The 144179-nt window shown below is 28.0% G+C and overlaps 3 protein-coding genes across 4 annotated transcripts in view; all 3 read right to left on the bottom strand.

The window, feature by feature from the left end:
- LOC113378794 (potassium channel subfamily T member 2) overlaps nt 1-10760 on the bottom strand; it is a 209007-nt gene extending 198247 nt beyond the window's left edge. The window contains exon 1 of the mRNA XM_026619388.1: nt 10599-10760. Coding sequence (XP_026475173.1) covers nt 10599-10675 — 77 coding nt within the window. The 5' untranslated portion in view covers nt 10676-10760. The remainder of the gene's footprint in view (nt 1-10598) is intronic.
- Nucleotides 10761-30656: 19896 nt separating this feature from the next.
- Nucleotides 30657-52133, bottom strand: LOC113375236. Its single transcript, XM_026615180.1, has 34 exons — nt 51999-52133; nt 51738-51920; nt 51296-51418; nt 50885-50981; nt 50393-50567; nt 48458-48709; nt 48217-48341; nt 47442-47695; nt 47009-47176; nt 46735-46946; nt 46427-46571; nt 46005-46137; nt 44922-45075; nt 44594-44761; nt 44262-44403; nt 43945-44139; nt 42457-42718; nt 41391-41551; nt 41236-41320; nt 40958-41145; nt 40596-40882; nt 39915-40065; nt 39659-39834; nt 39485-39584; nt 38771-38826; nt 38563-38687; nt 38162-38331; nt 37264-37422; nt 36560-36751; nt 36313-36491; nt 35247-35475; nt 34955-35169; nt 34623-34875; nt 30657-30916 (listed from the first exon to the last, which is right to left on the bottom strand). The coding sequence occupies exons 1-34, from the start codon at nt 52036-52038 to the stop codon at nt 30657-30659; spliced, it is 5814 nt and encodes a 1937-aa protein (XP_026470965.1). The 5' UTR covers nt 52039-52133.
- A 7153-nt stretch (nt 52134-59286) lies between these two features.
- LOC113377365 (TOX high mobility group box family member 3-like) lies at nt 59287-141826 on the bottom strand. 2 transcript variants are annotated; one of them, XM_026617663.1, is made up of 13 exons: nt 141478-141826; nt 83838-83909; nt 71881-72155; nt 68748-68896; nt 66061-66218; nt 63291-63400; nt 62553-62688; nt 62399-62479; nt 62184-62325; nt 61501-61640; nt 60906-61073; nt 60277-60452; nt 59287-59437 (listed from the first exon to the last, which is right to left on the bottom strand). In XM_026617663.1, the coding sequence occupies exons 2-13, from the start codon at nt 83847-83849 to the stop codon at nt 59371-59373; spliced, it is 1614 nt and encodes a 537-aa protein (XP_026473448.1). In that variant the 5' UTR covers nt 83850-83909; nt 141478-141826; the 3' UTR covers nt 59287-59370. The 2 variants fall into 2 exon arrangements, with proteins under 2 accessions (XP_026473448.1, XP_026473447.1); XM_026617662.1 differs by lacking the exon at nt 141478-141826 and adding an exon at nt 107494-107625.
- Nucleotides 141827-144179: the final 2353 nt, after the last annotated feature.

Genomic DNA, 144179 nt, shown 5'->3' with positions numbered 1-144179 from the left:
AGGGTAGTTATAGTAATAGGCCGAAAATCTAACGTTTTGAAGGTTTCTGAACACTTTGCCATACTTCAGAAAAAATGGATGTGTGAGTGTGTTTTGTATGTCCGCATTCTTTCGTCCACGTTTTCGGGGGTATGGTTTAACCGATTTGAATGGTTCAAAAAACATTCGATTCTTATTGTTAGGGAGATGTGCTGATTAGTTTTTGGCAAAGACAGGTCCAGCAGTTACGGAGATACGGAGTAAAGAGTGCAGAAAACACAAATCTAAATAACATTGAGTTTGTAATGATTGTGAGATGAGGTGATTAGTTTTTGGCAAAGGCAGGTCCGGCAATTTCGGAGATACTGAGCCAAATATGCAAAAAATGGCAGTTTTAGAGAGAACTGAGCGACCAGTTTGAATGATTCAAAAAACTTTCTGCTTGTTTTGACAAAATAATTGCTTTTCAAAAAAAAATTGTTTAAAATTTTTTTTTTTGTATATAGAAAATAATTTAGATTTTAATTTTAATTCTGACTAAAGTTTAAAACTTATATACTATAAATAAATAGTTTTAACTTTGCAATTCAGTTTATATAGTTCTTATAAATATTAGACCCTGTTAAAATATTTATAATAATCTATTTGAAAACATTTAATATTCCTCGAACATTTCGTTACGGTACGGGAAGTTCCAGCAATTTGCCTTAAGGCACGATGCCAAACACCACTAGTTAACTTCCCGTAGGGCAAGTTATAGTAATCGCAAAAAAATCGAAAATGAAAATTTTCATATATCTTCACGTTTCAGAGGTTTCTGAACATTTTGGCATACCTTAGAAAAAATGGATGTATGTGTGTGTGTGTGTGTGTATGTATGTACGTGTGTGTATGTATGTGCGGATACAAATTTTCGTCGACGATTTCGGGAACACGGATCAACCGATTTGAATAATTCAAAAAACATTCGATTCGTATTGATAAGGAGACGTGCTGATTACTTTTTGGCGAAGGCAGGTCTAGCCGTTCCGAAGATACGGGGCAAAAAGTGCCAAAAACGGTACCTCCGTTTTTAAGAGAACGGAGCGTCCGATTTGAATAATTCAAAAAACATTTTACTTGTATTGACAAGATATAGAATTGATCAAATTTTCATAAAGGCAGGTCTAGCGGTTTCGGAGATCTAATGAAAAAAGTAAAAAAAAATGCCATTGGGCAGTTAAAAATGATCATTAGACATATGCACATCAAATTATCAGATATTTTATAGAGATTTTAACAATAAGTATACATTTTTTTACATTCCTATGGGCTCCGTACCAATGCTTATGCGTTAGACGGCGGCGCGGCACTTGCGTGCTTTGACATTTCGTCTCTATGCAGTTCAAGCAGTGCGATTGCTTTGAAAAAAAGTTCAAAATTTCCAAAATATGTCAAAATAAAGAAAACATTTTTTTTAAAAAAAAATTTTTTGTTTTCAAAAAAAATTTTTTTTTTAAAAAAAAGTAATATTTTGTCAATTTTATAGTTTCTCAAAAATCTATTTTTTTTCGAAGTAAAATTTTTTCAAAAATGTTAATTGTTTTTAAAAAAATAATAATTTTTGGTACGGGAAGTTCCAGCAATTTGCCTTAAGGCACGATGCCCTAATTGCCTTAAGACAGAATTACACTTACAGCTAGTTTATATATTGATTAACATTTACAGATGTTAATATTACAGAAAGTTCATGCGTAAGGGCCACTCACAGTCAGTTTAATTTTTTGAATTTTGAATGAATTTTTTTTCCTAAACTGTAATAAAACAGCAATTCGCAATACGATTGGAAAATCCTTAAATTTTAGGGATTTTGACTCCGCCATTCGTCTACAATCAGTTAAATATTTAAGTTATATAATGTGTTTGGTGAATGAAATCATTATGAAGTAATTTTGTTGTTAAATTAGTGTTTTATCTAAGTCCTACAACAGGCTCAGGGGGGGGTCATGACCCCCGTGACCCCCCCCTGGATCCGCCACTGCGCACTACAGTTCCACATTAGTCCTTTTTTTGATGTTATTGACCGCACTTCAGATAAACTCAAATTAACACATGTATACTTATATTTGCATTTGCATGCACAACATGTCACCAACTTATCTGACGGGACTACGCCACTGCAGCACACACACGTGTTTTCAGAACTCATATTTTATTAGCTAGATTTTATTGCAGTTTAAGGGACACTAAGTACAACGATGTTAACAGTACAGAGGACGAAACAAGACTGATTATAAGATATCTAACCTATAAATCATTGTGCATAATAATTTTGTTGAGCCTTGAAATACGAGCTTTATGTGTTGCTTTATGTTAAGTTATAGTCATTCCTGGTTAATGTGGCGTCAAAATATTAATCTATCAGATATGTATATATCAACTTATTCCAGCTAATTATAAGTATTAAATCATCGTCTCAAAAAATTGAAGGTAAGAGTATATGGAGGGCAAATAGAATAAGATTTGCCTTGCCTGCATCAAAGCAAATACAGTTATCAACCGACATCACAATGTTATTTAATATTTTTTTGGAAATCTTTGGCGTTTGATATGATCCAAATATCAATCAAATATGCCACAGATGGTCGACATCTCTATACGTTTCGTTTTTAAAAAAAAATATTTTATAAAAAAGTGACTACTGACATTTATTTTAATTATTAATTACTCACATGTCAATTGTCTATTTTCTAATGATAGTCTAAGAAGTTCAAAACTACTATCAGAATAGAATCCTACATTTCAACATCAAAATACTCAACATATATAATATATATATATATATATATATATATATATATATATATATATATACAGTACAGGCCAAAAGTTTCCGGACACATGAAAAAATCTCATTTTCTGAGTTTTGAGCTATATTTTGCATATAAAAATAATTTTATTCAAGTTAGTTTTGTACATTCTACGTAGTATTAATATTTAGTGACTGATTTGTAACCAATTTGTGAGAAATGATGGACTAATTAGCAATGAAAATGTTAAAATGTCACAGTCGATTTTCCTGAATATGACCACCCTTTGCTTTGATCACTGCAGCGCATATTTTTGGTAATCTTTTGACGAGTTTTTGCAATGTTTGCGCAGGTATGTTCTTCCAGGACTCGTTAAGGCAATTCCACAGGGCAGGGAGGCTGCTTGGATGCAAATCAGTCAGACAAATGCACAACAGTTCTATTGGATTAAGATCCATTATTTGAAGTATTTTTTCGTCTTGTTTTCGCTTCAAATAATTGGCACAGAGTCGGGAAGTGTGTTTAGGGTCATTATCTTGTTGAAAAATAAATTTTGGACCAATTAAATTAAGACCAGATGGAATGGCGTGGCGCTGAAGTATGGTATGATACTGTTCTTTCTTTAAAGTTCCATCTATTTTGACAAGCGATTCGACTCCATTGAATCTAAAACAACCCCAAGCCATCACTGAACCACCACCGTGCTTCACCTTTGGCGAAATACACTTAGAATTGAGTCTTTCATTACCCTTCCTACATCGATGATTTCCGAAAAGTTCGAATTTTGACTCATCCGTCCATAAAACTGATTTCCATTGATCGATGGTCCAATTTAAGTGGGTTTTGGAAAATTGCAATCTCTTTTGTTTATTTACTGTTCGCAGAAGTGGTTTTTTGAGTGTCCTGCACAATCGCCGGATCTTAATCCAATAGAGCTGTTGTGGGACGAGCTTAAATGCCTCATGAAGGATTTGCATCCAACCAGCCTCCCTGCCCTGTGGAATTGCCTTAACGAGTCCTGGAAGAACATACCTGCGCAAACATTGCAAAAACTCGTCAAAAGATTACCAAAAATATGCGCTGCAGTGATCAAAGTAAAGGATGGTCATATTCAGGAAAATCGACTGTGACATTTTAACATTTCATTGCTAATTAGTCCATAATTTCTCACAAATTGGTTACAAATCAGTCACTAAATATTAATACTACGTAGAATGTACAAAACTACCTTGAATAAAATTATTTTTATATGAAAAATATAGCTAAAAACTCAGAAAATGAGATTTTTTCATGTGTCCGGAAACTTTTGGCCTGTACTGTATATATATATATACGCAATGTAAATAATTGGGCTTAAATTGTAAATTTAATAGTGATCAACTAATCAAGCTTAGATTTCTTGGTTTATTAAAATATAATATGTTAGTATTGTTCTAATGCATAATAATTTAATGTGTATGAATTACAAAACGCAAAAGCAAAAATCGCAATCATTTAATAGATGGTAAAACTCCATACCATTTCATATCTAGAAAATATTTCATATTTCGATCATCCTTAATATAGGGATATTAATTGATAATGATATTGATATAATAAAATAAAATTTGATCTGCTTATTCAAAAATAAAATGGTTAGACCGATCGGCGCGAATAACTAATCAAGTAAATAACCAATTTTGGTGTCAAACAATTGAGAATGATTTAAAACTTAGAAAATATAAAATCAGCGATCCGATCTGGAGAAAACAAACTTCACTTTCGGAATGTGTTTGATATTTGAAATCGCATTTGTAAAATATATGACACAAAAATTACTTTTTTTATGTTACTAAAATTTATTATATTTATATCAATTAATAAATGATTAAACCCTAAAATGACAAAAGCATTGCGCTTGGTTCAACTGCCGGTCAAAGTTTATATATATACATGTTGAAAATATGTTTGTAATTGAAAAGGGGAAGTAATATTTGCAACAAGTCAATGATAACCGACTAATGCTGTACTCAATAACAATACTGTACGTAATTAATTTTTTCTTGAATATATAGTTATTAATTTAAACTATATCGCGCGGGGAGAGTTTAACGACGTATCTCACGATGACATCTGTGGGCGTATTAGTTGATCTGATTTGACAGTGTTTTATCCTAGACAATATTAGAATATGATTATTCATGGTGTTTATATTAGAATATCCAATTTTATTAACATAATTGTTAGTTGTAAGTGGCATTTTGCTTTAAAACAGCAGGCTTGTCGTAATATGTAAGTTTGAATCATGAAATCTATCGTTGTACAAATTTTCATCAAAATTGTCAAAAACAATTTTCAACAATTATTTATGAAGAAACGGCCTGGCCAATTTTTACCAAGAAAATAATCAACGCAATTCTCAACTCATATCTTTCGAAGGATTTCTAAATTTTTAAAATCAGTTGAGGATTTTTTTTTTTCAAAAACGTTGACGAAAAACTTTTTAACGAGCTCTGAACAAACGTTTGGACGATCGTGAGCGAATCACTGCTCGATTCAACCGTTTATAGGAAAATGACGACTAAATGGTGAAAAGTTGGACCACATACACATGCACACACACGCAATTTTTTCAGCATTAGGATCAAACAATTCCAAATCACTTGAAATGCCGAGAAACAAAATTCTGAAATATGATTTTCTGGTGGAAATATATACTTCTTTGAGAAATTTGTAATTAAGTAAAAACACACCATAGCATATTTTTTAGAAGTAATTATAAATGACATACAACATATCACCCATAAGATAACCGATGCGGTTGCGGCATTCATCAACTAAACAAACAGCATTTTCGAACACTCTGCAGCAGATAGACTTGAAAATCTCTCTTTTTTATTGTATTTCATCATTAATCATCAGTTGTTTGATTTGCTTTGGTTTGGCATGCACTCGATGCTTACCTATAAAAAATCTGCGGGTGTAAAACATACATCCCGTTGAGCACTTTTTTTGAAAAAATCCGCCTGACGACGATAGAGACCGCAAGCAATTGTAGTTAAAATATCATATTTTTTGGTGACAAAAACTCACGTAATCTACTAATACTAAATATAAACCGTATTTTGCGAGTGAAATTCTTTTTCAAATTTAAAATTTTCACAGGTAGCATTCACAGGTATGCATATTTACATACGCGTGAATGTGAAGGAAATGAGCTATATCCGAACGCAATATGATGTTGGTTTTACGGGTGCTATTCATCATAATGTTAGTATACAATTAGCGTCATTATTTTGTTTTGATTGGTTTGATTCCTATATTTTGAATTTTTATTAACTTCCCGTAGGGTAAGTTATAGTAATAGGCCAAAAATCGAAAATGAAAATTTTTGCATATCTTCACTTTTCAGAGGTTTCCGAACATTTTGGCATACCTCAGAAAAAATGGATATGTGTGTGCGAGTGTTTGTATGTGTGGAGACAATTTTTCGTCGACAATTTCGGGCGTACGGATCATCCGATTTGTATGGTTCAAATAACATTCGATTACTAATGACGAAGAGACGTGCTGATTAGTTTTTGACAAAGGCAGATCCAGCCGTTTCATAGATAGAGCTAAAGGTGCAAAAAAATGCAGTTTTTGAGAGAACTAAGCATCGGATTGAATGATTTAAAAAACTTTCTGCTTGTGTTGATGAAACGATTACTTTTGAGGAAACATTTTTTTTTATAATTTTCAAAAAATATTTTTTAATTATTGAAAAATAATTCGGATTTTAATTCTTATCCTTGTTAAAGTTCTAAACATCACTTATTACTTCAAATAATAATTTTAACTTTGCAATTCAGTTTATATAATACTTAAAATATTAGACAATCTTCATTTTAATCGATTGATTAAGTTTTACTTTTTATAAAATAAGAATAATGGAAGTTAGATTATTTATAATAATCTATTTAAATACATTCAATATTCCTCGTACGGCAAATTCCAGCAATTTACCTTAAGGCACGATGCCATATACCACTAGTTTGGATTAAATTTACAATGTAATCACAAATATACATTTGCATTATTATTAAATATTTAAATTAATTGGCCTGTGCTGTACTGTGTTTCAAAAAGTTCGAATAATACTAATAAATAAAAATTTAGAGGCCAATTCTCCGGTAAAATAGACCGTAACATAGCGTTGTTTAGGCACTAAACTACTGTCATAATGCTGTGTATTTGCTATGCGGTCAGACATTATATAAAATCTAAGTTCACGTTTGTGTTATTACGACACATAATAAGATGCATATGATAACATTCTTTTTGACGTTTGTGCGTTTTCTAGGTTAGATTTTATATCTATAACACCTGACTGCACAGCAACCGCATAAAATGTTGACAGTTTTTAGTACCAAGAAAGAAGCGTAACATAGCGTTATTTATAACAACGCTATGTTACGGTCTATTTTACTCGGGAATTATCCCCTTAAATCGGTATGTAACGTATAGGTATGGCAAATGTTAAAATTGTATGTGCCGATGGAAAATTTATATAAATCGATTATCCATCCTAAAGAACAAAATTATATATCAAAAGATGCAGGAATGTTCGTAGCGAATAAAGATAAAAATTAAGTCGTTATTCAAGTGTCGTTCGGGTCGGATGGCGCAGATAGATGGGACTTTTCGGCAATAAATAAAACTTCCAACGTTTCAGCAGCTTCGGGAATACGGTTAAGTTTATCCCAAATTGTGAATTATTAACAACACGCGTCTAACATAATAACCATTTATTCAGAAAACAAAATAAACACCATCTTATTTCTTAAAATATGATATAAGTGAACAATGAAAAACAAACCAAATATTTTAAGTGAAGTAGCCAACATTTTTACATCAAGCCTTAAGAATAAACTCTTAACTGCATTCAACACATAAATAATTTATTATTTTATATCGATTTTTTTGTTAAATGAAAAAATAAAACAAATTCAAGTATTATTATTACTCCAGTCCTTATTAGTGGGCGATGGCAACAAAGCTTTTGTTACGGCTGTAATTGATTTTATACAGAATTTGATAATGTTATCTATCGATAAAATTTTGAATCCGATCGATATTGCAAAGTTCCACTTTCAGATACAACTTATTGTTCATTTATTTAGCAATCAATTTAACAGTTAAGCTAAATTGAAAAATTCCAACTACAAGTATATCTAAAAAAATCCTATAAGTATTAAATCAAAATTTTATGCGTTATCCAGTATTCTATTTTTTTAATCTTTTGAAATAGGTGTATAACATATCTGCCACTACTGAATTTGTACATATAAACAAAATCACAATTAATTTATATTATTACGACTAACCAATTTAATATAAAAATACTACAAAGATTCCGAAATAAAATACTTTTTGTTAGACAAATCGTTAATGCACCCAAATATATCCCTTTCTGGCTTCTTCATAAAGATCTGGAAATAGATTCCATCCGAAACATTGTCAGGCAGTAAGAAGTATAAAAACGGGCTGACTGAATATACTAATAGAAAGTTGTTAGATCAAATTCGTAGGAAAATAGTAAAAAAAACAATCCTATTAACCTATTTAAGTATTCTGCTAAAAATATCTACTTAAATTTCACTTATACCTTTTTTGTACTGTCATCACTGTAATACACCGCTGAACGATATAGTTTTATAATTTATATTTTTTTATCTTTATGATATATATATATATATATATATACATATATATACATATATTTTGTGGTCGTTTCTCATAAATAATTGTCAGAAAAAAATTTGTCAATTTTGGCGAAAATTTGTACAACGATAGATTTCATGATTCAAACTTACATATTATGACAAGCCTGCTGTCTTGAAGCAAAATGCCACTTACAACTAACAATTATGTTAATAAAATTGGATATTCTAATATAAACACCATGAATAATCATATTCTAATATTGTCTAGGATAAAACACTGTCTAATCAGATCAACTAATACGCCCACAGATGTCATCGTGAGATACGTCGTTAAACTCTCCCCGCGCGATATAGTTTAAATTAATAACTATATATTCAAGAAAAAATTAATCACGTACAGTATTGTTATTGAGTACAGCATTAGTCGGTTATTATTAACTTGTGGCAAATATTACTTCCCCTTTTCAATTACAAACAGATTTTCAACATGTATATATATAAACTTTGACCGGCAGTTGAACCAAGCGCAATGCTTTTGTCATTTTAAGGTTTAAACATTAATTGATCGATATAAATATGATAAATTTTAGTAATATAAAAAAGTAATATTTTACAAATGCAATTTCAAATATCAAATGCATTCTGTAAGAGAAGTTTATGTTTTCTCCAGATCGGATTGCCAATTTTATATTTTCTAAGTTTCAATTCCTTCACAATTGTTTGACACCAAAATTGGAGAAATATATATATATATATATATATATATATATATATATATATATATATATATATATATATGTGTGTGTGTGTGTGTGTGTGTGTGTGTGTGTGTGTGTGTGTGTGTGTGTGTGTGTGTGTGTGTTTGTGTGTATATGTGCTGTAATTAATTTATTTATTTATTTATTTATTCAACGCCCAATGTAATAATACAATAATAAAATACAAAGTATTATTACTATATAATCGTATATTACACGGAATAATCTGTTTGTCAGAGTTCATATTTACATAAGAAGTGTATAATACTAAAATGCCTCCCGTAAAACTAATAACTGTAGATAATATATATATATATATATATATATATATATATATAAAAACAAAAGTTAAAATTGTATTTGTCATACATTTTGGACCTCCCCGTGAATTAATGGTTAGAGTGGCTAATGTAAGGGATTTCGATACCCGCATCGGGCAGCCTCATGTGGAGCATAGTCGATATGTGATCGAATTGATGAAAAGTAATAATAAACTAATAATTAATAATACACATTTAACCGTTACTTACAAAAAAAATATTTGACTAATTTTAACAAAAAAAAAATAATCAAGCCATGTGGTTGTTTGAATCGAAGTGAAATTTTCTGAGAAATCTTGCATCAAGAATTATGTACTATTGAACTAATTTTACATCTGATATTTATAAGTTTATCGACTTTTTCAAAATGTTTTCAGAAAGTGAAGATGTAAATAATTAACTGTTAACTACAACCTACAACAAGCAGCTCAGCTTACAAGACTAAAAACTGATAAAAATTATATCTTTCCAATGTTTGTGTCAATCAAGTTTACAATTTGACTTGAAGTAACGGTTCGGTCAATTATTACGCTAGATTAGTTAGCGATGACAATTAAGATCTATCGAATAGTTCTTGAATTTTTACAGCAGTGACAAAAAATAGTCTGACCTGCTAATTATGAAGAAATGACTTGCCTGAACTTTACCCAAAAGTAATCGTATTTATCTTCCTAATGACTTGAAACATCGAGAAAACGTAAAATTAGCAAATCGAATTTTCTGGCAAAAACAAACTTTTATGGAAGTTGACAAATGTTATATGTATATGTATGTTCGTGTTTGTGTGTGTGTGTGTGAATGATGTGTTACTGTATATATACATATCTTTATAAATGTGTGCGTGTTAATTTTCCGTATTCAATTATATAAATTTTTAATGTATTCACAAGCTGGTACACATTATTGCCTAAGCATATTCGAGCGCAAGTTGCGTGATTTCTGAGACCAGTTTAATAGTATCAAAATTAAGGATTATGCCAATCAATTATATGTTAATTTAATGTCATAATACCACGAAATTAGATGACCGATAAAAACGTGCCATTTCTTATTAATTGGACTTCTTACCTTGGGATTTTATCATAACTGTCCCAATTAGTGAGACAATTATAGGAGCTGTAGCGGCTCGATGGTCCCATCTCCATGGATTTTCGCTAGACTATATGTAACAAAACCAATTCCATACTTTTCTAAGCCGAACAATCATCACATTACAAACGCCATATCACACTTAGGCTCAATGTCACATATTTTCAATCCTTTAGTAAACACTAACAACAGACATTTTAATGTAAACACTGCATTGTCCGAGTAAAAGGTAATAAATTTTGATACCCGATTTGGTGTTTGGTATTGATATTATATAATATAAGCAAAAGTTCAAAATATGCTATACGTACATAAATACACATATATCCATAATACATATACATTTATACAGTACATTATATAAAATTGATATTACAAAAAGCTGGGGTAAAAAATATGCTGAGAAAGCACGTTAATTATGGCCGTAGCTTAGAAAACTGATTAAAATATTTTAAATGTTTGTTTTGTGTAATAAAACTATTATAACATATTGAAATAACAATGTATTCTTATTAGAAATTCCGTCGGAAATAATGTTTAAAACATGCGAAAATTCTAAAATCGTCAAAATTCAATCAATTTAATTCAAATTCCAAATTCAATCAAAATTAATTGTGTAGTATTTGTATAAGTCTAATTAAATTTAATATATATATATATATATATATATACTCGCACGTTTTACTACTATCAGATATCATATTAATTTTATTAATATCAAATATCAATCACCAACGTCTAATGTAATTGCATGATTATTATCGCGGTAATTATTATAATTGCTCCGGATACAAATTATACCGCAGATCAGTAAACTTGATGTGGCATATTTTTAAAATATATGTTGCAAATTAATTTGCCGAAATAATGAAGTGTGCTTTACACAAGATAATGAACATAATTTAATATAAAATATGAAAGGTATGCAAATATATATATATATATATATGTGTGTGTGTGTTTATATGAAATGTGAATTAAGTGTTGATATATGTTATAATGAGTTTGTGGATTCGGGCAGTAAAACGAAGACTCAGTCAACAAAAGTAAAAAAAAATAAAGCAATTCGGAAATGAGGTTTGTTAATCCATATGTTTCGGTCTGCATCGAGATCGGCATTCAGTGGAACAACTATAAAGTTTTTATAATTAATTTAATAAGAACAAAATAACTAACTTTCCAAAACTATATGTTTTACTAGAATATAATTTTTTTTAAAAAAAAAACGATAAAAAGTAGAAAACCATTCAGTGCTCAGTCTTATAACAACTAAGTACACAAATCTAGTTTTTTAACTTAAAATCAAAATTACATAAATTTTAAATGTTTGAATTATTGATAACTTGGTGTTACATTTGTTTTAATTAGCGTAGTGTAATGTTGAATTATTTTTGTCTGTAAGTCCAATATCTTTACATTTATTTTCTTTTTTTTTAAATTAATTATAAAAACTTTCTAGTTGTTACAATGAATGAAGGGCTCGATGCACACCAAAACGTATAGATTTTTAAAGCTGATTGCTTTTCTTGTTTTTACTTGGTGCTACCTGCTCAAATTAACATACTCATTTTTATATATATATATATATATATATATATATAAATACTAGCAAACCCGACGAACTCCGTTTCGCCACCAGATGGTTTCGTGAGAAAGATGAAGAAATTTTTTGTTAGTTTTATATTTGAAAAGGAAAAATTTGATTTTATTACACAACAGTAATGAATTTATTTCGATTAGAAAAATTAAGTGTTTTTTAGTTGAACTTCTCTAAGTAAATGAAAGTGAATCCGCAAATTATCCGTTTCATTGCACCATTAAATTTCTTAGGTATAAACCTTACGGAGCCCGAGACCTTTCCAACGAATGCAAAATTGTCGAAATCGGTTCGTGCGTTCTGGAGTTATTAGGAAGGAAAAAAAACCCGACTTATTTTTATATATATAGAAGATATATATATATATATATATATATATATATATATATATATTTACATGTATATATGCATTGGTAAAATATATGTTATAGATATATGTATATATTTATTAAATAATAATACTAAATGTTAAAAAATGTGGTATATCTAATACCTTTTGTTATATTTTAATATTAATTTTAGGAGAAGACTTATGATTTTATTTGTATGATGATTTTGCTTATATTATCTGTTATAAAACAATAACTAACATTATGCATTCATAAAAATGCAACCCTATTGTGATCAAATATATCAAGATAGATAACAAAACAAGTATAGATTTAGAAATTGTATGAAAGACGACACTATCTAAGTTCACAATTTACACATAAAATTTTAAGTGATATTTAAGTAGGTATATTAGCGTTTAACTTTTCTCCGATATACATTTTCTTATTAATTTTATATACTTTTCTTTTCAAAAAAAATTATAACTCTGTCCATAAATTTAGTATCACGACCGTCACACTCGTGTTCACAACGAAAGACTGTTCACAATTGTCAAAATCATCGTCAAATATTCTATATCTATTTACAGCGGCGCAATGTTATCGTGGTGCGTTACATCTGTGTATAAACAGATAGAAGTCCGATGCGGCACTCGCACTCGTACCTGTGGACTGTATCAGAAGAACTGACTCCGAAGACTCGATTCTCGACAGACGTAGCCGTAGCACAGACGCATCGCGGCATTGACGCTACGTCACAGAGGGGTACGCGTCATGCGCGCTACGGGATGCGTACAGCGGCGCTGGTTGGTCGCTCGGCCCGGTTAGGTCGCACGACGATGAAACGAAATACAAAGTACTGATTCGAACGTCTCGACTCGACTCGACGTCATACGAATATAAAACGTTTGGTTTGGTTTTCGAATGTTGTTTTGATAGAATTTTGTACGTTTTTATCACTACCAATTTTGAATTTTTTGAAACAAAAATGATGTTTTGGAAAGTTAGATTTTTTTAACTTCCCGTAGGGTAAGTTATTGTAATGGGCCGAAAATAGGAATTGGAAATTTTTACATTACTCGACGTTTTGAATGTTTCTGAACATTTTGGCATACCTCAGAAAAAATGGATGTGTGTGTGTGTATGTATGTATGGATACAAATTTCCAGTCACGTTTTCGGGCACACGGATCAACCGATTTGAATAGTTTAAAAAATATTCGATTCTTATTGATAAGGAGATATGCTGATTAGTTTTTGGCAATGGCAGGTCCAGCCGTTTCGGAGATACGAAGCAAAGAGTGCAGAAAATAGAAATCGACTTTTTGAGAGAACGGAGTATCCGAATTGAATGATCTAACAAACATTCAATTAGTAATGATTGAGAGAAGTGTTTGATAGTTTTTCGCAAAGGCAGGCCAGGCCATTTCGAAGATACGGAGCTAAATATGTAAAAAATGGCAGTTTTTGAGAGAACTAAGCGTCCGATTTAAATGATTCAAAGAACTTTCTGCTTGTCTTAACAAAATAATTGATTCTGGAAAAAAAAATGTTTCAACTTTTTTTTTTTTTAATTTTTTATATATCGAAAATAATTCAGATTTTATTTTTAATTCTGACTATAGTTCTAATATACTTTACAAATAATTTCAACTTTGCAATTCAGTTTATATAATTCTTATAAATATTAGACAATGTTACAATATTTATAATAAACTATTTGAAAACATTCAGTATTCCTCGAACATTTCGTTACGGTACGGGAAGTTCCAGCAATTTGCCTTAAGGCACGATGCCATAATTGCCTCAAGACAGAATTCCACTTACAGCTAGTTATATTCTGAAACTGTTTGTTTTGAATATTTTGAAAAAAAAATGATGTACCTATAATACTTTTCGAATTTTTCTTTGTAAACTAGTGTTACATGACATCGTGCCTTTAGGCAAATGCTAGAACTCCCGTACCGTGATTTGAAAGTACGGAATTAGTTATAAAAAATTTTGAAAACTTTGACAAAAATTAAATTTTGAGAATTTAGAAATTTAAAAAAAAAAGATGTTTTGAAAAGTTAGATTTTTTTTATATTCTGAAATTGTTTGTTTTAAAATTTTTGAAAACAAATGATGTACCTATAATACTTTTCGAATTTTTCTTTGTAAACTAGTGTTGCATGGCATCGTGCCTTTAGGCAAATTGCTAGAACTTCCCGTACCGTAATTTGAAATTACGAAATTAGTTATAAAAAATTTTGAAAACTTTGACAAAATTAAATTTTGGAAATTTTGAAATTTTTGAAAAAAAAATTGTTTCAAAAAGTTAGATTTTTTTATATTCTGAAATTGTTTGTTTTGAATTTTTGGAAAAAAAAAATGATGTACCTATAATATTTTTCGAATTTTTCTTTGTAAACTAGTGTTGTATGGTATCGTGCCTTTAGGCAAATTGCTCGAACTTCCCGTACCGTAATTTGAAATTCCGGAATTAGTTATAAAAATTTTTAAAAACTTTGACAGAAATTAAATTTTGGGAATTTTGAAATTTTTGAAAAAAAAAATATGTTTTAAAAAGTTAGATTTTTTTATATTCTGAAATTGTTTGTTTTGAAATTTTTGAAAAAAAATGATATTTCGAAAAGTTAGATTTTTTTATATTCTGAAATTGTTTGAATATTTTGAATTTTTTTAAAAGCGTTTCTGTTTTACAGATGAAACATCGGAGTGCGTACGCGCCGAGTCGCTGTCTAACGGTTACAATTACAAATCTTTGTACGGAATTCATATAAATGTAAACAAAAGTTGTAGTGATTAAAATAATTTCTGTAAAATAGTTGATCATTTGATGCGCATATGACTAATAATTATTTTTGACCGCTAAATGACGTTTTTCTTACTTCTTTCATTCGTTTCATCAATACAAGTAATATGTTTTTAATTTATTCATATCGGATGTTCTGTTCTCTCATAAACTGAATTACCATTTTTGGAATTATTTGCCCCGTAATTTCGAAACAGCTGGACCTGTCGTAGTCAAAAACTAATCATAACGTCTCCCTATCAATAGTAAACAAGTAGTAGTTTTTGAATCATTCAAATCGGTTGATCCGTGTTCTCAAAAGCGTCATACACATATACCCAAATACATACACTCACACCTACATCCTTTTTTCTAAAGTATGCAAAATGTTCAAAAGGTTTTGAAACGTAAAGATATATCAAATTTCATTTTCAATTTTTTTGCGATTACTATAACTTACCCTACAGGAAGTTAATAACATATTGTCATTCTTTAAGTTAATATACCTTAGCAACTGTCAATAACTAGTGGTGCATGGCATTATGCCCTAATGCAAAGAACATTCGCGAATTAAAAATAATCAATCATCAATAAAAAATCATCAATAGGTAATAATAATTGTTTTAGCATGTTAAAATAATTATTATAAATATTGTAAATTTCATCGTCGTATTTCATAGATATAATACCTATAAGTGCTTATATTATAGCTTTATCTTTGTTTATCAAGAACGAAAAACGAAACGAAAACAAACTTAACAAACACCATCGACAGAAGCAATATGCTCTTTGAATCACCCTAATGGATGCGCCGTTCTCTCAAAATAGCTATTCTTTGCACTTTTTGCTACGTAACCCCGAAACTCGTTATTCACTCAATCAATACGAATTGAATTATTCTAATCGTATGTGCCGTTCTCTAAAAAATACGATGTCGTTGACAAAAAATTATGTCCAAACATATGCACACACATACACGATTGCTCGCCGACTTGCCCATATTGTTGGCGAAATTGAAGATGCTGAGCATGTGTTCCTTATGTGCCTGCGATTTTGTGCACTACAGAACGGTGTAGAAGAGATACTAAGTTGAAAAATTACTCTAGATCAGCGGTTTCCAACCTTTTCTTCCTTGCGCCCCCCTTTCGAATGACAAAAATATTGCGCCCCCCCTTCTTATTTTTCTAACAATTTAATTTAAATACGAGGTCTGTTCAAAAAGTACCCGGAATTTTCGTTTTTTCAAAAAAATATTTATTTATTCGTCTACATTTATGTGGTCCCCTTCAAAGTAGTCCCCCCCAGATATAATACACTTATGCCAGCGTTTTTTCCAATTTTCGAAGCACCCTTGATATTCACTTTTTGATATGTCCTTGAGCACTCTCAGCGATTTTCTTCAATCGAGGAAAACCGCCGTCCTTTCATGGGTCTCTTCAACTTTGGGAATAGGAAAAAGTCACACGGAGCCATATCTGGTGAATTTTTGCACTTTGCAACACTTTATTTCATTTTTTACGCAAAATTTAATACAAATTCTTTGACTTTTCAATTCTTCCATTGTAAAAATCGCCGAGCTCAGAAAAACACGTCGAACCTTAGCGACTACCACAGACAAAGTAAACAGTGAATATAGCTGAAAATTTCATCATACTTTAGGGGCATGTATACCAACACAATAAAAAAAAAATTTTGACAATCAGACACTCCAGACCCGCGAAATTTAATTATTAGTAATTCCGGGTACTTTTTGAACACACCTCGTATACTTAACATAACTGAAATTATGCCACATAATACACAGTATTATGAAAAATATACATACAAACATAACTATTTATTATAAGAATTTTTTGTTTCACATAAGTAAGATCTCACAAATGGTAATAAAATTTCTAAAGCATTATTTGTCAAAGTAGGAAAATCGTCCTTTACTGGTAACCAAAACTTAACAATATATTTTCGTCCTGAAACATCTGCGTCAATGTGCTATCACTAGATAAATCAATTTCATTTTCTGCTCTGCTTTTGAATGACCAAAATCATCATGTTTCTCCAATGACACATGGATTTCTAATCCATTTGTGTTTGGACGTAATTAGATAAAGTAATGCAAAAATTGGTTTCGTAGACTAGTCATATGACTGATATAATAATAAGATCTTTACTTACTTCTATTTCATCAGTAACACAAGTAATTTTAAAAGTGGGAAACATGTTAAAGTTATAAAGTTATTTGATACTAGCTATACACAGTTCTAATTTTTTCATAAAAGCCGTAATCTTGTCTTTCTGAACAAAAGCACGAATTTGAGATTCTTGCATTGATTTATTTAAATCGCTAAGTCTTTGAAAAATATCAACTAAATACGCAAATTTTGCGAGGAACTTTGTGTCCTAAAACAAGATTGCTCCGTCTCTTTTGTTATCAGCAAGAAATATTGCAATTTCTTTTTTGAGCTCAAACACTCTTAGAAGTACTTTAAGTATCTTGTTGATTTGTTTTTGACACTGACTCAGTAAATAAAATATTTTGACACTGACTCAGTTAAAAATAATATTTTTGAAACAGCTTCGCGCCCCCCTTGGAACGGTATGGCGCCCCACCAGGGGGGCGCGCCCCATAGGTTGGAAATCACTGCTCTAGATACTATTGTAGAAGTAATGCTGACAACTGAAGCTGCGTTCAACGGCTTTTGCCACCAAAGTGTTAATAGACTTGCGATCTTCGGAAAGAAGAAGAAAGAATGATAATAATTAGAAGCTAAGTATAATTTTAGAGCAAAAATTATAGCTTTCTAGATCCTCCTTCCGCCTAACGACGGTTTCCGTAGGGACCAGAGGCAAGATATAAGCGAAAGTTTTAGTCGGTATTATTATACCCAGACAGTATTGATTCCGACATACAAAGGTATGCCAAAATGTTCAGAAACCTCTAAAACGTAATAATATGCAATAATTTTTATTTTTGATTTTTTTGGCGATTACTGTAACTTCCCGCAGGGTAAGGGGATGATATCAATAATAATGGGCAATTTCATTGAATTTAATTCTAACTGGAATGATATGTTTAGTATCTTGTGTACTTTTTAAGATATCAAAACTTGTAATAGCTTTTTTTCAAACAGCAATCAGAACCTAAGAGCTCCATGAACTAATGTGATGGTCCTTCTTTACTACTGCGCCAAGGCAATTCAATATTTGGCCTATCCATATTTCACATATTTTTATTTGATTTGGCTTTTTCAATTTGATAAAAAGTTTCTGAAAATGTTTGAACATGTGAGAATCTTTTGCAGATACACCAAAGTCTGTTGATTTAATACATTCGTTATTACCATACTATGTTATTACTGCATAGTTTTGAATTCTAAAGTTTTATCTGGAGAAATATAAATTCAAGTCCATGGCAATCACGCGTATTTTAAATGATGCATAAAAATGTAAATATGAACGTAAAAATAAATGATCACGTACATCTCGAGGTAGAATAAAATAATTTATTCGACTGCAACTTCTCTCTAGATCTTAAAAAAAACTTTATGATAAAGTAAAAATTATCAAAATGTTATAATTTATAAAATATTAATAATGTTATAATTTAAATAAAATGACAATTTATTTGTAAAATTTTTACTACATTATATATCACTAATTCAGCTGATTTTGTACTTTTTCGTTTTATCATCACGTTGTATATTTTGCTGTCTAGGAGAGTTAAAAATATTCTAAATACTTGTGACTTTTAATTAAATTTTTATCACGTTTGGAATTGTAAGATCTGAACGTGTCGGCATTATCAATTTAATATTGAGTAAGCCGAGTGCTTAAAAGTAAGACTTGCATTGTTATAAAGAAATTAATGCGTGAGATTTTTTCACGTAGCAGTGTCAAAAGGAATAATTAGGCTTAATACACATTCTCAAACTGATGTTTATTTATACATACACACACACACACACATATATATATATATATATATATATATATATATATATATATATATTAGTGTGGTCTTTAATATGAAGATTTTTGAATTTTCACTTCCAAGGGCTTAAATGTTTCCAAATTAATAAAAAAATCCTGTAAAAGTTTTAGCTCTTAACATAAGAATCTAAAAAAAAACGTTTTATATAATGTAATTGGTAAAGTTACATTTGAATTATTTAAGCTGAATTTATTTTAAAGTTGTACATGATTAATTTGAAATATTTATAGAACACAACCCAACTAAAAAACAATTCATAGCATATCTACATAATAATTTAGGAATTTTTTAAACTTATTTTTCTGCGTGACTCAGTAAGATTAGGATATGTTCAGAAAAGGGTGAGGGCCCATTACCATATAAAATCGGCTCCACCCTGTTATTTATACGATTTATACATCGTTTCCCTTCAATGCATACACAAACTTTCATTATAGTAATATTTCCGATAGTACAAAAAAAATCATTCAACATTTCTTGTTATATTAGAATTACAATGAATTCAGGACACTATGAATACAACGTTTATTGTTTGATATCTGTAATGGCTACGTCAAAAAAAAAAAAAATTAACTAGCTAAAACTTGAAGTAGAACGTTTCAGTTGATTTTTTAAATCTTGATGAAGTAACTCTCGTGGTACATGGCAGAAGTGGAATTTGCAGAGGATAGAATTTCCACTTAGCACTTATAAGTTGTTCGCTATTGAAAAACTCCTTGTCAAATCTAATGTTTGACTAGTGGTGCATGGCATCGTGCTTTAAGGCAAATTTCTGAAACTTCCGTAATTTAAAATTGTTGAAAGCATTTAAAATTTTTTGAAAACTTTTGGAAAAATAAGATTTTTGAGAATATTGGCTTTTTTTTAAATAATTGAACTTTTTGAAATATTTTTTTTGTATTTTGAATTGTTTAGAAGTTTTGATTTTTTTACAAAGCAATCGCACTGCGTAACTGTTTTAGAGGCACAATATCCAAGAACCGGGTAGCAGTTTAACGGATAAACTTTGGCATAGAACCCATAGAAATTAATCAAAATTTGTACTTATTAAAATCTCTATAAAATATCTGATAATTTCATGTGCATATGTCTAATGATCATTTTTAATCGTCAAATTGGAAATATTGGATCTCCGAAACCGCTTAAACTGTCTTAACGAATATTTCATCAATTCTATATTGCGTCAATACATGTAAAATGTTTTTTAAATCGTTCAAATCGGACTCTCCGTTCTTTCAAAAACTGAGTTACCATTTTTCATATACGTATGTCGTATTAAATATTTTATATTTTGTAAACGTATTGAATATTGTATACTTTTTATTATATCTTTATTAAATTTAAAGTCTTCAATTCAATATTTATTTATTAACTTCCCGTAGAATAAGTTATTGTAATCGTCCAAAAATCGAAATTAAAATGTTTGCATATCTTTACGTTTGAGATGTTTCTGAACATTTTGACGTACCTTAGCAAAAATTGATGTGGATACAATTTTTCGTCGACGTTTTCGAGAGCACCGCTCAACTGATTTGAATGATTCAAAAAGCATTCGATTCCTACTGATGGAGAGACGTGCTGATTAGCTGTTGGCATAGACAGGTTCTGCCATTTCGAAGATACGGAGAAAAGAGTGCAAAAAATAGAAATCGAGTTTTTGAGAGCACGGAGCATCCGATTGGAATCATTCAAAAAAACATTCAGTGCGCAATGATAGGGAGAAGTGGTAAATAATTGTTGGCAAAGACACGCCTAGCAGCTTCTGAAATACGGAGCTAAATAAAAAGAACGAAGCATTTAATTTGAATGATTCTAAAAACCCTTTGCTTGTATTGACAAAACGATTATTTGGGGAGCACAAAAAATAATTTAATTTAGATGAAAAAGACAGAAAGAAAAATTTTTTGTAACCGATGATTTGATTATCTATTAGTGTCCAAATTGTTTTTCTATGTTTTCATATTATAAATTCCATTATTACGATAAAGAATTCATGTAAATTATGTTATGATAAGAAATAACAATAATAACATCATATAGTTAGTAGATCTTTTTAAAGACAACTATTATCGTTTTATAAGACAATATTATCTTAACTAATTGTATTCCAGTAGCTTGTAGAATGCCTAATATTCTGGCAATAAAATCAAGTACTTTAATGTGCTTTTCCTCCTTATCTCCGTAACAGCTGTATTTTTTGCGTTTTCCTGAAACCAGTGAGGCATTCTACCGGTCTGAGCTCAAGAGCTGCTATGTGGGAAAATAACGGACAAAACACTACAACATTATTTACTTGATTAACGTTGAACAGTCAATATTTGGTAAATCTATTGAAAATAACTAGTACTAAAAGTAATTTGAAAATGAATTGAACATCCACAACATCTCCGATTTTCCAACTTCATGCTTCTATAATACACGGTAATGGCACTTTAGTGAATAGCAAATTAACTAACCCATTGGTATCAACTCAGCAAATTTGAATAATATATTTTAATATTTAGATTAGTTTTTGGCGAGGGCAGGTCTAGCCGTTCCAAAGATACGGAGCAAAAAGTGCCAAAAATGGTAACTCAGTTTTTAGAGAACGGAGCGTCCGATTTTAATAATTCAAAAAACATTTTACTTGCATTGACAAGATGAAGAACTGATTAAATTTTTGGGAAGGCAGGTCTAGCGGTTATAGACTATCAATAAAAATCCGTTGAAAAAAATGACATTTGGCGGTCAAAAATGTTCATTAGATATATCACATCAAATTATTAGATATTTTATAGACTTTTTGTTAATATTTACACATTTTGTCATTTTTTTGGGTTCCGTATCAAGATTTTTAATTTTAAAATTCAAGTATATGGTTCAAACAAATGTGTTCGACATTTTCGGCAGTATGAAAAAACCAATTTGAGTAATTCAAAAAACTTCCGATTCGTATTAATAAGGAAACGTGCTGATTAGTTTTTGGCATAGACAGATCTAGACGTTTCGATGATACCGGACAAAGAGAATCAAAAATGGTAATTCAGTTTTTAAGAGAACGAAACGTTCGATTTGATTAATTCAAAAAACATTTTACTTATATTGACTAAACAAAGAACTGTTCAATTTTTTTCTGTTATGATTGTGAACAGGGCGATAGTGACGTCACCGGATGAACGAGAGTTGCCGAGAGTTACCAACCAAGACGTCGAATACTCTTGATTGCTACGCGAGTTCACCATAGGCCTTATTCATATGTATATGTATATTACATTACATATTTTTATTAATATTGTGCTACTCTTAAATTTACTGTGTACGATTTTTATGTTATTTTTGCCACAAACTTAATATTAACAAGATTTATTGTAAAAATTAAGATTAAGTTTATTAAAGTTCAAATACGTTTTTATTACCTTACAAAAATACGGCATTCATGCCAAAACATTATAACAAATGTACATTGTATATTTAAAAAAATACATATTTTAATAAATTTATTTTCATAAAAAGAATATTTTTCCAATATTTATATATAAAGTCAAGAAAACTATTCAAAACTATTACATTTAAAAAGTACCATGGTTAAGTCTACTCCACATATCTTTTCTAGTATAATTAGTGCTGCTTCGAAAAACTTATCATCACCATGCTGGTTATGAAAAGCGATTGAATCTTGGTCGGTTCTTCCCTTGCGGATAATATTTGAAAATTTCACAAGGTAAGGCGTAGGATTTCTGACAGATGAAGAAAGTGTCACTTGTCCGATGCCATTACCTGAATTTACTCCATAATCGGAAGCAAAATTTACCAATTCCAGGTTGAATGAAAAAGTCAAGCCTCTTCGTTTTTACGAGTGTGGTTAGATGGAATTTGACGTTCCGAACGATAAGCCTTCATATTGGTGAGCCTTTCGCGCATTGTTTTCATCCGATTAGGGACTGCGATGAGGTGAGCAACCAAGGTGGGGATCTGTGGCTGCTGCAGCTTCGCTAATCCAATGAAGGACGAGGATTGCCTTCTTCACATCGTCCAAAAAATATATTTTATTTCGGCTTGTAGGTCCATCAACATACTATCCACACCATAGATTAAAGTTAGAAAACTTTAATTTGCATGAAGTTTTAATAAAATTATAGCGACGTTTCAATAATTTTTAATTTATAACTTCAAACTTAACGATTTTTATTGTATTAAAAAAACAGTTTAAAATATGATTATATAAAAAACGTATAAAATATTGACAGTGTTTACTTTCTTTTGTTTGCCATTGCATTTTTTATTATATTTTTTATTAGCATAGTTGCCAGAAAAAATATATAATCGAAAACAAAAGAAAGTAAACACTACGTCAATATTTTAAACATGTTTTTATAAATTTATATATTAAACCAGTTTTTTTAAAACAATAATAATCGCTGCTTTTAATGTTAGAAATTAAAAGTTATTAAAAATTGCTACAATTTCATTAGTACCTTGTGTTAATTATAGTTTGCTAACTTTAATCTATGGTGTGGACAGTAAGTTGTTGATGAACCTCTAAGATAAAATTAAATATATTTTTTGGACGATGTGAAGAAGGTAATCCTCGTCCTTCATTGGATTAGCGAAGCTGTAGCAGCCACAGATCCCCACCTTGGTTGCTCACTTCATCGCAGTCCCTAATCGGATGAAAACAATGCGCGAAAGGCTCACCAATATGAAGGCTTATCGTTCGGAACGTCAAATTCCATCTAACCACACTCGTAAAAACGAAGAGGCTTGACTTTTTCATTCAACCTGGAATTGGTAAATTTTGCTTCCGATTATGGAGTAAATTCAGGTAATGGCATCGGACAAGTGACACTTTCTTCATCTGTCAGAAATCCTACGCCTTACCTTGTGAAATTTTCAAATATTATCCGCAAGGGAAGAACCGACCAAGATTCAATCGCTTTTCATAACCTGCATGGTGATGATAAGTCTTTCGAAGCAACACTAATTATACTAGAAAAGATATGTGGAGTAGACACAACCATGATACTTTTTAAATGTAATAGTTTTGAATAGTTTTCTTGACTTTATATAAAAATATTGGAAAAATATTTTTTTATGAAAATAAATTTATTAAAATATGTATTTTTTTAAATATACAATGTACATTTGTTTTAATTTTTTGGCATGAATGCCGTATTTCAGTTTAAGGTAATAAAAACGTATTTGAACTTTAATAAACTTTATCTTCATTTTTACTAAAAATCTTGTTAATATTAAATTTGTGGCAAAAATAATATAAAAATCGTAAACAATAAATTTAAGGACAGCACAATGTTATCAAAAATACATTATGTACATGTAATATGTAATGTAAATTTCATATAATTTGATAAAAACAATATTTTGTGTGATTATTAGTGAATTGAAAATTAGAATTTGTTCATAAATTATATCTTCTTTAATAGAACTCTATAGTTTTATTATTGTTCAACAAGCACTTATTAAAGAATGATTTCAATTTTTTTATGATTAAATTCATAATTTTAGAAACTTCTACTGTATCATGTAGAATTCTAGCAATGAAGTGTAAAATCAGTGGATTTTTCTAAAACTAATTTTATGGCTTTATTTTATTTTTTTTGTATTTTATTGACTTCCCCTGCTAAAATGTATTACAATTTTTATAATTGCTAAATTGTTTAAGTAGTTACCTTGATTAATGTAAAAAAAACACACCTGGGGTTAGTTGAAACAGAACCTTGGGGCTAGTTTGTTTTTTTTATATTTTCTCAAAATATCTTAATATATTGGGGCTAGTTGTTACGTACAAGAATTCTATGCAGATTCAAGTTAAGATGATTGAGTGGAATTCATAGTTTGTAAGATGTGGTCACATGTAAATTGTGTTACAGGAGACACTATATATTTTATTATGAAATTAATTATAGTTTACATTGATTCATGATAAGAATTTATATTACAGGAGACAATGTATATTTTATTTGTATTAATTATATTTTGCGTTGATGTATTAACAGAATTACTGAGAGACAAGTCAATTTTCTTAAAAATAAGTAGATAATTATCAGAAGCATTATTATCGGTTTTTGTCGTTACTACTCGCCCCAGTAGATGTTACAACTAGCCTCAAACATGAGGTAAGTTGTAACACCGCATTTTTTCTAGAAATTGACTAATTGTGAATGAACAATATCTGTGGCTATAATTTTAACTGATGCGGTATAAGAATAGTTACAGAATCTATTCATCTGTATTCATTTACAAAAACCAACTATTACAACAAGTTCCTAGCTCCCCTACATTATCTTAATGTTAAATTTTGGGATAAACAATAGATGAAAATTTTCACAATATTTACAAGTTGTACATTAACCTAAATATTAGAAACATTTAAAACGTTTTTATTGATTTTTTTCTGATTAGGGTATAGTACAAAAATAACAAAACAGTAAGTCTACGACTTTGATCTCTGTGCATTGCTATTATATTAAATTCCCTAAGTTATAATAATGGGCCGAAAATCGAAAATGAAAATCTTTGCATATCTTCACGTTTCAGAAGATTCTGAATATTTAGGCATAACCCAGAAAAAATTGATGTGTGTGTATGTGTGTCGAGACAATTTTTCGTCGACGATTTTAAGCGTACGGATGAACCGATTTAAAAAAAAGCAATCGATTCCCATTGGTAGGGAGATGTGCTGATTAGTTTTTGAAAAAGACAGTTCCAGCGGCTTTGGAGATATGGAGCAAAAAGTGCTAAAATGTCAGTTTTTAAGAGAACGGATCAACCGATTTGAATGATCTAAAAAACGGTCGATTTATAATGATGGGAATAAGTGGTAATTAGATTTTAGCAAAGGCAGGTCTAGCCTTTGTAGAGATACGGAGATAAATGTGCAAAAAATGGCTGTTTTTGAGAGAACTAAGCATCCGATTTGAATGATTTAGAAAACTTTCTGCTTGCGTTGACGAAACGATTGCTTTTGGGTGAAGATTTTTTTTTATATATATATTTTTGTATATTTGTTTGTAGCTAAAGTTCTAAACATCACTTATATACTTCAAATAAATGATTTTAATTTTGCAATTCAATTTATATATTACTTAGAAATATTAGGCAATGTTTTTCATTTTAAATTCGATTGATTAAAATTGTTGTTTATCTACTTTTTATAAGAATAATGAAAGTTACATTATTCATAATAATCTATTAGAAAACATTTAATATTCCTCGAATATTCTATCAAGGTACGGTAGATTCCAGCAATTTCCCTTAGGGCACAATGCCACACACCACTAGTTTTGACTTGATATTAGTCTCTTTGACAGATGGCAACTCAATATCTGTACGATATATTAGTATTACAATTGCTGTAGGGCGAATATTTTATTGGTGCAGCAATACCGGGTAAGGGCTATTTTCACTTGGAAACATATTGCTATCTATATTTCCAAGTGAAAATCATTGTCACTGCCGACAGGATAAGCATAAAATGTTTGATAGTTACAAAATCCTTGGTGTTTTATAACGAAATCTATGGTAAATGTTTAATCCATCATGAAAATCGAACGCGTGCATATTTATCAACAAATAAATATGTGAATCAATATTGCATGTCTAAAATAAATATTTTTTAAATTACTGATATTAATTACACTAATCTTTATTTGAATATATTCATTATTTCCGATTCGTTGTTCTGCGCGTGCACGTTGACACTGGCACTGATTTGACATGATGTTCACCACATGGAAGGTAGACGACTGACCAAACTGAAGACCTATTTAAAGACATTGAGATGATCGTTCGAGAGCACTTGGCATTGTTCGATGTTCGGATTTTACAGTTTTCAGTAAATTATTTGCGTAATATTGTTCAAATACAATAGGGTCAGGCAAAAATAGTGGATGAATTTCCGACAACCTTTATTTCGTTAAGTATGAGGGTAGAAAAATGTATTGGGGCTCTGTGAGTACACTAATTAATATAATTTTGATAGCAATTATTTTCAAAAACGTGTTAATGCGTCATTTTTCGATGGTGTCTGCTTTTTTGAGTATGAAAACCATATTTCAATAAAGGGAATGGTACGGCTGTTACAGTAATCTCCACTCGTTATGTTCACATATTGCAGCTTTTCGAGCAATCTAAATTAGAGCAACACAATGGAAAGATATGGTTTCAATAATGCGGATCCACTTTTCACAGATAAGGTCAAATCAGATGTTTCCCGAAAGCATTATTTCACACCGCAGTACCATAACCAGCGCTCTCGTCCGATCAGACACCATGTGACTTTTTTCTATAGGTAAACACATTAATGTAGAGAACAAAGCAGATGCACTTATCACCAGGAACTTTATAAAAATCATAAATGGAGAAAATTTCGAAAACAAAATTTTAATATTGAATTATACATTAAAAATCAACAATCGAGATCACATAATTCAAATTCCCACAGTATACAGAGAAATTATAAAGATGGTGATAAAATATAATGATATAAATCTCACAACAAAACATATTTATTCTGAATTGAATAACATTATAATTATAAATCCAATTGAAATGAAATACCCAGATCTGAATTAGAATATAACTTGGAAAAATATTTCTAATAAATATATTCCTACTTTATGGCGGTCCAAAACATATCTTGTATTAAATGAAAAAATTGCAACAAAAGACCGCTTATTAAAGCATAAGATAACAACTGATAACAAATGCAATTTTTGCCAAACAAATGATTCAATTCAACATAAAATACAAGAATGTGGAATGGCTGCAACAATTTGGAAATAGACCACGAAAAAAATCAAAACAACTTGTGGGATAGACTTAGAAAAAATGGACATTAAAAATATTTTTAAAATCAAAATAAAAAATATTGAAAAGCAAAGGGCCTTACTGTGGTTTGTTTCTGCCACAGTATGGTATAATTTGGAGAAAAATAAATCACTATACGATTTTCTGAATAAAATTAGAAGAAAAAGGATGACTAGGAAGGAGTTTGGCAGTAATAAATATATATTTTGTTTTTAAATAAATTAAAATTTTGCTTAAAGCAATTCAGATTAAGTTGATAATATAGATTATGTTGAAATGGCATAGATGGGGCCTGAAATGACAACGCGTGATATTCAGAAATATTCTAACTCTCTGTAAAGCAAACCAAGGATACTATTTGGAAGATATTATTTTACACTAATAAACTTTAATATATTATAAACCTTCTTGAAAATTCACCAATTATTTTTGCCGGACCCTGTATTTGTTTAAATTTATTTTTTTACCGCCTTTATTGTTTCAATTATACGTTTCTAGTAATGTTTAGTATAGAATGTGAAAAACGGTTTATAACTGCTAGAAATTGCCGAGTTGCTAACTTTGTCTTCTGAACGTTTCGAGTCATTTTGAATCGTTTGAGACCAAATCTGGAAAAAGTATGAGCCAAAGTTTGAGTTTTAAAATTTTTAAAATCGGCTAATTTTAAAAAAATTTACCTCACGAAAAACTATTCAATGCAAGTCCTTATCGTGTTTCATTATTGACCAAAATTTTTTAAATCAGTGCAGCCGTTTTTGTGTAAACTTCGACGAAAGGTCTAATATCCACTTACATACACATTTTTTTCAATTTTGTCCTCAAATGATGCAGAGTGACTTGTAGCGTCGTTAAATATAAAATTAGCAAGATGAATTTTATAGCAAAAACATTAACTTCTCCTAAGGGAAATTCATAAACACATATAGATTTTGAAAAAATCTGGCCATCAGAAAACTTAACATTAGAAAGTATATAAATATCACTATACTTTGAAAAATTCAAATACTGTGGGAATCGTGCTTATTAGTTAAGTGTAGTTTAGGTAAAGATCGGTCGGGCCGTTTTTTCGTGATTAATAATTATTTTAAAAATTGTTTTTGATGTTTAAACTTGACATGATTTTCTATAGTCTTATCTAACATACTAAAATATTATATTCCTATGAAAAGTGGTTTATTCAAAGTTTGGAAAATTGTATTGTGTATATTCACAATTGAATCCAAATTCAAATAAACTACAGATATATATATATATATATATATATATATGTGTGTGTGTGTGTGTGTGTGTGTGCGTATTTACGGGAAAATGTCATTTCGTGTACGAGAAACGAATTTTAAATGCGCGACAGTACGACGCATTAATATTTTGTGTGATGAAAATGTTTTTGCTAAAATGTACGTAAACATATATACATTATTATTTAATTATATTCATATGTATGCTTTCGGCGCATATATATATGTACTTATTTTACATAAAAATTTATATACTATTATTTACCTATACTTGTTAACTTCCCGTAGGGTAGTTATAGTCATAATGGGCCGAAAATCTAAAATGAAATTTTTTGCATATCTTCACGTTTTGAAGGTTTCTGAACATTTTGGCATACCTCAGAAAAAATGGATGTGTGTGTGTGTGTTTTGTATGTCCGCATTTTTTCCACTTTTTTCAATTTTTTCGTCCACGTTTTCGGGCGCACGTATTTAATTGGTTAAAGTTCACTTATATATTTTAAATAAACAATTTTAACTTGGCAATTCAATTTATTAGACAATGTTACAGAGTATTTATAATAATCTATTTGAAAACATTTAATATTTCTCGAACATTTCGTTACAATACGGGAAGTTCCAGCAATTTGCCTTAAGGCACGATGCCATACACCACTAGTTTATTTATATTTTATCTGTATGCTTATATATTTGTACTTTTGTATCTATTGTTTCTTATCTATAGTTTGTACTTTTTTCTCATCGTTACACTTACACTACGTGCGCATACATCAATTTTTTATAAAGTATAATTTATTTTATTGACAGATTTTCAACATATGAACAGTATATAGACAATCAATATTGCTTACTAGTGTAAATAGTAGGGCAACATAAATTATAGGTCGGAAAGTAAATGAAATGCCAGGTTGTAAAAAACATTTTCGATCTAAATAAAGCTAAAAATTAATCATGTGCTCAAACAATTACTGCTACTTTAAATCTCTATAAATATTGCTTACTTATTAAATGGATCAAAGAATATTTTACTTTTGAACTAAAGTAATGTTTATTATAAATCAGAATTTGAAAATATTGATTCATTATAATATAATGTCGTATACCAAAATACACTACTAAATGAATTAATAACGTCTCACATATTTTTTATTATAGAATTACAAATATATTTCAAAGTTTAAAACTCTAAAATAAAAATCAATATAAATAGCAATAAATAACATTAATAACATGATTGCTTAAAATATATGAACACATTGTGAATTGCATACCGTATGATTTTGACGATTAACTATTTTTGCCCACATTTAAAATGCGCTGTAAACCATTCAGCAGCGCCATAAGAATATTCAAACATACTGAGTCTTCTGATCTATGTTGAAATTTTATGTTCATTTCGATTATTTGATCATGCACATTATGCGATTTCATTACGTATTTCGCTCTTTGATTATTTGCTGATAAATTCCATATAATTATAACAGCGCACAATAGTTCTTCCAAGTCGCTTTTTCGCAACGCAGCAATAGTGGCCGTTATATAAGTTTCTAAAACAATAATACTATTAGCACATGACACACTTGTAATCATTCGAATGCAATATTAAAAATGATCTTTCTGAATTAACATCTGATTACTTCTAAACTCGATTACGATAATATTATTTCAAAAAGTCAATGTCTATAACGGAAATATGTGGATAATATGGGAATTTCAAGTTTGATGATCAAAACTTAATTTTATGTGTGTATATTTGTATAAGCTAGTTTGAATAAAATTTAAATAAAAATAGAATGTTTATCGCATCAACTAAAATAAATTTCTAATTTTAATTTTTATCTACAAAGAAAATGCAGTATTTAAAATAGGTTTTTATATTTGTTTTATTAATTTATATTATGCTGATGAGTATTTCGAGTGTTACATGAAAAATCTATAGACTTTCGAGTAATGTCAATTAAAAGCTATTTCAAACAACTGCAATGCCATTTTTTTTATACTCATATTTTAAAGCAATCAAACTTCAGGAAGTGATAATGAATATCGCTACTGCCAGAATATAACGAACATTTTAGTACTAGCGAATAATTATTTAACATCATATGTTATAAATATTAAGTTAATTGTTTTCCGAGATCTTTTACTGTTTTACGTTGACAGACTGAAGAAAGAGGCCATATTCACATATTCACATATTTTCAAAATTATAATATTCACATATTTTCAATGAGAAAATGAACGTAAAAATATAATATAATATATAATATATATAAAATGAACGTAAAAATCGTTAAGGTGCACACCTAGTTTGACAATCTAAATAAAGGCCATTTTTATGAATTAAAAAAAAGAAAAACTAGTGAATCCGTCTATTTAAAATATTGAGAGTACATTTATACACAATAAAATTTTTGAAATAAAATATTAAATATTTTTGAAATGACACACGATCTCCGGCGGCGCCAAAAAAAAAGATTCGCCACTGCTGGAGTGATTGCAGCCTTCTCCGTTGATAAATAATTTAAAAAAATCTCTTTAAACTAAAATATATTGTCTGTACGATGGCCCTCGGACAAAAAAAATATTAAAAATTGGCAAAATGGCGGCATGTTGAAAAAAAAGTTAAATTATTCCCAAAATTTTTGTCGTTTTTGGCCTGCCAAAATTCGATTTTTAATCAGATTAAAACTGGAGGATCATCGTATGGAGAACTATATAGAGGAGATGCAAAAAAAAATTGATAGCGATCGGATCATTTGTCTCCGAGTAATCACTCCAGCAAATTCGAAAAATGCTGTTTCGAGAAAAACGCGTTTAAAATCTTTATACTATATAGTATATACTATATATATACTCTTTTAAATGGCTGTAACTCAAAAACTTTTTAGGATATCGATTTAAAATTATAGTATGTTATTTCTGAAGGTGTAACCTATCGAAATATGGAAAAACTCAAATACCAGACGATGACTGAATCTGTATGTAACGGTCCATACCCTTCAAATTTCGATTTACTCGATTTCATCCTGAATCGAAACACAGCGATTGGCTTTGGTCCATTTGGCAAGCCGTGACTATTATCAAATTGAAAGGATAAAGCGAGTCATCCTTTTCCGATATATTGAGTGCACCAACTATTCGCACTAAGCGGGCACAAACTGTTCGCGCAGAGTTCCTCTCATAGGTCGCGCGACGATTTTTCTACAGGTACTTAGAAAAATTTTCCAATTTTCTTTAGTAATATTGTTAATTAAAATATTATTATTTGAAAATTATTGTTGTTTGAAAATTATGAGCTTAAGTACAGACTAGTTCTTTGGTGAAAATGTGACCATTTTTCGGTTATTGTGGTTATTATTTTATCAATTTTGTCCCATGTTTTCAAGAATTGAGACTTTTTATTGAACTTTGGATTTGAAATTTTCAAAATTGAACGACTTTTAGAGGCTTATTTTTTTTGTTAAAAAACGCAATAATGTGTGTTGGCAAGTTCCATCAAAAGTTGGTGCATTTAATCAGAATTTTGTAAAATGGATTATTCCATAATAAAAGAAATTGAGTATAAAATGAAAACGTAACTAGTTGTGAATGGCATCGTGCCTTAGGGCAAATTACTGGAACTTACCGTACCGTAACGAAATGTTCGAAGAATATTAAATGTTTTGAAATAAATTATTATAAATACTACAACATTTTCTAATATTTATAAGAATTAAGTGAACTGAAGAACTGCAATTTTCCAAATGCAATTATTTTGTCAAAACAAGCACAAAGTTTTTTGAATCATTCAAATCGGATGCTTAGCTCTCAAAAAGTGCCGTTTTTTATTTTAACTGCCATTTAGCTCGGTATCTCCAAAACAGCTGGACCTGCCTTTGCCAAAAACTAAACACAACTTCTTCCAATCATTACAAATTGAATGTTTTGATTCAATTTTTTGAATTGAATCATTCAAATCGGATATTCCGTTCTCTGAAAATCTCGATTTCTATTTTCTGCACTCTTTGCTCCGTATCTCCGTAACGGCTGGACCTGCCTTTACCAAAAACTAAACAGCACATCTCCCAATCAATAGGAATAGAATGTTTCTTGAATCATTCAAATCGGTTGATCCGTGCCCCCGAAAACGTGAACGAAAAAATGCGGACACACAAAACACACATCCATTTTTTCTGAGGTATGCCAAAATGTTCAGAAACCTTCAACATGTGAAGATATGCAAAAATTTTCATTTTCGATTTTCGGCCCATTACCATAACTACCCTACGGGAATTTAAAAATAATACGATTTTTGCAGTTACATTTCTCTCGCATTCAGTTCAAAGTATGGCAAACATTTGAACTATGGTTTGAACAAGAATGCACCTATTGTGATTAAAATGTATTAGCACAAATCATGTTATTTAGGTTTTTAATTTCTTACTCTTTTTTTATTATGAAACTATCAAGTATGTTATCATTATTCGTATGATTAAATGCACTTAATTTAGTACTTTTGTTTTTAAGAAAGGCGGCCTTTCAAAGTTGATTAATTTAGAAAAAATCAAATTCATAGTTCAAGAAAGAGGTTTAATTCTTGGTAATTGTGTCATTATTTTTGTCCCTGGTCTTAGAAATGCTATTTATGATTACGGATCCAAAGTTTAAATGAACAAAATTGATAAAAATTAACCACAATAACCAAAAAATTGTCACATTTTCATCAAAGATCTAGGCTCTACTTAAGCTCATAATTTCCAAACTACACTGGACAAATGTTTTTTCTGACTTTCTTCATGATAGTTACGATCAATACTATCACCCTGTATTGACTAAATGAATTCTATAAAGCATACCCCTACAACTGGTATTTTTATACACTATACAAAAATGTTTACTTCCAATTTCTCATTAAGTATCAACAAATCCACTGTAACGAAATAAACTTTGAATATATCACAAAATCAGACAAATTTTGTGTGGAGTTCGCATATAAAAATCTATTTAGACGCTGTTGTTCTTTGCTTAGCAAATTCAAAATAAATCTTATCAAAAATTTTCTATATTTCAGTTATGAGTATTTAAATATTTGGAAACGTCAGTGCCTTTTGCTTTGGCAAATTAAACATGAGGATAAATTATTAATAAACGTTAAGAAATATATGAAAATATATTTTAAATTGCAAGTGCTTCAATTAATTAAGTAATTTTACCCTCTTTACAAAAATATTAAATTATTCAATAGAGTTACAACAGTTATTTAAGTATACTTACTTGAATTTAGAAGAACGATCTTGTTGCTAGTATTAAATGATATGTTTCTCAAAATTGCTAATGATTTGCTACTTATTAATTTAGATTTATTTTCAGAAGAAACAATCAATGTGGATAATAACTCGTTGTTTTTGACAATACTCAGCTGTCCTTCAGAATATTTGGAAAAACACAGCAAAAAATCTATCCACAATATAAAATTGTCTGGTAAACTTTTGGGTGTTTTGGATTTAATGTGGGATAATACCTCACTCTAAAATGTTAAATGATAAATAAATTATAACAAATATATATATATATATATATATATATCCCAATTATAATTTACCGACCTTGTAAACTGCTACTCTGCCTTCCACTGCATAGCAAGCGTTTTTTAAGATCGACAACAATAACTTCATAATACTTTTCTTGTGTGTTTTTGTATTATTTTGTATAACTAAATTAATAATCATTGAAAGCATGCACTTAGCTTTATTGTCATCTGTAGACAGACCCGCAAGACGTGAAAAAGATACTCCAGGTGAATTCGTCATATCTCTACACGCTTTAATGACAAAAGAAATTGATAATATTTGGCAGCATAAAAAAACAGAATTTCAATTTAAAAAATTTAATATTCACCTAATAAGCAATGATCCGTATAATTATGCAAGCATTCGAGACACATATTTAAAAATGCATCATCCGCTGAACAAAATGGTATCAATTTCTGTATGATAGTACAAATACTCAGTTTTCCAATTTTATCAGTTTTTTCAAAAATTAAACCATTGTTTTTGAAATTCATATTTGTATAAAAAGCACATAACAAGTTTATGATCAATTTGATTTCTTCGGCTTCTGCTTGCCTCTGAAACAATTTTTTTTTTAACTATAAATTATGACTCTGCAAAATTAATAAATACAGTAATGATTTCAAAAATAATATTAATAAACGCAATTTTAAAAAAATACTTTCATTTCGTTTTAAAAACAATAAAACTCACTATTATTTGCAAATTGATATCAATTTAGTTAAACTCTACAGGCAATTTTTGTTCTTATGAATGTCGAAATTTAATAATTAATTAATAAATATCTGTTATATATATATATATATATATATATATATATATATATATATATATATATATGTTATATATATATATATATATATATAGGGTGGTCCTTAAAATGGTCATTTTCGAATTTCCTTGCTCCCAGGGGCTCAAATGGTTCCAAATAGATAAAAAACAATTCTCTGAAAGTTCTATCTCTTAATATTAACGTTTAGATAGAGCGCAATTCAATCAAAGTTTGTATGGAAAGAGCACGGAAAAAAATTTGAAAATTTAAAAAACATGTTTTAGATATAACTTAGCGACAAATGAATGAGTTTTTCATTTGTTCGCTAAATTACATCTAAAAAATATTTTTAAAATTTTTGAAAAATTTTCCATGCTATTTCCATACAAAACTTTGATTGAATTGCGCTCTATCTAAACGTTAATATTAAGAGATAGAACTTTCAGAGAATTGTTTTTTATCTATTTGGAACCATTTGAGCCCCTGGGAGCAAGGAAATTTGAAAATGACCATTTTAAGGACCACCCTAATATATATATATATATATATATATATATTATATATATATATATATGTGTGTGTGTGTGTGAGCTAAAAACAGTCAAATATTTTATTTAATTACCTTTTTATCCAACAGTTTTTTCAAATTCTCTGCACATTTATCATATAAATTTTGTAATGATGCATGTAATCGCTGCAATAACAATTTATGCAATTCCTTCAATTCATTGCAAACATGTTGCAGCATATACATACACATGCTTAGAGAGTTTATGCATACCTCAAATAAGCAATTTTTCTCTAAAAGAAGATTAAAATAAGTCAGATACAAAAGGATACATTTTATAAAGAATTGCATCTCCACTTACTGTCAACAGTTTCATTCACTAAGAATTGACGTTTTATTATTTCAATCATTACTTCAATAATCCTAACTCGGTACGTGCATACTCTATTTTCATCTTTAAACTCAGCATTGTCCAAAATGTGGTAAAAATCTTTGCCGTCTATTCTGGTTTGAAGTATATTAACCATGAAAACAAAACTGCATATTTTGAGATCTGAAAATATATGAACTGATTTAGAAAGGTAAATAAATTAAAAACACATATACACATTAATAAAAGACATAATAATAGGCTTCATGCCTTGATTATGATCACTTATATGCTCATGTTTGAAATCGGTTAAAATATTAAATTAGATTATTAAAATATCCCTTTGTATCAAGACACAATAGTATTACCAGAAAATATAGATTAGAAGTTCCAAAGCTTCAAATTGATATATATTGATACAATAGTTTGCTCAGATTATAATGTGAGAAGCAACAGAAATATCTCGCACTAAACTTTAGCCAGTTGTGTTTAAACATAGTGCCTCATCATATGCATTCATTATGCATATATAAACATGAGATTCATGCATAATTAATCAATTAACAATTGTTCAAACATTTGTAATTCCACCAATAAACTCAAATATTCACCAGCATTAATAATTATAGCATTGCTTATGCATGACACAAATAATATATAAATAAATTGTTATATGTTTAAGTTTTTTGGCTAACCTTCATTATCACTCTGTGACAGAGAGAAACATAATGTTTTGAGAAAGCTGTTTTCATCACATTGTTGAATTGCAAGTATTATAGCATCGAAGCCAGCCTGAAATTTTGCCAACTGAGAAAACAAATGGTATATTCCACAGTACAACTTATGTTTAAAACCTGTAATAAAAAGTTATAGTTTAACAAATTCGATAGACAATTATAAAAACCAACTATATTATACAAACTTGTTCATGAGCAATTGAATGTGGCTGGCAATTAATTAATATTAAGAAAAAATCGGTCTACCAGTTTCTTTATAATTAAACGGTAAATTAAAATCGTTTGAGTTATTTTAACTATTCAACTAGTTATAAGCAGCATTTAGCCTTAAGACAAGTTGCATTAACTTCCCGATATGTACAGTAGAACTCCAATTATCCAAACTCCGACTATCCGAATCGCCGATTATCCGAATCACTTTCAGAAAAAAAATTGTCCAAAAAAAGTCAAAGTGCGCTATTATTCTTCCACCCGCAAAGCCGGAAAACGGTTGAAGACCGCAAAACAGCTTACATTGATGGAGATGTTTAAAAAACAATGATTTTTATTTCTAAACTTGTACATAAGAACATTTTATTTATATTTAAAACATGTGAAAATATCATATGTTTCTTTCATTTAATTCAATAAAAAAAATAGTGTAATATCAAATCGTAACTTTTTTTTCTCTCCAATGGCAATTTTTAAAAAAAAAACTCCGATTATCCGAATATTTGATTATCCGAATGGGTCCCGGTCCCAATTAATTCGGATAATTGGAGTCCTACTGTATAACACTTTCAACATATAATTACAAAGAAATGGTTTGTTCTTTATCATATTATCAAATTGACAATTACAATATTTTATTCCATACCATTAGAAGTATCCAACATAGCTGTTAAACAGTACATGGATCCAGGATCCATCACCAAACTTGTGCCAATGTTTTTGTTCAGAGTGATCATACAGCTGAACATATTGCAGATAGCTGTAATCAATTTTTCAACAGATACATCCATTGCTGATACTTCAACACGCACACATCTATAAATCAAGAAATAACAAGTAAATAATAAGATGCCAAATATATTCATATAACCATCACGAAATGTAAAAGTACAACTCGACTCATAATAGAAAGTAAATGTGAAAGTTAGTTTATGGATATACCTTAGCATTCAAAATATTAGGTTTCAAAGCATATTATGTGAATATGCCTTGAACGCATTTTGTCAAAATATATTTTCTAAATTAGTTAAATATTATTTTTCTCACCTTAATAAATTGCTCAGAACTTTTCTTTCAAATAAATAATCTACAATATTGGGTGATATAAAAGTTAAATTATGCATAAATAAAACAAATACTCTAATTAAATCAGGCATTACAGCTCCCCATTCCTATTTGTTGAAAAAAGTTGAATTAATTATAATTAATATATTTAATATTATGAATAAAAATAAATAAAATGTAAAAACAATACCTCATAAATGTCATTTCTTGTTTTTTCATAATCTTCTCTACATACATAAGAAGAATCTGCAATAGAAAAACGAGCTACAAATACAGTAATTAATTATGTTTAATATGTAAAAATACAAATTAAAAGCCATGCATTATTATGAATAGGAATGGGAGATTTTAGTTGTCCAGAAATTATATATATATATATATATATATATATATATATTTATATATGATAAAGTTGTTCTTGAGCATCCATCCAATAATTAAAATGATTTTATTGTAGAAAAATGTTTTTATTGTAATATCATACATTTCGGGTCTTGATTTGACCCAAAATGCATCAATTTGTATGCATTTTCAATGCATACAAACAAATTAAAAATGAAAAAAAAAAAACACCCGAAAATATATGAACACCAATTGATATAACATCAAATCATATGACAATTTTAATGTATATTAAATTAACCAAAATAAAAATAAAATAATTATTTTTTAAAAAGAAGCTCTTCTCATAAAGCCATGTTATTCATTTGGAGTTTGTTTTACAAGTAATTGATTTGTTTGAAAAATTATTTTATTTTTATTTTTGAAAAAAATCAAATATCAAGAAACAAAATCTATCTCAAACCTCTTTATATTTTTAATCCAGAATTTGAAATCAAATAAAATAAAATAATTAGCATAATATAAATGTTTAATGTATAAATTTATGATTTAAAAAAGTTACCTGATGATCCAACATATAAGGATGACATTAATTCATAAACACACTTTGAAAACTCGGTAATATCAAGCAAGTGTTTTATTATATCATACTTATTATTTATCTGAAATGTTAAAAATATTAATATTATTATAGAATCTAAAGATCACTATTGATCTAAAATACATTGATACATACATCTAATAAATGTTCTGTAGCAAACGCTAAAAGAGTTTCTTTAATATCAATTCCAATGTGACTTGACAAATTAACAATACAGCATCCACTTTGATATCTACTTAATATGGGTTCATTGTTATCCACTAAAGTATTGAGACAAGTAAACCAAAATGTTCCAAAGTGAAATGTAAACTCTATAAAAACAAATAGAAATTTAATATATTTGCAAAGACTAATTCCAAAAATATACTACATTAATAAATTATATACTAACTTTTCATGATAAATAGCGAGCCTTCTCCTGTATATAATAAACCAGACAGTATTTGATATGAACATGATCTCACAAATATATCAGGTGATGTACAAAGAGAACTTAGCAAAGTCACAGATTTATCAAACTCTTCAAACCAAACAGATTTTGACTGAAAATAAAATGTTTTTTTAGTTCCAATGTAAATTCATTTAAATATAAATATTCTAAATAACTAATTATATAAAATAATGTCAATTAAGTACAAATTAAGGAAAAATATAAGATTCTATTACTCAAATTTTATGCTATTAATACATCATCCTATATAATTATACATTATATAATTCATTTGCCTTATATCTTTCAATATCATTTACCAATAAAACAATTGCACTTTGAATGTGCATCAGTAATACATCAAAAATTAAATTATGGTTTATTAGTAATACATGAACAAATATAAAAAAAGGATTAAAATTGGCAAAATAAATATTTGCTTAAATATTAGATTTCCATTCATTGTATGAAATAATTTAGAAATATCATGCCAAAATAATAAATAAATAAATAAATAAATGAATAAAATATTCCTTTTAAATGTATTCAGAATTTTCACTCATTTGAATTCAATTCAATTAATAAAAATATATTAAACATCATTGTAGCAAAAACTAATAAAATTATACAATTATTACTCACTTGTTTAGAATTTATCTTCATATATCGAATTGCATTACATAATGTAGTTACTAGTGATCGCATCATGATTATAGAAACACTAGTGAAACATTGATTTTTATTTAAATCTCCATTCATTGATTCTATGCAGTTATCATTGTTACCAATTTGTTTTGATTTACGAATTCGATCATCATTTAATAACCATAACCAGCTTATAATTTTTTTTATTAACACAGTAATATGCAAATCTTTTATGCACACCAAGTCAATATAGCATATGCAAAGGAGTAATCTTGAACAATTTACTAAAATAAAATATAATATTGACATTATAATGCATTCAATATACCAAATCCCATGAATGCATTTTGTTTATACACCTGTTGAGTTTGTAAGAATTTCCTTTTCATTAAATATTTGAATAAGTTTTAAATCTAATTCGTTATTATATTCAGATTTTGTTGACAATGATACGTCTAGTTCTGAATCTGCTAGCTTAGAAAATTCTTTATAAAGGAAACTAATTGTTATTAATACCTCCACATATAAGTTGTCTTCGACATTTTCCCTATAAAAACAATTAAACATAAATATTAACCATAAGATATTTGTCATATTAAATTAACATAAGAAACACAATATAAAATTCATAACTCACAAATTTTTATAGTTCCTTATCATACTAATTATTGGTCCTGAGTTATCACGAACTGTTCTTACTGCCCAAATGAGCAATACACGACCTAGACATAAATTTATTTTATTAAAAAAAAAAAATCTAAATTTGCACAATTTTTATATACAAAAACATACCCCCAGCTTCATCATGCTTTGCTGTTTTCTTTATAAAATTCAATATACTAATAAACAATTGCTTATCTGACTTACTGGCTGGTAAAATGTGCAAAAACTTTTCTAAATACACAGTTATTTGCTGAATTTGAGGTTCTTCTGGGTATTGCAAGTTAGATATGCTGAAACATATATTTTACAACATGATTTTCATTAAAAGAGAAAACCTCGCTGTTTCGACTTATGAAAAGGGTATGGGCGTGTTTCCATACAGAATTGGCCCCACCCTGGTATTTAAATGATTTTGATGCCATTTTATAAGTCTTTTCGAAAAAATAGAATATTCCAATTTTCAACTCCCTATCTCATCATTTGGCCAAGATATCTGTAAAAACATGTGAAAGTGGCCACTTTTTTCAAAAATAATAAATAATAATAATTATTGTTTTTATTCAGCGCGTTGGATTTTTTATTATGACTAATGAATATACTTATATACAAGATATAAATACATGCTTTCAAATGATGCTAATTTAAAAGTAGTCCAAAGAGCAGCACTGGTAGGAAAGGGAAAATGAAAAATTATTTTCATCTTTTCATGCACTAACAAATAATTTTTTCACATTATTTATTATGAACAACATAGACAAGATCAGTGTAAAAACTGATATCTCGGCCAAATGATGGGATAAGGAGTTGTAAATTGGTATACTGTAATTTTTCGAAGAGACATATAAAATGGCATCAAAATCATTTAAATACCAGGGTGCGGTCAATTCTGTATAGAAACACGACGATACCCTTTGCGACGGTTGCGATTATTATAGTAAATGGTTATAAAAATGATGACATATGATGATATTGACTATTTTTGTCCAAATATTATTAAATTTTTCTTTTTATTTTAACTACTCTGGATGTGACGATGCGGCATGACTAAAATGTAACGCTCATTTAAAGTAACAATAATCGATTTTGATTAATATTACGATAAAACTATTTTCGATGCCGAAACAATTACAAGACAAAAATGTTAATAATTTTTACATTATTAATCACCAACATAAAAAATACATATTAATAATACCTTGAAAAACCATGAAGAGCATTTTTCACTTCTTTATGAGACCTCGCATGTTTGATTACATCTAAGTAATGCATCCACATATTCGAACAACCTGATGATGTGAGGTAGGCCAGTTCTTGTTCATTCAGCAATAATTCCCCATTAATATCAGCACGAAAACTTGCAAGTTCGTTTTCCGAAATTTGGGTTTTGTTATTGAACCATCTCAAATGCACAAAGTATTTTATGAACATGTTGACAGAATCAGTATCCAACATTTTGTCTATGTATAAGTAAGATAAAGTTTAGTCTCTTTTATAAATTTAAACAAAAAATACAATTTAATATAATGATTATTTATTAACTTCCTGAAGGAGAAGATTATATATTTATCAAAAAATCCGATTCACCAATTTTATGTTTTCTCGACGTTACAAGCCATTCTGAATCGAATGAGACCAAATTTAGAACAAGTATCTGTGTGTGCGTGTGTGTACGTGTATGTGTGTGTAAGTGTGTGTGCATGTATGTGTATGTGTGTAAGTGCGTGTGTTTGTATGTGTATGTGAACAGATTTTTGCCGTAAATCGACGTTTTCTCAAAAACGTCTGAACCGATTTCAGAAATTTAAAAGCCATTTGATGTATCTCAATGAGGATTATCGTTTCACAGTTTTGTGCGACGATCAGCCGAACCGCTTTTTTGTAATTTGGAAAAAAGTGTTAAACTTTTCGTTCACATTCAAGCTCAAACTACCGAAACGATTTTAAAAAATCAAAAACAACTTGATAGATATTAGTTGGGAATGATACTGATTAGTTTTAGGTGAAAATCTACCCAGCCGTTTTCTTGTAATTAACTGTTGAAAAAAAAATTTAAGCCGATGTTTATGGAACTTATTTGGCAATATATATCATGGTCTTATAAAACTTACTGAAATAAAATGGCCTTACATAAAGTATTTTAATGTTTAAAATTCAATAAAGTTTGAGAAAATGAGTAGTTTTTTTGACGTTAAAATTAAAATTAGACAATTTACTTGGTATATCAATAGAGCACTTGTTCTTAATCAACATACTAAACCATTAAATTGCTACAGAAACTGATTCATTTATAAAAATTATTAATTTGTGAAAATTTGATGATGTGTAATAAATCTACTCGGAATACTTAAATGAATTCAGTTTTTATTGATTAAGTCGATTATTTACACATATCGGGAACTTCATGTAACTTGCCTCAAAGCAAAATACCAGTACCAACTAGTTATTACTTAAATCTATACTCCTAACCATATATACATTCCAAATAAAATTATATATGAAATTCATTAATTAGTTTCAATCATATGTCCAACAAAAATATGTTTGTATAGGCCACATTTTTCAATATTTGTCTCTCAATTTATAGCAATTATTTCATTAAGTAAAAAGTATGAATAAAAAAGTATAATAATAAGTTTTTACAATGCAGTTAAAATTTACTAAAAAAATATATGTAGGTACACACCTTTCAGTGAAGGGAGTGCATGAGGGCTCTCTCGATCATGATATGATATACTACAAGGAAGATGCATATTTTCTAATATAAAATTTCCTGATAAGCCATGTGAATCATTTATCAACCAAGTAGACCAACATATCAAAAACAATAATTGTGAACAATCCAATCGAAGCTGCGGATTCTCATATAGAAGAAAAAGCGCTAAAAATTAGTAATAGCAAAATAACAAAATATGTAACAAAACAAAATAATTATGAATATTTACTTTTGAAGAATTTTAAGTTAAGAATTTTAAGTTAGGAATTTTAAAATACCAATTGTACCTCTAAGAATATATGTTAATACATCATCGCACTGAGACAAATGACTTCTTAAAACTTTATTGTATGAGCAAAGCTTGCGTAAAATATTAACCACAGCAATTAAAGTATGAGAATAGTCTTTAAAACCATCAAGTGCTAGCATCTGTAAAAAATGTTAATGCATTATAAACAATAAAGAATTAAACAGACAGATTCATATAAATCTCATAATTGGGCAAAAAAGTGACACAAAGTAACTTTTTATTGCAGGAAGTAGACTTAACCAACCTACAAGTTCTACCTGACGCCGCATAACGTTTTAAAACATGCATTAGAAAATAATAACACATTACCTTCGGAAATAAATTCAATATCATTTGAATATCTTCAATTGTCGAAAATACTCCATGTAAATAACAATCATCAAGAATGATTGACAATTGTAATACTGATGATTTTAAAATACATGGATCTGAATGTTCATTTGATATTATTTCGAGTAAAGGGTTTATAGCAGATACCTAAAACATAAAAGTACTATAGTAAATCAAGGATCTAAAATAAATGTAATTTAAACAACATAATACTTTTTTTTTTTTGTAAATTACGCAAGAAATTAAATATACACTTAAATTACATATTTACATGTGTCATTATTTTATAGCACTATTTGAAACTCACTGAGTGAAAATTTAGTGGTTCCTTAGATCTCACACCGATTCTAACTTGGTTATCAGTATGGATGCAAAGATTTGAATGTAAAGTTCCTGCTATTATGGAACACTTGGGTAATAATCCTGCTGAGTCTGTTCTCTTATCCAACAAATACAATAGCCTAAAATATTATATATATATATATATATATATATATATATATATATATATATATATACATATATTATAAAATTTTGTGATATGAGTGGAACGAATATTAAATGTTAAATATGAACAATACAACACTCAGATTTTTGACACACACTTTATTTGGTAATTGGATTTGTAAATATTTTGTAGAGCTTCGAACAAAGAATCCAAAAAGTAATAATAAAAAAGTATTTTAAAAAACCATTTCTTTATTTATGTACTGTCGACGTTTCGGAACTAGGTAAGTTCCATCTGCAGGACATCTGACAAGAAACATGATCTTGATAAGATTTAAGCAAACAATATGTTTTAAGAAAAGCAGAATATGGTTGATTTTTTTTATATAAAATGAATCAAATTGTGAAAAAAATAATGTACAGAAATATGACAATATAATCAAAATAAAAATGATAAAATTAAATGAGTGAATTATATAATAAAATATTGAAAATGTTAAGAAATTAGAGAGCTTTAAAAAGTTTTAAGAAAAGATTACTGAAAAAACAGAATTAATTACCTATATGATTAATTATACACTAACACTTTTTCACAAAAAAGGTGTATAATCAATCATAATGACGATTGAATGACTTATGCATATATGTACATATATGTAATTAAATATTATATCAAAATCTCGTAAACTAAACAGTGGCACAAAAAAAATACTTTTGTCATGGATTTTCAAACATTTCCGTTTATCTCCAGCGACGTCATAAGAATCAAAGTTATATGTCTTTTGGTCGCCACTTTCAAGAATTGTTGTTAAAAAATTCTTAACTTCACTTGTTTTTGCGATATTGATGGTGAATCTTTTTACCCGTGGACCTTTAAGCCCCGCATGTCAAATCAAAATTGTCGTATTTCTCAAATAACTTTAATAAGTTTTTATATTCATACCTTGAAATAGATTCTTGGCGAACCTCTGGGTCTTTGGAAAATAATAATCTGATATTGCTTTTAAGAATATCACCAAATCTCAAATTAACTTTACTTGCAACATCTGGATTTACTAATTCATATAAATTTTGACCTATAATAATATATCAAATAAAATAAAAAATAAGCAATTTAATAAAAACAATGCTTTTGCAAAGGAATTTTAAACAAGTAATGAATACTAATATATCGAAGATTATTATAATGATCAGAAAATAGTTATTAGTAAAATTTTATAAAAATATTTTTTGTTATTATTTCATAATTCAGACTACATAACAATAAATATGCATTGGTTGCATAATTAAACTATGTGTATGTAGTCACAATCTTTGTTAAAATCATTTATGATTACAATTAAACAGCACGACTCAAAAATATACCTAGCACAGTGTCTTTATTGGTGATGCATTGAATGATCGGCAATGCTGGTACCAAATGTTCTACAATGTATGCCCAGTGACGTTGATTTGTAGTCATATTGCTCTTTAACAACATGATTAATATATTACTGGCAAGAGATGATATCTGTAAGTAACAGTGAGAATACAGTATCAATAATATTATTGGTATGAAAATAATGAATTTCATCAAATATTATTATATTAGCATATTTTATCTGCAATGATTTTGCACCAAATTGAAAGGGATACCATACAAGTACAGAAATGTGTAAATAAGCTTTACATACCTCCCTATTTTGATGCTGAATTCCTCTACAAGCAATTTCAATAATAATTTCTGAATTTATGGGAATTCCTGTAGCTATATCTAATGTTGTGCGTAAGCTAGTGAAAGCTGATTTATGCACACCTAGGAATTGTTTCATTTGCTTATTAATGCAAGTGTAAACCCAAAGCTTAACTTTTTCATCATTGAATGATAATAATTTTAAAATTATGCCTGAAATAATAATAATGCAACTACACATGATCATAAACAAACATCAGATTTGTAGTACATACTAGTAGCCTCGTTCAGAAGTTCATTCTTTTTGTAATTGAGAATTTTTGAACAATTCTGGATAATTGACTCAATTAATGTAAATGAATTCAGTATTTCAACAGCAGGCAAAGCAATCATGCAAGAGTCTAAATTTTCAGTATTCGAACTTTTTCTGTGTTTGATCACATCTGAAAAATACTTCTCGTAATTTTCCATTCATATTTTCAAAATTAATCTTATTAGACAGACTAATAAATAAAAATAACTTATTGAATTATTTAAAATAAGTTAATAGCAATCAAGCAGAATAATAAACACTAAAACAATGGTACTTGAGTTCATTTAAATTAAGAATTTCTACAAGATTAAATAAAAAATTAAACAAATTGAATTTAATTATTTAAATTAACAAAACAAATAAAAAAATACACTGTGTTTATAAAACTATCCTACCCATAGCAGAATCCAACAATTGACAAATGCCTTTTACGTTTTCATAAGTATTCAAAATTGGTGAGTTCATTTTAGAAGCTACTGAAATAAGTCTTGCATGAACATCACCATGTAAATGTTCTAAAACAGGATCCATAATACATTCTTCTAGTTCACTCAACAACAATGAGTTATTGAAATTTTTACAAAAATCACAAGCAACCAATAGGAATTGGAAGTACAATAAATTTCGCAAAACAGAATTTCTGCAATGCCTGCAATACAAAGTTTTTACATCACATTTATAAACATTTGTTCAGATATATCATAGAAGCCACTATAATTATAATGAGAAACAAATATAAATTGTTATGTAAAACGTTAATATCAAACCCTAAAAATCAATAATTTTTTAAAATGCCATATAAAATGCATGTGCTTTTCTTAAAAAAAAAAAAAAAGAAATTAGGATATATAACAAATATTTGTTCAAATCCAATTTTTATCTTTATTCCATTCGAAATACGTAATCCATTCCTTTTTAACCTTATGTGATCAAATTGTTGTTCTATATAAAAAAAAAATATATATAGAAAAAAGCATGATCACAAAAACGTAGCTAGTACCAAAATGACAATATTAAACATTTAGAAAAAGCTTACTGTTTTTTATACTTTTTATGGATTTCATTTTTACAAAGAAAACAAAAAGATTTATTGAATAAATATGGTTTCTTCCATTATATATGCATACATAATTAATATATGTAACTAATATTTATGCAGAGTAATCTTACCTAAATATACTAATGACTGTAGCTATTCCTTCCGCTATTTCATCTGCGTTGACTAATGGTATGGAAACATTTTTCAATAATACTATCAAGTTAATACAGATTTCTTGAAATGCATATGAAATATACTGTAAAATAAAATTCTATTAAATGATATAATAATATATAACTAATAAATAATATATAACTATAACATTATAACAAAAAAATCTATTTAGGAAAGCAGACTAATTACACTTCTAACCTCTGGACAATTCTTATATTCTCCATCCTTAAAATATCTTAAAACTGGTTTCAAAACTTTTATGCAAAATTGATCAGCTGTTAACATTTCCATTTGTGATACTGATTCATCATGGTTTTGATTTCTAACACATTCTATAATAGTAAAATTATTTTTTGATCGTTGAATTAACCTTAATATAAATGTATTTAAACAGTTTATTGCTCCAAATTTTATTGATTCTTTATCACATTCCAACACTATTAGCAAGTTCTAAAAATAATAAAAAAAATTGTTATGACAAAAAAACAATATTATGCATATACATATACATATATATATATATATATATATATATATATATATATATATATATACACCTTGGATTTTTCTACTCAAAATAATTGCTTCAATAATGTTGCCTATAATTTTTATAATTTCGTACCATATTTTAACTGGCTTTTAGTAATTTTAATAGCTAAATTACATTTTTCTCACTAATAATTCAATATACATTACTACTTAAGTTTATATTTGAAGTGAATTAATTTATCAAATCCTGTTCACATGTGCTCTATTCAACCTACGATCAACAAAATTATTGCAGTAAATGGAGAGGAAAAAAGCTTGTGTCGGAAATAGGCTAATCTTTATCTTAAGTTCAGAAGTGAAAACCTTAAAATGGTCATTTTCGAATTTCCTTGCTCCCAGGGGTTCAAATCGTTCCAAATAGATAAAAAACAATTCTCTGAAAGTTTTAGCTCTTAATATTAACGTTTAGATAGAGCGCAATTCAATCAAAGTTTTGTATGGAAATAGCATGAAACATTTTTCAAAAATTTTAAAAATGTTTTTTAGATGTAATTTAGCGAACAAATGAATGAAAAAAACTCATTAATTTGCCGCTAAGTTATACCTAAAACATTTTTTTTTAAATTTTTAAAATTTTTTCCATGCTCTTTCTATACAAAGTTTGATTGAATTGTGCTCTGTCTAAACATTAATATTAAGAGCTAAAACTTTCAGAGCATTGTTTTTTATCAATTTGAAACCTTTATGTGTATTATATTTTGGATATGTAGTTGATCTTTTTACCCGCAGTCCATTAAGCCCCATTCTACTTAACCCTTACTCACATGCACACTTTGAACCAAGAGATAGAGTTATCCCCTCAGATGTAGCTTAATTTAGAGATACATAGTTCTGTCTTTATATATGCTTGTGTATGTGTGTATATATATTATTGCACCAATACTATTTTAAAGTAGAGGGCAGAAAATATGTAACCAGCCATTGCACTAAATAGGGCAACTAATTGCAGTTCTCTATAAAAGTTGTAAGAAGATATTATCTTTGTAAAAAAAAATGCCCTTGAAATATGGATTTCAAATAGAAGTTGTATCTATCTTGTTTGTAATAATTGTATTTCAAGAAACATTAAATCCGATTACGGTAAATTAAAAAGAAACACTTACCAAAGCAAGATTAATGATTATAATAAGAGTTGATTAGGATTTTTGTTTATTATGTTTAACAATATATATTTAAATGATTTTTAATTTTGTTGTTCAATCTAATAATTAAAATTCATCATATTCATTAAATAATGCAGCTGTAATTCCATAAAGCTCTTTAAAATTAAAAATAAAAATAAAATAGGCAACTTTTTTGACCCCTGGCTGTCCTTTTTTACACAGCCTATGGGGTCAGAAGGACCATACAATAAATTTTAGAAAATTATCAAATTTTAAATACATTTGAACAATGATGAATTAGCTGGAAATTTTACTGAACATAGTTCGATATTTGTTTATTTGATATGCGTCATTTGTAGTGATGTATAGTTGGTGTAGTTTTCACAGAATAATTACTAAAAGTCATATTGGACCTTTGTGTTTGCCCTGCCCTATATTTAACTAATAATTTAATATGTAATTTTAATTAATAATAAATTACTTCTAAAATGGTTGGACAATGCAGAAATACTTCAGGCGGATAGTTCAACATCAAGTCATAAATAAACCTCGTGCATCCCTGGGCAACATATCCATTTTGTATCAGTTTAGCCACTTCTTCAATTTTGTACACATCTTTCAAATCAATTTGATATTGTGGAATAGTAGAAAATTCACTGTGTAAATAAAACAATAAACATATTAGCAAGTACAGTAAAGTAAACTCGCAATGTTAGCATTTTAGTAACTGACATTGAAAATTTCTGTAATTAGAATCATGACTAGTTGAAAGAAGTACTTGACAATTGTATGTATTTATATTTTAATTTAATTGCAAATATGCATAATTTCCAGAATTATTTTAAAACCTTTTAAATAAGTCAAATTAAAATAATATTTAAACTATTATGTTTAAGTTCATAGAAATTTATATGACTATAATTATAATTAAAATAAGCACAAGAAAAAAGAATTTAAAAAAATAGAAACTTACAAGGAATATTCGGAAAAATCGTTGGATGACACTTTAATAGATTCCACTTCATTGCTATCAGAAATATTAGACTTGCAAGCACTTCCTAAACAAAATTCTAAAATTGATATAAAAATGTAAGTAAAAGTGAAAGATGACTTCTTAAATAAAATACTGATTAATAGCATGAAAAGTTCTATTTCTATTTCAAATTTCTATAAAATAAAACTATAAAAGTATCTATTTCAAATGTTTTACTCATATTTAGCTATTAAAATTTGTTATTATATTTTACTTTGAATAATTGTACTATTAAAATAATAAAAAAACAATAATTTAATTTAACTAATTTTTAATACTAACTATTATTTTATTCAAATATTGTCGAATAAAAAGATAAGCTATTATTAAATTTAAACAACTTGGAATTACCCGATAACTCTTCTTCTATGAGATTTGTAAGAAATTGATGTTCCGGTAAAACACGCTTTCTACCGCAAGACACTGAATTAATTAATTTGTTTAAGTTGTCTATTGAAAAATGCACCTTAAAACCTGGAAATTATTTCACATTAGTTCAAATGCCACATAAATACTATATACATATATTATATTAAATTATAATTTTCATATAGAGAAAAATACAAATCTATGGTGCATTTGTGTAAAAACAATGCAATGCATTTGTGTAAAAACTGGCGTAGATTTGCTTCTAAATCTTTTGTACTATCAAATAATAATAAATCATAAATGGTTAAAATTAATATAAATTACACAGTTGAATATGAAAGAAATCGACAAGCGAAAAATCATCAACAATGAATGAGACCATAATCTTCTTTAAAATAATTATAATCTCATTTATTTCACTTACGTTTGACTAAATCCAAAATTGATTGCAATACATTTTTTTCTTCAATTTGTGGGTATTTTTTTATCCATTCTGATAATTTTAATGTTATGCTAAAAGCAATAACATGATTTTTGAAATTCGAATGTTTTATTGCTTTTAATATGTACAAAAGCCATCGCAAACGAACATCTGGAAGAGGGTGGTCTAAAAGAGAATTCATATATAAATAAATGATTAAATTAAATATGATTATAAAATGAATCTTAATAAAACAAATGGTACCTAATTTGTTGACAATATCAAGAGTCAATGGGCATTCCATGATGGTGATTGATAAATTTTGTAATTAACATAATTTAAAACATAATTTTTTAAGGAAAAGCGATTAAATGTTGATCGAATTTATTCTAATATCCGAGAAACATGTAAATTAAAATTAAATGTTACGAAGTTTGACAGTTAATGACGGTTCAGAACACTTATCATTAATAAAAGTGTGCATAAACATTTTAAGAAATAATATATAGTATTAAACATTGAAACATGACACATCTTATTATTGTTCAGAATTATTATCACAAAATTACTGACATATTATTTACAAAGATTCTAATAACATGATATTCAATTTTAACGCTCTTATATTTGGAAAATTAGACATAACCGAAGTAAGGTGTCAAAAGCCAAAAAATCAGGACGGAATTCCATCTACGTCTGGAAAGCACAACTAAATAGCGACTATTTAAACCTTTATATATAATTTGAAATTCAAACAATAAGAAATTACGAACTATTTTCAATCCATATCTAAACTAGTGGTGCATGGCATCGTGCCTTAAGGCAAATTGCTAAAACTTTCCATACAAAAAATGCAGTTTGGCGGATAATCATTGGTACGGAACCCATAGAAATGTATTTTTTTTCCTTGAAAATGATGAAAAATTTCGAAAATTTGATTTTTTTGAAACTTTGATTTTTTTGGAATTTCATTTTTTTTGAAAATTTAGATTTTTTTTAAAAAATTTTCAAATTTATTAATTTTTCTCCAAATGCATTTTTTGCACACCTAGACGGAAAAATGTTTTTTGAATTATTCTAATCGGATGAACCGTTCTCTCAAAAACTGAATAACCGTTGTTACACCCTTTGCGCTCCATACCTCCAAAACGGCAAAATTGCCTTTTGCAAAAGCGCCTCGCAATCGAGTACGAACCGAATGATTTTTCAATTTTAAAAATCGGTTATTCCTTTCTGTCGAAGATGTCGAGAACATTTGTTGAATCATATAAATAAACTTCAAAATTAAAAGTCTTGGTACGGAACCAAAAAAAATTTACACAAAATGTGTACACAATATTAAAATCTCTATAAAATATCTGATAATTTGATGTACATATGTCAAATAAACATTTTTGACCGCCACATGACACTTTTCCAACTTATTTTCATTGAAAGTCCATAACCGCTAGACCTGCCTTCCCCAAAATTTTACCAGTTTATTTCGTCAATACAAGTAAAATATGTTTTTTTGAATTATTAAAATGGGACGCTCCGTTCTCTTAAAAACTGAGTTACCGTTTGTGGCACTTTTTGCCCCGTATCTCCGAAACGGCTAGACCTGCCTATGTCAAAAATTAATCAGCACGTCTCCTTATCAACTGCAATCGAATGTTTTTTGAATAATTGAAGTCGGTTGAACCGTGTTCCCGAAATCGTCGACGAAAATTTGTATCCACACACACACGCACAGACACACACACACATATGCACATAGACACACATACATCCATTTTTTCTAAGGTATGCCAAAATGTTCAGAAACCTCTGAAACGTAAACATATATAAAAATTTCATTTTCGTTTTTTTGCGAATACTATAACTTACCCTACGGGAAGTTAAAAATAAACAACTTAATAAGTTTAACTTTTAACTTACTTAACAATTGTTGTAAGTGCGGTATTTTGTTAAATTCAAAAAAAATTGAAATTTCGCTGTTTAGATAAAATATTTAACTGTTTATCTGAAGAAAATAAAATTGGTTTTCGTCAAAATCTAATCAAAGAGTTTTTCAGTTAATATATATACGCGTTAATATATATATCATGGTTAAGATTGATGCACTTTTCGTATTGTTTCGGATATTTGTTTAGTTTAGACGACGCCCATGAATATAATATTCTAATATTGTCTAAGACGGCGCCTAAAAAATCGACTAATGTTGAACACAAGAACAGTCGTTCGTTTTCATAATTTTTGCTAATGTACATTAAATGAAAGTTTAAAATTATAAATTATAAGACTATTTTAACATTCATAACGTTTTGTTTCGTTTAAGCATCCTCGCGAGTATGCGATTGTATCAGTATATATATCATTTTCATATATTGAATGAATGGTTGTCGTTATTTGATTTGATTAATTAACTTCCCGAAGGAGAAGTTTATGTTTTCATCAAAAAATCCGATTCGCTAATTTTATGTTTTCTCGACGTTTCAAGCCATTCTGAATCGAATGAGACCAAATTTGGAAAAAGTATGTGTGTGTGTGTGTGTGTGTGTGTGAACAGATTTTTTGCCGTAAATCGACGTTTTCTTCAAAACGGCTGGACCGATTTCAAAAATTTAAAAGCCATTTGATGTATCTCGATGAGGACTATCGTTTCTGAGTTTTGTGCGGCGATCGGCCGGGCCGTTTCTTTGTAAATTGCAGAAAAGTGAAAAATTGTTCGTCCACGTTTTAGCCCGCAATTCTGAATCGGTTCTGAAAATTCAAAAACCATTCGATAGATATTGGTTGGGAATCGTGCTGATTAGTTTTTGGTAAAGATCGGCCGGGCCGTTTTCTTGTGATAATGTTTTTAAAAAAAAAATTTCGACGATTTTTATGATTTTTTTTTTGACGGTAGATACCATAGTTTTCTAGGTCATACTAAAATATTACGGCCCTACGACAACTCGTTTAGCTTTAAAAATTCGTCAAAGTTTGCAAAAATTGGTATCGTTTTTTTGACATTTGCCAAAATTAGACTTTTGATCGACGTTTTCTCAAAAGCGCCTGAACCGATTTCAGAAATTTAAAAGCCATTTGATGTATTTCGGTGAGGACTATCGTTTGTCAGTTTTGTGCGACGATCTGCCAAGCCGTTTCTTTGTAATTTGAAAAAAAGTGTTAAACTTTTCGTCCACATTTAAGCTCATCCTACCGAACCGATTTTAAAAAATCAAAAACTGTTCGAAAGATATTAGTTGGGAATGATACTGATTAGTTTTAGGTGAAAATCTACCGAGCCGTTTTCTTGTAATTAACTGTTGAAAAAAAAATTAAGCCGATTTTTATGGAATTTTTTTTAGCGATATATACCATGGTCTTGTAGAACTTACTGAAATATTACGGCCTTACGATAAATAGTTTGATTTTAAAAATTCATCAAAGTTGGAGAAAATGAGTAGCTCTTTTGACATTTGTTAAAATTAAAATTAGACTATTCACTTGTTATAATGATAGAGTACTTGGTCTTGAACATAATAAACCATTAAAGTCCTGAAAACTGGTTCAATTATAAAAATTATTGATTTTTGAAAATTTGCTTTTAGAAAATACTCCGAGTCAAAGTGTTCGTTCGTTTTCAATTATGTGTAATAAATCCACTCGGAATACTTTTAATGACTCATAAATTAATTTTTTATTGATTAAGTCGATTATTTAAATATATCGGGAAGTTCATGTAACTTGCCTCAAGGCTAAATACCAAATCAACTAGTTTGATCAAGTATTTGCGAAGATTCAATTTAAACCTTTCAATTGAAACATTGAAATTATTTAAACTCTTCGAAAACCCGGAACAATCCGGGACAAAAAATCTAACTTCGGGACAAATATTGCTTTTAAATTTACAAAACGGGGCACGAGGTGGAAATGTGGGACTGTCCCGTTCAAACCGAGACATAAAGTTTTATAAAAAAAATATTTCTAAATCTATTTTTCACCTCTCATATAAAATAAACTATTTCCTTTTATCACTATCTGTTAATTATATTACTAACTTTGTTGTTAGCAATCAACATCTTTAACCCCTTAACTAATTTAGATTCGAGAATGTTGGGCCAAAGTTGTACAAGCTGGCGCAGCGTTTGTGACTATTTTCCCACACAGTGTACAGATTTTCACAAAACTAAAAATAATTTTGTGTTTTATAGTATTGTTTAAATAAATATTTTGTGATACTTGCGATTGCCGTACCGGGCAATGTCCGTAAAGCGTAATATTTGCTTCTTTCCCGATTATCGTACGCGGGCTATGCCCGTAATATTTACGTTTGGCCTAGAATCGCACGCGGGCTCTGCTCGTCATTTTAAGTTAAGGGGTTAAAGATTAAAAAACCTTACAATATAAAATAATTTGACTTCAGTAATATCATTATATGAGCCGCTCAGTGCACACATCGATTAACTCCATAAAACAAAAAGTTGAGAAACGCGATGATTATGTATATTGTTTTTTAAAATTTCCCTGATAATATGAATTCAAATATAAATGTAGAAGCGTCGATGCACGGCCAGAACAGATACAGCGTTACTGAAACGATTTACATTATACAGAGTATGGAGTTAATCGAAATGGCTTCTGAAATAAATTACTTATTATTCAATGGCAAAAAAAAATTGCCATTTAACGGTGCTAATCTTTATTATTCCGGAAAGTTATTATAAATACTAAAAGTTATGATTATACCAAGTTCTTTCCCACTAATATCTCAGTTTTTTCAAAAAGTGGAGTTAGTCGATGTGTGCACTGAGCGGCTCATATAATGTATATAATGTAGTTATATAACTGATTGTGAGTGATATAAATATTTCACTAACAACATATCCAATTTTAAGAAAATTAAGAATAAACAGTATCGGTGATTTAGGATCCTTTCAAACGGTCTAATCGAGTTCACCCTTGCGCAAAAAGCTGTGAATAAGAACCTGATCACTGAAACATATAATTTTTTATTTTTTTACCCGGCGATGCAGCTGAAAAAAAAAAACAATTTTACATGTTTTTAAGTCTTTTTTCTCACAGCTCTAATAATCATAATTATTAGAGCTGTGAGGAAAAAGACTTAAAAGATAAGTAAGACCTATAGGTTTTACTCGATGAAGATGACTATAACAAATAAGATAAATATGTTATGATAAAAAATATCATGCACTTGATTAGTTTGAATATAAAACATTTTGCTCTCAGTAGTTACTTTATTTTTCACATTTTACTTTAATAGTACTTCTCGATTTAACCCTTTCTACTTGCAAATTCTGAGTTTTATCCGAGGCGGCATCCGAGTGGGAAGGGTTAAGCCAGGAAGGTATTTTGTATATTGAAATCATAATTATATGTAAATATTTTAAGCGTTTACATACACTTACCCACAACTTCTTTTCAATTCATGTGTTGAACGGTTTCAATAAAGACTTGAAATATGGCAAAAATATAAAATTATCAAAACAGGCTGAAACTAATTTCTAATAACATGTGGTTGGCGATTTCTTACAATATTAAATTAAAAAACTTAACAGGATAAATATTTAAACTGGAAACAATTTGTAGCTTTAACTTTTTCTGATAATGCTAGTTTTAACATGATTATTAATCATGTTAAAACTATGCTTTTAGAATTTCCCAAAAGCGTAAAAAATAAAAGTGCATATAATAATAATGACTTTAAATGTTTTACTATAACAAATGGTATTGCATAATGAAAACCATGTTAGTATATTACTATACTATAATAGATACAATAATTTGAGAATAATTGAATAAATGGAACTGTAAAAGATTTCAAATTATCACTAGCTGAAACAAAGAAAGCAAATTGTTTATAATAACAATAAAAACAGGAGGTCTAATAATGGCTTTATTATAGTAAATTGTGAAATAAACAGAGTACTATTATTGAAATATTTAAATTAATAAAGAAATATTATGGCATCAATCAATTTAATGAACCATTTTATTCATAATACTACATTATGTATGATAGTCTATACACTTACCTCATATAATGTATATAATATATATATATATATATATATATATATATATATACATATATATATATATATATATATATATATGTATAAGAATGTGTGTGTGTGTTCGTGTGTTTATTATTACATGCATGTTTCATAAATTTATATACATACTTGTGCATTTTTTCATTATGAATATGGGGATAGTATATAATATGTAATATATGCAACAATCTATGTTTTAACACATACCAATGTGTACATATGCTTACACACACAGATGTTCAAGTCCATGTAAAAGCAAAAAGCAATCCATGCACAACATATATATATATATATATATATATATATATATATATATGTATATGTATATATATATATGTATATATATATATATATATATATATATATATGTGTGTGTATATATATTGTTAAAGTATTTCAGCCACAAGTCGAAAAAAGAAAAACTTGTGGCTGAAAAATCTTAACAATATGTTCCAAAGTCGAAATAAACAATATCAATATATATATATATATATATATATATATATATATATATATATATATATACATATGCGTGTGTGTATGTGTAAATACATAAAATATTTACATTAGATCTAGACCCTAGATATTCCATCCCTCATCAAATCTAACATCTTTCAGCTGACTCAACAATAAAAACTCCGAGATATTAAAAATTATTATTTAATAAATAATCATGTCAACGAGTTGACTCAATCCTAAATTTATATAATTGTGTAACTAAAAAGTAATAAAAAGAATTATCATATAATATATTATATAAATTGAATGTTATCCATTTGCATCAAACTACAAAATGAGGACCCTAATTAATCATAAGAGGAACAGTTACCATATTAATGAGGATCTAGAAAATGGTATGCATAAGATTATATATATATATATATATATATATATATATATATACATGCACAAGCATAAAATTAAATTCATATTCATTTTTAATAGAAATAAAACTTAATAATTAACTCATATAGTTATATAATCCAGACTTAGATAATAATGATGAATACGATATTAAATTTTATGCATATACATTTCTAATAAAATTGTAATCAAAGTCAATCAATGTAAACTAGTTTTATACCAAATCACTTATACTGAATCACATAGTAAGCTTTAATATGTTTTGAGCACTTCTTATGCTGTTTAAATGATTGCCCTAAGTACAACCTGTATAGATTACGTTTAATGATATTTCTAAAAATAACAATTGCAAAAAATTATCAGTATTGGCTGTAGAGCCTTGTCATATACCTATATTTCAATACTCTATTTATTTAAATGATATAAAACAATTTACACAAATTCTTCAGTTTCATGATGCTGAAGTCTAATTTGGGTGATTTATTAGAATATAGTATATCATACAACAAATGAATTTTCTCTACACAACATCATACAAATTAATAACATAATTTTTCAAAACTCCAATAAGTATAATACATGCACGGTATTATAAAATATTTTATTTAAAATGTATGATATTGCTTAATTATTAAAAAACTAATATACATATTAATAAATAAAAAATAATATGTATGATATTGCTTCAATATTAGAAATCTAATATGCTTTCATAAATAACATTTTTAACTTCACTTGACGGCTGAATAAGTTTGAGGTTGAGTGCTGTTGGAATTAACCCATGAACCAAACACATCTCTGAAACAAAGGGTTAGTTTAAGTTTATTCCGTAAAATAAAGACACACTGCTACTAATAAAAATAATAGATTTTTTTTAAAAAACTAAATGGATTTCCAGATTATCCAGGGTTCGACAAAAAAATGAATAGATTTCCAAGAACTGTGAACAATAAATGACAATACTTTTAGTATTTAGTTTGTGTATTGCTAATAGTTCACACAATATCTTAAAGATTATTTGTGAAAAATGACATATTGCAAATCTCTGATATATTATCACTTCACGCTGTATTCTTGCAATTTTGATTGACTATTTTTTTTAAGTCATAGATGGTTTGAAGACGATTAGTGTACACTCTAATTAGTAGTATCGTTTGTAGACGATTAGTCTACACTCCCTACGAGTAGTTCATTAATTTTAATTGTTATTCACAAAACCCTAGATAAATGGAAGTGAACTTCATAAATGTTCAATAAAACTGCATTCCTTGGCAAGTTTTAAAGGATGACCACGCTTACATGTATAGAAATAATGGATACTAAAGCTTTACTAGATAGCGATATAGAAACAATTTTTTTGTCAACATTTGTAAAGGCTGCCTTTTGACACATTTAAAAAAGCAGTTGAATAATTTCAATATAAAATAAATGAAAACAACAGTATTTCATGCATTTTTATAAATGCAAGTTCGATATTATATTTTATTTATAACTACAATTATTAACTTTGTGACATAGTTCAAAACTCTTCAGAAAGTGTTCCTTCTTGTTACTCTAATTATAATATTAATGCTTTGAGGATTAATTGCGTAAAAAAGTGATCACTCAGAAGTTTTATATAGTTAAAAATAATTTACCTGCAATGACTAACAACACATTCATTGCTGCAGTACTCATCTTCCCACTCAGCGTTGGCGACAGCGGCGTTGGTGCACCCATGGCGAATGCAGGAGGACGGCACATTGTTATTTCTATTGGCTTGGCCTTGGGGCAATGGAGGGCTCACATGTTGCTGATTAGAAGCAGATATCATCTGTTACAAAAATATATATCAAAACTCATCTAAAATACATTCTCTTTGTAAGTCATACAAAAACCAGCAACTTATTACACATCTGTCTTCTAGAGATATCTTTATTATATCAAACATACACAACAGATGCAGATTTTAGTTGATAATATTAGATAATCAATTTGCCAAAATGATTTGAAAATTTGATTAATCTTCATAAAAGACTGTCTAACGACGTCAAACTTATAGTGATGAATAGTAAAAGTCCTTGTTAATAAAATAATAATTTATATTTCTAGAAAGAACATGGTTTTTAGCTTAAAATATTCAATAATGTAAAATGTTTTGTTGTGCTTTTCAGTTTTAAACAAGAGAATAAAAAATGTTTGATAATTTTTGTTTATTATTGCAAAAATTACTTTTTACTCAACTTAAATCTCATAATTATATTACAAATTAATATATAGACCATACCTGAGCATGCTGTTGCTGTTGTTGCTGCTGCTGCTGCTGCTGTTGCTGTTGTTGTTGCTGCTGCTGCATATAATGCTGTTGTTGTCCTATCTGTATGTGCTGCTGACTAGCTTGCTGCTGATTAATGCTATGCTGCTGTTGCATCATCTGGTTGTGGGTCATCACAGACTATTAACAAAAATCAAGAAAAAAAAAAGTGAATTAGTTGACAAATTTTTCTGGTTCACATTCAGTAAAAAAACAGTTATTATTCTAAACCAACCAAAACAACACTATTACTTTATTATAATATATTGTGTTATTTGTTATGGCTTTATTACAAATAACACAATAATAAAAAAAGTAGCAAAAATAAAATTTCATACATCTGATTCAAATTAATGTTTAAGACAATTGCTCACTATATTTAAAAAGAGCACCAGCCTAAATTATATTTACATTATAGTTCAAATGTTATTAAGACATTTGTTAATAATTACACGGTATGAGAGTACGCTTGAACGCTAAAGATGCAATTACATTTTTACTTTCCGAATAACCAAAAGTCAAATATTTATTACATAAACTGTAATTATTACATGCTAATCCCTCTTACTTGGTTTTGATTGGAAACGTTGTTCATTGTTGGCATAATCACTCCACCAAGATTAGTGGGCTTTCCTCCTTGCACTTGGCACATGGGGCTTAATTGTTGCATACCTCCAGTCATACCAGATGGAGATTGCACTCCATTGCCTGAAACCAATTTAAAAAAAATCAATAAGTTACTGAATAATTAGTGTAGAAGTTTTATCACAAAAATTACATATAGGCATCTTTTTTATTTATTTTAGATCAACAGTAGACATTTGTGTAAAAATTAAGCAGCATTCCTAATGCTAATTATCTCAAATGTTTAATTCAAAATATTTATTATATTTGTAGAGATATAATTATATTTAAAGCAGCTCCTGCATATTCAAGCAGAATATGGACTTGCAATATAATTAAATAAAAATAAAAAACACATAACACCTATGTACTAATGTTCATGTGTGTTTTAATGATGTAATACTACAATTACCCACTCAAAATATATGCACCATACTTGGTTCAAAAGCTTTGTTATTGAGCTTTTAAAATTTAAGTGTTTATTTATCTATTTTTTTAGTTTGGGTTTTTTTATTTCAGAATTTTATATAAACAATATTGGAAGATCGAATGCAAATATGTGTACAGTCAGACAAAATAAAATAAAATAAATTTATAATACATTGTATATATATTAATAATTTTTACCTTGTTGTGGAGAATGCTGCACTTGTTGAATCTGAGGATTTTGAGCAGGTTGTTGAACTGGCTGAGCATAAGCAGGATATTGCTGGGGTTGAAACCCAGGATTTTGATAATTTTGATACATATTCTCACTTTCACCTGTGCCCTATTCAACAAACGCAATAATTAAACTAAGACCGGTGAAAAATATTTATAACATACTAAAAAATAGCACTTACTTTTGATACTAAACTGGCTCTGTAAGCAGCCAGTGCTTTCAAATATTCTTTTTTGGCCGCCTCTGTTTTCTTTTTATAAACCTGAAGAGTACCCAAAATTAACATGAATTTCAAATATTCTTGAACAAATATTAAAATAGATAAGATTGCTTACGTTTTTATGTTCAGTATCTAAAGCATCCCACATAGACGCTACAATTTTAGACACTTCCCCAAAACTGGCATTTGGATTCTGACCCTTGATTGCAGCTTGAGTGTCGCGAAAAAACAGCGCATACGCAGAAACGGGCCTGGAAATAAATTTAGAATAAATCCGGTAAAGTCAAAAGCAAATTAAGTTTTATGAATCCCCTCAATTAAATTATCGATTCTTCGTGGCAATTTAAAATGGAAGAATTCAATAATCACTAGATAATTTTTGTTTTCCTAACAAAATTGCAAAATGTATAACACCTTACAGAAAATACTTCTATGCTAATAGCAAGCTAGCATATAAGTATAAAGATGCTCAGAAAACATAGTCCTATTATTTCGATTTTAATTATTTTAAATACTGCTAAAAGGCATATATTTTATTTCATGTTGAAGTTTTTATAATAAAAAACTGAGAAAAAAGTCAGATGATTCTTAAAATACTGGTATTGAAAAACTAAAATTACTATTTAGAAAGCATTCAAAGTGATTTAAAAATTACTACAAGTAGTAATAAATATATGAACAAACAGTTTTACATACTATAATAACTTAATAATACTAGAAAATTGCAAATATAATATAAAGTACATTGATGCATAGATATTATAGTCAAATTTGTTAATACATTATTGTGTAAGTATTATATCGAAATAAATAAGTACAGAAAGTTCACTAAAGCATAATCATGTTTGCTTACTTTTGAGGCTCATTTGGATCTCTCTTTTTCTTCTTCTTTTGAACTTTAGGCTTTTTAATTTTAGCAACCACTTGATCGGCTGGTTCTGGTGAAGGCCTTTTTAAGGTCTGCTATAAAGTGAAACAAACACAATCAAAAATTATAGATCAAATTAGCACAAAATATTATGTAATATTAGCAAACATTCTATTTACCTGTGCGTGACCTGATATATCTTTTGTATAGAATAAGGGATTGAGAGTGGCCGCCAAACCTGACAATATACCGTTACCATTTTCCCAGTAAAAATCAAAAATGTTAAAATGAAGACTCAAAACTCAGTATTTAACGAAGTCATAATTAGATAAATAATTCAATAAATGCTAGTTTTATTGAATCAATTTTTCTGGTAACAATATAGTTTCAAACAGTTGAAATGCTGGAACATCGTCTTGCTAGGCGGCCCATGGTTAGTATACATATACCAAATATTATATACAGGAATAAAGCAAGCAATTATTTTAATGATAGTCATGCAAAATTATAATAAAAAATGAAAATATCACTATTATCAATTTCCACAACTTCAACTTGAGAATAGTAAGTTGTATATATATATACCAATTATTTTAATGATAGTCATGCAAAATTATAATAAAAAATGAAAATATCACTATTACCAATTTCCACAACTTCAACTTGAGAATAGTAAGTTGTATATATATATATATATATATATATATATATATATATTATATATATATTTGAACAATTTCTTTGAAAACGCACAAAGTACGGATCGTTGTACGTTATTTATAATGTATAATTTTGTTATAATTTAAGCGTCACACACTATAGTAAATAAAATGAAGCCACATCAATGTTATCATGGTTTAACCATTCACAATTCGGATAAAAATATTCGCAAAATCAAGACAAGAAAAACGAGTTTCAAAATTTTAATTTTTAAGTGGCAAATTTCGAACAATAATATAAAAAGTAGGCATTACCGCATAATATCGTGCTAACCATTCGTCATCTACATCTACATCAATGAGTTCATCAAAAATTCTCGAATCATCGTCATCTGATGATTCCGAATCATCGTCATCGAATAATGATCTCAAATCATCGTCATCTAATGATTTCGAATAATCGTCATCTAATGATATCAAATCATCGAAATCTAATATATCCGAATTATCACTAAGAATATGTTCGTTCAAACAGTCAACTTCGATCTCAGCTACATCTTGATTATAATCAAATTCGTAATAAAAGTCTTCTGGCTCGGTTCTTAGATCTCGAATAAGATCGACAAAAGAATCATTCAAGTTATGCGTATCAATAAAGTCAGGACCGACTTCGTCCTCTTCTTGACGCTCCATGAGAAAATTTAAGCCCTGAAAATATAGGATTACATATGCCCAGAACATTTTCCCTAAATCCATTTTCAACCATTTAATAATTAGATGACTCGCATTGCCGAAATCGACATGGTGGTTAAGCTAATGTGTCGATAATTTCTATGGCACCAACACTTATCATAAAAATGGCGCATAATGTAATATATACATAAAGTAAAAAAAGAAATCAAATCTTTTTGACTTTTCGTTTCAATCCTTAATAAATTCTATTACAAAAGCGGTTCAAATCATTATGCCGCTAAAGTGAAATTTATCTTATATTTTGTACACTCATTAATCAAATTTTAAGAGTGAAAAGTATATTTAGACGCTATTTATATTAAGATTCATTGTTTAAGTGAAACTATTTTGTTAATGAATTTTACCATTTTAAACGCTTTAATCCTTATCTAATTATGAATGCACTTCTACAAAAATGTTCAATATGAAGTATATACTAACAATTTAATGACACAAATAATTAGGACTACACTACAATAATTAAGATTACTCTTTCAATAAATAAGCGTGCAATACACATGCAATACACATGCAATACACATTAGCATACCCAAATATACATAAAGGAAAAAATAAGGCATGCACGTAAAAATAGCGCTAAAAAAAGAGCATTATAAGAAAAAAATTGAAATGTTGCTTTACATTGATTACCAATTATATTAAAAGTAAATATGTTGAATAAACACGTGCTTCACTCAAAAGTATGTGAAACTGTTATCGAAAATTATCAAAGTTATCAAAACTTGGCTTTTTGTAGCGAACGTGTACTTCGTTTATAGACTAATAGTCTATTAATCGACAAATACCATTATAATAAACTTTACGATTGACAGATTGTTCATTATTAACTATTATTCACCGTTACATAATAAATAATTAATCAGGTAAAATTATAAAAAATAAATAAATAAACAAAAAAGTAATATTAATTCTTAAAAGAAACAATCTATCAAGTCGGCCAGTCAGTTTTTTGAAAAGTGACAACGATTACTTTGATATATAAATTAATATTGAGAATAGAAACCAAAGCACATAATTACCGCATAATAATAAACGTATGATTTGCATCACAGCCATATATAAAATTTCAATTTAGAGAAAAAATAACTTACCCTACGGGAAGTTAAAAAATAAATTATAAAAACATAATGGAATTATATATTTCCAATTTTTTAATCATCTACGCTAAAGTTTAACTAACATAATGTTAATGACAAAAGAATAAAATCGTAAAATTTCAACCTTTTCGCAAATAAATGCTCTTTTTCTATTCTTGCGATATAGTTGTTATATAAGCAATTTATTACCATCATAATACGAATTACTGTATACCAATTACGACATTTTTTTTAAAAAAAACTTACCAAATGAAGCGAAGTTCCATCATCGCTATCTTCACTAGTAGTACTATGCTGAGTCGGTGGATTAGCGTCTAAGTTAGTTATATGAGTGGTTCCTATATTTAAAGGTACTGTTGCCTGTTGGTTCGGCAGTCCATACTGCATTGCACCTTGATTTGGACCTTAAAAATGCAATACATTTGGATTTAACATTAATTAAAACCTATCTGCAATATACGTATCTAGCGCAAAAATCTTGTTAAAATTAGCAGCGGTTATGAAATATCGCGCCTTAAGATTAGATAATTATTAGAAAAATGTGAAAATTATTCGTCACTAAAACATACGTTATCTAATTAATCAGACTAAAATGCATAACGTAAATATTTAAGTTTATTATAACATCCCGATATATGTATATCTTCACATGGAATTTAGTTTGAAAAAATATATGATTATCCCCTTGATAATACTTTAAAACATTAACACAAACAGATTGGAGCTGCATGAGAAAACTGACAAATGCTTTATAAAACATCACTAGTGCGATCAATCATGTAATAAGGTAAAAAAAATGTATATCAAAATGAAGAAATGATTTTAGGAAATAATAATAATAATAATAATATAAAATGGTTTAGAATGCGATTCAAATAATTATATCACTAGTATTAAAAATTAATTGCAAGTAAATTAGTGACTTAGTTATTATAATAGTTGATTTAAATTATTATAATAAATCTGATCTGATTTATTAACGAAGTTGTTTAGTTTTTGTTTAAACAACTTCAAACATGAATTTGCATGAATAATTTCAGTATGATTTTTATTATGCTTTATTTATACATTATATTTATGATATACATGGCTAGTAAATTATAATTACGTTATATAAACAAAAGAACAAAATTAAATAATAATCGAATAAATAATAATATTTTATATGAGCGTTGGAATTTTCCCTTCATCTGCTATGAGGCATGGAAGCGGTGTTAATACGCAATCAAGAGCGCAGGAGACGAGACTATACTAATTATACCGTGTTGTGTGCTAATTATTTTGTACTAATTAGAATAAACTGCGAAGATTAGCGCCCAAATTCCATTTTATTTCTTTCGATTCTTCGCAAAATCACGCTTTTTCACTAAAATACGGCATTTTAAATTAATATAGTGATTAAATTAAAAATTCAACAAACTGAAAAATTAGTTTGATTAAAAAATATATTTTCGACACATTAAAATTGCTTTAATTTATGCAATAATTAAATCGACAATTAGAGTTTGAATGTAATATTAAAACTATTTATTATTATATTTTGTTTGTAAATATTTATATGAATGTTTATATAAATATAAACATATGTTTAATCAAATCTTAAAGTAAAACTCCAGAAAAATCAAGGAAATAAGGATAACACAGGCCAACAAAATAAAAAAAGTTTGTATTGGATGTGCGCCAAACGTTTTTAAATGTAGTTTTTACCGCTGGAAGTCAAAATTGGGGATCATATGGCAAAAAAATTAAAAAAAAAAAAACGACACAATCATCGTTCTACTAATTCTTCTGTTTGATACTTAAAATCTTATTTTTGTCCTTTCCTGGCCCTGTCTACCTTGAATGACTATTGAATATTCATTCAAATAATCTATTAAGTTTTTTTGTTGAATACAGCAGTACTTTGCCAACACATTTTCAGATATTCAACACGCAACATGGTTGCTGATTACCCGGGGGCAATGAGGAGGCAATATATTTGCAAATTGTACAAAATTGAATTATACAAAAAACTCAACAGATCATTTAATTAAAACTCAATAGTCATTTAAGGTAAAAAGAGCCAGGAAACGACAGAAATTACAAGATCTTGATTATTATATTATTATTACTAGATCGGATATTTTGTGTTTTTTTTTTATTCAATTTCTAGCCATTTGACCCCCAATTTTAATTTTATATTCGTGTTCAGCGGTAAAATACAGACAAGTTTTTGTATTTTGTGGACCTGTGTAATCAGTACATAAAAATAGGTTTTTATTGCATTATTGTTAGTGCAAAACATGAAATATTATTATTATTCAGTAATTTCGGTAAATGAATTTTATAATAAAAAAATACAATAAACCATTTTATGTTAGGGAAATGAATCTACATTAAAGTACAAATAAAAATAATTACGTGGAAATCATCCTATTGATGGTCAAAAAGTTTATTACTGTAGTTATTGACATTGCAAAGTAAAATCAAAGGTTTGTATTCTTATGTTATAACTGAGTCTTGAAGAGAAAGTTGATATAATAAACTACAAAACAGGAACAAGGCAAAGTAATGAATGTATTTCAACGTTATATATGCTTCCCGCGTTTTATCATAAGTTCTTTTCGATAAATATTTTAAATATACAAGACGCTGTAAAAGCCTCCAAGGGAAAGAAAAGAAAAATTTAAAATACTCAGGGATTACCTTCAATCTGTCTCATGTTGTGAAACTATTTAAATTAATTGAAAAATTAATAGCACACTAATTAAAAAAATAAGTATGTATGCGGTAATAACATTGAATTTTCAATTTTCAAACAATTTTACATCTTTATATTATATGCTTTAAATTTCTCTTATATCAATCGTATTTTCAAATCCTATCATTTTTTTAAACGATTTCCAACGTATTTTATGAAGTGATTGTTGATGATAAATAATTTCTGTTTATACCTAAGAGATTATTGGGCATCTGCTGCTGTTGCTGCTGATGCTGCTGCTGCTGTTGCTGCTGCTGCTGCTGGATCATCATCATCTGATGATGTCCTGGTGACGTCATCGGCGCATACACACCGACGCCAGGTTGACTGTTGTATGGCGCACTAAAACATTCATACATTTATATACATCATACATAGTGAAATGAATACTTTGCTTTCTAATATTAAAACTTGTACGCTAACCGTAACGAATATAAATATTTATAATAGAAATAAAGCAAATTCCATATACTCCATATAAAGTCGGCGTTCCTATTACGACAGATCCGCCATAGGTTTCTATTTCATTTCAAATTTAGAAAAAAAAAAACAACGAAGGAAAACATAAAATTTAAAAATATAAATGCACGTTTAAATTAATTGCCTATTTATTTATGCTTTGAAATGGAATAAATTTAGTGTTATTTAGATTTTAGTGGTAGCATAAATTTTTAAAAGTACATTATTTTACATCAGCAATGCTAACAAACTCTAATGGCATTCAATTCAAGTCTGATCACAGATAAATTGAATTTTACTTATAGACTACGTAAATTTTGACAAAATATTTGAAGTATTTATTATTAATAAATGTATTTAAAAATTTACAGAACATTTAGAGTATTATCGATATATAGTCAAATAAAAAAGAGTAAAATCTGTATTGAAAAATAAGGTTTGCAATTAAAGAAATTTAAAGAACAATCCAATTAGAACCAAAAAAAATTAATTAGCTTTTTATTAAAATAAATTAATTCAAAGTTACAAAAAGTTTCCGATATTTTATTCATTAAAACTGTCAATTAAACAGTATTTATAAAAACAGAATAACTTTTATTTGCAATTCGCATCATTATCAATTATTAATTTGTTTTAATACAGCTTAGCTTAGTAATTTGTTGGTAGTAAGGTCGCATTGACTAAAAATTCACAAAAAAAAGAAATAAAAAAAAATAAAATTTGCATTTAAAAAAATTCGCAGGAGGTGCGTTCCAATTTATTCAAAAATAAATCAGCATAAAAAGCTATTATATTCAAACAAATCATTTCGAATTATTAGACGTTTCTATAGCGCCTACTTTTTTTTCTAGGCTTTAATTTTTATAATAAAACCGCTTTTCACACAAAACCACATAATATTACAAATCAAAAAAAATAAATAAAATATAGCGCATTCAACTTACAGATATTTATAAACAAAAAAATTGTTCAAAAAATAAATAAATCAACTTATTGATTTATTTGAAAACATTTGCCAATATATCAGAAGAATGCTATTTGAGTTCATTAGCATTGCTAATATAATATTGCTTCTAAAAATTGAAAATACTATTATTAAAAATAAATAACAGAAATTTTATTCCAATTTAGAATAAAAATAATATTGATCTATTGAAAATTGATTGAATATCGATTGCCATTTGCAATCATTTCATAATCGATTTATAGATCGGCAGATGTCAATATCAATTGTAGTTCGAATAAACTTAAAAAAAATTCAAAATACTCACGAAGACTTCTGAATAGAATACACCCCATCCTTCTTAACTATCTTCATTACAAGTCGCTCCATTTCAACAGAATCGTATTAACCGTCGTTTATAGCAAAGATTAATATTTGTACTATTTTTTTTTCTGAACGATCGATTCAGATTCGATCATAAATTTATCAATTGTTGTTTTTGTACAAACTGACTAGATATCGTAATAAATCACATTGGGTGCTTTGATGATCAAAAAATTTGTGCGATTTATACTCGGGTACCGAAAATGAAAAAATATTGTAAAGATTCAAATATTCAGAATACTACTAAGAATCCGCAAATAATATATAAGTGTAAATAATAATAAACTATTGCACACAGATGCAATAATTTTGAATCACTTAAGGTCAAAATCCTATACTAAACATTTTTTCAAAACCTCCTCGACAATTCCAATACTAATTCGATGTTCATAATTTCAAGTACTTATGGAAACAGTTTTTGAAACTACAATCACAATATAAATCTTTATCATAGGTTTACTTTTTGGTTCCATGTTAAATTTTACTGCTGAATGGAAATTTAAAAGTGAAATAAGAGTTCAAAGTTTAATAAGATTGAATAAAGTTGAATATAATCAAAATTATATTCAACCAAAAATAAATATTTGAAATGCAATAATTTCAAATTTTCAAACCAAAATTGTAAAAAGCATTGTAAGACTTCACGTTACTTGTCCCTAAAGCTTTCATATTGGGTAAATCCAAAAAATAATAAATTGTGCAGATTATATTAGATTTTATAGTCATCCTCGTGTAAATCGACAGTTGTGTGTAAAAAGGATAGATTTAACCCATCTTTTATCAAAACTCTTCAATAATATTTATAATATAGCCACAATATAGTGATTATCATTTTTTCACTCAATTTGTGAAATACTCATTATCAGTAAAACAATTTACATAGTTTCCTGAGTAAATATTACGTACACTATTGGCTTGATCATCTCATAAAACGTAATTATAACTAGTTGTACGAGTGATTTATAAGTATACCGAGTTGGTGAGAGCTTCATAATGTAAAAATATATTGCCGATTATTCATTTTGTTCAGTTTGTTTATTACACTTTATTGGAAAACACCAGCCTAATATATACACGAACTATTTTCTAAAAGCGCGGCCGATTAATTCAAATTTTAATTAATTTTTATAATTAAATCACTTTAGGACTATAATATTTTAGTATGTTCATTAAGTCCAAGTACTGATCACCATACAAAGTTTCATTAAAATCAATCAATTTTTTTTAACAATTAACGAAAAAACTAATCAGCACGTTTCTTTCAAATAGTTTTTGAATTTTCAAAATCGATTCAAGATTTTCGGACAAAATTTTTTCGCTATTCTGCTAATTCTAAAGAATCAAATAATCGAATTTAAAATTTTTGAAATCGATTCAACCGTTTTTGAGAAAATATCGACGAAAGGTCAAAAATCGGCTCACACACATACGTTTTGCCTATTTTGGTCTCATTCTATTCAGAATTTCTCCTTCGAGAAGTTAATAAAAAAAATCAAAGTATTTGAAGGTCAATTCAAAATAAAAAGTATATAATACAAACCCTGCGCCAATATTGATATGTTGCTCCTGCGGCGTCTGCATCTGGTACAATTGCTGCTGCTGATACTGGTCCATTGTCACCAACTCGGTTAGGTTTTGAGACGCATCGTGCATTTGTTGCTGCTGCTGATACATTGACGGATGCGTCTCCTGATGTGTCTGGTGGGAAGGATGAGTCTGGTGGGTCTGATGCGTAGGATGTTGAGTAACATGATTTTGTTGATTTAGTACTGGAATGTCAAAATCTTCATCTCCAAAAGATGGCGTATGAAATGTCTGAAAAAAAAATAGATTTAGCATAAATTAAGTGAAATTTCATAATTCCATCATACTTAATCTTTAATTCTTAAACATACAATTTATCTTCTATCATATAAAAATTGTGATACATTTTATTCGCTTTAATAATAAATAATATTTTTCTCTTTTATATCGTATAATCTCTATCCATTCATAAAATTATATTTAACAATCATAATAATTTGTTTTCGACCAAATCTACAGCATACATTATGGTCATCATTAGAATTAGAAAACTTTTTTTCCAATGTTGACTTCATTCATATACATATTTTGTGCACCCCCAGAAATTTGCATACCAGAAGTTGGGAAATGATGGCCTGGTAAATATAATATATATAATATTTATGCAAATGACTGAAAATTACATTCGGCATTATATTGTCATTGTCATTCAGCGTCTAATTTTTACTAACATATAGAGTTTTTAGTTTTCAAAAACATATATGCTTTACTTTTACTAGTTATTAGTGGAGATGCTCTATTTATTTAACGATTTTTTTATATTGTATAATTATAGTAATGTAAAATAATTATTAGTACTTTTAAATTAATATTAATGTACTTGAATTACTCCACTTAAAATGTGGAATGTATTCATGCCATGATTGTTAATTAATGACAATATTTAGTATCCCTAGTAAAAATACTAAAAATGAATTATGTAGAAATATAAAGACCAAGAACAGAATTCAACTAATTGCTTTCGAAATATTGTGTTCACATCTCTAATTGAGAGTAGTTTTCTCTAAAATACGAATATTATTATATGGTTCGAATACTGTTATATTGTTGCTGTGTAGGAAATCGGAATACCTCCGCTGCCGCTGCCGCTGAGTGGATAGGGAATTGATGTCAATTTTCAAACGTACCGGAGTTTCGTATTTACTTTACTGAATAAATATAATAAAGTTAATTTAATATATTGTACTGTATTTTATATGTCGACGAAATTAGTTGTTGTGCCAATTAAAATATTCAAATAAAATAACATAAAAAATTTATTCATGGACAAATTCACATATTCCCATTTAAAATTTTATGTTGAAATGTATGATTAATTTCTTGGAGGGCATAAAAAGAAGATTAAAGTAAAAAAGTTACAACATCTTTATTGTTCCATACATTTCGACGTAAAATTCTACGTCATCAGTGAGTATGAACTTATTACAGTAAATAACATTTAAGTAGTAATAAAATAGAACTACTTGTCAGTGGTCACTATTTTATAAAATATTTTGTTTCAAAAGAAATGTGGTTTAACTACACAAATTAAATTGGCCTCGGACGGCCGCATTTCTCCATATTTCTTTTAAAAAAGTTTTTTTTATAAAATAGTGATTAAGACAAACAGTGCTACGTCGCAATTACTTACTTGTTATTTGTAATTCTCTAATATTATTTAAATGCAATAGATTTAATTATGTATAACTAATAACAGATTTAGCTTTAACTGTTGCTTAAGAAATAATTCAAAAAAATATTCAATGACAATTAATTAATTATTTAATAGATATGTCTAAATTAATTATTTAATAGTTTGGCAAATTGCTTTTATATAAACAAATTTAATATAAATATATCATTAAAAAAATGCAATTTCTAAACAAATAAACTTGTTTCTAAGCAAATAAACTCTAAATATTTTCAACTAACTCTTCATATTTTGACTATGTGAGACTTTGATTTTTTGATCATATATCTGAAATTCTAGTCAGATAAAATCCGTACACGTTTGTACAAAGAGTTTATTAAGTTTTATATAAACAATTAGTTAAAAGCCTCTGAAAATCGAAAATTCTTTGTCGAAATTTATAGAAAATTTTTAATAATAAAATTTTAAAGTATTTTACCATTTTACAATCTTGATAAAATGCACCAACTTTTGATGAAACTTGCCAACACACTTTAGTACATCTTTCTTAAAGGAAGACCTCTCAAAGTCGACCGATTATAAACATTTTAAATTCATAGTTCAACAAAAATGCTTAATTTTTGAAAACTTGAGGGAAATTGCGTTAATGTTTTTGATTATGGTCCTAGAAATCTTATTCACGGTTACGGTTCTAAAGTTTAAATGAACAAAATTAATACAAGTTAACCACAATAACAGAAAAATAATCATAATTTCACAAAAGCTTCAGGTTGCACAAGCCTGAGACGTGACATAATTTTTTTTAATTTTTTTCAAGACGGTTAATGTAAATACTATCACCCCACTTCGACTTGACGTCAAGGTCTGGGACACCCTGTATATATACACGCATACTATAATACATACATATGAAGAAATAAAAGAAATCCAATTTTGATTTTTTGCGATTTCAACAAGTTACCCTAAGGAGGGTTAATAATACACAATTAAAACATTATGCCATTTTAAATAATAACGTTAGAGAAAAGCCAGTACATAAGCTATTCCTTCTGCTGCCACCACATTTTTTTGCCTCTGAACTCTTTATATTTTTTTTACTCCGGAGTGATTATAAGACAACGAACTGAAAAATGAGAAGTATCCTCGCATTAAAAGTTCGTTCTACTATGTGTATGCAGTTTCAACTACGAATCAAGGCTTTCGGCTCTTGCAACACTTTAATAAAATATTTAAATTCATCATTCATTGCACAAGCTAAGAGTATTCATTATTTCAACATTTAGCGCGATGAAGCAAATTTTAAGGCCACTTAAATATATCACATATACATCAATAAAATATGTTCAAACATTAGTACAATTTTTAGTAATTCTGAAATGTACAATGAAAATGTAATACCCAGTAACTAATTAGCGAAGTAATAAATACCATTCAAATATTTTGCACGTTGAAAGAATGAATTTGCTACATAAATAAGTTATAAATTGTCAATCCAAAATAATTCATTCAAAAGCAATTCTTACTTTTTAATGAAAAATTTATCGCAAGCTGAATCGTATATTGAAATATTCCAAAATGGTTGAGAATCAACTAGTTTTACGAATGTGCACTTGAATAATAAATTGTTGCATTTAATATAATTAATAATTATAATAAAAAATATTAATTATTCAACATTTAAAACAAATTAGTCAATGTCTTGGACAACAAGTATTCGTTAGCTAGAATACCAAATTTAAATATAGGTTTATAGCAGTTAAATAAATTAATCGCTCTGTATGCATAAATATTATAATTATGTAAATTAGATTAAAGAACGTCTAGGTCCGATAAATAAAACCAGAGTGAATAAATTTTTAATTTAAATAATTAACTAAAATAATCAGTTATTTCTTTTATAAATACTATGTTACAAGTAGAAGCATTAGAAGAAAGTCGACAAGACTCGTTTAAAAGTTGTTGTAATTACTCAATTAAAATTCATTCATTCATGAATGAAATCATAAAATAAGAGAATATAAAAATAATCTTGATCATTCCACTTTTACGTGAAAACTTCAAGTGCTTCTAATCATATGCTTTCATTCCTAGAATAAGAAAAATGTTTCATGGAGAATAGAATTTAATAAATTAAATATATTACATTTTGAAATAAAGTTATCGATAAATTATCTATTATCTATGAATCTTCTATAGTGCCACAAAAATAGGTTAGATAACAGAAGAACAAATTTATTTCACGGCTCTTTTATAATTTAGTATACTTTTAGAGACATTTGACTTTTTGACCACATCCTCTATCTTGAAAACGTCAATATGAGAAATTTACTAAAATTTATTCCAAGCACCTTTTCACTTAAAATATAGTAGAATGTACATATTTGCGAACAGATGCGTATACGCCTTTTAAATTTATATTTTTGATAAATTTTATTTCAGTATAATTTGGATTAATTTGTTATTGGAGATAAAAATATTCAATAATCAAAATTTACAAATAAAGCTGTATTACGACGAAGCTATAAAATAGATTAAAAGGCCTAATTCTGCCGTAAAATAGACTAACGTTACGTAGGGGTATGTTACGTAGCACTTCTCATACAAATTGGTACTAAATACTTTCAAAATGCAACGTTGTTGCATTGTTGAGTGTAGTCATGCGTTCAGTAAGTTAATAACATGTATTAGGTATTTATTAAAAATAATAAGTTGAGATCTAGTCAAAAATATGTAAAAAACTGCCAGAAAAGTAAACCTTTAATATATATATATAATATTTCAAGAAAGGAAAAAAATATTCAATATTCCAGACAAATTCATCAAAATGGTAAGGAACCACAAAAAATATTAAATAATGGAATGAGCAAGGTTATGAATGAAAAAGAAGTAATAATTGCAGTAGAAAGTGTAAAGTACTAGGGTACCTTCGGACTGAAAACAAACACAATCTTCAAACATTCATATAAAACTGTTAATTGTAGGTAGGTCAAACCTGTTGGGCTGGTATCACGAAGTGTCAAACGAAATTACAAAATTTAGGGCTGAAATAAAAAATTAGAAAAAAATAAGTAAAAATTGTTAATGTACAAATTGAAGAAAAATTAATGAATTATATTTGAATTGCACTATTATTTTGCATGGTACTAATGTGTATTATCTGAAAGCTATTGATAAATAATATACATATTGATATTAATAAACGACTATGTAAATTGGCACTTGCTAATTTATTGATGACACTAATTAAAATGTTGTTATATCACTTAAAGGATAATGCAGCCAAGACATCAATTATAAAAAAGTTAAATCATATGTATGCTAGTTAATGCAGTTTAATGTTTTTGATATGCCACACAAAAAATAAGTTGATAATATGCGAATACTTTTCATAGTATTATAGTAATTATTCAAGTAACGTTAATATTGTATTTTTAATAAAAGGGTTTTACTTGGAAAATTTTGAAATAAACTAGAATACCATTGTAATTGCTAATTATATATTATAGTAAGATCCTAATAAATTCTTCCAAACTCAGTTTCAATAAATAAATAAAAATTGTCTTAAAAAATCAGACAAAACCTATTGCTAGATTTGCGTGTCTCCAGAATGAAGTATTACTACTACTTCAATAAAAAAATTAAATTATTAAACAATTATAATAAATCTAAAACAATGTATGATTCAATCGAAATTCTACCTGTAGATAGATATAGCATTCTTTTCATAATCTGGTAGAACAGGTTGTCGAGTAATGTACATATACACATGAACACATTTATATATGTATACAGAACGTATACAGGAACATATATTCGAAATAAAATATTCTGCATATATACATAATGTATATATATATATATATATATATATATATGTGTGTGTGTGTGTGTGTGTAATTATATATATGCACATACACATAACTAGCACAAAGCGTAAATTCATTCATTATTTAGATTGTGATCCAAAGTTATTTAAGTTTGTATTCAATTTCCCACTAATTTATTAAATTTAAATTGAATTACTTAAAATTCGCAATGAAACTTTATATATAGATTAGTATAAGTTTATATATAGTTTGTAATCATGTTGTAATCCATTTATTATATTGTTTGTTCGAAGTTGAAGATTCCTTCTACATTAATCCGTTTAATATTCAAAAAGTTGAGGTCACGCAAATTAATCGCAGGAAATTAATGTTCAAGGATAAGCAGCACATTTAATAAGACTGTACAATGGAGAATATTCGTGCGATTTTAGATACGTTCACGACCGTTCTGTTCCGTTCCGATCTTGTATACATACATCATAGTTTTATGAGGGCCTTTTTATAAATTCATGATTAATATATTTCAAATTTATGTTTTTATATTCCCAGTTAATTAAAAACTAATAAAAAATGTGGAACGGACAAAACCCAAAATAATATTACGCTCAATAAAGGCCTTGTCGAAGTATCTCAAAGTGTTTGAACATTCAATAAAAAATGTTAAAGAAAAATACATTATATATTATGGTTAAGCGCACGGACTCGTGTGAACAGAGCCGTGAGTTCGAACCCGCTCTGGACAACTTCACATCGTGCAGTAGCGATGTCTATTTTTACTTGAAAATATAGATCAAAAATATGTTTCCACTTAAAAATTCGAACATTTTCGTGCACTACGGTAATATCGTAATATCTCACACTACTTTTCCCTGAATCGAGTTGGAGTTTAATTCAGCTCACGGGCAGTACTATATATATATATATATATATATATATATATATATATATATATATATAATTCGCAAAAAAAATAAGGTGTACTAACTTATAAATCGAGATAATTTCCATATTATAAACTAGGAGTTTTTATCTCAAGGCAAGTTGCAAAAACTTCCTGATGTATGTATATAATAGACTTACTTAACGAATAACAATGAAAATTTAGCAACTTTTAAAATGGTGACGTTACAATTTTAAAATGTTAACGCTGTCCATTATTCCATTTAGTCCATTTCGTATGCCTTTAATATTTCAGGGTATCCGGTAAGACCTTGAACTCTATTGAACAAAGTTATCTAAATTGTTTCTTTAGCAGTTAATGAGAAAGAAATGGTCCAGCCAATTTTTACCAAAAACTAATCAGCACGATTCCCAACTGATATCTTTCATATGGTTTTTGAATTTTCAAAATCGGTCTTCGACTTTTGGCTAAAACGAGGAAAAAAATTTCACACCTTTCTTCTAATTATAAAAAACCGGCTCGGCCGATGATCTCGCAAAACTTCAAGCAGCTTTTAAAGTTTTGAAATCAGCGCAGACGTTTGTGAGAAAATGTCGACAAAAAGAAAAAAGGGCCACAAACCAAAGTCAAATGATTCAGAATGACTGAAAATGACGAGAACAAGCAAATCGAATTTTCTAGCAAATACAAACTTATTTTCAGTTATAGTTTATTTAAAGTTTAAGATTGTAGGAAATATTACAGATATGAAAAGACAAGTGTTGGATTTCGACGTGTTAACCAATCGAAAGATAACGTGTTACGGTCTAGATGTCACAAAGCCATTTTACACAATGACTACTGGCTAGTAATAAAACTTAAGTTCATAATTGATTATCGACAAACGTTCAAAATAGAGTAATCTTATTGTTTTTGCTAATGCTTTAACAAATTGAAAATATTATGGTTAATATATTAGTTAAGTAATAAAAAAAATAACCGTCATACCTTTTACACTACTTTTTGATTTAGCTCAATTTTAATTTATTTTCTTTTAGAATTTCTACCATCTGGCTAGAATTTTGAGCAGGTAGGAAGAATGTGAAGCACTGTATACAGTGTACTTTAATGTCATAAAAGATATGAGATTCTACTACAAAGACGTTTTGAGTAAAAAATGAGAGGCTTAAGGTCGGGGTTCTAATGTGAAGAAATGTGATGTGATGTGATATAGCTTCTAATTATAAATGATTATAAATTTCAGAACTAAAATTATGATAAAACACCAACTAATAAATCGGGCAGTATTCGACGTAAAAAATGTATTATAATCATAGAGATCATCCATTAATATGGACGATTTGGAATAAAAAATATTTAAACTATGATTAAAAATCGAGAAAACCCCGCATAAATTATATTTCATTTAATTTCCTAAAATTTAGAATTCCGAACTCTTATCAATTTTATTATAAACCAGAATTATTCCGTCATCAAAACATTCAAATATATTTGATTATAAATTGTTATACATTCTTTTGAATAAAAAATAAACATGATTAATTATAATTAATACCAAATTGTTTTACTTTTTTATGTGAATATAGATAACGGTTTTCTTCATATCTGCTTTATTAATTCTAGCAGAGTTATATCGCTTCGTAGATTGCATTCTTCGCTTGATTCACACACAGAAAAATGATAATATAATTATTACCAACCAAATATTATTTTATAAAGAGATGTATATCTTCATATTTATGTCAAGATATTTGATTTCAAATTTCATTTTCGGCATAGCGTATTTAAAAAATACTCAATTCAAGTGCCGTTTAAAACTCTAATAATAGAATTAGAAAGTCTAACAGTATTCTCCAATTAGCACAATTTTAATAAAAGATTATAAACAATTTTTAAAATATAAACTTAAAGTATTAATTAAGTACAAATAAATTACAAATATACTTTTAAATATAATAGTACAAATAATATCACAATAAATCCTAATATATTTTAATAAAAACAAAAATATCCAACATTGTTGCTAGAGAACAGTTTCTCAGAAATCATTAGTTCAAAAAAATATATTGTCTAAAAGTATTAGGACTTAATTAGTTGCTTCTTACGAAAAGAATAGTCTTGCATCTGTAATTTATGCAAATTAATATATTTAAAATAAAATACACATAAAAATATTCATTACCATTGCATCAGATATTTTAACTTGCGCAAAGATTTCTGGCCTCTCTATTTAGGAAAACTAAATTTTCCTGCATAATTTACATTTTCTAATTAAATTTACTTATTTTCATTTCTACATCAATTAACAGAACTATAAATAGTCATTTCCTGAAATTATATAATAATTAAGGATGAATGTGTGTTTTCTAGACTATTTTTATGTTAAGAGAATATTATTCAAATTGATTCAAGAAATAACATGAAAACGGAAGTAAATATTTGTAGAAGAGGGAATGAGAGCTTATAAATTCTCTGTCTTCATAACATTTATAGTATTAATTATTTGATAAACATTATAGTCTTTATAAGGAATACTAATTTTCTGTAACGAATAGCAACAGCGACATTTACGATACGACTGAAAGATATAGAGGACTCTGGAAAATTAATTCGGTACTTGTCAACGAACTGTTTTGAATGGAACTAATTAACAGAGTAGAATAATTCTGCAAATTTACTACAAAGTGTGTTATCTGATCAGAAAACATTTCTTTTAGAATTCAGTTATTATTATTCGATAGATAATGATGATGAGAATGACCGATAAAAAAAAACTTTCTACAAATATTATTTAAATTAAATATTGGCCACTGTATATTATCGAAAGCATTTGCTTTAAAATTCCAAATAATTAAAACTAGTGGTGCATGGAACGTCCTCTACTGAATTTTTTTTTTTCAAAGCTTAAACATTATTTGAAAACTTAAAAATAATTACTTACTAAAATTTATGAAATTTTGAAAAAATTAAGGTTTTTGAAAAATTCGAATTTTATTTATATTTTGGATTTTTTTTCGAACTTTTTTTAAAGCAGTCGCGCTGCATAACTGCCTTAGAAACAATAAACATTGATACGGAATCCATAAAAATGAAAACATTTGTACTTATTACTAAAATCTCTATAAAATATCTGACAATTTGATGTGTATGTGTCTAATGATAATTTTTGTCCGCCAAATGGCTTTTCTTTTACATTTTTTGGATCTCCTAAACCGCTGGACATGCCTTTCTAAAAATTTAATCAGTTCTTCGTTCTCGAAATAGCCGAGAAAAATCTGCACACACACATACACACATACATTAATTCGAGGTATGTTAAAATGTTCAAAAACCTTTGAAACGTTAGGAAAAATTTTCATTTTCCGATTACAAAGTTAATAAAACTATAATTTAAACTTTCGCTTTATGCTGAAAATGATCTTTGGCAACATGCAAAAACAAGTTAAAGTAAAAATTAGGGTTAATTATGCTTGGTTACACATAGACATAGTGAAACCTCACGTGGGCGTAAAATTTCAGATGAACCCTAATGACTAATAAACAGGCTAATAACATCAAAAAGGCTAGAATGAAATGCGTCTTCATATGAACCTTAAAAATGCTCAAACTTTCCTATTTCTGAATAAATATTATGTTAAAGCTAATCATAAAACACAAATACTTTTAGTTTTTCTATTCAATCTTCTACCGTTGCCATTTCTATAAAGTAAATTTTTATGAATGCCCAATTCGAATACCTTGAATAATAGAAGAGATAGAGGAAAAGAAATAAAGAGACTTAATATGTTGTCATTAAATAAATGCCATTTAATAACACAGTTTGCCAAAATCTGATTTGCTAAAAAAAATTATTTTATAACTGTTGTTCATTTTGTTGTATCGAATGTTAATTGATAAATAATAGTATAGCTTATTTGAAAGAAATTATGTTTAAAATATATATCATCCGAAAAATTCTTTTACCCTGACGGTCGATATAAAGACGAAACCAAAGAACATTCGACAAACGAGGATGAGCAAGTGAAAATTGAGTTTGTCAAAATAAAAGATGATGTCGTAGAAGAATTTAAGGAACGTAAAAAATTTAAGAGATATGTCTCTGAACCTTAATAAAAGTTATTTCTGGAGTCGGTAAGCTAGAAAAAATATGAAATAACGCAGAAAATACAAAAATACCAATAAAAAAAATGTTGTCAAAATCAAACTGGATTTCTTAAATTAAATTGGATTTTAGTCCAGTCATTTAAGCTTAAATTAGGTAAGAATCTCGGAATTCGAGATACCCAGCTATAAGTCTGTAAACACTTGTATATTGACACCCTAAAGTTGTCTAATAACCTACATATGGTAGGGTGTCAATACCATATGCAGGTTTTGAGACAACTTTAGGGTGTCAATATACAAGTATTTACAGGCTTACAGCTGGGTATCTCGAATGCTGAGGTGAACTTACTATAATGACTGAACAAAAGAGTTACGACACAAGAGATAAATTAGGCAGAAAGAAAAAGCAGAAAAAGTTGCAAATTGGAAAATGGCAATGATGAAAAGGTTTATAAGCAAAATTTAGTTCGTGGGAAAAATACATTGCTAAATTATACGATAAAAAATCTTCAACATGTTGAAGACGATTGGAGAGATTGAGATAAAACATGATGATACATATTGCCAAAGTGGGGACACAGGACTGAATGGAAATCAACATCAACCAATCGAAAGTGATGAGAATGTCGAAAGGAGATGATCTTTTAAGGATATCGGTACAAAATCAGAAAATGGAAGATATGCACCACTTCAAGTAATTTCGATGCATCTGATCAGATACATGGACACTTATTTTTAGGAAAAGGGACTAAATCTACCTGGAGAGGGTTTTGAAATAAGGTGCTTGAGTAAAATGAGCAAGATGAAATAAACCCGCAAAAGTTACAAATAAAGAAGTGCTATAAAAGGTGAGAGTAAGCTTTATGAGATAATTGAAAGTCGAATATAGTTATTGACACAGAAATGTCACTGCAGATAGCAAATATATATTTTTTAATTATTTTACCAGCGATCAGAGCTTATATGAGCTTTTGTGATGAATTAGTTATTAAAAGCTACGTATTTAGCCTTATTATAAATGACAACTCAAACATTTGTCCTATCTCTATGTGATCAATTTCATTGTTACAATTTCTGTAATTTTCATGTAGGGTAAGGGCTACGATCACTTAGAAAAATATTGACTGTCCATAATTTCAAGTGAAAACTGATGTCACTACTACTTGACATCAGGTTGCTCGATACAGGGACCTCTGGTTAAGAGATAGCAAATATTCGTAAATAAATTGCAAAATACAAAAAAAAATAATACTATGCAATAATTTGAAATTTCATAATCGAAATAAAATATAGATATATTATAACAACTACTAGCTAATGGTATATTGTGGTTAAAAGCGATTTACATTGTTGATTGTGGCATATCTATATTTATAATGTAATTTATGAACAACATTGAATTGTTAAATGAAAACAAATGTAACTGTATATGTAATTTTTGTAAAACTCACCTGATCAGACATGTTGAAATTAACGTTGTTGTATTGTGACAATGATAATGATAAGTCAATGTTTTCCGATCTCTGTAACAAAATAAAAGCACATATTAAAACCGTGACTATAAGCATTCCATATTTATATATATCGGCACAATAATAAAAGTAATAATTTGTAATTAATGTACTCCTGTAATATATTAAAATCGTTAAAAAACAAATTTTGATGTATATCATTACATTGCAGGACATTAAAAATTAAAAAATAGCATCAGTTATTATATATATACATATATATATATATACATACATACAGAAAATAATTTGTAAAAATATGGCCATTCGATAGTTCGAAAGTATTGACATATACAACCTAATTTACTCACTCATATCTTAAAAATTGATTTTTTTTTACTAAATTTTAGATCCTATAGCAATATGCAAATATTTGTATTTCTGCATTCAATATTCATAATTCTAGATTTTTTTGAAATCATAATAACTTAAAAATTTTGGGGAATCAATATAAATTAGAAAATTTTTTTTTTCAAAACTTGTCAGATATTTCTAAATTTTTTAAATGAATTATATTAAATACAATCGGTTTTTTTCAACAAATCTAATATTTGATTGAAAATGTAATATAGACTAATTATAAGACCTAAATGCCACACAATATTGGTTATATATTATACATATATATACATACACATATATATATATATATATATATATATATATATACATGCGTACAAATAAATTATTTAAATAAACAAGAATTACATAGAAGTTCAGTTTCCGCATTTTACCAAGTTAATGTTATAGTTTTACGACCATTTAAACTTATGATTATGAAACCGTGTTAGAAATACCAATTTAGGCCAAATATTTCGATATGCAAATTTATATTTATTATTGCACAAAGAATAGTAACAGAAATATGAAAAAAACTAACTATGGTAGAGTAACTTTCTTGGAATTAAAAAATCTTAAGATTTAAGAGTTTAAATACAAACAAATAAAATTTGTTTCAATCAAAAAGAACCAAAATGACATGATTAACTTTTCTTTAAGTATTGGCATTTGAAATGTTTAAAATAAAATTATATGCACCTATAAAAATTGATGGCGAATTATTTAATAATATTTATTTATTAATTTTACAAGCCGTCAGTATAACCTAATTATAATAAGGCTCATGTCACTATTTTACAAATTTAATATAATTGAATTAACTATTTTATTATTTATTCATTTATTATTAAATTTACTTACTATAAACTTATTTATATTTAGTTAATTGTAATTATTTTTAAATATGAATAGTTTGTTTAAGATTAGTGTTTATATGTTGCAAGTATTTTTTTTAACAATTTAATAGGTATTTTAATAAACATTACAATATATGTATTTTGTTTAACAAATTTTAGGTTATTGTATAATATGACTATTTAGTTTAACAAATTTCTAAGTGTTTTAAAATAAATCGAAAATGTATTTTTCAAGTGATTATATTATTTTGGTATTTATGAAGTAATTATTGAACTGTGAAGTACTTTGCACGATATATATATATATATATATATATATATATATATATATATATATAGAGAGAGAGAGAGAGAGAGGAGAGAGAGGGGGAGAGAGAAATTTTTTTTGTAGAAGTATAAAATTTTGGTTAAAGCAAATATAATTCGAAATTACCATATTGAAAAATTATCGATGCACCAACAAAACTTTGTTGCAATGTGAAAAGAATTAACTGGACTAACAAAAAAACAAATTTTGTGAAAATTTGCTAAAAATTTCCCTTGTGATTCAAAATCGACAAGGGCTAAAATTACAAAGTATTGTAAGATATCGATATTAGAATGTATTGTTGCACATGCGCGCTATAAATCTCCTCGTTTGATTTAATCTAATAATTAAGTTTGCGAACCGGTGTGGCAACATTCTAAAGCCAAGGAACTGTGCAAGAACAACTTTCGAAGTTGATTTATATAGTCAAACCCGCTGTAGTTTATTATTCGCTATCAGTCTCAAGTTAGTAGGGCTGTAGTGCAGGGCAAATAACACGAAATATTAACAGAATCTTTTATACATCACGGGATTCCGTCTGAAGCACATGACTTAAAATATACGTAGAACAATTATGTAATTAATACAATGTTTAAATTTTACAAAATTAATATTATGTTGTTTACCCATTGCAATTCGAAAGTTGTGGGTCATATTATTTTTTTTTATTATAAGCAACAAAGTATTTTTAGAAAGTAGGGTAGAGCGGGGCTTAAAGATCCGTGAGTAAAAGGTCCACCACCGTTATCTCACAAACAAGGAAAGTTAAGAATTTTTCAAGAACAATATTTTAAAGCTGAGGGAGAAAAATGTATAACGAATCATCACCTTGATTCTTACTACGTTGTTGGTGTCGAGAAACAAACGGCAATGTTTGAAAATCCATTACAAAAGTATTTTCTTTCGTTGTTAGTTTTTTTGGTCGCGAGCACTAATGCTTAGTTTACGAGACTATAATTTTTAAATATACGTTATTTAATTATTTTATAAGCTGTATTACTAATTGTAAGTTAGATGCAACAGTTTGTTTTGTATAACCTTTATAATAGCTTACACGTGGTTGAGGTATATAGGACCAACTGGATCTTTACCCTGGCAAAGATGGAAACAATAAAAAATAATAAATAAAAAAGTAAATTAATTTTAAAAAAGTAATTTTAGAAGAGATAAATTAAATAAATAGTCATTTAAACTCACTGGATGAATATTTCTGACAAAATACCAGATCAAGGTTATATACAGTGTTACTGTAAAAATTATCCCATGAAATTTACATTTTGCTTTGATTGAATAATGTAGCTATTATTTTGTATTATCCCTTTAAAATTGAAAATAAGACATTGAACCCAGTGCAGCCTGGCCAACCCACTTTACCCCGTCTATGGAGCAAAAACAACAGGTGACAAATTTTTGAAAAACAGCAAAAACACATTTCTGCAAAAATAACTTAGCTGCGTGTTTTACTGAACATAGTCAGATAGTTGTTTGTTTGACATAGGTTTTTTGTTGTGATATAATTAGTTTGGTTTACACAATATAATTGCTCAAAGTAAAAAAATTAGACCTTTTTGCCCCGATCTACCCTATTCATATGCATAAATATGCATGAAAACCTGCTATACTCTTTATACGTCGATGTATAAGTAGTTAAATATATATATACATACATACACATATGCAAAAACACCAGCCAGCCAAACAAACGTCGTCCTGAGTAACTCCAAAGTCATAAATTATTAGTCCTCGAATGATTAGGACTATTTTATACATAATTTTGCATGTGTGTTTTTATGAATAATGGCGTGTGAAAAAAATCGTGACTATAAACGACAATTTAGTCGTTCAAGCCAATTTAGTCTTGAAGAAAACTTGAAAATAATTCAAATATTACAAAGAAAGCAAAACAGTATTTTTATAACCGGTACATTTTTTTTTTCAAACATAAAAATGATCCACATGTATTCTTAATAACTTGAGTCAAATATAAATTATCTTGTCTTGATGCATTTTAGTGAACAATATTCTTAATTAGTTCCCGAGGAATATGAACAAACAAACTTGATGGCTTGCCTACCCTTGAACACTCGAATATAATTGGCCATGCAAGAAGTACGGATTTTTTTTAGATCCAATACAGAAATTGATATTTTTTGTCCTTGCCACTTATTAATCGTTATTGCAGATGCTAAACGGATTGCAAACTGCAAATGCCTAAATAGAATAATCGAAAAATAACTTCGAGTAGGATTTCTAGGGTTTCATAACAATTTGTAATAGTGCAAATACACCGTCATTTCTTATTGTATTTTATTATTACGTCCTATATAAAGTTAAGAACTATAAATATAACTTCAACATTGAAAGATCTTGCAAAGCCACCAGTATTAAGAAGTCGGAGCGAGAAAAGCGCCATCTCACGCACAAAAATTAGGTTCTCAAAACGAATTTAGAACCGTTTAGTGGGAGTTCAATTATTGAAACAAGTATGTACACAAATACAAATGTTACACACACACACAAATAATTCAAACAAAACACAAAAAATGAGAAGTGCTAATTAATATATACACATAGTTATAAAACAAAAAAATGTTAAAATAAAGTAAACTAGTGGTGCATTGCATCGTGCCTTAGGACATACTGTTGAAACTTCCCGTACCAAAAATTAAATTTTTTTAAAAATCTTCAAAATTTTTTGAAAACTTTAGAAATCTTGAATAAATTAGATTTTTGGATATTTTGCATTTTTGAAAAAAAACTGAAAATTTGTAATATTTTTTTATATTTTGATTTTTTTTGAAAATGTTGAACTTTTTTAGAGCAATTATGCTACGTAAAGACAAAATATGGAAGCGCGTACGCAGTGTCGAATCTAACGAATAAACTTTGGTACAGAACCCATAGAAATATATACAAAATTTGTACTGATTATTAAAATTTCTATAAAGTATTTGAAATGATTAATTAGTTCATTTTATTATTACAAATGAGATGAAAATCAGACCCTCCGTTATCTCAAAAATTGAATTACCATTTTTGACATTTTTTTTATCTGTACTTAAAAAAAAGCTGGCTTGCCTTTACCAAAAACTAATCAACATCTCGCATGTTTTTTGAATGGATCATAAACAAACATCCATTTTTTTCTAAGCTATGTCAAAATGTCAACCTCTGAAACCTTAAGATATATAAAAAATTTAATTTACAATTTTTTTTGCAATCACTATAACTTACTACGGAAAGATAGTAAAATAAAAGACTTTCAAAGAAACGTTTTTGTGACCATTTTGAACTTTTTGAATATCTACAATGGTATACACACATATATTTACACACAATGTAAAGCAGATAAAAAATATGACTAATTCGAAAGTTAAATAGCGTTAAAACTCCAGAAATATGTGTAGTTTTGTGTCCGCCTAGCAAGTAGTGTATAAGCCGGACAAAAGGTAGGTAAAAACGAATTTTTGAATCTGATCAAAAACTCGATACAATATCAAATATAACAGCAAAATTGTAGTTACATCAATTTTGATTTTCCGACGTAATTCATAATGTAAACGTACGATTGTTCGGAGTTTAGTTATTTAGAATTGAATAATACTATGTTTCATAAAAAAGAAAAAAAGAACGTTTAGTTTAGGTTATAGAATACATAGTTTAGTTTAGAAACAGCTTATTGAATACACAGTTCTGATCAATGTTCAAATGAGAAATCATAAACTTGTAACTTAATACTCTCAACATCTCTATTTCTGTATTTTAGATTTTGCTATGATATAAAATTATAAATAATAAGAATGGCCGTTAAGAAACAAACAAGGTCGCTTTAATCATTAAGCAGAGGTATCATATATACATTTTCCGCAAATAATTCCGTAAAATGTATACAAGAAAGATACAAAATATTTTTAAATCTATGAAATTATTAGAAAAACAGAAAACTTTAGTTGTCGATTTGTAGTATTCACAACCTTTTTGATTGAATTTCTAAATTTTAAGAATTTCAGAGTTTAAAAACTTCCAAATTCAAAAATTTGAATTTTTTCGTAAATATCATGAGAAATTTTAGAAATATTTTTTTTAATATTTAAAATGTAGGAATAAATGTAATGAGAAATTTAATAAAAATCTCAAATAATTTTTTAATAAAAAAATCCAAGTACGGTATTTATATTTGAAAATAATTTTTTTTCCATATGTCAATCACTTTATAAAGTACATGCTAAATTCTCTGTCACAAGTTTTCATAAACTTGATTATTCTTGTAATGCTACCTTGAACAATTTCATTTAATTTTCTTTGCAATTTTTGTTAATGACTCCTTGAAATTACATAGTGCATTTAGGTGTCTGTCTGCAAAGAATATACAATTGATTTCTTAGTACGTATATGAATGTACATATTATATATGTTGAAATGTAAAAAATCTCGAGGAATCGCACGATGTTTTTTCTTCAATATACACCACCTCCTTGCTCTTGCGTACCATAAACGAACACCTGTCTGTTTTGCCGCGCTTCATTAACTCAGAATTTGCAACAATTTTGTTAAATAATATTTAATAGCAAATTTCAAATAAATCCTACATCAGTTATAATTCATCAATTGTTATAATATGCTATGTCATATCCTTTATATAATGTATATTTAATCGTCGACATTTTTTCACACACTATTGTGTTGTAGAGATGCGTTTGCACCAAAAGAATTTTTGATAAAAATTTTCTAAAAACGAAAATGTGACTAAGGTAAAAGGTAAATTAAGAAAAATTAGCAAAAATAACTGCAAATTTTTAAATTTTTAATTTTTTTTTTAAATAATCGTAAACAAAAAGGAATAAATCTTTATACTATCATCTTTTTTATTATTCCTATATCAACGTTATACGAGTAAAAATAAAACAAAAAAAATAAAACAAAAAAAATAATTTTGGAAATTCAAAAAAGATATATATATATATATATATATATATATATATATATATGTATGTATACATATACATATTAAAAGTATAAATTGAAAATAGAAATATGATTATCATATTTTATATGTTCAAATTCAATTTGAACTATATAAATTCTGAAAATGTCAATATCAATCAAATATCATAGTTTTCAAATAGACAGTTAACATCTGTCTTATTGCCAATATTCGCTATTAATTAAATATTAATATATTCAATCTTTAAATACTAAACTTAATGACTTTCTTTCTAAAATTATGTGAGCATAGAAGTTAATTGCACACATTAAATAAATACATGTTTAAACCAGATCCTATGAGAATTATGCGGTATTTTTTCTCAAACTTCTTTGAAATGCACAATCTTGAAATCTTCACGAAAACACGCAAAATATAAATTAAATATAATAGATAACTTAAAGCGATATATACGTACTTATGCATATTATATTATTAAAGATTATTTCATTAAATTTTTTTTCAAAGATTTATATAGAGATATATTCAAATGTGAAACAAGGTAGCGTTGAGTATTCATTCCGAACAAAATACACAAAATAATCAAATTTGGTATAAATTAGTCAATTTTGCTATATGACCTACAGCGTTTGTCGACATACATGCGTCATATTAATTCCGTACCGGTTAATGACTTATTCGTGATGTTCCTTTCCTGAAGTAAATTTTGATATTTGTATTAATAAACTCACATATTGCGTATAAATATTACATGGATAAAATATATATTTTTATAGAAAATTGAAACCATTGAAAAAAGGTGAAAGTTTTGCTTGCGGCATCAAGAAATTATTTATCTTTATTACAATGTTACTTGCAAATTATAAAATTAGAATGATACATAGCATAAAAAACTGTATGTATTGTTAATATCACCAAACAATCAAATTTATTAACTCCCCGTAGGGTAAGTTATAGTAATCGCCCAAAAATCGAAAAAGAACATGTTTGCATATCTTTACGTTTTAAAAGTTTCTTAACATTTTGTCATACCTCAGAAAAAATTGATCCGTGTGTGTATGCAGTATGTATGTATATATGGATACAATTTTTAGTCGACGTTTTTGGGAGCATCGATTAACCGACTGAATTATTCAAAAAACATTCGATTCCCATTCATAGGAAAATGTGCTGATTAGCTTTTGACAAAGACAAGTCCGACCGTTTCGGAAGTACGCGGCAAAAAGTGCAGAAAATGGGATTAAGTTTGTAAGAGAACAGAGTATTCGATTTGAATGATTCAAAAACCATTCCACTTGTATTGACGTAATGAAGACTGATTAAATTCTTGCAAAGGCAGACCCAGCCGTTTCAAAGATCCAGAAAAAAAGCCATTTGACGGTTGAAAGATATTTTCGATAGCCTGGATCAAACCACATAAATGGGTATTAAAAACATCCAAGAAATTAAAAAAAAAATTAAATTGAAAAAAATTATAATTCGAAAAAGTTTGTTTTCAAAAAAAATTTACGTTTTCAAAAAATTTTATTTTCGAAAAAATTCAATACACTCAAAAACATCTAATTTTTCATTTCTAAACTTTTAAAAAAATTAAATCGCGGTACGAGAAGCTCCAGTAATTTGCCTTAAGGCACGATGCCAAGCACCACCAGTAGCAATTTATTAAATTTTGATAAAATGTTCAGAAACCTTAATTAAGTGGACAGTCAATTTCTTTGTTTCTCGGAAAATATTTCATTACATTTAATTAAATTAAATTTACAAAGTAAAATAATTAATTTCATAAATATAAAGATCCTTATATGCGCTTATGAAACCTAAGATTTATTGCGTATATGTCAAATATCGCATTTTCACCAAGTAGTATTTTGAATCTTATTAGTAGTGTCCTACTTTTCAAATAAAATTCCTCACGATGATTGGAATACTTGATTATAGTGAATCTTATAAGTATTTTGATAATATTCTACCTTGGCTAAATGTTTATCAGAGGCCAATGAAATAAATTAAAAAAAACCTACCTATATATTAATATAGTATTATTCAATTTTCTATAAAATGCTTGCATTCAACCACATTTTGTCCCACAAGGCTGTTTCTTACACTTTTACCTACTTAACTTAACGACCTCTTGCGATTTCACATAAAGCTAATTGGTCGAACTCTTAAAGATACTCGTATACAAAGGGTGAGAAAAATGCTCGAGTATTAGAGTAAAGTAATTGATAATCTCAAAACACAATTAACAAATTAATTTCAAAGCAATAAATTGCAAATAATTAAAAAAATTACATATTTAAATTAATTGTATTTTCTTGATGTTCTTAATGTGTCGGTGTAAACGCAATTATTTCAACAAAATCTATTTCACCTTATTTTTGTGTTCTGCAAGACTGCACATACAGAACGCAGAAATATCAGTCAACAAATTTTCCTACATTGATTGCAACTTAATAGAAAATTCTGAATAAATAATAAAATAATAATACACAAAAGATGTCAACAGATAAAAAGAAATCTATAAAAAGAATTACTGTGTAAATTTGAAATATATTTATTAGAATAAGCCTTATAATAGGTGATATTATCATTAAGTATTGTAGAGGTATAAAGTAAAAAAATAAAATCTTATTTTTCCAAAATTTGGTCACCATCTCATAAATTTCCCCTTTAATCAACTGTTATACCTTTCCTTCTAAGAAATTAAAATATAATTTTAATAGCTTCATGTATTGAAAAATAAATTTAAAACAGTCCCCCTGTTTATCTTTAATTAAATCCTATATTTTTCTAGGAACTTCGTATAAAAAACTGTTTAGGGCCGAAATGATTTGAGTGTGTAACCTTAATATTACCGCGTCGTTTCCAAACTAAAAAGCAATATATCTTATATCTTATATATCTTATACATTCACATAATGAAAATAGCTGAAATTAGGATTTATTTTTTAGTTTTAGACAGATTTTTTTAAAATTGGTGTCTTGTTAATTAAAAATTAATACTCATGTATTAGTAATCAACATAATAAAATTTGCATCTCATTGAATGTATACATCAAACTAGTAGTGCATGGCATCATGCCTTAAAAATTAAATTAAATTTCTGGAACTTCCCGTACCGTAATGAAATATTCGAGAAGTATTAAATGTTTTGAAATGGGTTTGAGCTTATAACTCAATTGAAAAGTTAAAAATTTTTATTTGAAATATATATGCGAGCTTTAGAATTTTATCTAGAATTAAAATCAATATCCGAATCATTTTTGGTATTCAAGAAAATTATTCTTTAAAAATTAAAAAAAAAAACGATTGAAATTTTCAAGTAATTTTTTGTCACCATCTCCAAAAACTAATCGTTTATTCACACTGTCAACAACACAAATGTTTTCTGTATCATTCAAATCGAATTCTTTGTTCTCTCAAAAACTTAATCTCTGCACTCTTTGCTTTATGTCTCCGAAACTGCTGGACCAACTTTTGCCAAAAACTAATCAGCGCGTCTCCTTATCAATAAGAATCAAATGCTTTTGAATGCAAAATTAATAAATAATGAAAATGGAAATGAATATTTCACATCAGTTGATCCGTGCTCCCGCAAAACGTGGACGAAAAATTGTATCCACACATACAAACACACACACATCCATTTTTTTCTGAAGTATGCCAAATGTTCAGAAACCTCTGAAACGTGAACATATGCAATTCGATTTTTGTACGATTGCAATAACTTAATAAAGTTAATAATATAATGTGTACAACTGTAAATCATGAACTACTGTACTGTATTTGGCACTGTAATTGCAAATACTTTTGTTAGTATTAAATTATTGATATTACATAATAAATAGAACTCAATGTCAGATCTAAAAAAATATGCAATATTCATGAGGCGTAGTGCATGTCATGTAAGTAGAAGTAAGTTAGTGAAAACTATTTTATTAATTAAAATTGCATTTTATCTACAGATATATAACAGATAAAAGAAAGTCTTGTGTTAGATAAAACATAGTTGAAAAATATATTCTTTTAAATAGAAATGTCAGTAACCTCAAAATTGTATGTGCAAGTTGCAATTAACGGTATTTAATGATAAAAAAATCAAATAGACCGTCAAAATCTTTGTTCAGTCACTTGCACCATCATCAGTACATTCTTACTTTACTAAATAAACATTTTTATTGATTTCTCATGCCGATAAATATTACGCATTAAAATAGCTTTCTAATAATGCAATATACGTTATAAACCTGTGTTAGTCGGTTAATCGCTCCAAAATTTATCTATTTTTTCAAAATTGACGAGTATTAGTAAATTAAAATATTAGCTATTAAGTCTACGACTTGATTATATAAAAAATTGAAATTCCGGATAAAACTTATTTTTTTCTTCATTTTCTTGAAAAAAAAAACGTATTTTAAACATTTAGGTTTTCTAATTATTCACACATTTTCACATATTTTACATGTTTTCATTATGTAGTAGAACATATTTTGGCCATAATAAAAACCGTTTAATAATTTTAAGGGACGATAGATGACGGACAAAAATTTGAAAGCTATTGTATAATAGTTCAGTTTACAAAAAACAATTTAGTATCACTACAAAAAAACAAAAATGTTATTGTTAGTTTGACGTTAGTTTTTTTAATATAATTTTCATATTAAAATACAAAATAAAATGTAAGCGTAAAAAATCAAAAACAGTAATTTTGATTTTATAAATAAAATTCAAATTTTAACCATAGTTAAAATCGTTTGAATAATAAGTAATACATTTTTAAGATCCTCATATATTGGTATAAAAAGCTTAGTGAAAATATATATATTGTTAAAATCTCAATAGAATTTCGGATAATTGGATGTGCATATATGCTTTTTGGTCACGTTTTTATCCCTACCTCCGAAGCACAATACAATATATTTAAAATAAAAAGCCAGTTGAAAAAGATATAAATTTTGTGTTCGCCAGCATCAAATGGCAAGTCAAATTCAACTAAATGTTAATATAAGACTTCTCAAGATATAAAAAAATTCTTGTATTAAACAAACTAAATATTATGAACTTCACGTTGAATGATTCATTTTTTTTAGATTCTATGTTATTTCATTTCTCGAACAAATGATATAAAATTCCTCTCTCTGTACTAAGAAAACTTTATCAGGATGTTTTTCGTTTTTAGCTTTTGAATTTCCTGTTGCAAATTCGAAATTCCATATCTGTTAGTTCACAATGAAATAACAGCAACAGATCACCTGTACGATTAAGAGTGGTGTGTATTCTCAATGATTTGTAAAATTTGACAAATGGAGATCTATACTATAGAAAAAAGATCTGATACACTGTAAATTTAGAAAAAAGATCTGATATACCTGTATTCGAATTGTAATCAGATTAATTATTTAATGCAAAATACGGACACACCCCATAGAATAAGTTATAGAAAGGAAAAATGAAAATTTATTGATAAATTAACATCTTATATTCTTCTAATCATTTTATCATACTTCATAAAAAACTGTCTAAATCTATTTGTTTTAATTAAAAATATTATAAATTAATAATTCTTAAGTATGAGACAAACAACTTTATGGCTTGCCAAATTTCGAAGTCTCTACATATAATAGGCCATGCAGAATGCACATATATTATAAATCTAATTTCAAAATTGACATTATATGCTCGACTTATTGTTCGTCTTATTCGAATTATAAACTGAAATACTTGAATGAAATAAATAAGTCAGAAAAATCCATTGGGAATTTACGAATTCAACAGGTAAGTTCAGAAAATTTTCTGAAGTATTCTTATTAATGGAAAAAATGCAAAAATATTCAATAGTAGTAATACTTAATTGTTAACAAGCATGTTTTAGGTTAAAATCCGCCCAGCCGTGTCTTCGAAATTAGCAGTTGAAAAGTTTGTCAACTTTGCAAATTCAAAAAATATTCGCTATATATATTTCTTGATGATCAAATCAATTATTTTGGATATATGGAAATTCTTACAACTTGCCTTAAGGAGTGTTAGCTTAATATTGTCTTCACCATATTCACCACTCTAAACACATAAAAGTATAGACAATTTAAAAATGTAAATTTAGTCGTTCTTTATAAAATTAAATGATTACCATATACTACAAAACTTATACAGTGTTATACATAATGTAGTGCATTTACTTAAAAACTGTAAGCAAAATTTGAAAAAAAAAGTAAATATTCAATCGAATACACTAACCTCAAAAAACCACATAATGTCAGATGTAATAAACTCAAAAAATCAATAACTTTATATATTTAAAATCGTTCACTGTCAATAGCACAATGTCTCACTAAAAATTTTAAATGGTTTAAATCGAAAAATTACTTGCCAGTAGACAAGTCGCGTTCATGATCAATACCACACTAATGCGAATATGCCAAATGAAGTGCAATCGTCCTTCTGGTGACGAGATTGTGGAGGCATACGAAAAAGTGCGAACTTGCTTCATAGACGACCGAAACTTTGCTTAGTAATTCCCGAATGGTTCAGCGTTTAGCTCAATTGCAGGTAAATGGTAGGGATTTGGTTATCTCTATTTTTTTCCTCTTTCGCATATGATTTTTTAAATTTATTTGTTGAACACATAAACCATTTATCTATACACAGCAATTACTAAAAATCTATCCACGTCTTTAGATGTTTACTGCAATTTACTATATTCACTATAATTGTTAGCTACAATATGTACATAATTTATACATATGGTTCGAATCCTGACATAGACTTAGGAGAAAGAAGAAAAATATTAGAACATAAAAATTAGAAGATGAAAAGAAGAATGAAGAAATAAAGGAAGATAAGATTTGAATAAAATTAAAAGTCAGAAAATAAAAAGCAAGATTAGAAAAGAGATAATGAAGAAAGCCAGTTGAAAGAGGAAAATTGTACAGTATAGGATATATATTAGGGCGTGTCGATTTAAAAGTCGCTTAGGCACATATAATTTTTGGATACTAGAGATCAAAACAAGATACTTTGCTGAAAAAACCATACCTCTAAAATGAAATCTGATGTCCCGTGCATTGCCCCAAAGATAGAGATTGAATTTTGAAAAATCACGTTTTAATCCATTTAGAGTGCTCCAATCGCGTCCAAATGTATAACAAACCCCAACTAACTTTGGAAGGCTGATCTACCCATGCCTATGGTTCACCCTCTGGGACCTCCCCTTAGAAGTCACCCATACAAATATTGCAAAAAATCATGGTTACTGGTATTTTATTCAGCAAAAAATGTTTTTTTTAAACAATTTTTTCAGATATTAATTCATACACACAAAAAATATTATTAAAATTCTTCTTTGTTTAAATTTTTCCAATGCATTTTGTCTCTGCGCTTTTATGCTAGCTAGCGGCTGTTACGGCGACGATATTAGAGAGCCGTGCAAAATTTTACAGGCTTGAAACTAAAAACGACTTCAAACAACAGTTTATGAGTTTTACATAGTTTTATTTATATATCTTATTATAAAATAAATTTTATAATAAAAACAAATCGCAGATTTTTGTCATGTTGAAGTACCTTCAGAGGTCTTTTGTATGGGGACCTCTAAAAGGAGGTCCCAGGGGCATGGGTAGATCGGCCTTCTCAAGTGGTCGGCCATACATTTGGACATTATTGAGGCGCTCAAAATGAGCCAAAACAGGATTTTTCTGAAATTGACCCAATCTTTGGGTAAATGCACCAGAATTCATTTTAGAGATATGGTTTCTTCAACAAAGTATCTTATTTTGATCCCTAGTACACAAAAATCATATGTGCCTATGTGACTTTTTTTACCCATACAAATCGTCCAGCCCTAATATATATATATATATATATATATATATATATATGTTTAATTTGAGTTTAATATTCGGGCGTAACATCAATAAAAATATTTTTATTGATGTTACGCCCGAATATTAAACTCAAATTAAACATATATATCAACATCAAATTCAAGAATATTCAAAAATATATATATATATATATATATATATATATATATATATATATATATATATATATATATATATATGATATAAAAAGATATGTAGTATAGTATATAAATATGAAAGGTCACTTTTCATATTTTACTATAGAAAGAAAAAGATACAAATCATAAAAAATGAATTATTTGTATAAGATGTGCTGGTAAACAAACCAAAGCTAAAGCTAGTTTGCAAAATTTCGATTAGCCAATTTAGTAGTCGAAAATGTTAATGTATAAGGGGCGGCCGGTTAATACGAACCGGCTTATAACGGAGATCGGTGGTAGGTCAAATTCAGCTGTATGGTCCTAAACTTCTAGTTAACCTTTCTTAACCCCGTTTGATTAAAACTTCAAAAAGACTATATTATTACTATACATAAAAAACAATATTATAATTTGTCCGCTTCAATTTCAAAAATGAGAAACTAGTTGTCCGACCGACATATTATTTCTGAACCAAACCGGAACAGAATTCGTACCTTCCGACGCGGTGTGAGTTTGGAAGAAAACTAAAATTATTTAAAATAATATAATTTCATTTGCACTTTGTAAATAAATTTAATACGAAAAACAATTACTTATTCCATATGTTACAATTAAAATAGCAAATCAATATTAATTAAATGTAAATGTCATACTATTATAATGAGCAATCATCGCAATTCTAAATCAATTTAAATAAAAATTAGGAAAATCAATTCCTTTCAGTGTGAGAAAAATTATTTCAAATGTGAGCAAAAAACGTGAAAGTAAGAAAAAAAAATGTGATACACAAACAGTCAACAATTTATGCGCCAAACATTAATTTTTCTTACTAGGGATTATTAAATAAAGCTTATACCAGACAATTTAAGATGCAAGTATTGGCACGCCGCATTTTTATAAGTTATATATTTAGTCAATTACACACTAATTTACATATTTTTCATAAATTAACACAAACACATAGTGTCTTAAACTTCGACATAGCATTTTAAATCAATAATAATTATGCTTAATGTATTTCAATATACTCAATAGAACTTTTGAGTTTACCTCATTTTCTGTCTGAAAACCAAATTTCGACTGGATTTCAATCGTTCCTTATTATTAGAATCGACCATATACTGGTTCCTTTTGCTTTTTGACAGTTCTTACTACCAATTCATATGGAGATAGACCCATAACTTAACATTTCTATTTTATAGTGGAATTTGCCCCTAAGTTATCGTGTTCTGTCATATAAATATTACAATATTTCTACATTTATTGTAGACATTAGAATACTATCTATCGATGTTCATGAACCAATTAATAGTATTCATCATCAAAAATAATTTGAATTAAATTGACATTTCTTTAGTTTACAAAAATGTTTTACAAAAATATTTAATAAAAAAGATTATTTGTAGTGTTTTTATTTACAGTAAAGAGCATAATACTAATAAACTTCACTCTCACTTTTTAACACTAAGAGAAACAATTACACAAATATAAATATAAACTAAATTTCATTTATATTTATAATTAATTTCATGTTTTATTTTTACAGACATATACTCGTATAACTCATTTGACCGAAAGTTTCTTATTAAAACAGCAACTGAAGTTCCGAGAGTTTTTTTAATTAATTTGTTCTATATCTCATCTCAAAGCTGGAAAAATTCGTTCTCAAAGTATTATATTAAAAAGCATTAGAAAAATGCCATGGACATAAAATGAATAGTTAATGTAAATGTAAAAAATAATTTTGGAAACAAATTTTAAAATTAAAAATCACTAAACATCATAAATGTAACTTATAATCATTTTATTAATAAAGAAAGTGAAGACTATAATTAGATTTCTTGTGTAAAAGTTTTTAATTGCTTAAAATTTTATCGTTCTTTCAAATTAAATAATAACATTAGAAATTCAAATAATTTGCAAAATAATGGTACAGACATCTGAATATAATTATTTGTTATTATAAATTTATCAGATAAAGCAAACTTGTTACTGTGAGTCATATGATTAAACAAATTAAACGTGTTGATGAAAATATATTTTGTTTTGAGTATAGTGAATTAATGACCTAAAGCTTATCAAATAAATATGAAAATACGCAATAAATATTATTAATTCGTAGAAGCACGAGCTTAATACAGCATAAGTTTATAAACATTACAAATTATATTACACTTTGAACAAGTACACAACAAATGCAAAATATAAGATATGGATATAATTAAGTATTATAAATGAGTCATGCTATGAAAAATATTTAAGACTATAGAAAATGTAAAAAATATTTATGAATTGAAAGATGCCTAGTTATCAACAACGTCGGCGGTTCAATTCTTTGTGGTTAGCTACGGTGTTATTATGGCCACTATCTACATATGCAAAGGATGAGCATATTGACTTAGCTAATATACTTTGAAAAGAAATTGAAAAACTATCGTAAAACTCATTTCCAGAAAATCCCTTAAAAACACCATTCAACACTCGTTGCATTGTGCTGAAAAAATATTCAAATTTATTCAAGTTCAAATGACTAGTGATGCATGGCATCGTGCCTTAAGACAAATTGCAACAACTTCCCGTAATACAAAATCATTAAAAGCTTTGAATTATTTTCAAAACTGAAAAAAAATAGATTTTGAGAATATTGAAATTTTTCAAAAAATTGGACATTCGGCAAAATTCATATAAATCTCGGAATTCGCGAGTGGAAAGTGGTAATAGATAAAATATCAAAGCGCGTAAGCGCCGGGTTGCAGTCTGGCAGTTAAACATTATAAATCTTGGTAGGGAAGCCATAGAAGTGTAAACAAAATGTATACTTATTATTACAATCTATAAAATATCTGATAACTTGATGTGCATTTTCCTAATAATCATTTTTCTCTGAACTTCCCTTCCCAAAAAATTATTCAGTTCTTCTATTTGTCAGTACAAGTAAAATAATTTTTCAATTATCAATCGTACGCTCCGTTCTCTCAGAAACCAAATTACCATTTTTGCCTCATTTTTGAAATTTTGCCCCATTTTTGAATATTGTCAGCAACTATCAGGTCACCTGATTTACTTGGTAAAGTTGATTGACAAGTAAAAATTTCGAAATGCAGAATCCTTACTCCCCACCTCGGACGGTAAGAATCTTTTTAGAAAATAAAAAAAATATGGGCTGCAAAAATGATATATAATTAATATATATGTATAATATTACTGTAATAGTAAAACTGTTTGATGATGAATATGTACTAATCGAATCAATAGTACTTGGCAATATATTAAAAGATTCATGTAATTATATTGTAACTCTTTCTAGTACAAAAGACAATTTCAATTTAAAACTTCATAACGTATTTAAATACTTTACATTATTATCAAGTTAAAAGAAAATGAAGTTTTGATTTTCTGTATAACTCAAATTTTCTCAAAATTCGTGTGAATTCCACGTACACCACCGTATATATATATATATATATATATATATATATATATATATATATATATATACATACATACTTATATGCATATCTACAAGTGTGTGCGTATGAGCGCGTGCGCATGCGCATATTGTTTTATTTTTCGGTCTGATTAGTTTTTTTTATCAACTCATCCTATTCTCTAAGAAACATTATAAGTTATCTCTTATAAAATTGCACCATTATAGTCTTACGTTATATATGTACTTAAGTTTAAATTTCAAATTATCGTTAACTGTGGTAATAAAAATAATTATTAAAGTTGCTATTTTAGATGTTGCTTATGTATCAGAATAAGATTTATAATTATTATTGCACTATATTTTTTAAAAAGAACAACAAGCTAGGAACGAAATCATTTGACATCGAATATATTTAAAATCGCAGAGTCAAACTTTGTTTTAATCTCTTTAAAAAAAAACTCAACTGATAAACAGAATGAAAAAAATGGATTATATAAAACTAAAAAATGATGTAAAAATATTATTATGATAGTCTTGAATAGAAAAAGATATGTATCTGCGAGTCTTATTAAGCCTAATTGGCATTTTTGTGGTGAAAAACCATTTCATTAACATAACTTTAAACGAATACAATGGTATTTCCGATAATAATATTTCAATCCATAAGTATTTTTAAGGTAAAATAAACCCTCAATATAATAATAATATGCAGATTATTAATGTATAATTCACAGAATTTTTCTTTAAAAAAGTGAGTCATTTTAGTAATAAGTAAATACTTTTAAAAAAGTTTTGGGCAGCAATCAAAAACTTAATTCTTCTACGAGTTCTTTGGATGAATCTACTCTTTAACAACGTCACTTTTTAGAAGGCAAATGTTTTTATTAAGGCAATTATCACATTGAAACATATATATATATATATATATATATATATATATATATACATAATAGAAAAAAGTTTTTCAAAAAAAAAACTTGCCTCACAGGAGTTAATAAATATTTGATCGAGAAAATACACGGAGTATTTTATTTGCATCTTAGATCATTTTAGAAACGCTGGTGTTTTAAATTGCTTAATTAAAATTTCAATTACTAGTTTTTACTCAGTTTTTAATTACTTCCATTTGCAAAAAAATATTTACATATTTAAGTATAATGATTTAAATCAATATGAAAATTCCTAGATTGAGAAAAAACGAAACTGAAGTTAACAAATATATTCATAGAACATATATTGTTCTAAAAATGTAGCAAATAGTTTTGCTACAGAAGAGGATGTTGATATTAGTACATGATTTGTAAATACGATGTGATAAAACGGCAAGGAATGTCAACAAAACTAATTAAATTGATATTAACATTTCATAACAGAATAGTAATGCTGAAGAATTTCCACTAAAGCAAAATTGTCTTAAAATAAAAAATAAAAAATGCTGACAAAAAATTGTATCAAATAAGGAAACAAACCAGTTAAAAAAGGGCATAAAGATAAATCATAAAATTAATGAATATAGAGAGCTGATGTTTGTCATATCCCCTTAGATTTTGATACGAGTTTTCCAGTGTACAAAATATTATAGTATTGGCACAATTTAAAATCACTATAACGTCGCTACTGAAAACATTGGCTATAACAAAATACAGACGGTCTTTTCAAGAAGAATGGAATACTGATTTCAAACTGATTAATAAGATGGTTATATTATATGCTAGTTCCCAAAATATGTTTCACCAATAAAAAATACTCTGATTTAGCGAATAGCATAACAAAATATTTGAATATAAATGCATGATATTAGTTATTACGAAAAAATTTACTCTTGTGACAATATAGAAATCTGGTAGACAAAATTTATGAGATTGTGAGCATCATTCTGTAGGAAAAACAAAAACTATATTTCTCTGCCAATGGTTACTCTTAGTGGTGTTATTAACATAAGTGCAACTTTGGAAAGCGCATAAAATAATTTATATGTGTGTATATAATGTATACATAATAATTTATATATGTATATATAATGTAAGCAAGTAAATAAATCAAAATGTAATTAATAAATAAACTTTAAAACGGCGAATCTCTACTGCGTGTAACTAAAATATCAAAAACAACGAATATGTCATTTCAGTAAATGATTTAGAACTAAACTATGAGAAATGCTAAATCACGCAAGTTTAATGCCACCTGTTCTAAAATTGCAAATTAAAATCAACTGCATGTGACTAACTTTGCAAAACAAATATATATTTTAAGCAAATTTACGGCAACGTAAGCAGGAAGCATTATGAAATTTTTATTCAGACTAAAAAATCTTCAAATTAATAAAATAAATAAATGACTTTTATAAAGTATTGCACGCATAAGAATTAGTCATATCATTTTAATTTCTATATGTTATATTACAAATATTATTTACATTACTACTTTCAAAAATTACTTGTGTAATTTATTTCAATTTCATTTTAATAAGAAACTCTATCGTGCAATATAATAAACAATTTTCTGTTAGATGTTTGTTGTATATCTGCTAATGATATTTACTATCAGATTTAGATTTTCTTACCACAAAGGTTGTTTAATTTAAACTAATTAATGAAATATTTTGCAACTTTTGCACGCAAATTTAAAAACATAAGTCGATGGGTTCCTAAAAATCCTAATTACAAATTTAAATAATAGAACACTATACAAAAGCACATTTTGCTATAATAGAGAGACAAAAAAAAATTAATGACATATAACAATCAACTACTGAGATTATACCGATTACATTCTATGACACCGTTAAGTATAATTTCGAATTAGAGCACAAATTACTAAAACAAGAATTGCTAAAATAGATAATTATACTCTCAAAGTAGAAAATATAAAAGAGACTTATCAAGTAAAGCCATATATTTTTACATTATTGAGCCATCAGTTTGTATAAAAGAATACTACCGCAGCATCGAAAAAACTTTGATAAATTTTGATAAAGAAAAGCGACTTACATTTTTTGTAATCGTCTTTATCGAATAATAATTAGCAAGATCAATAAATGAATAAAAGAATAAATTACTAGAAAAATCTGTTAGTGTTTACTTTTCACGAAATAACAAAATATATCTTTTAGTTATTACGGATGCAGGAAAAAACTATTGGTAGTCTACAAGTAGAGAAACTAAGAGATATCTGTAACAGGGGTAACTAGTGACAGGCGTTTTTCAATAAGATTTTAACGATATTAAAATATTTTTTTTGCCTCGACATGTAAATCGCCCTCCATAATATTGTCATAGAACTTTTTGACATGAAATATAAAATTGTACTATCATAAAATTTCGATTTGCGTTATTATTACCGACTAAATTTAAACTTTATATATCTTAATCTGCTTGAAATTCATCAATCTTTGATAATGTGTAATAATTTTTGTGAATGCTAAACTGTATAAATAGTTATCTTGAGTAACGTAAAAAATTCACATCTGAGGTTAGTTGAAACAAAACCTTGGGGATAGTTGTACCACAAAAAATTATATACAGATTCAAGTGAAGAAGAAGATTAAATGGAATATATAGTTTGTGAGATGTGAGCACATGTAAATCGTGTCACAGGAAATTATATATTTTATTTATATTATGATATTAATTGTAGTTTTTCGTTGATTCATGATTAAATTTTATATTACAGGAGATATTATATATTTTATTTGTATTAATTATAGTTTGCGTTGATACATAAAAAATACTTGAAATACTACGAAACAGGTCAACTTTCTTAAAATAAGTAAAAAATGAATTATCAGAAGCATTATTGTTGTTACAACTTTCTTCGTTAGCTGATACAACTACCCCCAAACATGAGGTAAGTTGCACCGCACTTTTTCTAGAAATTGTATAATTGTGAAATAATAAACAATATTTGTGGATATTTTTAGCTTGATTTAGTAGAGAAAGATACAGGAACTATCGATCTTTATGTCGTTGAAATATAATCAGTGTAATCTGTTTTAACAAATCCCTAGCACCCTATTACAAATGGCCAAAACTGTGACTATGCAATATTTTCTAAAAAAAATTTTCATTATAAGAGAGAAAACAAAAACAGTAAAAAATTATAAATACACGTTGCACTTGCTATACTCTTGAAACAACAAAAATATTTCTCATGTTTCTTATTAAATTCAAAAGTAATTTGTTCTTTAGAACCTAAACATCAAGGCGTTTTTTGTATTTTAAGCAGTAAGCGTTTAGATCATCGACCTATGCTTTCAACTCTGTTTAATTGTCTGTGTAACACATCACAAATCTATACATATGTAGATTTTATTACATAGATATATTTTGTTGTCTTCTAGAGCATATTTTAATATTTTTTTAGAAATAATTGCTCTATAAAAAATAAAAATTTAATAAGTCGAAACTAACATAATAAATCTCTATATTTCCTAATCTAATTCTAATTCATAGATATATTTTGTTGTCTTCTAGAGCATATTTTAATATTTTTTTAGAAATAATTGCTCTATAAAAAATAAAAATTTAATAAGTCGAAACTAACATAATAAATCTCTATATTTCCTAATCTAATTCTAATTCATTAGATAAGATTAATTATTTAATTGAATTTCAGGTGCGTTTTAATAAAAAGTATTTTACTACACAATTTAGATATATGTGTAACATTGGCAACTTTTGTACGTATCATGTATACAGTAGAATTATAAACGTGAATATGAATTTGGTTATTACATGAATATGTAGATTTATGCTATGTACTTGTATGAGCGTATTCGTATACCAATTCGTTGTATGTATAAACCAATATATCTGTAGATATGAATGTACATATATATTTATATAGGTATGTAAGTAAGAATTGGATATCTTTGTTCGTATGTGTACTTTTAAGTTTTCACCAATACTCATTTGATATATTAAAAGCACGACGTTTAAAAAAGTAAAATGGCCGTTTCATAATCATTTTCAATAATGAAGAAAGGAAAAAAACTAAGTACAATTAAAATACAACATTAATAAAACATAACTAGTTAAATTAATTATAACAGTTAAAGTTAAATTAAATATTTGATTTAATTACAGTACATTCCGGGTAAAAAATATTTTTGAAAGTTATACGCAATTCTGTACTTTAAATTTATGAATAAATACGTTTCATAAAAAGACATGTCCCGTCAAATATATGAAAATGATGTAATGCTTAATAAACTCTAATTAGAATTTACAACAGCTATAAAAGAAAATCAAAAACTGATCTGATGAAATTATTTAATTAACGGAGAAAGAGGGTTGAAACAGTTTGCATACTAAAGGGAGCGAGAACTGAATATAGAATTTGCGTGGATATATATATATATATATATATATATATATATGTAGACGTGATATAAGACCCAAAATGGAATGGGAACGTACGTATAGGCATAATACATGGTAAATTATATGGGACAACACCACATACACAAATACAGATTTAGTGTGTGTGGATGTGTAACACGTGGTGTCAAACTACATTTATTAACTGATATTAATGTGTGTTGCTTTGACATTAGGATTGGAGCTATCCTTTGTATTTCAATTGAATCTTCATTTAACACCAGTGACATTTTCCACAGAAAAATTATTGTACGTTGGGCAAAACGCCAAATCCAATTGTTCGCGCACTACACGTGAATTGCATAGTCGCGGGCCATGTTATTGTCAAAAAATATAATTACCTTATAAATATATTGATCATACATTCTAAATACATCTACATCGTTGCCTATATTGTAGGTTGCTTCCATCATTCAGAGACAACTACACAAAATAGCACAAGCCACACTCAATTTTATTTTTACATATGATTTAAAAAATCCACTGATCTGCTATCAAAGCAGATTGTTCTATTGTCACAAAACATCATCTCAGAAAGTTACATTCCCATATAACCAAAAAACACTATACACAATATATCGAAAATTCGAATTTAATTAACTGTTAATGTCAATTTTAAGCGAAAAACCCACACGACGTACCGACATACAAAGTCTGACTCAAAATGGGACCTCAATATTAGAATTTGCTGTTTGGTATTCAGAAAGTACACTCCCCACCACAAACAAGATATACGTTTATAGTATATCAGAATGATTCTCAAACACCGTATCTTAAAAGGACTCATATTTATACTCGCGCGCCGCAATAAATTCATATTAGGACTATTGGGGAGCACTAGGATTTATAACAATTTTCAATTCTTATAGATTATATAATTCTGCATCCGCCGTTATTAAACAATTGCAGTTTTATTGTCAATCTATAATAATCCGAACAGCAGAATCCGAAAATCTTAAAGTAATAATTAAAATACTCGAATGTTTATAAAGGGATGTAATATTTATTTATACCTGACTGTTATACATTTAAATATGAACTATTGAAGCATAAATAAATATACACATTTACAAACGCAAGCACGCATACTAGCAAGCCGAAAAGCACACACTAACAACGGCGTGTTCGTACGACAAAATACTCACACTACCATAAGTATACAGGGCGCTCTCACTCATACACGTCTACATATACACAATTAATTAGAGAAATATGCAAGTGCTTGTGAATATAGATGTGGATGAAAAATATTTAGTTGGAAGCAGTAATTGTGCATCTTATATGTATAGAAATACAAAAATAGAGTAGAATGATTGCATATAAGATAAAAAATGCATAATAAATGAATATTAAAAATATTTGCACGTATATAAAATGAAATATATAATTGTGTATTACGTTATACACATTTTTACATATCGTCCGGAGGTAATATGAAATAGCATTATACTTGACGGAGGCCATTAAAATAAAATCGAGAAAATTCGTATATTCGCACAGATTTAAATTATAATAATTAAATTACGAGTAGACACATTATATATATATATATATATATATATATATATATATATACATTACAAATTTATAATAAACGATAAATGTCTTGCAAAATACAAATATTAATTAAAATTTGAACAGAATATTTAATATATATGTGTGTGTATGTATAAATAGATATTGAGCCAGTGTGAGGTACGTGTTTCGTGTGTGTGTTCTATCATATAATATTATATTGAATATAATATAATATGATGTATGTATGTAGATATGAGAGAGTAAGGTTTTTGTGAATTTTTATGTGCATGTACAAAGTCTTCGAGAAGCATAACATTTACCCCATTGGCTATAGTGCGAGACATGAAATAGCAACGTTCGGAATTGAAAAGGAGACGGCGCGATAGCTGCGCGGAACATATAATAAAACGCGAGTGTCCCGCGCAGACCCCATTAAATACCAGCGCAGCTCGTCTCTGTCGATACACGGCGTGTATGCTGCGCACACATAGCCGATCGCGGCTGGAGGGTGAGGAGGAGTACACAACTACTTCCGAACGTGGAAGCTAGCGAATGGGCGAAATGAAGGAACGGGCGAAGGGAGGCAGAATACGTAATGAAAATATAAAATGGTTTCTCGTGGTACATTCAACATTGCAAGTTTGTTAATAACACTTTTCAAATACGAACGATATATCACAGAAGCATGGCCAATGCATATTAAAAAACGATCCGTTCTCTTATGATACACAACTATTTTTCCACAGAATATCCAAATTCTGTTTTTTTTTATAAATTTTGAGAGAAATTGAAGAATATAAATGTCAATATTTTGAATAACTTGGGATTTTTGAAACATTTTAAATATATAATTCAAAATATTTATTCTAAATAAGTCGGCAATACCTTTCACCACGCCAATTTTGTTTGATTTATATTTTTATTTCTTACTTCACTTTATAATTTTCCTTTAGTTTCTTAATTATTATTACGTATTATGTATATTGTTTACTTTATTTTACTGTTCTCTTTATTATCTAAACAAGCAATTTTGTATTATAAGACTTTTTAAGTCTTGATTGACAAAATAATAAATAAATAAGAAAAAAAATATTCTAAATAAATAGGTGAATTGAATTGAAAAGGTGAAAATCAAGACAAAGATTAAACTAGACAAAATTTTACCTGTAAAAGTGGAAAATAAATATCCTAAGAAAAATTTATTTGATCAACTTCAATACAAAAAAATCAGTATTTAGATTTTTTTCAATTCGATGTGGCCGTGCATATTTTCCAATGGAATCAGTACGAACGATATATCACAGAAGCATGGCCAATGCATATTAGAAAACGGTCCGTTCTCTTATGATACACAACTATTTTTCAATATCTATTGGTTTTCAATTAATTATTAAATATAATGTACCGGCAATTAATAAGCCAACATCGCCCGCATTTCATGCAACCATGCATGAAACCATGCACGCGTCAATACTTTAATGTATACTTAAGCATAAAAGAACATTAAAACTTAAAGTACTGGATACTCAAATTCCTTGACAAATTTGGTGATCCCTAATTAAGGATCTAAACATTCTCTGAACATTAAATCATATACTTTAAAGCATAGGTTCCCGAACTTTTTTGTGTTGTGGACCCCTTGGACTATGTCATAAACCGCCTATTTACCCAATATGAATTTTTTATGAATTTCCAGCATTATTAAAGTTTATTATTAAATACAAAGTAAAAATACATGTTTGTATCTATTTAATAATTGAATTTAAAACTAGTTGGTATTGGTATTTTGCCTTGAGACAAGTTATATGAACTTCCCGATATGTGTAATTAATCGACTTAACCAATAAAAAATAAATTAATTACGCGTCAATACTTTAATGTATACTTAAGCATAAAAGAACATTAAACCTTAAAGTACTAGATACTCAAATTCCTTGACAAATTTAGTGATACCTAATTAGGGATCTAAACATTATCTGAACATTGAATCATATACTTTAAAGTATAGGTTCCCAAACTTTTTTGTGTTGTGGACCCCTTGGGCTACGTCATAAACCGCCTATTTACCCAATATGAATTTTTCATGAATTTACAGCTATTAAAGTTTATTATTAAATACAAAGTGAAAATACATGCTTGTATCCATTTAATAATTGAATTTAAAACTAGTTGGTATTGGTATTTTGCCTTGAGACAAGTTACATGAACTTCCCGATATGTGTAAATAATCGACTTAACCAATAAAAAATAAATTAATTTACGAGTGATTAAAAGTATTCCGAGTGGATTTATTATACATAATTGAAAACGAGCGAACACGTTAACTAGGAGTATTTTCTTAAAGCAAATTTCCAAAAAAATTCAACAATTTTTATAATTATACCAGTATCCGTAGGACTTTAATGGTTTAGTATGTTTAGTAAGACCTGGTACTCTATCATTATACCGTAAATCGTCTAATTTCAATTTTAACAAACGTCAAAAAAACTACTCTTTTTCTCAAACTTTGATGAATTTTTAAAAATAAACTACTTGTCGTAAAGCCATAATAATTCAGTAATTTCTGTAAAACCATAGTATATTTCGCCAAAACAAGTTTCATAAAAATCGGCTTATTTTTTTTTTCAATAATTAATTACAAGAAAACGGCTCGGTAGATTTTCACCTAAAACTAATCAGTATTATTCCCAACTAATGTCTTTCGAACAGTTTTTGATTTTTTTTAAATCGATTCGGTAGTATGAGCTCAAATGTGGACGAAAAGTTTAACACTTTTTTCCAAATTACAAAGAAACGGCTTGGCAGATCGTCGCATAAAACTGAAAACCGATAGTCCTCATCAAGAAAATGGTTTTTAAATTTCTGAAATCGGTTCAGCCTTTTTTGAGAAAACGTCGATGAAAGGTCTAATTTTGACAAATGCAAAAAAAAAAACGATACCAATTTTTGCAAACTTTGACAAATTTTTAAAGTTAAACCAATTGCCGTAGGGCCGTAATATTTTAGTATGATCTAGAAGACTATGGTATTTACCAACAAAAAAAATAATAAAAATCGTCGAAAAATTTTTTTTAACACTTTATTACAAGAAAATAGCCCGGCCGATCTTTACCAAAAACTAATCAGCACGATTCCCAACCAATATCTTTCGAACAGTTTTTAAATTTTTATAATCGATTCAAAATTGCGGGCTAAAACGTGGACGAAAAATTTTTCACTTTTCTGCTATTTATAAAGAAACGTCTCGGCCGATCGTCGCACAGAACTGACAAACGATAGTCCTCATCGAAATACATCAAATGGCTTTTAAATTTTTGAAATCGATCCAGCCGTTTTTGAGAAAACGGCGATTTACGGCAAATAATCTGTTGATGCACACGCACACACACACATACATACTTTTTGCAAATTTGGTCTCATTCGATTCAGAATTGCTTGAAACGTCGAGAAAACATAAAATTAGGAAATCGGATTTTTTATGAAAACAAACTTCTCCTTCGGGAAGTTAATAACAATAAAAAAGAAAATTAAATGTTTAAATTAACATTTGGCAACAACATTGTAAGATTTAATATACACCTCTCGGCTAATGATGACTAGCCGATATCTTGTTTTTATTAGGAGATCACTATTTTAAAACTATTAAATAGTTTTATCGTTAGAATCTAGAGATACTGTAATAGTCTCAAAAAGCGCAAAGAATACTGCCAAGCCTTTACAAGCTCAACCATATTATGACCACAAATGGAATATCTACTTAGGCATACTTACACATTTTTATCAAAAAACTAGCTGTAAGTGGAATTCTGTCTTAAGGCAATTAAGGCATCGTGCCTTAAGGCAAATTGCTGGAACTTCCCGTACCAAAAATTATTATTTTTTTAAAAACGATTGACATTTTTTAAAAAAAATTACTTCGAAAAAATACGATTTTTAAGAAACTATAAATTGGACAAAAAATTACTTTTTTTTGAAAAAAAATTTTTTTAAAAAAATTTTTTTTTAATTTTTTTTTTGTTTTTTTTTTTGAAAAAATTTTTTTTTTTATTTTGACATATTGTGGAAGATCTGAACTTTCTTTTCAAAGCAATCGTACTGCTTTAACTGCATAGGGGCAAAATATAAAGCGCGTAAGCGCCGCGTCGCTGTCTAACGCATAAGCATTGGTACGGAACCCATAGGAATGTTAACAAAATGTATACTTATTGTTAAAATCTCTATAAAATATCTGATAATTTGATGAGCATATGTCTAATGATCATTTTTGACCGCCAAATGGCTTATTTTTTTACTTTTTCCTCCATATCTCCGAAACCGCTAGAGCTACCTTCATGAAAATTTTATCGATTCTTAACCTTGTCAATACAAGTGAAATGTTTTTTGAATTATTCAAATCGGACGCTCCGTTCTCTCAAAAACTGAGTTACCGTTTTCGGCACTTTTTGCCCCGTATCTTCGGAACGGCTAGACCTGCCTTCGCCAAAAACTAATCAGCACGTCTCCTTATCAATACGAATCGAATGTTTTTTGAATTATTCAAATCGGTTGACCCGTGTTCCCGAAATCGTCGACGAAAATTTGTATCCGCACATACATACACACACATACATACATACACACACACACACACACACACACACACACACACCCACACACACATACATCCATTTTTTCTAAGGTATGCCAAAATGTTCAGAAACCTCTGAAACGTAAAGATATATAAAAATTTTCATTTTCGATTTTTTTGCGATTACTATAACTTACCCTACGGGAAGTTAAAAAAAAATTGTATTTAGTTTTTAATTTTATTTATAAATATTGTATATGACTTTTTATAATAGATAAAATATTTATAAAAAAAATTATGTTAAGGCCAATTTTCAATTTCGTTTTCGTTGATGTGGACCCCCCGAATGTTGTCATGAACCCCTGGGGGTCCATGTACACCACTTTAGAAATCACAGCTTTAAACGTTAAACGTCAGACATTTATGTAAAAATGTCTAAATTTAATATAGAGCCCTTATCAGTCACATATGTGTGACATAAGATATAATGATTTTTCTTAAAAATGAGTTTAAATTTATTTTTTCTTTGAGTTAGTTTCCTTGATACATTTTTAACTAAATTATCTAATAAAGGTATCATGGCCAATGTGAATTTTTTTTTTATACCGTGGCTTAACGTGTTAAATATGATTCCTAAATGAATCATATTCAAATACTAAACAAAATATAGTTTAAAAATTGGCGTATTTCCTTAATTTGATTCAATTAAACGTCCAATCAATGTTAATAGTGAAAACTATTCCCAACAGATTTTTTTGTTTTGGTTTTTCTATCGCTGTTGAAGATCAAAACTTAAAGGTTCTATAAGCTATTATGACGATTCTTCCTAACATCGTAGTTTTTTGACCAACAGCCCAAGTTGTCCTATCTCTATTCGAAGAATTTTATTATTAGAATTCCTTTAATAGTGATAGTTTTTAATTAACTTCCCGTAGGGTAAGTTATAGTAATCGCAAAAAAATCGAAAATGAAAATTTTTGCATTTCTCGATGTTTCAAAGGTTTCTGAATATTTTGGCATACCTTAGAAAAAATGGATGTATGTGTGTGTGTGTGTGTGTGTGTGTGTGCGTGTGTGTATGTATGTGCGGATACAAATTTTCGTCGACGATTTCGGGAACACCAATCAACCGATTTGAATAATTCAAAAAACATTCGATTCGTATTGATAAGGAGACGTGCTGATTAGTTTTTGGCGAAGTCAGGTCTAGCCGTTCCGAAGATATGGGGCAAAAAGTGCCGAAAACGGTAACTCAGTTTTTAAGAGAACGGAGCGTCCGATTTCAATAATTCAAAAAACATTTTACTTGTATTGACAAGGTGAAGAACCGATCAAATTTTCATAAAGGCAGGTCTAGCGGTTTCGGAGATCTAATGAAAAAAGTAAAAAAAAATGCCATTTGGCGGTCAAAAATGATCATTAGACATATGCACATCAAATTATCAGATATTTTATAGAGATTTTAACAATGAGTATAATTTTGGTTTACATTCCTATGGGTTCCGTACCAATGTTTACGCGTTAGACGTCGACGCGGCGCTTACGCGGTTTGATATTTCGTCTTTATGCAGTTAAAGTAGTACGATTGCTTTGAAAAAAAGTTCAGATCTTTTAAAATATGTCAAAATAAAGAAAACATTTTTTTTTCAAAAAAAAAAATTTAAAAAAAAATCAAAAAAATTTTTTTTTTTTAAAAAAAAGTAATTTTTTGTCTAATTGTTTGTCAAAAATCTTATTTTTTCGAAGTAAATTTTTTTCAAAAATGTTAATCGTTTTTAAAAAAATAATTTTTGGTACGGGAAGTTCCAGCAATTTGCCTTAAGGCACGATGCATTAATTGCCTTAAGACAGAATTCCACTTACAGCTAGTTTATTTAATACAATAATGCCGAAGAAAGGCTATTTTCATTTAAAAACTTATTAAGTAAAAACCGATGTCACTACTGCTGATCAGATCAGTCTAAGTTGAGTGTCGAACCTGAAACCTACTAGTGGGGAGGCGAAATTATATAAATTATTAGTTTATGCCATAAAGATGTTATTATTTATCATTGAATAATTATTTGAAGAACGTTTTAAATTATTATTAATTTTTGGCAGTCATTTTTTATTTAACATGAATATTAAAACTATTTGGAATATATAAAACAATGTTTGCAAGTAGTGTGCTAGTTATTCAAATCCTGCTCTATAAAAATGCATTTAAATTTACATAAGGTACCACCTTTTATTAAATAATTTTTATGATGGTGTAATATATTTCAAAGTCAGCGTGAAGCAGAGAAATATAGTATTATTGAAAAATAACACAAGAAATAGGGTAAACTTCTAGACACCTAATATAATGAATAGGTGACTTATGCTTTAAATATGGCATGATTTAAGACAAAAACCGTACAACAAATATCCAAATTTTGAGAGAAATTGAAGAATATAAATGTCAATATTTTGAATAACTTGGGATTTTTGAAACATTTTAAATATATAATTCAAAATATTTATTCTAAATAAGTCGGCAATACCTTTCACCACGCCAATTTTGTTTAATTTATATTTTTATTTCTTACTTCACTTTATAATTTTACTTTAGTTTCTTAATTATTATTACTTATTATGTATATTGTTTACTTTATTTTACTGTTCTCTTTATTATCTAAACAAGCAATTTTGTATTATAAGACTTTATAAGTCTTGATTGACAAAATAATAAATAAATAAGAAAAAAAAATATTCTAAATAAATAGGTGAATTGAATTGAAAAGGTGAAAATCAAGACAAAGATTAAACTAGACAAAATTTTACCTGTAAAAGTGGAAAATAAATATTCTTAGAAAAATTTATTTTATCAACTTCAATACAAAAAAATCAGTATTTAGATTTTTTTCAATTCGATGTGGCCGTGCATATTTTCCAATGGAATCAGTATGTACATGGTCTGTTCAAAAAGTTTTCGGAATTTTCGTTTTTTCAAAAAAATATTTATTTATTCGTCTACATTAATGTGGTCCCCTTCAAAGTAGTCCCCCCCAGATATAATACACTTATGCCAGCGTTTTTTCCAATTTTCGAAGCACCCTTGATATTCACTTTTTGATATGTCCTTGAGCACTCTCAGCGATTTTCTTCAATCGAGGAAAACCGCCGTCCTTTCATGGGTCTCTTCAACTTTGGGAATAGGAAAAAGTCACACGGAGCCATATCTGGTGAATTTTTGCACTTTGCAACACTTTATTTCATTTTTTACGCAAAATTTAATACAAATTCTTTGACTTTTCAATTCTTCCATTGTAAAAATCGCCGAGCTCAGAAAAACACGTCGAACCCTTAGCGACTACCACAGACAAAGTAAACAGTGAATATAGCTGAAAATTTCATCATACTTTAGGGGCATGTATACCAACACAATAAAAAAAAATTTTGACAATCAGACACTCCAGACCCGCGAAATTTAATTATTAGTAATTCCGGGTACTTTTTGAACAGACCTCGTATTATGAATTTCGATTCATAGGAATTCAGAGGAATTTGAATAATCAAGAAATAAAAATATTTTGACTTTGATATCGGGTTGACGTACGATTCTTCCTAATGTTTTTAAATATTATAGAATATCATTCTTAAGAATTTATTAAATCCAATTTGATTGCGAATAGGTTTGTAAGCATAGAAAACATCGAAGTAAATATCAAATGAATATCTAATCGATACAAAAATCGTATGCTTAGACTTATATTAGTTAAACTTATTATCGTTTTTTTATTCTTCATGCATTTCGTTTGTTTTTAATTTTCTTGATTAGAGAACAATATTATATATAATATTTTAATAATATATAGTTAATTATTGTATTTGGCTTAGTCGTATGAATTTGTCGTCTTAAATATAACAGTAATTAACATTTTTTTAAAATTATAATTATTAATCGAATTTCCTATATATTTCTGTTTAGCGAAGCTATATAGCAATAAAATAGAATACTAAATGACACCTAGAAGTGTTGAAAATTTCTTCCGTGAAAATAAAATTTGTAACCAATTTGTCGACTCTCTTGATACTCTCATTTAGTCGACATCTTGTTGAATATTTTACGTAGTTCACATTTATATGGAGAACAAGATATTAAAATTCGAAACAATTTGAAAAAATGTAATTGTAGATATTAGTAGTACTAGCCAATTGAAACGAGAAGGTTGACACAAAAGCGATGCGTTCTGAAAAGCTCGTTACATATGATAAACAATAAAAATATAAATCAGGTATAGTACTGTTCCCGTAAGTCAGCTGGAAATTCTCGATTTCTAAATTTTATAAAGGTGTATAAAAATGAATCGATGAACCAAAATGTTGAATCTGTAATTATAAATCGTATACTCTAAAAAAATCAGTAAAGACTTTAACAAAAATATCACGAATATCTTGTATTATTAAATATGATCGATCAATAATCATGCTATTACCTTTTCTAGTACGGTACTGTGAAGTGCTAATAAAGTACTTATGTGCTCTTGTTTATAATTTAAATAGATAATTCACTGAGATAAGGATGATAGAAAATTAAGATGGTTTGTGCGATTTTATAAAATAAACTTGACTGATAAGAACTTGCACTGAAAAAACTAATAAAGTCTCAAAGAATTACTTAATAATAATCATATATATATATATAAATATATATATATATATATATATATTATTTTCATTAAATTGTTAAATTTTATGATTTGATATTTCGAACATTAAAAAACATAATTCAATTAAAAAAAACTACATTTTTAAAATTGTTATCTAATTTTATTAAATCAAGAATTTTTTTTGCATAATTTAAATTATTATTTTAATAATTAAAATTATTATTCACACCTATTTAGTGCAATGGTTTACCAAAGTATTTTTGCACGTTGATACGGGACCCTACAAGGTGACTGAAAAGAAAAATATCGGAAAAACATGAAAGAAAATTGCTTTTGTATTAAAAATATGTTAGAAGTATAAAATTGAACTTTAAAAATTTTTAATATATTACACAGAAAATTTTTCATTAAAAATTATGCATATTTTTAAAATCCGATAAATTCAACACATAGGCTGAAATATTTTGAGAAAGGCATTTTATTTCCTTTCTCAAAACTAATCAACTTTTGTCATCGTTAAAAAAATGTTTTTTGGATCATTCGAATCGGTTGATCCGTTCTCTCAAGCACTGAAATCTCATTCGCCGCACTTGTTATTTGATATCAACGAGATTGATGGACCTGCCTTACCCAGAAACTAATAAAATTTTCACACAGTCGGTTCGAATCGAATGTTTTGGAAATCAATGAGAGCGATAAATATGTTTCCTCTGAATTTTGCACAAATAGTTATATCCGAAGGTACATACATAGAAATTACGCAGATATACGTCTATCTATTTATTCTAACATATGCCAAAATAAACAAAAGGCCTTGAACCATAAATGTACAAAAAAAACTTCATTTCCACTTATTGCAAAAGTTTTTGAACTAATTGTTAGTATGAAGAAAGTTAATTATTTATTAACATATAAATTATAAATCCTTTGTTTTTTTTTTAAACGCAAATAAATAGATAGATAAATAAGATGAAAGAGGATCCGATAGTAAACTGTTTATAATAAAGTTATACAGCAGTGGACAACTTTCATGTTAAAAGACTGTGTCAATCTTTGGCGTATTAACACAAAATCTAGTACACCCGTTTTATAATTATTAAGAGCAAATAAAACAGAACACTATATAACAAAGTGGTCACAAAAAGCAAAATGGAAATCGGAGATGGTTTCTGCAAGTCATGCTATAGAATATAAAGTTGGAAAGAGATCATAGCGGAATTAATCTTTTATCACAAAAATCTATTCTGAATTGATTTACTCACGATTGCGATTCTTGATTGAACAGAATTAGAAAAAAATAGGTATAAAATGTATTAGTTCACTAAAAATGCATATAGATAAAGAAAAGTAAACGAAATATATCTACTATATTAATATTATTTTTAATTATATTCATTCAAACTATTCTTTGTATTCTGTATACTGAATCAGACGCAATGAAAAATATCATGAGAACTTAAAGAATGTTTATCAAAAAACTTGAATAAAGAAAGAAAATGAATAAAAATTATTGCTTTATGAAAATGTATAAACTTATAATTTCACTTTGGTAAAATCACAATATAAAACGTTTTTAATGAACTAATATATTTTTCTTACAACAATAAACTCTATAATGTCTTGTAAATTCGTATATTTTGCCATGTGATCTTATTCAAACGTAAAAAAATAACTTGTTTTTATAGCGCTATACTTTAATATAAAACAAGTTGCAACAATAATTGAATATTTAGCTTTACTTAGTATACATACTCAATATTTATAAAATTCACTGTTTCACAAACATGCATCAATTTAACACAAATAATTCAACGCATAATAAAGCTGTATAAATAAACCAAATAATGAACTAATAAATTGCATTACGTTACTAGTTTTATCTCTTATATGATTTTAGAAAAAGAATCTACTATACTTAGCGTTTGAAGCAAAAATATGTGTAAAAAAATTGTTAATGCTACGATACAAGACAAAGTAAAGAGAAGTAAAAATTCCTAATTCAAATGTTATGCTTAATAATTTTAAGATTTTATGATAATTAATAAAATCCTAAAATTAAGTCCACTACTGCTAATATAATTACAACTATATATATGTGAACATCTATTTATAAGTATTCTTGGTAAAATATATAATAGAGTAAAAAAGAGCGCAGATCAAAACCAATATTGCAGTAATTACATCTGCGACATTGCTAAGGATGCTGCCAGGCCAGCTTTTTATAATGTATAATGTTGAAGGGGATGTATGTTTTATTTACAAAAGTTCAATGACAGTTCATGGCGCTTCAATATTAAAGAAACAACGCAAGGTTATATCTCGTAACATTTTTTTGGAATTAGGTAATTATTATTAAATTGTTTAATGATATATAGCACGTAAATGGATTTGGCGATTAGTTATAATTGAGAGTACACATACACTAAACACACACTTGTGAAAGTAAAGGTTATCCCGTAACATAGTCGTTTGAGTGTGATCCCTTGTAACCGCAAGTTACTCGGTTCGATTCCGATTCAGGACAGTAGTGATATTCATTTTCCCTTGAAAATATAGATCATATATAAGTTCGTAATTGAAAATAGCCCTGCTGGTACTGCCGTATAAAATGAAAACGGCAAACTTATCGAACTATAATTCACTCATTCGACTAGGAGTATTACTCAGGTTTTGTAGTGGAGCAACCGATATTATTATTATTATTATATAAACGTAATTTATGAACGCTGGTTCGATTATTTATTAAATTAACACATTTGTATTATATATATATATTATCCAATATGCACCTTTGCACGTTACTGACAAGTAAACTAAGTCTCGAATTGCGGAAGAAACTGTTAAAATGCTATATTTGGAACATGCTTTTTCACGGATTCTGAACATGGACTCTAAAAAAGGCCTGCATAATGTTGGTCCCTGTGCGAAGACAAATGAAAAATAAAAAAAGGACCGACAAAGTGACAAATGAAGAAGAACTGCGAGAAGTGGAAGAGGAAAGGACTCTACTGGACACGATCTAGAAAAAAACTAGATCAAACCCATATTGGAAAAATGAATCTTCTGCAAGATGTTATTGAAGGTAAAATAAAATGACTAAAATTACTGGGAGAAAGAAGAATGCAGATGATCGACGACTTGGGAGAGAAGAAAATACAATGCCGAGGGTAAGGACATGAAAGCAAACTATAAACGAGGGAGAAAAAAGGATAAAGTAATTAAAAGTATAAAAAATGTAGTTAAAAATATATAATGTCGTGATTGTTTTTTTCTAATACAGGAAATTTTTTAATTAATTGTTAAGCTTTCCTCAAACCAACGTTATTCGTGTTTCCAAAATTTCTTTTTCAAATTTTCGTAGTCACGGTTGACAATGAAAAAAAGGTGCATTTTGAGAAAAAAAAATTAAAATAAGTTATTAACTTCCCGTAGGGTAGGTTATTGTAATGGGCCGAAAATCGGAATTGAAAATTTTTACATTTCTCGACGTTTTGAAGGTTTCTGAACGTTTTGGCATACCTCAGAAAAAATGGATGTGTGTGTGTGTATGTATGTATGGATACAAATTTCCAGTCACGTTTTAGGGCGCACGGATCAACCGATTTGAATGGTTCAAAATACATTCGATTCCTATTGATAGGAAAAAGAGCTGATTAGTTTTTGGCAAAGGCAGGTCCAGTCGTTTCGGAGATACGAAGCAAAGAGTGCAGAAAATAGAAATCGAATTTTTGAGAGAACGGAGTATCCGATTTGAATGATCTAAAAAACATTCAATTAGTAATGATTGGGAGAAGTGTTTTAGTTTTTGGCAAAGGCAGGCCCAGCCATTTCGAAGATACGGAGCTAAATATGTAAAAAATGGCAGTTTTTGAGAGAACTAAGCGTCCGATTTATATGATTCAAAGAACTTTCTGCTTGTCTTAACAAAATAATTGATTTTGGAAAAAAAATTTTGTTCCAACCTTTTTTTTTTTAGTTTTTAGTTTTTTGTATATCGAAAATTTTTCAGATTTTATTTTTAATTCTGACTATAGTTCTAATATACTTTACAAATAATTTCAACTCTGCAATTCAGTTTATATAATTCTTATAAATATTAGACAATGTTACAATATTTATAATAATCTATTTGAAAACATTCAGTATTCCTCGAACATTTCGTAACGGTACGGGAAGTTCCAGCAATTTGCCCTAAGGCACGATGCCATAATTGCCTCAAGACAGAATTCCACTTACAGCTAGTTTAATTTCCATTTCCTATTATATATTTCCAACATATAGAATATGTACATATATACACATTCATATGTATATACATATATACACATTCATATGTATATACATATCATACAAATTTCGCATTATTATTACTTAAATACATTTTTACATCAGCCATGTGTATATATTTTTTCAGATCTTTGTATTAATATTGGAATGCGTATAAGCTTGATGCATCTGTGCACCCCTACATGCACGGAACTTGCAGGACTACCTACGTACGTATGATGCATACACGTACGCACCAAGTACGCACGCACGCACAGTTTCGTATTGCGCTTATATGAGTGAACGGGGCTCGAACTCAAAAGAAAACCTGTGTTAGTGCATTCGATGTGGATGGTGCACTTACACCTGTGGTAGTGCAAAACATAAGATTCAGGGATAGGTGTATAGTGCACGTACAAGTGCAGGAATTCTATGTGGTGCACGCGTTATTATGCATGTGTGCATGATGTCAAACAAGTTTACAAAATATAATACATAAATTTGTGTACGTAGCGCCATAGAACAAAGCTTTGCTTAAATTAATGTAAATAACGAAAGAATATTTTTTACAAAAATAACCTTTAAAAGTTTATAAAATTCAATAATGAGGCAAATGTATCACACTCAAACATATATATATATATATATATATATATATATATATATATAAATTTTTATATAATTTTGATGTTGAAATATGTGATATTCAGTTTTCAGGGCAATACATCAATTAAAAAATTTGTATGACTTTAAAACATTTTTATTTTTTCCATACGTTTCGACACATAGTTTTGTGTCATCTTCAGTGGACTCTATTTTATATATGGTAGGAACTTACATGTAATTGTAATAATCCTAATTATTTCCTAATTATAATTGTTCACAATGCAATTATAATTGCAATTATAATGCAATTGCAATTTGCTCATCCTAGTGTCCCATCAAAAAAAAAAACAGCAAACCACAAATGAATTTTTGTTTTTCCTGTTTTTAACACTAGGATAAGTAAAGTTTTCCGCTGAATGAAAGACTATAGCCGAAACAAATGGATTTTAGAATAAATTTTAAAAAAATCATGTTTTTTTTATTAATGTTATACCCGATTATTAGTCTATGTTAATACAAAATAAATTATAAAAAAAGTATTATTGGAGTTTAACTCAGCTCGCGAACCTACCCTAGGATAGTACTATCCATTAATTATGTTTCAAATGTTTTTTGTTTAATTTTTAGTAAATTTAAAGTAGAAAGAATTGTTTTAAAGTTGACTGAACTAAACTAAATGAACATATATATATATATATATATATATATATATATATATATATATATATTGTATGATTCTGAATTTGATGTTGACATATGTATTAACAAAGTCTAGCAATCGGGCATAACATCAATAAAAAACATAAATTTCTTTCAAAAATTTATTTTAAATCCATACGTATATACCTTATTTATACCTTATTTATACCTTCAACCAGTCTACGAACAACACATTATCTAATTGTGATTTTTTAAATTAGTATTTTGTGAAAATATTGTGTAATTACAAGTTTAATGTTTATAATACCTAGTGTAGTGCATTACCATATCCAGATACCATGGATCATTAAAATTTTCCAATTCAACACTAAGATTAACTAATTTTTCGACTGAATGAAGGCTAAGATTACCATATCCTGATACCATGGATTATTAAAATTTTCCAATTCAATACTAGGATTAACTAATTTTTCGACTGAATGAAGGCTAAGATTATAGCCGAAACGTATGGATTTAAAATAAATTTTTGAAAGAAATTCATGTTTTTCATTGATGTTATGCCCGATATTTATATATATATATATATTTATATATATATATATATATATATATATATATATATATGAATGTTAATCTGCAGCCAAATAGTCGAAGAGAACAATAAATATTGAACTATTTATTTTGTACGTTTCGACACGTTATGTCATCATTCACCAAAAATTTTACAATATCTAAAAGATATCTTTAACATTTACATACATATACATGTACATATATTAATTAATAAAATTTGATTTTAAACCAAAATCAGTTTCTATGTGTTAATAAATCCAATACGCTCAAATGTATGTATGTCATATTTACGAATTTGTAGCTTCGTAAAATATTTATAACGCTATGCTGTAAAGACTAGACATAGTCCGAAACATCACAATTTGTGCGTGGTACAACGTATACTGCACGAACAGGTGTAAAAGGATTGAGTGTGTGAGTAAAACAGATAATTATACACGTGATGTATGAATAAGGATATAGTGCTGAAGTATAAATATGAGAAAAATGCATAAATTTGTTAGTATAAGTTTCACGAATGCAAGTAGAGCACGTACAATTAACAACGTGCTTCACAAAATCCGCACACCACATAAATTGAGATTAAAAACCTAATGTATTTACAAATTAAAATATTCACCTACTATATTCAGTATTTACTTTAAGAAAAGCAATTGTAATTTATGAAACTAAATTAAACAGACGTAAAACATAAACCTTGCATATAGATTTCATATAATGACAGGGAACAAGCGTTTGAGAAAATATGCATGATGAATGTCTTATTTTATGTTGATTATATTGATATTTTCATACAGATAGTAACAAAATTATATGGCCGATTCTGCCGTAAAATAGACCAATGTTACGGCAAGGCTATGCTATGTAACAGTCTACATATACAGTGGTACTAAAAACTGCCAAAATGCTATGTGGTTGCTGTGCAGTTAGGCTTTTTAGATAGAAAACCTAACCTAAAAAACGTACAAATGTCAAAAAAACGATGGTATCATTACTGCATCTTTCAGATATGGATTGATAACATATGAGTGAAGTTGCATTTTATGTGTAAAACGCTTGATCGCACAGCAAATACAGGGTATTTTGACAGTATATAGTAGCATTTTATACGAAAACTAGAACGTAACATTTTACCGCAGTATCTGTCCATATATCTTACTATATTAACAGTTCTTTATGATCTTTCTGAAAGAAGTGCTAAAATTGCAAAAATCTAAATAAAATAAAAACAATTTTATATGTTTTTGTCTCAAGAGATTCTGAAATGATTGTTGCATGTGTGTGCGTGTATGTAATATAACTATGGACCCCTATCAATCTATAAATTTTTTTGAGAACTTTGATATCTCCCAAAAACAAATTAAAATATTTCAAGAAAGTTCTACAAAATTTTCCAAAAATATACTTCTACATTCATCAGAAAATACTTTCAAAATATTTGTTTAAAAATAGTTCAAAATCTTACAATAAATACTTATAATACATTTATGTAGAAATCAAAAAGTTCCAGCAATTTGCTCTTAAGCACAATCCAATATGTTATTAATTTTTATACTTTATAATAATTTCATTCGGTAGGTTACAAAAACGATTTTGTGGTCCACCAGCACAGTCTTGTTTCTCCTGAACTAATAAACAGAAGGAAATCCACGTCTACGTCAATTTTTGTGACGTGAATTATTGAAAATAGATTAAAATATGTTTGTACTAAGTCAATAATTATATCATATTATTGTTGCAATTACCAATATTATGAAAAGGGGTTTTTTGGTCGCGCCTATACTATATATACTATTATTCGTCGAAAATTTACTACTCATCTGAAATAATATGAGACATCAATCAGAAGTCAGCGCACGTAAATGAATTAGTTTTTCGAAGTGCATCATGAAAATTTTATTGTCATTTAAATAAGTGTTATAATCGACTTAAACTTTATGAGTTCTTAAAAGTTGCGCAAATTTATTTTATACATATGTTTAAAATATTTAACTAGATATAGATTTCCATTACAGTCATGTAAGAGAAATTGAAAATAAACTAACTATAATATTAAAGAATGGGTACAAAAACGTTTCTGATATTGCCGGATTGACTAATTCGCGAGTAATAGTGACTAACAAACTAATTGCAAGATGAACATGGGCTAGCCGAATAAACTTGGTAACGAGCAATGAACCGTTGGACCGATAAAATTTACGTGACTTTCAGCTTGCCTCCATCAAAAGAAGTCGAACTTATTTTATCATAACCAGAAAATAAAGTATATAATATAAAATAATAATTTTTTTGACAATGGCTAACAAAAACAAAAATCTTCAACATATGAAATCCGTGGCACGATTTTTGTATTGAATTGATAACTATCTTTAAATTTGGTTTGCTCACCGTGTATGTGCGTTAGAATGCAACTTGGTTCTATAGTATTAATCTCAATGCACAGTCAAAATGTTATGTTATGGGTAATTAATTGTCAATTATTTGAAAAGTACACATTTGAAATCACCAAAATACCGTAAAATCAGTCAGCGGCAAAAATCAGATTGGCCACTTTGCAAAGAAATTTATATATATAGTATATACAGTACTTAGTCCGGCACTCAAAACTCCAAAAGGCCCTATAGGCCGGAATTTTTTCGAAAATTTCGTTAAAAAAAGTGCATTTATAGCAAATAAAAACGGTCGAGAGCCGTTAAAACGTTTTGCGTTCATGGTAAATTTCGTTATGTCTAGGTTCATGAACGAAGTATGTTCTACGAAATACGTAGCCTCTACGTTCTATGAAGGATTCGTCCGTTTTTTAAGTTAGTCTACTGAATATAGCGGCACAGCATATATATGTCAGTAGATTTAATCGCCTAACTGTGCAGTGACAATTTTTTTCAAAACTTAAGCTTTGGTATTTAAAAAGAGAGAAATGAAAACACGTAACACTAACCCCTCAATGAGAAACTAGAAATATTCAAATTTTTGTTTTTTGTGAAAATTTCAAACGTTTTTTGCTTGAAATTTAAATATATTTTAAATATATACATTTTAATAAATGTAAAATAATTTGTTATTTGTATTTCCTACTGATTTTGTAGTTTAATTATTTTTAGAATTACCGTCTGATAGACCGGAATATTCGACAGTCCGATACAGAGAGGCCAGTCCCGAGCAAACCGAACTAAAGAACTTCAACTATATAAAATTTTGTATATATACAGCTGTTTCATGTTATTTTACATGAAACAACGTGTATGTATGTACATATATAATAAAATTAAGAAATGTGAATAGAGCGATTCTATTGATGAAACTTGCGCCTAAATGCATTTCGATGCGGATAGCTTGTGCATACTAAAATTAAAAATCTAAACTTTTAATACCTAACTAACGTAATAGCACATGGTCCTAATTAAAGTTTATAATCAATGAGAAATTAGATGCAAGATTTTTATTTGGGATATTTGAAGTAAGCATGTAAAACATATTTTAAAAATATTATCATTTTGTTAGACATTTAATATTATTAAATGTTGAGTTTTAATCACGGTTAAATTATATAAATACCCAATGGTAAGAGGAACAGAACTGTCAAACTGAAATTTAAAAAAATCGACTTTTCTTATTAGACTATAAAATTTACAAATGACTTAGCAGAACAATTATAAATCTATAAGTATGTTTGAATAAGTACCCATTCTAAGCCGATGTATTTTGATCCTAAGAACCCGCGAAATTCATAACCGGCCTGTATACAACTCGGCATGTGAAATTTACTGTATAAGATATAATAATTAAACAAATTAGTTTAATATGAAGAATTAGTAGAATAATAATAAGTGTATTTCAGAAATTATAGTCTATTGAAATATAATTATTACAATATCATATTCAACTTTGCTAGACGTATTCGGAATAAAATTTCTAAATTTTATTTTTTAAAAAGGAATGTTGGTATTTGTTGTGTTTAAAAAAGAGTATAATTATTTTAAAAAAAATTAATGAAGACATAAAATATATACATAGTATAAACTAATAATTCGCAATCGACCTTCCAAGAGTGATTTTACGCTTCATTGAAGCTATTTGACGAAACAAATAAAATTTTCAGAATGTACACATTTTATGAAGGTTTAATAAATGTATATGATATAACTTGCTTGTACATTGCATGAGTTCTTGGAGTGAGTATCGATCGATAAAGCTAGGGGAACAAATCCCCAACTCCCACACCCATGCCCTATTGGATATGGGGCGTAGGGCAACAGCGGGATAAAAATCTTGCAAATTCCATACATTTTCAATGAAACGCAATTCATTACATATATTTTAATTACGCACACATTTTTTTCAAAAGCGTAATTTTAATGACAATTTTAAAAAAGTAAAAATTAACTTTGATTAAAAAGCGACATACTAAGCATCTATACATTTCATCTATATATATTTACTAAATATATATTATAAATATGCATATGTAATTAAATATCAACTTTAATATCTATTGGAATGTATTTATGTGTATATACATATGCATACACACATGTGCCTTAAGGCAAATTGCTGGAAATTCCCGTAGCATAATTTAATAATAATAAAAGCTTTAAAATATTTTGATAACTTTGAAAAAAATATAATAGATTTCTGAGAACTTTGATATTTTTAAAAATATGAACTATTTTGAAAAATTTGATCTTTTATATTTTATATTTTTTGAAAATTTTTAATATTTGTTCGAAGCAATTGCACTTGAACCCATAGAAGTGCAAACAAAATTTTTACTTATTATTACAATTTCTATAAAATATCACATAATTTGATGCACATGTGTCCAATGATCATTTTTATTTACTTTCTTTATTAGATCTCCGAAAACGCTGGACCTGCCTTTCCAAAAATTTAACCAATTCTTTATTTCGTCAGTAAATCAATAGTAGAATCAATAGTAGATTTTTTTTGGATCAATCAATAGTAAAAAAAAAATCATTAGTAGAATGGTTTTTGAATCATTCAAATCTGGCGCTACGTTCTCTCAAAAACTGAAGTACCATTTTTGGCGCTTTTTGGCCCGTAACTTTGAAACGGCTAGTTCTGCCTTTGTCAAAAACTAATCAGCACGTCTCCTATAAAAAGGAATGGAATGTTTTTGAATAATTCAAATCGGTTAATCTGTGTTATCAAAATCTTTGGCAAAAAATTGAGTCCGCACATACATACACACCATCAATTTTTTCTAAGGTACGGTAAAAGGTAAGGTAAAATGTTCAGAAATGTAAAGATATAAAAAATTTCAATTTCGATTTTTTTGCGATTACTATAACTTACCCTACGAGAAGTTAATAAATACTTTATATAAAAGAAATAATTTTTCTGTAGTTATTACCTAAATAATTAAAAAATGCCTAATAATATTATAATACTGCTGTATAATACTCCCGTTTCATTATATTTACTTCCTGAAAATGTTTGTTTTTGCCAGAAAATTGTGTGTTTGTGCGTGAACACAAATTTTGCCTACGTCGATGTTCCTACAAGAACGGTTACACAAATTTTAAAAAAGTTAAAAGCTAAAATTGATTAATAAGAAATAAATTGAGAAAAGCTTTTCTATAGTTTTTCGCGTTAATCAATTAAACCGTTTCTTTACAATAAACAGTTAATTGAAATAAAATCAACATTTTCTTAAAAACATAGATTAAACATTCAAAAATCATTCGGAATACAATCTCATTTGAAAATTGTGTTGATAATTTTTTGGTAAAACTTGGTGAAGCGTTTTTCGTTACTAGTTTTGAGTCACAATTGTAAAAATTCATAAACTAATGAATAGATCCCAATTTGCATTAACTAATATAGTGTGATAAATTGTCGAACAGTTTTTAAGATATGTATAAATTTTATTAGAGTATAATAAACTTGTAACATAGAAACTTTTCGAATAGTACCGATTTTATATAATTTTTATTAGTTTTGTGAATGGACAGATTGAGCTTTCTTGGTAGTTAACAGTTGAATATTTAATTTTTTCACTTTCTCTAAACATACTGACCGATTTAATAATGTCTAAACCTGATTGAAAAGGATGGGTTGGAAACCGCGTTGACTGGTATCATGCAAAGATCTCTAGAGCGATTTTTCCACCATTAGCAGTTTAAGTTAAAATTTTCAATTCATTCAATGGTCCGTCAAAATATTATAAATCGATTTGAAAAAATTAGAGTTTACATAAAATATCAATTGATAATTATTTACATTAACTTTTAGATCAGTCAATTAGAATTTCTTAAATAATTCTCAATTAGCAGATTAAAGTATTTTTTTTTTTAAAATAACTTGTACGATTATCATTAGATATCGAAAAGTTAATGAAAATATCGACTTATAATTAGTTTTACTTTTTAATTTTTCAAATACTGATATAAAGTTCATGACAAAAACAAACACACACACACACAAATATATATATATATATATATATATATATATATATATACATATATATATATATATTTGAAAATATAGATCAAAAATATGTTTCCAATTGAAAATAAGCCCATCTCGGGCACTGCGGTGTGAAATGGCAACGGGAAATCTCTCACACTATTATTCCCTGAATTGAGTTGGAGTTTAACTCAGCTCACGGACTTGCCCTAAGGCAACACACTCATTATATATATATATATATATATATATATATATATATATAAAAATTACAGATTTCTATAAGTTGTAGAAGATGATACTTTGATACAATTTGCTTTATATTGTGTCACTATAAAAAATCTATCTAATATAATATCATCATAAATAGAGTGTTCAACCAATGGGTTGCCTTTTTTTAAATACTATGTACGAGGTCTGTTCAAAAAGTACCCGGAATTTTCGTTTTTTCAAAAAAAATATTTATTTATTCGTCTACATTAATGTGGTCCCCTTCAAAGTAGTCCCCCCCAGATATAATACACTTATGCCAGCGTTTTTTCCAATTTTCGAAGCACCCTTGATATTCACTTTTTGATATGTCCTTGAGCACTCTCAGCGATTTTCTTCAATCGAGGAAAACCGCCGTCCTTTCATGGGTCTCTTCAACTTTGGGAATAGGAAAAAGTCACACGGAGCCATATCTGGTGAATTTTTGCACTTTGCAACACTTTATTTCATTTTTTACGCAAAATTTAATACAAATTCTTTGACTTTTCAATTCTTCCATTGTAAAAATCGCCGAGCTCAGAAAAACACGTCGAACCTTAGCGACTACCACAGACAAAGTAAACAGTGAATATAGCTGAAAATTTCATCATACTTTAGGGGCATGTATACCAACACAATAAAAAAAAAATTTTGACAATCAGACACTCCAGACCCGCGAAATTTAATTATTAGTAATTCCGGGTACTTTTTGAACACACCTCGTATAGTTTCATAGAATCGTTTTATAATCGCGCTGAAATATACCAGTTATAAGACGTTAAATTATGATGAAGGTGAGATATATATTATTTTTCAAAATCGATATTCCAAATAAATCAATGATCTAAATTTTATAATATGAATTTATATGATTTATCTCAACGGTAATAGAAAATTGAATTCACGTTCATGAGAATAAATAAATTATAAAACATATATTCATCAAATGAATACGCGTGCGTATAAAATCAGCTATGAGCTCGAAATGTGTATGTATGCGCCTACGTATTATACAACACGTACACACATTATATAATGAATATGTATATATTAGATAAATATTTAAAGGTAAACGTATATATATATATATATATATACATATCTATACATAGATATAATATTATTAACGGAAATGACAAAAATGACGGATTGAGAGAAATAGAAAAGAAAAACAGGCTGTTGACGGTACATATAAAATAATAATAACATACGAGTACATGCATGTACACATAAACGCACATACGTATATATATATATATATATATTATATATATATATATATATATATATATAACGCGAACTTAAGTTTTATAAGCAACGTAGCTGTTAAGAAAGCAACCCAACGGTTGGCCCATGTATATTTGATGAATTTTATTATTATTAAAATTATTAATAAAATTTTTATAATAGGCGAGAAGATCTATTTTCAGTTGAAAACACATTGACATCTACCTTTTCAAGTAAAAACCGATGTCACCACTGCTTGACATCATTGAATGTCCGAGGCTGGCATTGAATTTACAACCTTCTGGTTGTAGGACGGAAAAGAAAGAAACAAAAATTTACTAACAAAATTATGTGTGAAAAAATGTAAAAAGCAAAGCAAATCACAGATGTAGGAACATTTAATTTTCATTCATGATTAAATTTTTATTGATTTTACATAATTGGTTTTTAATTTAATTTAAGTAATCAAGGATCGCTAAAAAAACTCCGTACAGTTATTATTTTGTTGTTCGACCAAAAAGCGATAAAATGCTCACCGAGCTTTTATATTAAACGCTTTACTATATTATAATTTGAGTGTTACTTCACAGTGCAATTATTATTTAACATCAAAATTAAAGATTACATTATATTATTTCATATAAAACATTTTATAGTTTATATTTTTTACTCTTCTGCAATATGATTCAAATCAGTCAGAGAAAATATTTTCCTTGACATGGAATTTAATATAATATTCTATTATATTTATTTCAGTTCTCGAAACAGGGCAAGTAATATGTTTGTGTAACTGAAATCAATTTTTTTTTATTTGAAGAGCGATGAGAAATTATGAGTCCTATGAGCTGTTGTGATGAATTTCTTATAAACTACGTTTGTTTTAATATAGATGGCAACCCAAATAGTTGTCTCATCTCTCTGTGATGACTTTTATTATTACAATTATTGTAATAGTGATAAATTTTTATTGGTGCAGCAATGCCGTATCAGGGAAACATATTGATATCTATATTTCCAAGTGAAAATTGTTGTCACTGCCTGCTTGACAACAGGCTACTCGAAGTGGGGTATCGAACCCGGGACCCCTGATGCAGGTCCAGTCGTTCTAGCCACTTACCTACGAGCGAGTCCAATTAATAAAATAATGATTGAAGTTTAATAAAACGAGCATAGCCCATGGAATCAAAACGCACTTATACCAGATATGACACGGATGTCTTTATACTCGATCATTGTTGTTAAAAATAAGCATAAAAGCCCGTATTTTTTCTAATAAAGCACAAACAGTCTATTTCATAAAGACATTTAGTAATTGTTATTCTGTGTACAGTTCTATTACAGATGGCTATTAGAAGGTAATCTATAATTAGAACAGGCTATTATTACTTTAGAAATGATTAGGATTAATTTGAATAAATGTGTTACAAGATAAGGGTTATTGTAGATCTTTATGTCTTATTGCTTTTTCGCTTATTTATCTTATGATTATTTTAGGAACATCTAAATTCGTTTATACGTTTTTTTAAAAAAAAATATATTACTCGAAAGAAATAAGGTCAAAGAAATTTAAAGATTTATGTACAGATGTACATTGAATGTGATTCTAAAGCGCAAATGTGATCTCGCCAATTTCGCCGATATTGAATGTAGAGAAGAATATCTCATTGTCAGTGTTTATATTTAACCGTAGTGATACCAGATTTTTACATGAAATAGATATTAAATATAATAAGTGGAATTAATCCCTTGAGGTCATTGATGCAATATTTATCTCATCAGTCTTAAATATTTTTTTAAAATGAAAATGTCATCAGATAGAGAATGATCAAGCACTGGGTTGCATTGTAATAATACCAGGTTAAGGATTTACAACAGTTTATAAAACATATATAGTTCTGATTGTTCTTAAAAGAAAAAAAAAAGATTTAATATTTATTCTTTTGTTTACATGTATGTTATATTATTAATGGTATGATCGTGCTAACATATAATGTGGCGAAAGTACGAAGCAAGTTGTGACTGCAAATAAGAGTTGAATTTCGTAATAATCATAAATTGAATATATATATATATATATATATATATATATATATACATGTACAATATAAATGATAATAATCTTCATATATAAATCCATATAATGAATATAGATTTGTAGTAGATTAATTTAGTTTACTCAAAGGATAATATATTAGTTGCAATTTATTTACTCATTACTGAAACATTATTTTTGTTATATTACAGTAATCAGAACTATTAGGTATTCTGGTGAGCAGTCTTGAACGCTGATTATTCCTGGTAAAAATGACCCTATTAGAAGGCAATCCCTCGATATATAGTTTTCTTTTAATTTCGAAAGCTATTAGCATACAACCCCACGACTAATTTCTATAGTGAATCAATGCCACAAAAAGACTATTTCAAGTTGGAAACATGTTGCTATGTAACTTTCCAAGTGAAAACCGATGTCACTACTGCTTGTCATCAGGTTGTACGAGGCGGGTGTTGAACCTGAATCTTCTGATTGAATACATTGTCACCTGACCGCTACAAAAGACTAAAGCAGAACGTTTCTCATAATGTTTATGAATAGTGATAAAGATAATCATTAACATCTCAGTTACCGGTATCTTGAATTTCAATATATCTCTTAACATCCTTTTTACAGGTTCTGCTACTTATTTACATACATTATGTGCATTATGTTTTTAAATCAATAATAATTCAATTTAATTCAAAACTTTCAAAATTAAATAAAATAAATAGTAACATAAATAATAATATTAAGCCAATGAGCAAATTTGCTAAAGTTAAAACACCATACTTTTCTCATCCAAATCAATAATTTGGAAAAACGAGATTTTTAAGTTAAGGGCTATACTACTTTTTACGTAGAAAAAGCTGACGATTAGGCACCTACATCATATAATTTTCCTAAATAAATTCAATTTTTATCATTCAATTATTTAATACCACGAATAAGGACATGCACACGTTAGAGTAACGCACGAACAAGTAAAGGTATTTTCGATTTTACTACAGGAGAAAAGCTAACTCCATCTAATTTTCTTTTTGGCTATTGCTGTATTATATAGATTTTATACCGCCCACGCAGAAGTTTGCTCGATAAAAAATTAATATATCACAATATTAACATAATAATATGATATATTGATATAATATTGATAGATCAATATAATATGATATATCAATATAATATTATGATATTACAATATAATACTGTACTAATTCTGCATGGACGGCATAAAATCGAAATTTAGTTCTTTATAGAATCTCTGGAGAGAAATCGTTTTGTACATGTACTATTTTACATCAAATGCAAATGATAGAGTACTTTCAATTACCATTAAGAGGTTTATCTGCATATTTGAAGAAAAATAACTTAGATAAGATCAAGTGACTGCTTAAAACTCCTAGGAACCTCTGACGTAAATTATTAAATCCAAAATCAATAAAACTAATTCATTTGCAATGAATATAATAGTACAAACACAAAAATATTATAACAGCAATAATTAATGACTGTGTATATAAAACAGAACTATTCATTACGAAGTTTTTTTAAGTTAAAACAATCAAAATGATAAAGATAATTTCATAACCGTGAAAATATTGTTGTGAAACAATATTTCAGATTTTCTTCTGAACCAGGGAAATATAAGTTGCATACCAATTTCTAGAGAGTCAAAATATAAAAAACAATGGAAGCATGGAAGTAGAAAGTTAACTATAAACAAGGGCTTGCTTTCGAGTAGAGATCTAACAATTACAAATAGAGGCTCCACCGTATTATCACTCTCGCAGAGAAACTTTGGAATTTTGCAATGTTTGAAGAAATAAATGTTTATATTTCAATTTTTAATTAACTGATATATGCGCTATCAAAACAATAATTAATTTCCTGTTGTTTCTGCTATCGAAAACGCACGTAAGTTGGAATGCATTTTGTACAAAAAGAACGAAACGTGAGACAAAAAACTCTCCATACAGGGTTGGCAATATTAAACTATTTTTGGATCAAAGACCGATATTGTACCGACGTTGATGAGACGTCAATCGCAACCAAAATAAAACTGGTGGAGCGCATGGCATCATGCCTTAAGGCAAATTGCTGGAACTTCCCGTACCAAAAAAAAAATTTAACAGATTAACATTTAAAAAAAAAAATTACTTTGAAAAAATTAGATTCTTGAGAAACTATAAATTTTTTGACAAAAATTTACATTTTTTAGAAAAAAAGACTTTTTGAAAAAAATGTATTCTTTATTTTGAAAATTTTTGAAAATTCTGAACTCATATGAATGTAAACAAAATTTATACTTATTGTTAAAATCTCTATAAAATATCTGATAATTTGATGTGCATATGTCTAATGATAATGTTTGACCACCAAATGACATTTTTTTTTTACTTTTTTCACTAGATTTCCAAAACCGCTAGACCTGCCTTCATGAAAATTAAATTAGTTTTTCATCTTTTCAATACAAGTGAAATGTTTTTTGAATTATTAAAATCGGACGCTCCGTTCTCTTAAAAACTGAGTTACCGTTTGTGGCTTTTTTGCCCCGTATCTTCGAAACAGCTAGACCTGCCCGTGCCAAAAACTAATCACCACGTATCCTTATCAACACCAATCGAATGTTTTTTGAATAATTGAAATCGGGTGAACCGTGTTTCCGAAATCGTCGACGAAAATTTGTATCTGCACCAAAAAAAAACACACACACATACGCACATATGCACACATATACGCACATATACACACATACATCAATTTTTTCTAAGGTATGCCAAAATGTTCAGAAACCTCTAAAACGTAAAGATATAAAAAAAATCATTTTTATTTTTTTTGCGATTACAATAACTTACGGAGATTGCTATCGGCAATGTTTGAAAATCCATAACAAAAGTTTTTTTATTTTCGTTTTAAGTTTTTTTGGTTGTGAGCACTGCTGTTTAGTTTACGAGACCATAATATAATATCTATAATTAAACGTTGTTTAATTGTTCCCTAAGTTAGTTTTAAGTTATATTTAAGTTTTTTTTATATAACCTCTATGAAAGTTTACACGTGGGTGGAGTAAAAGGAAGCAACTGAACTTTTACCCTGCAAAGGTAAGCATAGTTATTCCAACTCTGTTGATGAATAATTCTGACAAAATAACAGATCAAGGTTCTGTACAGTCCTATCCTCTGTGAAATATGTACCCATGAAATTTATATTTTGCATTGGTTGCATAATGTAGCTCTAGCTATTATTTCATAAAGTCCCTTAAAAATTAAATATAAGACATTGGACCTGTTTGCTCTCTGGCCGACAAATTTTTGAAATAGTGGTGCATCGTGCCTTAAGCAAATTGCTGAAACTTCCCATACCGTAATTGAACATTCGAAAATTAAAAATAACCAGTAATCAATGAAATTTTTCAATAATTAAATAAAATTGTTTCATATATTTTCAAATAGATTATTTATTATAAATACTGTAAATTTAGTGCTTATTAAATTGGGCGACGAACGTATTCTACAAACAACTATGTGTAAATTCACAAAAAAATTGTTCAATTTAAATTTTTTTTTGTTTGTAATTTTGAATCTTTTTTAAAATTTCTTTTTTTTTTAATTTTTTCAATAGAACTATTGCTGTACGGCTTTACGCCTCAGTGATAAAAAAAATTGAAACCAACAGGATTGTTCGAATTGTATGAAATTTGAAGCAATCTGAAGAAAAATATATAAAAATTAAAGTTTCTTTTAAAAAAACACATTTTTTTAAAGTAACATTTTGAACATTTTTCATCTAATAATTAGGATAAATAAATGAGCTCATTAAAAGTATTATAATTAAAAAAAAAACTAAGTAAAAGCAATTGGAATAAAATGAAGACGTTTACAGTACATATAGTTACAACCAACATTTCGACAAAGTAATATTGTAAAATAATATAAACAAAAACGGTTTATTTAACCCTTTCGCCACAGAGATGTTTTTCGCAAAACTGACACTTCTCTACAAGTTTTGCTTTGTTAAACAAATATATTTTGAAGCAAAAGTAGATACACGTCGATAGGATATCGTCTATAGGCGACACTCGTACACACAGGTCGTCAACCATATCGCAGCGTATAGAACGCTCGTTTTATGATTGATAAAGGTTTTGTCGTTAAATTCCAATGCATTGTTGAAATGTTAAAACTTTTTTTTAATTTTTAGTAAAAGAGAGGGTACGAAACCCCCTCTTTACCCTGGTGAACGAGCGATTTTACAACAGTTATTCCTACTCTGCTGGTGACTAAATACCAGATTCAGGTTATATAAAGTGCTATCTCTGTAAAAAATGCACCCATGAAATTGACATTTTGCTTTAGTTGAATATTGCAGCATTTTACTCCAGCAAAAAAAAACATATTTATACAATGATAAATTAGCTGGGAGTTTTACAGATGTTTGTTTGGTATGTGTGATTTGTTGTGATGTATAATTGGTTTGATTGAATTATTCAAAGTCAAATTAGTTTAATACCTAATAAAAATGTACGCATAATATTGCAATCGTATTTGAAAATTTTGATAATTTGATACGCATACGCCAAATTCTAAAGGGGCTAAGCCTGCTTTTATCAAAAACTGTACAACCGCTCGTTACCAAAATTATCAGAACTTGAAATGGTAAAATATTGGAAGTAAAATTTTAATAACTTATCCCAATAATCCCAAGTTATCCTTATAAGAAAAAAATAAACTCTTTCCGGTCAATTTTCTTATTCTTTGCTACATTAAAAAACCACGTAGTACATGGAAAAATTACGGATGTCTGAACAAAGCTTAATTGAAAAAACATCGAGAGATAATTTCTTTCAAAGTACTCAACTACTTTATTCTTACTTGAAGCTAATAATGGATAATAATATTTTGCAGCAAAAGGAGATTATATGCATTAATTCGTAAAAAGTTATTTAAATTAGACAATCTTATTATCATCAATTGTATGTAGTAGCAAAAAGTTGAAAATTTGAAAAATATAGCACTGCCAATGTTGTTATAACTATTATCAAAACTTGTTGCATTATAACTATTATCAAGACTGGTTGTAAAACAGGATACTCAAACCACCATAAAAAACGGACAGTAAATGAGAGAAAAATCTAGTCAACAACTTTTTCTGTAAAACTATTAATATAAAATGAAAGGATTTGTGATCAGTAGCAAATTATAAAAAACTACCTCATCGCAAAGAATTATTAAGAAATCTGACCATGAATATTCTTAAGGATTAAAATACTGAAGTTTATTTAATTTGGTAGATTTTCTGAATCTCAGTTCAAGTTTGCAAAGAGTAACTAAGTAACAATTACTATTTCTTTCTTTAAAGTTACAAATTACATAAACAAATTTAATAAATTTATATAAATATATTTGTTGTTTCAATGCAACATAGGACTTAACGCTAAATGCCATGGTGCTTGTTCGAGATTATAACACATGATTTTAGCAATATAAATTCAAGCGTTATATATAAAACTGCAAACACAAATTTGTTCAAACTTTTTTTTGAGTCTTTATGCAGATTTAAATAAGTTTGTGTTATCTTTTATAAACTAAACAACTATTGAAAGAGCAAATATGTATCACTCAAAAAATATAATTAGTCTCAACTTACTAATCAAATTTACAATTTGTTTTGTGCTCGTTATGTAAATCGATGAAGTGCAGAATCAATGCATGATATTCATCTTAAATTTGATTATCTTACATATTTAATAATTTAGAATATAAAAAAGTAGACAAACAGTCTTTATATAAAATGTCTTCCTTTATTTTTCTTTTCTTTATTTACAATAAAAAGTAAAATTTGTATCAACCGGCATTATAATAATTGTTACATTTCAAGATATATAAAATGTCTTCTCTTTTTTTTTTCTTATCTTTTCTTTATTTACAAGAAAAAGTAGAATTTGTATCAACCGGCATTATAATAATTATTACATTTCGAGATATTGAAATGCTGATAGAGTTTTAGCATTGGACATAAAAATACCTCACAACCCAAACCATTATAAAGTATAAATGTTTGACTTTTTCAAAAGGTGAGAAGATGGAAGATTTTGTTCCAAATACAATTAACATTTATGAGTACAGTATCACTTATTCAAATATTGTAAGGCAAGTTTTCTTACATGCCCAAAATAGGTATAATAAATTTAACCTTTCCAAGAATACAATAGAAGTATAATTTGCAATATGGAAAACATTTAATATACTTATTCTGTTACATATAAATTATTTTGAAAAATAATTTCAAAAACAATTATGTACAATCTTGCACAATATATAACTTGTAATATCCATCAACGAAATGAATTCGTTGCTATCATTTTTTGTCTACTAAAGAAATATAGAATATTGTAAGAGTATTGATTTATTAAAGAATTGTATGTGTAAAGATAAGTAATTTTATAATGGTTTATAATATTATCATAACTATCACAGATTAACACATTAATCTTTAATCCGTGAAAGTAGTCCAACTATTCAACCATTTTGAAATTATGAAGTTATATAAAATTTGTGCATGCGTAAGCATCACTGAATAGTTTGTTTTGCAAACATGTTAATGTTTGATAGTGAAGAAGCTGCTGAAAACTCAATATTGCATCAACACGTATACTGTGGCTATTCTTATAAAACTTCATAAAACTTCTTACAAAACTTCATAAAACAATAACAACAAAGCAACACAATTGCAAAAGCAATATGTCAATTTGCCAATGATCATATTCATATTCTTTTTATCTTGCAGCAAAGTTTAACATCCGAGTATTACAATATTTTTCTATTTTCAAAGGTGAAGTCTGCAATAAGAAGAATAAAACTTGATCTAATTCATTAAACATGAGATAGTGAGCAAAACACTACTAAGAAAATTTAACAGAATCCTTCAGTACTGTTCAAAAGATGAAAGCCATGTAATATTAAAAAGTTTGAATGAAAGGTACATCATTGGCGAAGAAAATTAATATAATTAAGCAGCTTCAGTATCAGAAAGACAGATAGATCTCTGTTGTATAATTTATTTCAACAGATAAATTGAACTTAGTAGAGATAAAAATATCATTACTGCTTGTGGCAATCTTTCCAACTTATTAGTATCATATTGAGGTACAGAATATTGCCTCAAATTTCCAATTTAGCTTTGATACATTTCCGAATATAATACCTTCCTCGAAGCAATTCCTCAAAATTATACATTTCACTGCTGGATCGAGTTTTGGCATTTAGTGCCATTAAAATACAATTTAGAATGTCATGTTCAGTTCAATGCGACTAACTCAGATAGTGTGGAATAACTAGAATCTTGTAAATACACTATATCCTTTCATCTTCGATTAATTGCACTCTTAATAAATTGTCAATACTATAAAAATCCTGAAGATCATATTAGATATAAAACTCTGTGCGTTAAGTTTATAGGTTATGTTACGTTTTTTTGAGATTTAATTACAAGTACTAAATCTCACATAACAAACATATAACATGATTAATATATGTATATTGCATGAATAAGCAGGACTAATTACCTGAAAACATGTATGCTGCTGATCACAGTAAGGAGTTTCCTTATTTCTTAGCCTTGATTGTAAGCACTATATTACTTTTAACTTTAAAATGCGTAAGTATACAATTTATATCAAATTGAAATTATTAAATATTTCTCACAGTATAAAATTAGTTATGATTGTGCATAAGTACAAAACAATTTTCCATAATTAAACATAAATTGGTTTAAAAAAAATACGGGAGTCACGCGTACAAGAATATCCCATTAACATTAACGATTTTATTCGTTCATTTTCTATGTAGAAAAATATTTTTCTATGTACTATTTACATATATTAAAGACAAATGCACAATAAAAAGGTTATGACAAAATGCCGCCATAGTCAACAAATGTGAACTAAACCCGCAGCATCTCGTGCACCGCAAGTTAGCCAATTGACGCACGAAGGCAAACTACCAACTCACAGTCGAAAAATAAAATCTAGTGAAGAGTGAAGGGCAGTTGAATTCGTTTTCTGAAGGTTTACGACAAATACGCATTTATCAAACCAAAAACATGTTCTATTGCTTAATGTAGAGTTAGTTAATAGAAGATAGAAAAGTGCTCAACTTTAATATATTCATACAACTGTTAATATCACTTAAAGGGTTAGAGGTACTCAGTACTTTTTTTTAATTTTTTTTTTATTTTAAACTTTATTACTTTTTTTTTCTTTTTTTTTTCTTACATTTTTAAGACACTTAACGCTTTTTTCTTACATACATATTACTATTTCTTACTTATTTCATACATGTTACTTTTCTTTTTTCCTAACATATTTACATGTTTTTATTACTTTTATTTTTCTTTTTGTTACATATATTTGAATTTTAACTTTTTCGGAAGGTCGATGTATTGACTTATTCTCCAACTCAGTCATGGATGTCAGAGTCAGAGTCCTTGTTTTTTTCATTTTGAGTATAGTTATACAATCCATCAAGTACCTCTTACTTGTAAGAGGCATGCTGCCACTACAGCTATTGCACACTCTGCATATACGTATGCTGCAGCAATGCCCACGAAAGGCCATTTTCACTTGAAATCATATTTGAAATCTATGATTTCAAGTGAAAATTTGGTATCAAGCTGCTTTGATACAGTACTCAGAGGCACGAAAAAATGAGAATTTCCAGTATTTTTTTGTTATTAAACGATGTTTTTTACAAAAATAGTAACACGGCATTATTATACAATGGTTTGACTTGAAGTAACAAAAATTTCAGTTTTTGTTGATCCAGTTTAAAAAAGCGCTGACAGTCATAACTCCTTGAAAATTGATCTAAAATCAATCGAATAAAAAAAATAGTTTTATAAATAGATAATCCTGGGCCCATTCATAGCTTTTCTTTTTTTTTACAAAAATTGGGAAAAAATCAACAGTTAATTGGCCTTAAAAAATTTAAATTTTTGAAAAAATAAAAATCCTTCAATCATGCCCGAAATTATTATGTATTCTAAAAGCTGTATAAATTCCATTAAAATCTACTAAGCGGTTTTTTAGTTACAGTTGTCACCAGCTCAAAAAACATAGTTTTGAGAAAAACGCGTTTAAAGTTTCACATTGGCATACAAATAATTAAATTACTTAAACCGAGTCATCTATTTCTGGGTCATATAATAGTTCATCAGTCATTGTGGAAGTTTCCAAAATTTCCATTTGCTGTTGCCTACGAAGCATTCTGGCCTCCCGAGTGTTCTCGTTGGCGCGCTGATCTGCCACTTTCACACGTGCAGCATCCAATTTTTCAGCATACCAATGGGAATTTTACCCACAATTTGGTCTTAGGTCTTTATTATCCATAATCAATAATAATGACTATGTGTATGTATGCAGCAATTTGTACGATAGTAGAACTACTATTCACGGTTTTAGGGCATATTTTTCACTCTAGCTGGTTGAAGATCTCAATTTTTTTCTGATTATGCATTTAATCTTGAACTACACATATTGAAAGTAAATTATCATTGCTGAGATCGTCGTTAATCGGTTTAATAGCTTTTAAAACATCAGGAGGTAAGGGAGAATAATCTTGAGTATAGGTATCAAGCTCTCCACTTGCTTCAGCGCTCTGGTAAGAGTCCAATAACTCAAAAAGTAATCATAGGATCAACTTGAAATTTTCAAAGAATATTTTTGAGATATCACACTTAACAAAATGCAAAAAATTGATGTTTTGAAACATCCAAGTACCCCTCCTAACCCCTTAAGGGGATTTTCTACCTTGTGGCCTCGTTTTTGATACTGTTTTTTGAGAATGAATTGTAGGTACACCAATAATGCAATCAAGGTGCTTGAGGGACAAGGTTGAATTTTGTCTAATTTTTGTTAAAAACGGCTGCACTGATTTCAAAAATTCCATTTAAAGAAAATCGATAAGAACTCATGTTTATAAGTTTATAGCTACAATCGGTCAGGCTTATTCTTTAGAATTAGCAAAAAAGTGCAAAATTATTCTTCCATGTTCTAATGAAAAACCCTGAACCGATACATAGTTAGGGTTAAATTCCAATTCTTGGAATCATGGAAAAGTTTCGATTCAATTCAGTGCAAATATTTTTCTTCTTCGACAATATTTTAATTAATTATTATAATTATTTACTGCCTGCAAGTACAATTTCTAAAAATAGGCATTACATCACTCAATTGTACTTCAACAATAATTATATTATTTATAATTAAGC

The sequence above is a fragment of the Ctenocephalides felis genome, unplaced genomic scaffold (assembly GCF_003426905.1).
Source record: "Ctenocephalides felis isolate EL2017-DRISC unplaced genomic scaffold, ASM342690v1 CF-g0.4_SCAFFOLD_01886, whole genome shotgun sequence".
NCBI lineage: Eukaryota > Metazoa > Arthropoda > Insecta > Siphonaptera > Pulicidae > Ctenocephalides > Ctenocephalides felis.
The sequence above is the reverse complement of the archived record's forward strand: the minus strand, read 5'-3'. Positions and strand labels throughout refer to the sequence as shown.

Bases quoted from the DNA above. Each gene is read 5' to 3' on its own strand.
- LOC113375236 (XM_026615180.1), bottom strand. From the start codon at position 52,038: ATGGAATGCCCATTGACTCTTGATATTGTCAACAAATTAG. The intron at 40,883-40,957 runs GTGTATAAACAA...ATTTTATTTTAG, and splicing joins AATTCTTACAAACTCAACAG to TAAATTGTTCAAGATTACTC. The intron at 35,476-36,312 runs GTAATTAAATAA...AAATTGTTTCAG, and splicing joins AAAAACTGTTGGATAAAAAG to AGGCAAGCAGAAGCCGAAGA.
- LOC113377365 (XM_026617662.1), bottom strand. From the start codon at position 107,565: ATGATGGAAGCAACCTACAATATAGGCAACGATGTAGATGTATTTAGA. The intron at 62,689-63,290 runs GTAAGCAAACAT...ATTTATTTCCAG, and splicing joins GATCCAAATGAGCCTCAAAA to GCCCGTTTCTGCGTATGCGC. The intron at 61,641-62,183 runs GTAAAAATTATT...AATTGGTTTCAG, and splicing joins GCAGCATTCTCCACAACAAG to GCAATGGAGTGCAATCTCCA.